The 144179-nt window shown below is 42.3% G+C and overlaps 4 protein-coding genes across 12 annotated transcripts; 2 read left to right on the forward strand and 2 right to left on the reverse strand.

Moving 5' to 3' along the window:
* Positions 1-2341: 2341 nt before the first annotated feature.
* On the reverse strand, positions 2342-20527 carry kiaa0930. 2 transcript variants are annotated; one of them, XM_077004835.1, is made up of 10 exons: positions 19967-20527; positions 11961-12109; positions 5976-6080; positions 5619-5696; positions 5211-5312; positions 4502-4642; positions 4232-4420; positions 3344-3503; positions 2855-3010; positions 2342-2515 (listed from the first exon to the last, which is right to left on the reverse strand). In XM_077004835.1, exons 1-10 carry the CDS (start codon positions 20166-20168, stop codon positions 2475-2477), a joined length of 1323 nt encoding a protein of 440 aa, XP_076860950.1. In that variant the 5' UTR covers positions 20169-20527; the 3' UTR covers positions 2342-2474. The 2 variants fall into 2 exon arrangements, with proteins under 2 accessions (XP_076860950.1, XP_076860951.1); XM_077004836.1 differs by having other exon boundaries at positions 20024-20523.
* On the forward strand, positions 10000-11907 carry LOC143514064 (microfibril-associated glycoprotein 4-like). The gene is made up of 5 exons (XM_077004837.1): positions 10000-10189; positions 10456-10644; positions 10789-10885; positions 11056-11238; positions 11459-11907. Exons 1-5 carry the CDS (start codon positions 10160-10162, stop codon positions 11704-11706), a joined length of 747 nt encoding a protein of 248 aa, XP_076860952.1. The 5' UTR covers positions 10000-10159; the 3' UTR covers positions 11707-11907.
* Positions 20528-22542: 2015 nt separating the features above from the next.
* LOC143514068 (stimulated by retinoic acid gene 8 protein homolog) lies at positions 22543-35513 on the forward strand. 3 transcript variants are annotated; one of them, XM_077004845.1, is made up of 9 exons: positions 22543-22657; positions 23059-23374; positions 30038-30113; positions 30220-30301; positions 30528-30653; positions 30779-31046; positions 31813-31874; positions 33565-33676; positions 35261-35513. In XM_077004845.1, exons 2-9 carry the CDS (start codon positions 23090-23092, stop codon positions 35330-35332), a joined length of 1083 nt encoding a protein of 360 aa, XP_076860960.1. In that variant the 5' UTR covers positions 22543-22657; positions 23059-23089; the 3' UTR covers positions 35333-35513. The 3 variants fall into 3 exon arrangements, with proteins under 3 accessions (XP_076860960.1, XP_076860962.1, XP_076860961.1); XM_077004847.1 differs by having other exon boundaries at positions 23059-23362; XM_077004846.1 differs by lacking the exon at positions 22543-22657 and adding an exon at positions 22760-22910.
* A 260-nt stretch (positions 35514-35773) lies between these two features.
* On the reverse strand, positions 35774-96889 carry LOC143514065 (xylosyl- and glucuronyltransferase LARGE1). 6 transcript variants are annotated; one of them, XM_077004840.1, is made up of 15 exons: positions 96784-96889; positions 89840-90031; positions 82702-83006; positions 80767-80849; positions 78471-78594; positions 78163-78334; positions 49159-49263; positions 47745-47857; positions 46006-46131; positions 45384-45539; positions 43562-43725; positions 39961-40239; positions 39615-39761; positions 38854-39049; positions 35782-38009 (listed from the first exon to the last, which is right to left on the reverse strand). In XM_077004840.1, the coding sequence occupies exons 2-15, from the start codon at positions 89943-89945 to the stop codon at positions 37812-37814; spliced, it is 2274 nt and encodes a 757-aa protein (XP_076860955.1). In that variant the 5' UTR covers positions 89946-90031; positions 96784-96889; the 3' UTR covers positions 35782-37811. The 6 variants fall into 6 exon arrangements, with proteins under 6 accessions (XP_076860958.1, XP_076860957.1, XP_076860955.1 ...); XM_077004841.1 differs by having other exon boundaries at positions 96811-96871; XM_077004839.1 differs by lacking the exon at positions 96784-96889 and adding an exon at positions 96187-96207.
* Positions 96890-144179: the final 47290 nt, after the last annotated feature.

The following is a 144179-nucleotide window of genomic DNA, read 5'->3' on the forward strand; positions in this document are numbered from 1 at the left end:
AAAAAAACGCCCTTCATCATCCTGATATCTTTAAAAAAAAATAAAGTGCTTAGTTATTTTGGGGATGTACTTGAGACTTGTATCTCATTGTGCGAAATGGTAGCACTGTAGCCCCCAGAGCACATCCATCACCCGGCCCCCTGGTGGAATGTTTGTTTTTTTTTTATTTGTTTGTTTTTCATGTAGCGGCTGGTAATTGTTTGTTCATATTCTCGTGTGAATCCGTTACGCTCTCTTTATGTACATTACATTAACCCAGGAATCCAGCTTCAATATTTATTCCCTCAGGAGTGGGTCTGGGTGGGGGGTGGGCTGGTGAAAATGCAATGCAAATCGAAGGTGTTTGTTTTTTAATAACCTCATCAGTAGCGTAATCAAGGGTGTCGTAGTATTTCCCCCGTCTTCTTCCAACCTCGCACAATAGTGCGTCAGCTGTTTGACGGGAAAAGCGTGAAACGTTTCAAATGCCACATTTGATATGCAAGCCATGTACGCCTTCAAATCCAAGATAATTGGCTTGTAGCTGCTGCAAACAGAATTTGACGTACAAGCCGGAGCATCTCCGACCTCAGAAGAAGATCTTTAAATCATTACCATGTCTATTGATTTGTGGCTCTTCATTTGTGTTCAACTAAGCATGCAGGAGACCATGATTCTCATTGATGTTAGTCTGGGTGTATAGAAATTTACCAAACACTGTCCATCAAGGGTGAATCAATTGTGGTAATTTTATATTAATTTCGTTTTTCTTAACTTTTAATCAAAAGACAAATGTGCACCCACAGCTGCATTGACCTTTCAGCTGTGGTTATTTTTGCTCACCTCTCAAAGTACAGAATGAATTTCACACTTCGTATCGGCCTTACATTTCTGAACTGTAACTGAATTATTTCTGAACTGACAGCATGTAAATAATTCATATTTAAAAAGGTTTTGTTCCTTTTTTAAAATTTGTATTTTCATAAATGGGTACGGAAAATGTACATTTATTGTAACGTAACAGTAACATAAATATTGGCTAAACATGCACACTGACTTTTTGTTTAAACTTAATACAAAAGCACAGTTAAAGCATTTAAGGAAATGTGTTTGTACCACAAGACCTCTCTGCAAACAGCCTTCTATTGGGTTGACAGGGGCTTTTATAGCCTACAGATAAAAAACATAAATACAAAGAAAGTTTCAAAACATTTTTAAAAAACATTTTCAAAATGCTGCTGACAAATGTTGCTTTTCAATATCAAATGGATATTAAAGCAATCAGCTATTTGTACACTAAGAATACATTCAGCTCACAAAAATCCAACGTAATACTGACTATTTGGGTGGGCTACCCTCTCATGTAACAGACTCCATAAAGCCCCTCTGCACAATGGGAATTCAAAGCCAACAACAATCAGAGCCTTGAATACTCACACTCCAGAAGAAAAGTCAGAACTGGAGAAGCAGACGGGTGTGAGTCAGTAAGCTTCAGCTGGTGGTGGAAAGTAACCCTAAAGTTTGTAGATGTTCATGGGTTTAAAAAGAACAGGGACAAGACTGATCTCGTGAATGTCATTCTGTGTGACCAGACAATGGGTGTTTCTGTAAATATAGTGGCACAATTTGTGCACGTAGTTTAACTGCAGTGAAAGCTGTGTGCTCTGGTGATAACACGATAAATCTACTGAGCGTATCTCTGGAAACAAGCTTTTCAAAGCTTTACAGCAAATGCAGTGTTGTCCCTTCACACTCGTCACACTACCAACGGCCAGTTATATCACAAAGATTACGAAGATCCTCCATATCACTGATGAATGAAGACCCTCTTGAGCAAAAACAAATCTACTTGTGCAGCTTTTAATCTATGTTTTAATCAGAAAGTCGGACGCAAGACGACGCGTCCAGTGTTTAAAAAAAAACAGACTGAAGTCGTAAGTGTTCGGTAGGCCTGTGTCACGTTAGCTGGTTAGGAGTTGCTAAGGCCTACGAATGGAAGTTGCCTTTGGAAAAAGCGCTATGAACAGATAAGCAACACTGAAAGAGGCCAGAGGGTTGTGGTCGGTATGTTCACTGAGTATCTAAGCAGCAGTGTATATACAAGGAACAGAGACATTCTTTTTGTGTGGGGGGGGGTTGGTTATCTTTTACACACTTCCCTTTCGCAGGTGGGGTGTTAGCCAGTACTGCTTCAGTTCTAAGCCAGAGCTGATGGGACTTGTAGTCTCACGCGGTGTTCCGTTGCCCAGGCTGTTTGCCATGGTGTCCACACACAGACAGTGACTCGCGGGGAGCACACAGAGGAACGGGTGGAGGAGGCACTTCTTGTTTGGCTGGTTTTTAATGCGTCTTTAGTTCGGACTTTTATTCTCTTCTCTTTTTGTTGGGTTTTTTTTTTTTTTTGGTTCTCTGTCTGGACGCTAGATGGCGCTGTTGTCTCAGGGGCCTGGTGTGGAGAGGCACTTAGTTGCATGTTCTAGGGAAGTCAGGACCTGCTATGTCATCAGAATGGGCTTTTGTCTCACTTCCAGTATATCTGTGGGAGTAATTAAATAACCAGGTCAAATTCAGTACACACAAACCAAGATCAACCGAGATCCTCCTTTAACAGGTTTCTTGTGCTAAAATGCTAAAGACAGCCATTAATAATGTAACTTAAGACGGATGACCAGGGTACTGCAATGTTCCACTCACCATAAGCATCAATTATGCAAACTGAACAGTGAAGTCTGATAGTGAACACTTCCCCCAGAGCGACCGCAAGATATATGCACGATGACTTTCTTTCACAGAAGCAGTCGGACTGAAGCTGTGAATTGAATCTGCACCATCCCTGGGCGTGTGCGGGCGCAGGGACCCTTTTTTTGTGCGCTACCTGCAGTTATTCGGTGCAGAGGAAGAGTGACGTAGGTGAGGTGGGAGTAGAGGAGGAAGAACTCCTCTGTCCTGTTCAGCTTCAGCCAGGAGCCCACCAGCGAGCGGCCCGTCCCGGACAGGGATCGCGAGCGCAGGTTTGAGGCGTTGCAAAGGTCTGCGGACAGAAGCACGCTGGTCAACGGCCCCGCGTTTGTTCGCCGGCTACACGGCGGTTCTTGATGCCATATGGTCTGACTCGCATTACAAATGTCAAATAAGACAGATCAGAGGGCAACACTCATATTTTAATTAATACTATACACGCTGGTCTCTTTTCTCACCTCTGCAGAAATGTATCGGTAAACACTAAACAAGGACACACTTCTCAGTTTGAAATTTGCGAGGCTGTGAAACTTTACAAGGGCGCATCCTCTAAAACAGCTTCCGCCAGAAAGACGCAACAGCTGGGGGGGGGGGGGGGGGGGGGGGGGTGGCAAGCAGGGCTCACCTTCATCGTCCTCTTCCCTGAAGAACTCCTCGCTGTCGTTGGCCGAGTGGGACTTCTTCATCTCGGCGATGCGGTTTCGGGGCACTTTGCGGCGCAGGGAAGGCGAGAAGAAGGAGGGTCTGTTCCTCTCGGGCGTTGGGGGGGTGCTGAATGAGGTGACCTGCAGGAGCGGCGAGACGTCGCAGGACGTGAGAAGAAACCAGGGTGCCGCCCACACACACACACACACGCACACACACACATCTACGAGGTTCTTCACGATAAAAAATATCAGATCAAGGATGTGTCTTACCGCACAGGCACATCCTGCTCTTCTCAGTATGTATATGATGGTGGTGGTGTGTGTGTGTGCAGAGTGTGTCAGCAATTTATGTCAGCAATTTAAGCTTCCCAGTCAGAGGGTTCTGTTCTTCATCCACTCCCGTTTCACTCTGGGTTTTCTCTTTCTGCTCAATGACCATTCGTAGCAAACATTTACAGAAACACTTAAATATATTGTGTTCAGCAAATGCTGACATTTAATAAACTACCGTTAGCGTTTAGCAAATGCTTTCATGCAGTTGCATTATGGGACGTTAGCATGTGTCATGATGGATCAGCAGCAAAGAGATCCATTTTAAACTTCCAGCTGTACACCATTCACGCTCTTGCTGGTTGTGTGTGTGTGCTACGTCATTAATATTTGGTGTTTGTGAAGATATGCTGGCTGTGTTGTTAATATGTAGCGCTTGTGAAAATGTGTTGGTTGTGTGTGCTAATGTTGTTAATATGCGCTGGTCGTATGTGGTGTTAATACAAGTTGGCTGTGAAGGCGTATTAGTTGTGAGGTGTGCTGTTGTGGAAATGTGTGTTGGTTGAGAGATGTGCTGTGTTGGTCCATGTCCTGACCCTCTCGTGTAGGGGAGAGTCCTGGTCCTCCTCGGTCCCGCAGGGCGACGTGTCCCCCGTGGGCACTCGGCTCACGGCCATTTCGGCGTGGCCCTTCCCCTGTGGGCCTTTCATCCGTACAAACTCCATGTTGTTGTACTTGTAAAAGCCAAACGACATGCGCTGGGCCATTTTAGCTGCCACGCTCACCTAAACACACAAGAACGGCAACAGGGTGAGAACCGGACCTGCTGGTCCTGCATCTGGCGTGTTTGTGTGAACGTGACCTACCCGGTTGTCGTAGACCTTCTTGAGGGCTTCGTAGCGGATGGAGCCCTGGAAGATAACGCCCTGGAAGGTAGCGCTCTTGTCACTGGCCACCAGCTCCACGCAAACCATCTCTCCCTCTCCGACAGTCATATCACTGAACACCTGTGTGTGTCGCACACGCCTACATCATACATGCTTCTACAACAAGCACCACTAAATAAATGCTATAACAAATGACGTGGTCACCACAAGTGAACTGCCACGTGTGAACCGATACGTTTAACCGAATGTGAGTGTTAAAGGTAACATGGAAAACACCATTGATTTCCCATCATGTATGAAGCTACTTTGGGCACAACTGCTCTCCTGGTAATAAAGATGCTCTTACAATGAAAGCTCAAGTCTGCTCAATAACATCCTATGAGGTCATATTACATTTTAAGCTACTCCGAAGTCTACCAGATTCATACCCCCACGAGTCCTAATTGCTATGAACACTGTCAATCACAGCCCACATGTTACAGATGTGTTACTCGACCTTCAGCCTGGAATTTCTTTATAGGTGACTAAATACTACATAATATAGTATTTAGTCACCTTTAAAGATCATTTGGTTTGGCTAATCAAAGCTTGCTAAAGCTGAATCTAGCGGACAACTACATCACTATGTAAAATGGAGACCCTCGTGTCCTGGTGTTCAATCAGAACCTGTGGAGATGGTGGTTCTTACCTCCTCAAAGTTGTCAATCATAAAGAAGATATTTGGATAACTCATCTTGGACTCCTCGCCCTTGCTGTCCATTGGGTGCTTGCTGGGTGAGGCAAACACTTGCTGTGCAACGCAGAACACACAAGACGTGCACTTAGAATAAACCACAGACATCGTCAGACAATCTCAACGATTTTGCATTCACGCTGCTTACATACAAATACTAACAGTGCTGCGGTCTTCAGAACCAGTATCTCTTATTTGTATTCAGCTCAAGTTTCCACATGAATCATTTCTGAGACTTTACGCTTTTTGCGCAATGTGACAAGGATGCTTAAGGAGCAGGCGATACCTGGTGTCTTACACGAACACGGAGGGATTAAGAGATTAAGGGCAACAGTACTCAACCTCGTCAAACGGCGTCGTTACCTGAGACTTCTTCTTGTGGATGTGGATGTCACCTGCATCCGAGCGTGTGCAGACAGCACACGTGACCACATAGTCCAGCTGGAGAGGTAGAGCAGATGCGTTAACAGTGCCGTTCCAAAGACTGAGCAAGACCTTCTGAAGGTGGACGGAAAGAACTCCAGCAACGCAAGGGTATCCCTCAAGACCCGTACTTTTACTAAAGTGAGCTGATTAGACATTTATTAGTTGTTTTTTTTTCCCATTTCTTTCTAAATGTAATATTTTCCTTCTTTCTTTCCATCTTTTAAGACTCAAGATTTCTGGTGCATTTGCACAGATCTGAAACGGTTTAATAAGTGATCGTTCAAATTCGCTGACCTTCTGTAAGATGAGGTTCAGGTAGACACTCTCTTCCCAGTCGATGTCTGGGTCTCCCAGCCCGGGCAACTTTTTAGAGTCCCTTCTGTACACCTCAACCTCCACCTGAAAACCAGAAAGAAACCACAGCTCTCATTTGAATGCATTCACCACGTTAAGAACACGTACTGTCTGCTATTTCACGTACGTTGTAGGGCATAACGCTCCATTCACTTAAATCCAGAAAATGCAGACCGATTCAAGCTTCCTTTTATACGACAAAGCAGAATATCCCTTGAACAGAGATACACGGACCACTGGCCGTGGGTGTCTTTTCTTAACAGCTCTATGGAGGCCTCGTTATCTATGACTGAGTGAGTGATTCAGATTAATTTGGCTGTGCAACAGCAGGTCTGGGTGATCAGCGTTGAAGAGAAGCAGAATTATTTACACTCTACTCAGCCCTCCGTCTAATGATCCGATACTACAAGCCCTGCGTTCACCATTCAGATCTACTTTGTTCCTTGGTACAACGAGGAATCGAGACCCCAAGAGCTGCCGCAAGAATCGTGGGACACAAAGGAGGGTGGGGCACATCGGGCACTGGAAGGTTGTCATGGTTACAGCTTAGGATGTATTCGGGGGGAGGGTCAACCACCTGGGGCAAACGTAACCTTTACCACTGGCCACAGCACGCAGGGCAGGATTAGAGTGGGAGGGGTCTGTGCTCTGCATGATAAGGCAGATTCATGCTTTCACAAAGGGCAACCCAGGGGCATAACAGTATATTTATATATGTGCCCATGAAAGCAAATGGCGAAGCCATCTTGGAATGGATTATGTTAGGCTATTTGAGTAATCACAGCATGTTAAAATTATTATTTAACTTTACTTATAGCAGACTGGATAATTATATACACAAGTGGGTGGTTCTGTTAGAGATTAAAAAACAGGTTTGAATTTGATAATGAGAGAATTGCAATTATTCATCCTGGGACTGATTGTGAAATTCCTATTCTGCTCTCAGAATGCCATGAACGTTTCTCATAAGAAAGGCATATTTAGGTGTTACAGAGGAGCAAAACAGATCAGAACTGAGGAACGATGCCCTTTTTGATGCCTCTGCCGTGAGCTGGAAACACTCAAGTTCCTATCTTGGTGAAAGTTTCAAATGCATCACATTTTTATGTGGGGAAGTTTTCAGCATACCACTGGTCTCACCACTGAGGTCTCTCTGTCTCCTGGCACGGGTCTTTAATATGCACTCATTTACATGAAGATTTTGATTGATCTTCACTTAAAGCACAAATGCATTTAGGTCAGCGGTAAGTCGACACCGAGGCGCAAATTTTTGCCACAGTAACTTCATAAATAGCAATCAAATATCGTGTCGCCCAATTTCCTCGACATAGCGTGCTCGGGTTTTATGAATTTGGCTGCTTGTTCCCTGTACATCGTAAAAGCAACAGCAAATCGAAACTGAAGTATGGATGAAAAGCCACACAATCTCAGTTCCACTTGATCGGGAACAGCAGTAATCAAAACAACAAATGCTGTTTTTTGGTTTTTTTTTTTGGAGAATGCAGTATTAGGACTAGCAGAGTCTGGACGCTTATTCCAAGACAGTGTATAATGCTACCAGACCAGGTCCCTTTGCTGTAGAAAAATCTGAAAATCTGTGCTGAAAGTGTTCTGCTTCATACACACACACAATTTTAAATGTTTTCCCCTCAAAATAATGCAACTGCCTAATCGATGCCTTGCAGAAATATCAGCTTTGCAGTATGTTTTGGCTCTATTAATACAGGTGTATTATGAATGCTTGAACCACAGCTAGCATCATGTGGAGAACACTCGGCATGTAATCTCACCAAATGCCACATTATTCTTTCCATCATCGTCTTTTCCTCTGAGAAAATGGAAAGGCTCCATGGCAACCAAAAAAGGAAATTAGCACACAAACAATATCTAATGTTTACTGCCATTGGTCATTGGCTGATGCAGACATAATGCTGTAATTGCTAGCACCTATTCAAGATGCAGTGACTAGCTTCAAACGCGTGGACAAAAGAGGAGGAAGAGAAGAAGGAGAGAATGCAGGAGCCCAGGTGTAGATACCGCTCTGAAAGGGCAGAAAGCCATCAGAGCCAACAACAATATCCCTCGCTCCAAAACAGGAGGCCTCCATTTGAATGGATCGGGCACAGGGGGCGGGGCCTGTCCACGAGTAGGGCCTTGAATAAGCGGCGTGGGACCGCGAGCATCACGGCGTCCTTAACAAGGGCGCCGAACAAGCACGCTGCGATGCTGGCATTTCAGACGAGCACGGTGTGGGAGCCGTCCCCAGACTCGGTCGGAGTCAGAATTGGAAATAAACATTAAAATGCCACAAAGATAAATGACCTTTGTCTGAAGACTACTTAAAGTGCACTCAACACGATCTTGTGTTTTCGTTTAAAACTCCTCTGGTTGTGACTTCATTGAGAGTCAATAAATCGTTAAATTGTTACACATATGCACTGAATGTAAATGCACAATCAGCACAAAAGACATTTCCAGCAGACAGACATCGACACACAAAGGATGAGTGAGGTTAAAGTCTCATTAAGCCCTCACCATTAACTACAACACCGTTTTGACCAGTATACAGTATCCTGCAAAAAAAAAAAAAAAACAAAGAAACAAAAAACCACATTTGCTCATTTTCACTCTTACCGGTCACAAGTTGGGCTGGAATTGCACGAGGACTTATAAAACTTAAAACAGACCTGTCTATTCTTCAGTAAGAAAAGATAAAAGTCAACATGACCTTTAAGTTGCCAATCCATCTATGTATCCATTGGACCAGTGTGACATCTGTGTATGAGTCAGTAATGCATTCTATGCTAATCATGATGAGGCTGATTAGATGTGGTCTTTGGGGGGGGGACATTCTTCTCAGACACTCGATGAGTTTTCTTCACTAAATGGAAAGCATGTGATCCATTATCAGAATACACCTGCCAGCCTTTCTACAAACACTAATGGGAGCATGTGGAAGGGACTTTCTTTTGAATCAGAGGTAGAGAGACAGACGGAGACAGGAAGAACTTCATTAAATGTTCCTGCACGCGCCCTTTAATTTAAATGCAAATGCAGGCGCGGTGAGAAAGACAGAAAGGGTATGCTGATAATGAAAAGGACAGAGACACGGAGGAACGGGGACCGAGGACATTGTGAGCTCAGGTCACAGAGTGGGACCAGGCACGCACAGCTCCTGCACAGTCCTTTGGCTAATCAAATTAGTCTCTGCTCTCTTGTGGAGACAAAAACAAACCAGAATCTCACGTAGGAGAGAGACGGGAGAGAGGAGAGGAGAGACGAGGGGAGAGACGAGCGAGTGGGTACTCAACGCCGACCGACCTCCTTCGGACGTGCCAAGTCGATGACATCACTAGCATTGTGATTGCTTTGACATTTGATTAGCGTCAGGACAAAGGAGAGAGAGATCGAGAAGGTTACGTTATGGAGGCTAGCAAGCTGCAGAGGACCCTCTGTGCAATACGTGAGGCAACTCTGCATTGTAAAGATGGACCGTGTCAGCCATCAGAAACAAAAACGCAGAAAGAACAAATGAAGCTAGGGGATAAATGCCATTTGCAACCTGATAAAAAGGAAAAAAGAAATCCTGCATTTTACAGAAGTAAACCTCATTCATGGTCCACATGGACTCATCATAAATATACACACAATGGGCATAAAAGCTTCTTAGTCATTAAACAAATCATGGACTTGTAATGATGAGATCAGACCTTTGGAATGAGACCTGGGAACATAATGAGATGCCTACAGAGCTACTGACTTGGGTATCAGTGTTCCTGGACCAACACAAACCTTTCAGCTTGAGGACAGCTTTGAGCAAAACTTAGTAAATTATTACCTGAATGACTAGACTTCACTAGAAATCATTACAATGTAGAGCCAGTATTAGATAATGTAATTTTCCAACCATTATTTTACTAATATATGTTGTATCCAAGTATGTGTCTTATTATTTTGGGTTTCCAAATCGGAAATAGGGAAATCATAAAAAACATAGTACAATAGGGAAAAGGTTGCACAATCTTTGAAAAAAATGTTAGCAAACATTGCATGCGCAAGAGAGTGACCCACTTAGCTGCAACATACCATTGCTTTGGAGGAGACGGTAAACCTAGCAGGCAAAAATGTTGGGATCATTGACAGGGATGATTATGGTGAGGCCTACTTTATATTACAATGTAAAGGACAGAGTTCTCAGGCTTGTTATGTAGTCCACAGCTGTTACCTAGCAGTCTTCAAAATGTAGCAAGTCAAAGCCAAAGGCAGCTAATGTTTAGCTATTTGTTGTGTCTTGCTTTTTTGAATGTTCACTTCTTTGCTTCTGTGGTGATTGATGAATCCACTGATTATCAATATGGCAAACTGTACAGTCAAAGCTCGTCCTATTTCATTCAATGACATTTACTTTTTTCTTAATCAGATTTTACTAGGAATCATATGGATGTGTGTGGATGTCCATTCCAAGAGTCTGATGTTCCAGCCTCTAGATTGTGCAGATATTTATAATGACAGCTCTAAAACAAGCGGAGTATACCTGATTTATCCTGCAGGACCAACCTCAGGTCGCTATGTGTACTGCGACATGCATACTGATGGTGGAAAATGGACTGTGAGTATCTGTTGCCAATGAATGTTTTATTAAGTATGGGAGCACGAAAGTACCTAACTCACCATTTAAAATGAATCATTTTTGATGCAAAATGCATATTTGCATATGCACTTTCTCACCAAGTAAAAAATACCGCTTTACCAGGTGTTCCAGAGAAGGATGGATGGCACGGTGAACTTCTTCAGAGGATGGGATCAGTACAAGAATGGGTTTGGCCATGCGGCTGGGGAATATTGGCTGGGTGAAGTCTTGAGTAGTTTTCGATTAATATGAAGCGTTTATAAATCAAGGCTCTTCGTAGTTTCCTGTGAAGTCAGCTGTTGTCTTTCTGCTCTCGAATCCACAGTCTTCACGAAGTCCAGAACAAAAGGGAAGTCCATTCTGTTTAATCTCCTTTCTGCTCGAATACAGGACTTGAAACAGTTCATCTTCTCATGCTGAAAAAGAACTTCGAGCTGTGGGTGGACTTGGAGGACTTTGAAGGAAAGAAGGTCTATGCAAAATACGCATCCTTTGGGATTTCTCCAATGGCCATCAATGCTGAACTAGATGGCTACAGACTGCACATTTCTGGATTTGAAGATGGAGGTGCAGGTAAGTTATAAGATCGGGTCAAATGTGTAAAACCTCCTCTGCACTCTAGAATATCTAGAGAACAATTTTGGACCAGCATATAAATAGTGTGTGTGTGTGTGTGTGTGTGTGTGTGTGTGTGTACGCAATACATGTTCTTAGCCTTCTTTGACTAGATAACCTTTTTTAATGTGATCCCATGTGCAGCCCTACTGCATTGTCTTATCTATGTGATTTGTAGGCGATTCCTTATCCTACCACAATGGATCAAAGTTCTCAACCTTTGACAAAGACCAGGATTCATTTGAAGGGAACTGTGCTGTTTCCTATGTGGGAGCACACTGGTACAACTCATGCTACTGGTCCAACCCAAATGGGCTCTATACATGGGGTGCAGACTCCCAATTCGGACTCAACTGGAGAAACTGGAAAGGCTTCAATTCGGTGAAAAGCATGTCCATGATGATCAGACCACTGAATCTGGTCTGACCCTTAAGACGCTTTGGATAATAGCTTGTCTTTTTTTGTGTCATGGCACACAAATAATTACAACTGTGATTACTTGATTTGTTTAAAAATATAAAATTTGAGTAAAATATAAATTTTATATTTCTTTCAAATTTCATCCATTTTCTTTCATACAGCATATTTTGTTATGCTTTTCTTAATTATCATAGTTGGATTTTTAATTTGAGATTAATTACCCCCCCCCCCCCCCCCGCCCCCCCCCGATGACCTCATACCTTCTTCCCCTCCGTGCTGTCGGCGGTGACGTAAGAGAGCTTCCGTCGCACATAGAACAGCATGTCGTCCTGCCGCGGTGCCCATTTCTCCATGAAGTACGTGGAGAACATCCATGTCCAGAATACAATCCGGTCGTCCTTAAAACAGCCTGCAGAAAACACAGGAGGATGAGGAGAACCCGGTGAGGGTTGATAGAATAAAAGTCCTTCCTGTTGCGCTAGGGTATACTAAAATTTATATTTTAACATTGCATTTTATTTGCTGTTAGCTTGCTGCTGGTGTGTGTTTGACCCTTAAATCAATCAACTTCCAGCTGGTAGAAATATCTTCTAAAATAACATTTTACAAAATAAAAGGTACACTAATCGTAAAAACATTGCAAACAATCTAAACGCTATCAGTTGGTATAATCTGCAGCATAGATTCCTCTTGTTCTGGTACATAATATTACATATTGCTTTTGAAGACACAGGGAGAGAGACAGAGAGAGAGACAGGGAAAGAGACGCTGACTGACAGACAGAAGACAATAACAAGAAAAGATAACGCACTCTTCCAGCCAAAGAAAGTGAGGTAACCCAGGGCAGCATGATTCTCTGCTCCCTGTCGTTGTTGCTGAGCAACAGGGTTGCTGGGTGGCAAGTGTCTAGGCCCGTGGCTGTACCGTGGCTGTGCGCTCCAGGTTGCCAAGCGCAGAGATCACATGACCACAGCGACACACGGGGCATTAGTGCTCGGCTGCAACCTCTCTGGGCTCAAGGGTCTCCTGTTTTTTTTCTTTTACATCTCTGCACGGCAACAAGTGATTTCGCTAATTATGCGCTCTTCTTTGTTTCAGCTGGCAGCTCGTTAGTGCAATGAGAAGGTGTTGTGCAAGGCTGTAACAAATACACGTACATACTGCTGCCACGACTGAGCACAACGCTAATAAGTATAAACCACGAAAGGGCAAGTGATGGGTGACTATGTCTGAAATGGCCACCAGATAATGTTTACATGACAAGGCCCAGAACATCAATCCGACAAAAGACTTGACGGTTAACTGTGGTCACACATCTCCACCGCTCCTTTTAGTACAATAAAACAGAGAAAACTTGTTATAAGAACTCGATTCTCACGTATTCTGTTTATTTGCTGATAGAAGGCTGAAGAACACAGACTTTGTTCATTTTCCTTCCTGTATGTATACAGATTTTGAAACCGCTTTAGGGGCCAGATGTAGGGTTTGCAGAATGGTCTTCCGCTGTCTGGACTGAGCTGCTACACAGATCCATGGCTTTAGTCAGACCCCAGAATGACACGGTGAGGAACATCTGGCAGGGGTCACCAAAATGTTTCACAGTGTTTGAGGAGGAACAGTTGATTTCTACTTCTGACTCTGTGTTGTAAAGGTCATAATAGGGACATAAAGGTCTCTGTCCCAAGTATCGGCCTAAAGTTAATATTCTAATTTTTAAAAAGAAATGTATACAAAGCAAACTTCTAAGTGTCAACATCAGGATACATGTGCATGTCAACTGGTTCAACAATGACTCACTGTCACTGAACAGGATAATGTGACCATGGTATCCATCCTGCCCTACACTGGAAAAAGAGGTTAGATCCTTTACTATCAAACCCCGACATCTTCACAGGCATTAAGGTCAATTATATAACAGGCTTTCTGGCCAGAGCTTCTTCTGGGACTCCACCCAAAAAAACTCACATACTGACATCCACACACTGTCTGCCTTGTAAAGAACAGAGATAATTCACAGAAGTTTTTATAGGCTTTATGTCTTAATCAAGTTATTCTTCATCAGAGAAACTCCATGCTTGAATGCTCAAAATCCATTCTGAGAAGGACACCGAGAGGTTTTGGTGTCCTGTGTCTTCCTCATATCTTTAGAGCTTTATCTGGTTTGTTAAGAAATGACTCCCTCTGACTAATGGTCACATGGCCAGAAAACAGAAACAATTTAAGGAAATTAGGCAAGGAACTGAAATGCCGCTCGATTGAGAATCGACCCACAGGAGAAGTGATATTTATTTAGCTTCCTTTTGATCAATAGTGGTGTGGCAAAAAGGCACCTGTATCTTCAGTCTTCTGACCTCAATATACGCACAAGGTATCTTCAGAAAAATGCCATGTGAATTGATAAGTTCTCAGCTCACACTTTTGTTGATATAGTATTAACAGGACAAATACATCCTTTTAAAATATCTAAATGCAGTGATGGAGGGACTGGACATGAGCTCGCATGACCTCCATGATGCTGTGTTAGCCATCTACCACACATCTGCTTCTCAGCTCTGGTCCTCCCAGTGTTCGGAGGAGCTTCAGATCAGTAGCAATTTAGCAGTAGTTGTTGCCAGGCCTAGATTATTAAAACAGGTTAGGATTACGGGTACAGGCCTAGATTATTAAAACAGGTTAGGATTACGGGTACAGGCCTAGAGGATTGGTGGTACATTCTTTATTCCACCTTTACCTTACCTTCTGTCCTGGAGTATAATACTTGATAGAAATAGAAACTTAACCAGCAATAACTGTATTCAATGATAAGACACCTATGGCAAAAATCACCTCAGTCACCTTCAACTTCAGCGTAGCGTATCCTTTGTAAATTAAACATTAAAATATAACTGTTATGAGTAACAGAACGTAACAGAACATTTCAGGGGTGAACTGTAGGTGTTGCTAGAGATACAGAAGAGGAAGAGGAACTGCCAGTCAACTCCAATAACACATAAAACCCCCCTGGAGATGAGGATTATTACGAAGAAAAGGGGAGAAAGCTCCTTCCAGGTAGGAAGTCAACAAATCAATGCTGCCTCTCATGTGGCAAACGCTCTCACGAGTTCTGAGTCAGTGAAAACACAAGCTTGCTGCTTCAGACACACACCCACAGGCACTCTTAGTGTCTCACCTGCATAACTCACAGGCTGACAGGGAGGAGGAGAAGGTGATTCATCAGAAATATCTAGAGGAATACACAGTCATAGCATGCATGAAATTTCCCTAAAAGCTTCTCCTCTATTTTCGTCCGGCAAGTGGGTACAGAGAACAGAGGATCGATGCTTAGCAGTGTCTCATTAGCAGGACAGCTTTGTTGCAGTGGGTGTGGAAATGGTGATGTAAGGAGACCTCTAGATGGTCTCCAGCAGTGCCGGGTTGGGGGTGACCTTGATTTGGGTAAATGTGAGCAGAGCTGCCCGGCAGGACCATGAAACTTCTCCATAGAGATTAAAGCGGAACTAGGCGCGATACGTATGAATTAGTTCTACAGGAGTGGTGCCACACGAGTCTTAAATCAGAAGCGCAGGCCTTAATTCATGACTGAAAGAGGTTGCCGTGAGTGGCTAGTGGTCAGCTGAGTGGTGTGATATTGAAATACCTGCTGTTCATTCTACTAAGGAGTGTGACTGCTACACTCACACACGTCTGCTACACTCACACATGTCTGCTACACTTGACAACTTAATTCACAGTCAGCAGATAACTAAGGAACCATGGAGCATGTGTCCATGAAGAACATTTAAAATATGTTCATTTTAGGAACATGACACTTAATTTTGGAAATCTCTTGGAAACAGAAGTTTATGCTGGCTTGTGACTGGCCTTAAATGTCTCTGCCAGTGGATTTAGTGAGTTTATTACAGAGTTCTGCAGAAGCGCATGTTTTCAGAAATCAACAAAATGGTAAGTTGCCTCAACAAGTGAGAAGTCGGGTTTATATGATTATGTCCACCCAGTGAAGATCGGGCGGGTTTTCTTAGCAGAGTGTGAATGAAGCTGTGAAGCTCCCAGCTCTTCTATACAGACAAGTTAGCAATTAAACAAATAACAAGAGACCTTCCCTTTTACAGGACCAAACTATGAGAGACGCAAGCAGTCTTTTGTCTGGCTTTCTTTGGTCTGGGTTTCAGACTGGGTCTGGTTTGTACCCTCAGCCTTCTACAAAGATGGAAGTGGGATGGTGTGGTGATGGTTCTGGGAATATATACCCTGTGGGTACAGGACAGCATGGAGTCCTGGTGAGGGGCAGAGATGTAACCCTGGATGAAGGATGGACGTGAGAGGGACACACGGCAGGTGTGAAGCTCACGGGTGTTTCTCCCTGAAGGTGAGGGCAGCGTGCCAGAGACTGCAGAGAATCACTGAGGAAGGTACAAACGGGCTCCATCATCCTTGAAATTAATTATTATAAATAATTATTACCTAGACACATAATTTTGCACACATATTCTGTTTGAGGCAAGAAAGAGTAAAAAGGAGCAATGAAAATGCTTTTTTGGGAGGCAGAATGCTTTTGGTCTTGACAAATGTGTTATGTGCTTGCTTTTCTGTGACATTTCAACTGAAGCTGAAACCTAAATTTAGCCTTACCATGTGGATAGTTGTAGATTATGTAGTGCATAACAGCAAGTTGCATGTATGATGTCCACGTGATTGGACGTATAACTTTATAATAAATATGTGATTTAAGAAAAGAAGTGTGAAAATATTAATCTACCTTGACTATGACCCTTTTGACTGAACCAACATACAAAACAACTTTAAAAAGTTGACCTGTAATATTTTTGAAAAATAAATTCATATGTACAAATCATGTATGACCTCCAATATGAGGCACAAATGTCTGTCCACCTGACTTTCCAGTGTTTTGACTGGTCTTGAATCAGCGCTTGACCATTTGCAGTGCAGGACGTCAGGGCTGTGAGAGGGTGAGTCAGACTCTCCTGACATGTGACTGCTTTGAACAATCAGTTTTCATCTATGTCCCCTTGAGGGATAGGTCTCCGCCAGAGAGCTGAGCTGCAGTGTTGGGGCCTCACAGCTCTGATCACATGATAGTGGTGGAAAAGCTGTAAAGAATCTCCAAACTCCTTCACTATAGGATCTTCAAACACCGTTATGAGCTTTTCTTCCTTCTGACCTCTGACTATCTGGGCGACGAACTGTACATCAGGTTTAACCTGCGCCCTTGGGTACCAAAATGAAGTGGGGATGAAATATTTAAACAGAACCGTGCATCACTATCAGGCAGATGACGTGGGTAACGGGGGTAACAAAGACAGAGTGTGTGAAGCACAAAAGACCCGCCTTGCCTGTGCGGACAGAGCAGAGTCGGGTGCGATGGACACCGGGCACGCAGTTCTCCGAGGCTGGGTAAACAATATCTTGCACAGTGCTACGTCAGCTCACTTGTGTGTACACGGGGGGTGTCTGAGGAAGACCTGACTGTGGCTGCTGGGATTTCATATTAAAAGCACAGAACCTGGCTGGACTTTGGGAGAACAAAGCAAAATGGATTACTCTGACCTACTGGATACGTTTTTAATTTGTTTTACCTCAGCATTGACTGATGTTCTACAAGCCTGCAAACAATTCAGTTTGTCCTCTGTCCTTTGACACAATCACGTACAAAAAAAATATCAGTTACAGTTCAATAGCAGGCTTGCTATCAGTGGCATTCTTTGAAGGGTTTTTGGGTGTTGGGCTGACAAGGAATGTTTCAGTATAGACCAGAAAGTGAAAGTAAAACGTTCAAGACTCAATGCTTGTGGAGTAAGAACACAAGAAGACTGACTGAGTAAACAGGACCACATCTCCTAAACACAATGGCTATGTGACACCAAAGAAACAACGAACAGAGGAAGTGTGAAGCTGACAAAATTATGCGGAATGACAAGGAAGCATTTTTGGATGTCTGCTTCATGTTCATATCAAATAGGTTTAACAGAGGTTATGGCTGCCATGACCATCTAGGAATAGAAACGGAGTCAAAACGATAAAGTCACAGTAGACTGGCTTGTGATGTAGTATCGCAACCTGTCACATTGATAGAAGCGGCAGCCTAATAATAGCTCAGAGCCTCATTTCAAATACACTCGTGTTCTGGTTTAGAGCCTCGGAGAGCCTTAAACCTCATTTGACTATTCTGCTTCAGTACGTTTTAGAGAAAGTAGCCTAAATGGTCTGTCTTTGCCCTTTTAACTGCAAGCACTTGTGCCGCAAATGTAAAACAAATCTACTTTCATACTTTTCATTAGGATGCTCAGTGCTCAGCTGTAGTCAACGCACCACAGAGGTGAACTAAAATCTAGACCTTCCATCCACACCAGTGACCAGTTCATGAAACCAGTTTTCCACTTTATTACACCTAACTCCCCTGTAAAGGGAAGTTGGAGAATCTGTAGGAGGTGGAGCTTGGAGTCTGTGATTTAACTACCTCTAATGTGAGCCGGGCGTCGGTGTAGTCATTCAGACAAGGTGAAGTGTGGGCATAGAAGACAACTTCTTGTTCAGCACCTCCTGACCTGCACAGCGGCCTTTTAAATTGCAGTCTTGTGAACTTGAATTGCAAGCAATGGCAACCCTAGCTGTGACCTCATCAGAAGAACATACATATTCATGAGAATATGACAATACAACGTACTGTACGGAAAGAACCTGGATTGTCAAGGGCAAAAATAACAAGCAATGAGACCAAATAAATTAAGAGCAAACTCTTCTCAAAGTGTGAACGGAATATGATGAATAGGAACTGCTATAGGCAACTTTTCTGAGTTTATTCACACTAAGTACAGACCCCCCATCTTCAAAGCCAGAAGGACCTCTCAGTGGGAGAGAAGACCGTAGTCCCCTAAACCCATATGGTCTAACAAAGCCAATCACTGCCAAAACTTTATGAAGTAACAGTAGCACCGAACACACGAATAACCAAACCCAAACATACAGCTGGATTCGACAATCTTTTAACACGGAGACACACTTTGCAAATATGTGCACTCTGAGCAGGTTGTATGGGAGCATGCGTGTGTGTGATCTAAACACCAGTAGGCTGATTTTAAAAGGACGGAGACAGTGGTGTTGTACTACACTGGCTCAGTAAGCTCTCATCACTTGGGCCCACATGCTGTGACTCCTGAACAAGCTAATTCTTGAGTCACTGGACTGAGTAATTGATATGCACAGACAGTGCCATTGACTCAGTACAGGCTTCAGAAGAGACTGCAGTGTTTTCCGCATGGACTGCAAAGATAAAGGTGTCTCCAGCGTAGCCGGCCCTGTGACCTAAACCGATCTGCAATCTCTCTGGGCCTACAGAAAACAACAAAATGTCGCCAAAAGACAAGTGTGTCAGACAGAAATGGTATGGATGAGTTTCCTCTGAATAAACCCTGTCGTGAGCTACAGTTCGTGTGTTGTTTCTACGACATCCCCCCGTCATAGAGACAACAGAGGCGGCAGTTACTGCCTGCAATATGAGGAAAAGTTTAGCGCTGAGGCTAAAAGATAAGCTACATCACTTGGCCTACAAACAAGCCTCGCTAACAGGCACTGCTCCACGGGGAGAGTGCTCCATTTTTAAAACCAGTTTTATTCATGAGCCAGCGCTTCAGAACACCGAAGAGGACTTCATTTAAAATGCAGCCTTCATATGATAATTTATCTTTTTGTCCACTCCTGCTACCGTTTAATGTGTTTGTGCACACCTGGTCAGCATGTGGGATGAAACATAACAAAAATGTTCAATTGGATCACAGGTCAGGAGCCAGACCTTGTAACTACAGAGAACTTAGATTTGAATAGAAATATAGGCTACACTGTAATTTTCTTAGTAATATCTGGAAAGTGTATAACAATGGTATGTTTTCATTTATATTTTATGTCTAATAATGGACACACAGCTTACCACTAATTACTCTGGACATTTTGCCAAACCAAAACATATCCTCAATATACTGACGGATGGTATTAATCTTGGCGTGACACTGCTGGTGTGCTCAGGTGTGCTCCGTCATCGTGTGGGGCGCGCCTCTACGTCACGGCCGGTACATCAAAACGAAACATGACGTCATTACGGTTAACGGGTTCACAGCAGTGCAGACACGTAAGAGCCGCTTAGATAACTCAGACATCCAAATGGGCCCTTTTTTGTCTTTTACAGTATACGTTAATGAAGCTCTTGCCAGGGAACAGGGTTACTTATCATGACTTAAACGTGTCGTAAACGGACCTTCGTCTTTACGGAGTCCAGCTGGTGTGACGATACCGACAGCGTGACGGGACTCACCGAGCCCGCTGATCTCTTGCCGAATATTCAGACGGTTCCGTTCGTCGGCGATGGCCTTCAGCATCTGCTGCAGGGACTGGTCCAGGTCGCCGTCCTCATCCTCCACTGCTCCGACCGTCTTACAATAACTCGGAAAGGATGCCATCTCCAAACCGATCTCATGACAGTCCACACAACAAAAGAATGACCCGGTCCAAAGAAAGACAAAACCGAGGCTATCCAAATGTACGCGCTGTATCCGAATTTATCCTCGGGATGCCACTGACTGAGTTAAATGGGACGGAGTTACACCCCCACTGTCATTTCACGGACATGGAGTGACACTTCAGTTTAGAGAGGCTTGTTCTGACTTCCGTCTGCTTTACAAAAGATCAGCTGGACCTGCGGCGGACGGGAACAGCCCTCACACTTCCTGCAACGCAGGACAACACGGGCTCTTTAAAGGGGACCGGTCCAATATCCTAGAAAAGCTCATTCGAAATATAAGAAAAAAAAGCATTGTTTTTTTTTTGTTCTCTTTTAGTAATTGCATTATTTCTTCCTATGGACATTATTTCGTCATTCCCACTTTGTTACTCTTTACACAAATGTCACGTTGGTATGGCGTATCGTACATGACAACATTAGGTTGGAAGTCATACTGCTCTCTTGTGGTGAAAAGAAAACAGATGAAATATTCACATTTGAACGACAGAGGGCGCCATAGAGTTATGCCTGCGAGAGGACTGCTCGCTGACGGAAAAAACTCCCTGTCGATGGGCGGAGGTACATGTTTACTGTAGGTATTTAAAGGTACAAAAATAATAGTATCTATATAAATTATGCATATGGAATTGCAGCACATTATATTTTTCCGGTCAGTAAAAAAATAAAAAGTCACGGTTTTAATTTTTACTGTAATGAAGAGGTCTGAAGTAAGATTATACATTGACCTGCAAAAGTATTAAGCCCCCCCCACAATAAAAATCCTTATACGTGTGTGGATTATAATTTAAAAACATTATACATTATATTCTGAAAATATTCTGTAACAAAAACTACGAAATGAGAAATACTGTTTTGAAAGCTCCATGTTTACATACATTAAAGATATTGCAAAAGGACAAAATTGTCTTACAGTTGGTGTCTACCTGTGAATCACAAGTTCACCTTGTGAGGGAAAAATATTAATTTAGTTGGCCAAAATGTGAATCTTAAGGTAAGCTTTGAAAATGATCATCAAAGAGCATTACATGAGAATTAAAGGTAAAAGTATAGACATGTACAAGATTTGGGTTAATAGTGAAGAAATGGAAGAGCTGAATTTACCAGCCTGCCTCTGCCTAGTGCCTCAAAACTCAGGATGGAACTTGAGCGAGACGCCACGGGGCATCAATCTTTTTCAAAGCGCTACAGAGCTCTGTGGCTGGAGTGAAGGTGCACCAGTGACAGACTGAGAGTCCAGCAGGCCTGCTCTGGAGCATGAATGAAAGAGTCCTTTACTGAACGGATAATTTATCAAAGCACATCTGGAGTTTGCAAGATCACATTAAAATTTGTGGCCTTGGCCACAGATAACATGTGGGCTAAGGTTTTGTGGTCAGATGTGACAAATAAGGAGGTTTCTGACCACGGCCCATTCTTCTACAAACACAACTCCATCAGTGAAGTATATGGGGTGTCAGCATTCATGTTGGTGGGAGGCTTTCCTTCACCAAACACGGGGTGCCTTTGCAGGGCAAACTGAAGGAAGGTTGTGTTGAAAAGAAATGCAGAGATACTCAGGGGTGGAGCCTTTCCAGTATATGGACACAAACAACAAAAGGTTAGAGGCAATAAAATAAAATAAATCCTACACTAACCAAATATATACAACAGACAGTGTAACCCCAGTAGAAAAAGTGTAGCTTTGCAAAAATCAATAATGTGGATGTTTATTTCATTTTGTAATTGAATCAAAATGTGTTAAAATGCCAGACAAAGCAGTAGTTGAATGATGTGATTAATGTATCAGTGTATTTAGATTGACACCTGAAAATGTGCTGATTCCAGGACAGCGGCCTGTTGGGCATGACCGGTGGACTCACACGTTTGTACATTTAATGAGGAAATACAGAAATGTACATGGCCAAAACTTATTTATAACATGTCTTAAATCGTTTTACAAATACTGTTCAATGTTCAGCAGGACAATGATGTCAGTCACAAGACCAAAGCTACACAGGACTGGTTGAACAACAAAAACACAACAACAAAAGGTCCAGATCTTAATCCACAAGTTCCCAAGAAATCTCATCGAAGATCTCTGAACAACCTGAAATAAATCACTCATGAATAGTTTGCAAAGCTGTAAGAATCTTACCCCAACAGACCAAAAAGGTTACAAGCAGTAAATGCAGTAAAATGGTGTCCTTCCAAGAAGTAGTATGAATGGCCTGAATGTTTGTCCAAGCATAATTTTATTATTTTATATATACTATGTGTTTATTAGAATTACGTGGGCTTAATACAAGTGTAAATTAATTAAAACGACCAAAACCCAACAGCACACTCTGCTGTCAAGAGATGCTTATAACAGTTCTCATATAGTTATAAGATATTTAGCTAGCTAGCCTGCTAACGCCGAATATCACATTTGACTGTTACATTCGACAGGTAACTATATTAAAAATTCAGATTTAATGTAAGAGAGTCTTAAGTGAAAACGTGGAAGACAAGTACACTTATTTATTGTTAATTCCTTGGTTTTGGCGTCCACTCATATCTCTTCATCTATTTCATTAGTGTTTGGTTACTGACGGTCACACCCGTTAGATTATCAGAAACACAACTAGCTCACCAACATTTCTCAGAAACTTTTATCGTGACTATTCACATTATCACAAAGAAACGCTTTCTTATTCAGTAGGTAATGACCGTTAGTTGTGTTTGCTGACGGTTAATGTAGCTAACGTAACTAGCGACCTGTGGACATATAATTGTAGTTGACGTTATTAGGAAATTCATTAAATGTACTGTTGTGTTGGTTCATAATGTCTCTTGTTGTTGGCCAACAGGCCAAATTCGCTTTTCATCAGGGCAGAAGGTATGTTCTCGGGTCGGGGAAAGAAGAAGGGTTTGACTAAGCACCGTAAGAGGCGGAGAAGAGCGGGACAGGCCCGCCACCGAGAGACGTTAACGGGACAGGCTCTCCACCGAGAGACGTTAACGGGACAGGCCCTCCACCGAGAGACGTTAACGGGACAGGCTCTCCACCGAGAGACGTTAACGGGACAGGCCCTCCACCGAGAGACGTTAGCGGGTCTGTTCGAGTCCCTCAAAACTGTTGTGTGTCCTTCAACTCAAAGGACTCCTGCTAAGGTTAGCGAAACAGTTAAGTCTCTATCCACAATCTAAACATAAGTTAAATTTAATTATTATATTTTGTTATTCCTCATTAACGTACAGACTCCGTTCAAACTGCGTTTCAAACTCTGCTCTGACAGGTGTGCAAGTGTGCGATCCATTTTTGGAGTCGATTAGAGTTATAGATTTTAATAAATTGAAGTTAAAATTTTTTTTAAAGCCCCATAGAAATGAATAGCAGAATGTTCCAAATTTAACATTATAACTGCCAGTTAGAGTGTGTGCTCTAACTTTTAAATGGCAGAGAAACTTGTCCTTTCTGGCAGGCCGAAATATCTCATCAAGTGATCAATTAGTTTTAGAGTTATAAGCATTTGTTTGGCACTAGACACAGAAAAGTGGCCCATTGGCCCCCATATAAATATCAGAATCAACTTTGTTGAGATTTTTCTCTGTTTTTAACTTGTAATTTTTGGGTCGAACCACACACAATTACACCAAAATCATCAGCAAGGGTTCTCTCTCACAATCTTCGGTTAAGCGATACGTCCCGAACTACAACCGTTTTTTTCGATCGGTGTAAATCACCCCCCCCCCCCCCCCCCCCAACACACACACACACACACACACACACACACACACACACACACACACACACACACACACACATACTGTACATCTCTCCCATACTCACTCCACACACACACACACACATACTGTACATCTCTCCCATACTCACTCCACACACACACACACATACTGTACATCTCTCCCATACTCACTCCACACACACACACATACTGTACATCTCTCCCATACTCACTCCACACAGACGTAAACATACATACATCACACACACACACACACACACACACTGTACATCTCTCCCATACTCACTCCACACACACACACACACACACGGACGTAATTTTGGGGGGGGGGGACGGGGGGGACATGTCCCCCCCACTTTTTCAAAAAACGGTATTGGTTCCCCCCAGTTTTTACGGTTAAAACCAAATATTTAAATAGCGACGAATCCATGTCCCCCCCACTTTTGAAATCAAAATTACGTCCATGCACACACACACACACATACTGTATATCTCTCCCATACTTACTCCACACAGACGTAAACATACATACATCACACACACACACACACGCACACACACATACACACACACACACACACACACACACACACACTGTACATCTCTCCCATACTCACTCCACACACACACACACACACATACTGTACATCTTTCCCATACTTACTCCACACAGACGTAAACATACATACATCACACACACACACACACACACACACACACACTGTACATCTCTCCCATACTCACTCCGCACAGACGTAAACATACATACATCACACACACACACACACACACACACACACACACACACACACACACACACACACACACACACACTGTACATCTCTCCCATACTCACTCCACACACACACACACACATACACACATACTGTACATCTATCCCATACTCACTCCACACTCACACGGACACACACATACACACACACACACACACACATACTGTACATCTCTCCCATACTTACTCCACACAGACGTAAACATACATACATCACACACACACACACATAAACATACATACATACATCTCTCTCACACACATCTCTGTCAAACCCACTACACACACAGACTTGCATCTCTTTTCAAACACTGCATGTCCTCCAGAAAATGCAAATCTAGTTCATAATCAGAATCTTATATTCTGATAAAAAACTAAACAAACACTAATAACCAGTCCCACCAGGATTTCGCGGGCCTTTTTTGTGATTGTTGCGGGCTAAAATGTTTGATGTTGCGGGTGTTTTTCAAAAAAATTGCGATGGAAGTTGCGGTGTGTTTTTGCTTTTTTGTGAGTACATTACAATAGGGAGTAAATGTTGTATGGTTTCCTCTATTTAGTAGTGCATTTTAATTATCTATTTACCTATTTATTCAGGGTTGCCAACTTTTCAAGATCGCTTGAAGTGAGATTTGAATCTGGAGGGGGTGGCGAACATTAATTGTTGACGGGGGGGCGGGGTTAGCGAACGTAAGTTGTTACCGGGCGGCCTGTAAAATGGACACAAATTAAGTATTATATCGAGATCGATCGCCAGTGGTTGGCGCCAGAGCGAACTAGTAACTCATAGATATGGATCAGAGATAAATAAACTTTATCTCAGTTTAAAGTTTAAACTTATAAACTTTATCTCAGACCCTCGCCACTTGCGTGCACTGCAGTGACTTCGCGGGCTACCGTTGCATTGTGGGGAATGTAGTGTTTGTGCGTGCAAAACACCATCGGGCGGCTGTGGCCTGCGGGCCGGTTCTAATAGTAATTAAATATCATCCAGGGGGCCATAGATAATCAATTCGCGGGTCGGATCTGGACAGTTTATCCCCGCTTTCATGTAGTGTATTGGGATACTACTTTTCCCGATCTTCTTGCCGTTATTTTCGTCGCTCATGCTGCTTTCAGTCTGCTCCTCTTGAACGTATATACGGAAGTAAGGCGGGAGTTTGTCGACGTCACATCAATACGACATCAGTGATTGGTCAAATTTGCGGGAAAGTTGCGGTGATTGGCTGAAGTTGCAACACCGCCCTGAATTCGCGGGGTTTGCTTGAAGTTGCGTTGAAGTTGCAAATCGCAACATCGCGACTTTCTGGAGGGTCTGAATAACACTCAGGAAAACGCCAATGTGGTATGTGTTTGAGCATTCCTCAGCAAGCGAGGCTTTCTTTTATCAGGGACACAGTAATCAAGAGACATCATTGTGGTTTTTTATGGTCCAGGCACACGTCAGTCAGGAGGTCTGATCCCCATTGAACTAGCTAGTACAAATAAATACTGATAGATACAGTAGTCAGTGTTCATACCTTGAAAGAAAACACAATGGCAAAACAATAAGTGCCAATTCCTGGGAAGTAGAAATACTGCAATTCAGATTTCAGTAAGTTAGTGATAATTTAAACAGATTGGGATTTGATAATTGCCTTCATGAAGGTAATGGATGGTCTATTCTAAACTTTGTAGGCAAACATCAAACAGCTACTGCTGTGGAGTACAAGTTAACTTTGGAAGATGGAATCAGCCATGATGCTGTGAAAGCAGTAATAAGGGCCTGATGGCCAGTAAATAGCAAGTTGCAGTAGTCAAGCATTGAAATGAAGAGACTGAAAAAAAGCACCTGGGTTGCTTCCCAAACGAGAAAAGCTCAAATATTTCCCAAGTTTCAGAGGAAAAAGACTGCATTACTGGGCCAGGATTGAAACATGAATAGAGTGATAATCTGCCACCCAAATTTGTACCAGGGCTGCAAGCATTTTCAGACAGAGTGACAAGGGAGTTCTTGAAGCAAATCGTAAAAATCCAGAGTTCATGGGATGTACAGAAGCTCGGTTTAGTTGGAGTTGAGCTTCAAGTGGTGAGCTGCCATCCAGTGATGCAGGAATGCTGAGATATGACTGGAAACTGGGTGCCAGTAACTGGGAAGAAAAAAAAAATCAGAATAGTAGTGGTAGGAGAAACCACAAGAAGATCAAGAAAGCAAGCGTAAAGAGAAGAGGCACTACGCCCTGAGGGATACCGGTGGGAAGTCTGCGTGGAGTGGATGTGGATCCTGTCCCATGATACCCGATAAGACTGGAGCCATTTCCATGCGGAGGCAGTGATTTTGAGGTAGGAGAAAACAGAGAGCATATTGTGGTTTACTGTATCCGAGACTGCAGGAAGATCCACAGGAATCAGGTCATATAACGTTTTGGCTGTTCTGACAGCATGAAGCTTCTCAGTCACTGCTATGATGGCAGTTGATGTTATGTGGATTGCTCCAGCTTGAAGCCACACTGGTGGGGATCCTGGAGCTGGTTCTGGATGAGAAAAAGGCAAAACAAAAAAAGACAAGGTTCTGCTCATACAAGAATTTTCCAGAGAGAGGCTTAATACAGGTCTGTAGTTGCATTAGTCAGCTGACAAGGGTTCAGATTTCACACACTGGAATTTGTCCACCACATTTAACTCATCCACGCAGTGCAAACAAGCACACGTGAACACTAGGGAACTGGAAGCTAGGGTGTCCAGACTGGTGGGTGTCCCTAGCCTTGGCTTCCGTTGGAGTTAAATGCCTTGCTCAACAGCATTTCAATCACAGCCTAGCTGGAAATTGAACCCACGACCCTCCGGTCACAAGACCAGTGACCTAATCACCAGACCATAATGAGTTATCATTGATGGTAGCAGAATGTGTGGAGACCGTGGGGAACCTTCGATCCAGAAGGCAGGTAGTTGTGTGTCCGAGGTTGAAGGATCTTGTCTGTGTATTGAGAAGAAGAATGGTGTGTTGTATATTGGGGAGAGGATAATGTGGGAGGATGGAAACAAGAAAAGGACCGGAAGATTCTTGCAAGCATCATCGATGAAGGTGACAGCTGAGGGTTGAGGAGAGAAAATGGTTTTTGTGGATCAGATGCCGATAATTCTATTTTCCCTTTGTAGTAGGATGGTTTTGTACAACTTATTTGGGGTGCAAACTTTGAAAGAAGAGATTGGTATGGGAGAGTGAAGGTCTGAATCTAGTTGAGATTTCCTCCACCATCTCAACAGTTTGCAATGCAGGTGGGGTAGCTCTCGGAGGTCTGGACGAGAGGGCAGAGAAGGTTAATTGACAGAGTGTAGAGAGGAAAGTATCAGTAGCTGTATCCAGGGGTGAGAAAAGAAAGAAAGAGAGTCAGGGAGAGGAAGGATAGACAAGATAGTAGAAGCAAAGGTAGAGGGAGGGATGGACTAAATGTTGCAGCATGATGTGAAGTTTAGTGAGGAAAGACTCCATAGCAGCATGAAACTCAACATGAGGGACAGGAGCAGAGAAGGAGAGTGAGGCGAAACACTACTTTTGAGGCAATGGCAAAACTGCTGGAGAGAACGGGTAAACATAAAGGCAGAGCGCAGCCAGTCACCGAGTTCTTAGGGATGATCCGGGTCTGTCAGAGCCAGGAAGAGAAGTGAGTGGAAGAATGCTAAAGCCGAGGGTAAGGCAACTTTCTGGATAGCCGATCAGCAATTCCAGACTGTCTGGAACAAAGTGTACAGAGACTGATGACCTTTGGGGGTAGATGTGTTTACTGGTATTGTGGTGCCTGCGGTAGTGATGGTGTCTGAGATCTGTAGGGCAACCAGGAACTGAGAAACATGAAAGATGCTGTAACATTAAATGAGGAAGATTTGAGATAAAATGTTGAAAATAATTAGACAAGCCTGATGCAGCCTCTAGACTACTGGAAGACTGCAGAAAGTCTTCCTAACTGCTACAAATGTACTCATCCTAAGGGGAAATGTCCCAATGTAATAGTCCTGCAAGAGCTGTGCCCATCCCACCATTCTAACCTTGGGCCAAATGGAAATCACACCTTGAGCGAGTGATTACAGCCAACAGCAGTGAACTGTAGGACCAATCAAGAACTTTTGAACTTAACAGAGTCCAAGGACAAAGTCATTAAACTCGGAGACTACCTCAACCAAGGAGGTGCTAGTTCAGGAAAGAAAAGAAAAACTGATGTTTTTTCCCAAATTCCAAATAAAAAATAGCCATATAAAGCATTTGTTTGCATATAGCAACACATAAAAAGATGCAGTTTTTGTAGAACTCAAATAATCAAAAGAAAAGATTCATTTTTAAACACAGTGGTATTGATTTAACTTAGGAAGAATTTGGAAATCAATGTTTTGTAGAATGCCGCCAATTTTCAATCGCAGCCTTCGTGTGTGTTGGAAAGTTCTCCATGAGTCATTCACATTAATCGTTAAATTAGACTTAGCTTAGGTCGTCCCCTAATCAGTACTCTATCAAGTAGAGTAAGGTGTTGGAATTCAACAGACACGAGAGTCAAATGGCTGCAATATATGCAGAGATGAAATTTTGGCGTGGTCTCATAATTTTTGTATCTATGTAATGTTAACTAGTTGTACAGACATTATTGCTGATGTCAGCATTGCAACAATTGACTTTAAGTGATTCCACTGTTGTGGACAAACGTTCTATGTCTGAATAAAATCACAAAGGTTTTGATAGTTGTGGCACACTCCCATGATTTCAGTCTTTGGTGTAAGATGGTCATAATAGCCATCTAAATTGAGCTTTTTCTCATACTGATGACAAAATCAACTGTATTTAATATTAATCAACTGTATTTGATATAACTTAATTAGCTTTTAGTCTTGTCCCATGCAAATAGTCACATGGACATTATCAACAGCTGAAAGGTGAACTCTCCACAGTCCTTAATCAGGAAGTAAGTTAATCAGGTCCAGGAATCTCTCTGGAGATGAGACGCAGAGTTGATGTTTCAGAATAATCCACTGTGCACACAAGGCAGCAGCTCTGTCCAAAAGTTTCTTCTGCTCAATGTTGTTCAAAAGTTTCCCCTTTTTGCAAATTTCCAGCAGGAGCATGGTGGAAAATAATCTCAAAAGCAATCAGTTTAGCAAATACTCTGTAAAAACTCTGCGATTAATTACACATTGTCTTTAGATATGAGAGACAGTCAAGAGTCATTTAATGTATGCTCAGTATTTCTATGGTCTTGATAACCAGATTGTCTGCTGTGAGTTATACTAAAATATGGTTGTTCATGATGGTTTATGCAGTGGAAGATCCTTGATCACGCCAAGGGATTTCTACTAGAGAAGGAGGCTTACCTCAGCAAACTACTTGCAGCGAAGGGTACTGTTCATGTAATACGCACACAAACACATTTGGACTGTGCAACATATATTTTAACTGATATAAACTGTGCTATTTATCATGACTAAACTTTTGATTTTCCTAGACATTTTCCTGAATGATAATGAAGGACCCAAGACTTTGGAAGATGTCCGGGAAGAGTATAGGAAGCTGTATTCAAAATGCTTGTAAATTCTCCATTATAACAACCACTAGATGGCAGCAAATACTTTTTTTTTTTACATTATCTATTACTGTAGATGATTTGAAATCTATTGTGCACATTTAGACTATAAACTATTAATTTGCATAGCAAAAATATTCTTCATCCATATATTTTGATCCTGCAATAAGGGCTTCATTGTATTTTTACTATGGTGGTCAGTCCTGTTGTTGCTAACACGCTTTCCCCAGCTTTAAAGCTTATGTACCTGATGTGGACGAGGGTTCAGACGACAGCGAGGAAGACCCTGAGAATGAAGAAGTGAATGCATCACCGCAGTCGGATTCCTCTGTCCCCAACCTCCAGGAGTTTGAGAGGTGGGTTCTTCAACATTAACTTTGATGAAGATCCTGAACACTACCTGACTGATTTTGTGGTGAGAATAAACCCAGAGAACTGTGTATGTTCTTGACTCCAGTAACTCCCTCTCTCGTTTGTGCAGCTATCTCTGTTTCTACAGGCGGACTCTTGAACTCCTGCTCTACAGAGGCGTCCTCGCCCCGTACCAGACAGGTCTGCCTGTGGTCTCGCAGGCAATCTCAGGCCTGTGGAACATCCTTCCTCCTGAACAAAGGACAGCGGTCCAGCGGCACACGCAGGACAAGGGCTCCGTCTCGGGGGCAAAGCCGGCCGGCGAACCCCCCTTTAACCCCCTCGACCTTTCCCAGCTCATCGGTTCAAACGCGCCGGGAACGTCTGCTTTTGAGACGGTGAGTGGTGACCCTGCACATTTTTGTTTTTCAATCATCAGTCATTTCTTTACCGTTCCCAATTTTTCACGCTTAGTTACCAGAATAGCTTCCTCTTCCAGCTTTCACCAGCAGAACTCTTTCCCCTCAGCCGATATTCTTCTTTACCCCAGGAGCCCAGATTTCCTTTAGCCGCATTAAATTTCGTAATGTGTGCACAGCAGAGCCACCGCTACACAAGCAGGATCCTTTCTCCAGGGCCCCATCCCATATGAAAGCTGTTTATCACTGTCTGGAGCACCTCGAGGCGAGATCCTTTATCACACAACAACACAAGGGTGCGCTCCAGATGAGACGTGATTTTCAGCGATCTCTGCCACATGGGCTTCTCTTAGGACAGATGCCATCGCTTAATCCCTCTTCCTGCCTGCAAACGGACGAAAGGTCTCCGGGCAGAAGCCCCGGGCTCTCCTCGCCGCGGGGAGACCGGCGCCATCGCGGCCCGCTCGCCCGGGGAGCCGAGGCCGGAGCGGACGAGCCGTTTAAAACGGACGGCGCGGCCTTATCGCGGCCGGCTCCTGTCCACGAGTCGCCGTCACGCTCAGATAACGTCACGGCAGGAAATTGTTCACTTCTCAAAACACAAAAGACGTCTTTAACAGTGTAGCCACTACAGAGGCAGCTTAACCTCGTCACCAGCTGTGTGGAGATTACGCCCTTTACTGCTATGGCACATGAGTTCTGAAATAACTGAAAATGTGATGGAATATTCATACCTCATTGGCAGGATCTGCTCCAGGACGCCTGTGATGTGGTTCAGAGAGACATGGATGCCACTACTGCAAACAGGTACCGTTTCAAGTTTGCCACACACGGCTTTAATTTAATTAAGCTATTAAATAATAGTATTATTATTCGTTTTTTAACGAAACACACAATCCATTTATTAATGTTTCTTTTTTTCTGATTGTCCAAATTTGGCAAATGTGCAGTGGTAACTATTTCCTGTGACATTCCCATGGTCAGAATAGTTTTGCACCTAATACATCTAATGGTTTAATACAGGGTATGTATTCCCGTAAGCCCGTTTAGCTATAATGACTTACAGGATCCGTCTCTCTATAACTGTAAATTCTGTGCACTTGTCACAATGGGAGCAACGGAACCCAGAAAACAAACAGCAAGGAAGCCGGCAGCGCAGTCTTATCCAGTCTAATATACCACTGGAGCAAAACTCTTCTCAATTCATCTGTGGTCCTCCTGCCTGTGCAAGTCAGTCGTGTCTGTAAGGGTGTGCTTCACACTCCAGTCACAGTAAAACAACCGCCTTCATATCCAGAACGCATACAGCTGTCAGCCGAGGCGGGTGTGCGCTCTCTAGATGACCACCGAGGAAGCTCACCTATTCTTCCTTCTCGTCCAACTTCCGTGGCAGTAAAATTAGATGTGATAATAGGCGAATCGCCATTAATAGCAGTGGTAACATCATCCGTTTAACCAGGTCTGATTAAAAAGCCTCGGGAGCCCTATGTGGACGGTGTTGAAGAGAGCGTTTAGGGCCGCAGAATGGAAAGCTCAAGTAATAGCGATTGAAAGGGGGGGTACTTAGGAATGTTCTCTGGCTCCAGTGGAGAAGACTGCAGGAGTAGCAGCTCTGGAGGGAGCAGGAGGAGGAGGAGGAGGAGGAGGAGGGGGGGGGGATGACAGAAGCGAGGAGATGAGTGGATCCTCGGAGGGAGAACAGTCTCCTCACGTAGCTGTCTAATCCAGGATGTTTTCTGCGTCCTGGCTGAAGCAATCAGTCACAGTCGGCAGCGGCCTGATGCTCCCCGTAGGACATGCAGCAAGCTCTCTCGCTCGCGCTCGCGCGCGCCAGGCTGCGTCTAAAGTGCACGTGAACAGCAACGGGCTCCGACGACACCGAGACGGTCATGCGTGAGACAGGCATGGACACGTGTCCCAGCAGGAAACATTCAAGAGAGACAAGCCGTTTTACGACCATAACCACAACGGGAGACATACGTAGACATAAAAGATTGTGGATTCGTATATAAATGCGTACTACCTGATGTTAAAACATAGTTAATGCTGACCTGTGGATACATGTCCACTGTAATACACTCCGTTATGCACTAACGCAGAATGGCATGAGAAATACTCATCAGTCCTTTAAAGGGAAGTATGTGCATCAAATAACTTACAATTAAAATGGTTCATGACTTCTCATAATAGGCCAGAAGGATGTGTACATTGTACTATATTCAGTCCATGCGTCTTGGCAGCCGTGCACTATTTTAGAGTTTAAAATCACACGCACAACCACTGTGTGTAACTTAATTTGTCAGTGCTCTGAAATCTTATTGTGAATGTATGATGCATTAAAGTCATTGGAGTCGCGCTCTTTCTAGCAGAGACTTTAAATGGAGGGTTGAAATGGACCGGGTCCTCCCTTCATTCACTGCTGGCGTGTACGGTGACTAGTGCGTTGATAAGGTTTAAGGTCAGCTTGGATGTTGAACACACGTGCTCCGTGCCACAGGGCCGCACTGCAGCCGTTACGGCATGAAGACTACCACAGGCTGAGGGAGATCTGTAAGGACATCGAGGGCTTTGTCAGGAGCCATACGTCTCAGGATGAGGAGCCCAGTCAGGTAGGAGGTGCTGGTTTATAAAGAGGACATGTTTTACAATGGGGGTACATGCTCAGCTACATCTGCCTGCTTTTACTGGTTTGTTAACTGTGCCTCTGTTCATTTCTCAGTGTTGTCTAAGTGCTTGTGCTCCCGCAGAATACGGTTTTCATCCCTGAATACTGTTTACATCTGCTAGTTGGTTCACAGCATAGTCAACATGATTCTTTACGGTATTTGTGAGTAAAAATTTCATTAAGGTGAACACAAGAACCAGTACAAGGTAGCATAAATATAAAAAGTTCAAATAAGCCTGAATTTTAGTATTATAAAAGTTAGCATTTCATCACAGATCCTCAGTGAACGAAACAGTGACTCTTTTTTTTAACTGCAGCAAACTGACAGCTTGTGCTTTTGATGTCTGTCTTTGAAGTCAGAAGGCATAAACAAAAATAAAAAGTCGAGAGCACTATGAAAAGATAAAACTAGAATGACCGACACCTCCCAGAATGGCGAGACAATGTAATGCGGACGACTTATCAAGCAGAATTTCAGGGGACGTTAGTGATGTCACAGTTGCAGTGTCTTGAGTTGTTGCTAATAGATGAGGTAAAACCACATTTATGCTATTCCAAGCGATTAGCTGTAGACAGCGAAACATTCGACAACACTAGGGGTGTAGTGATGCAAAAGATTTCAGGTTCAATATGTTTTTTGATGTATTAAAGCATGGGCCAACTCTGTATGCTCTGTTTACATGCTAGGCAGATTTGTTTTGGCTCCAGACTTGCAACTGTAAACAAATGATTTTATTACACGATAGCTGAGCTATAAATGACAAACACCTGCAATGCCTCTCAGATATAACCTTATGCAGCATTTGAGACCTTCAGAAAAGACTGAGTGTGAGATTTCAATATACCGATTGATAAAGACGCCTCATTTATTTCCACCTAGGCATGCAAACGTGTATATTACTTGCAGAACTTGCTGTTCATTTTGGCTTCAGTTATGACCCAGTGTGATATGTAGCAGTCGTTGAAATTAACATGCTGTAAGTAAACACAAATCGGGGTGGGGTGGGGGGGGTTACTGAAGGTACCTCAATACTGCCTGTGTAATGTAGAATCATTACTGGCTCTCTTAAAGATGAATAGCATGTGTCTTGAGGCTGTTTGTTTTTGTGCTATTAATATTACCTGCTGTTATTGATGCAGGGGAGAGGTTATGGCACGTTGCAGGGCAGAAAAATATTTAATCATATTTAATCATGGCATGTTCAATAAGAAAGAAGTACTTACCATTTCCTCTGTGGACTGAGGAACTAATGGAAACACTGGTTCAAATCATAGCATGAAGAAAAGAGGCACACTGAGTGCGTGAGAACTAAAATGGACTCTTTTAACAGTACACACTGGAGCTCCAATGTGAGAGAAACAAAATGTAGAATTAATAATTACAGCATGGGCCAATGTAAAGGTTTTCTAGCACAGTAATGAAGTTTCAGATTCAGGCCCTGCCTCTTCTCATGTCATATATAAGTGTATATAGCTTATTGGTTACCCATATTTAATGGAAAATTTGTCTCTTGCCTCGATGTTTCAGGATTGCTACCTAAGTGCTGACAGCGAAGAGCTTTTCCTGATGTGTTCAGAAAGCTTTGATGAAGACTTTTAGTTTTCAATTTTTAATTTTTAATTTTTTGCTCTTTAACTTTCAGCATTTTCAGAAGGTTGACATCTTTGTTCTTCTTTCAAAATATTTTGTTCAAACCTAGATTGTTTAATTACAGTGCTGTTGCAATTGGTCATGTTCTGATATTTAAACGTTTTAAATAAATTATTTCATGCAAGATGGACCAGTAGTAAAGTAAATTCTTACTTTAATATTACTTTATTATTAACCTTGTCTTTGGTTTCTCGGTGGGGTGCCTCGTTGATCAGCTTTTACACCGCTGTCTGCCATGTACATGAAACACGGTGGCTGACTGCGCGTGGAGATTGCCTTACTCACTAATACCGCCTCCGTAAATAAACCTCACACGTGGTAACAGGAGCACTGGAGCTGCGTATTGTGTTCCAGTGTGTCAGAGAGCCTCCTCCCCCATCCTGCTAGCTGCTTCCAGAGGACGGACGACGTGCCAGTCTGATCACCTGCACCGCAATCAGAACCAGTTATGGGCAGCCTGGACGCTGCACCACCGTGATTGCACCTCTTAAATACCACACCGTGCACATCCAAAAACAACGTCAACGGCTTGTGTCAGTCCATCATTCCTTCGTATTTTATTCTTTATGGGTATCCAGCACTCTTGAGATATTCTGAAGTATCAAGGAGCACTGCCTTGGGCCAGTGGTGGGAGACACTTGTTCAGATGGCACATTGCTCCCCTCAAGAGCCAAAGCAAAAGAAAATTACGTTTTTTTTTCTTTCTTTTTCTCAGCACTTTTATTTTTTTAGTTTTTATTCAGGTTGCAGAAAATCTGTCAGTGCTATCCTGCGCACACACATCTAGTCACCATCGTTCATGTACAAAGCAGTTTGAAAAACACACGCGCACACACACACCAACCCTGTCTTCACGCAGCAAAACTGAAATAGACATCTTTAAAAATTTCAGCAGCCATGCTCATCCCCGTCATCTAAATGTGGATGGTTTTGTTTTTAATGTACAGTTCAGAAAAAAAAAAATTCAAGCCCTTGAGCTTACGTTGCCAATAACACTCAACAGGTACAAATTCAGATGCCATGATGATCCCTCATCAAATCATCCTTTTGTGCTGGGATACAAAGAGGGGGTTAGCCTTGATTTTACCCTCAATAAGGCAGTGCTAGTTTGGGTTTGCTCTTTATTTATTAGGGTTTATCCCATTATTCTTGTTCAGTCTGGAAGTTCTTTTCGGAACACAGCGTAAATGACCGTAAGTAACCTCACGTCTCGGCTCCATCCCCCGTGGTGCAGCGTGAGATACAGACTTGAAGCAGGGTGGGGACGGTGATGTGGAAGAGGTGTTAACTCTCAGCCACACTGCACATCACATACTGACTTGTCTTGCGTTTCAAATGCTGCCGTGAGTATTTAGCCCCTTCTGACTGCCACACCCTACCCACCATACACACACACACACACACACGTTTGTGCAGTCTTGTTGACTCCTTCAGAGTTAGTGCATTTTTGTTAACTTGCTTATACATCTGCAGGAAATGGAATCACATTACCGATAATGGCAAAAACAGACTGATTAAAATCTCATGAAGAAAAAACTATTTTCAATGCAATATATTTTGATTAAAAAAAAACAGGAAGGTGTCAATATTTGGAATTGACTTGACCATGGTTTGGGGCTTTCTGTATATATTTGCCTTGTTTTACATTTTTGACTTCCTTAAGAGCGAGTTACTATAAACTGAGGTCCAATTCTTTTAAGAATGAAACATTTTAGAATCTCTCACAGGGTCGTATTGAAAACAAGGTTTCTTCATGCGTCCAGTGCTTAAAAACCAAAGACCTTCTGTTAAACAGTAATGCTGTTACTGTTTACATTTTTTTCTTGCTGAAGACGAGATCTATATATCATGTTGTTAACACGTTACCAACTCTTTTCATACACACTAGTACGTATCCTAGTTTTACTAGGTAAATGATTGGGGCTCTGTTCATGTTCCTCATGATGAGAGCTCATACAGCTAAACGGTGCCTGATAACCAAACAAAACTGCCTTCAAGGCTTTACTCAGTTTTCTTCAAGGCATCAGTAGGTTTAGTCCCGTAAAGCACAGCCGAGTCTACAGGGACGCCTGCTGGGTTGCCCAGTCATACATAGCTTACCATAGCAGAAATCCTGCTTATCCTGCTTAAAGATTAACGATCAGATCCATTTCATGGAGTAGGTGAAATCCGGATAGCTTGGTGGACTGCCTTCATCCACTGACATTTTCACCTTATGGCATCCAGTAGATCATATGAATCATTGCACTATTGCTATTTCCAAAGCACTTAAACGGTCTCTGTGGTCATGGTAGGTCCCTGATTGTCAGAATGGGGAAGAACTCCCCGGGACTTTCACATTAGCCGACGAGGTCCAGTCTGGGCCAACCATGCCACCTACCAGTCTGACAGCCATGGGCCGAATAGTGCAAAGGACGAGGCGGCTTCGCTAGCTGCTGTTGTCGACAGTCATGTACTTGAGAGCGGCGAAACCATATCGACGGGACATGTTCTGCTGAAACTCCTCTTTGAGCGTCTTGAGACAAACGCGGTACTGTTTATTGGAGCGGAACTTGGTGATGTCGAAGCTGGGTGCGTGGGGCATGTGGATCATAAAGGCGTTGGGCAGAACCACGAACTCGTACTCCTGTGAACAAGAATCAGAAAATGACTGTCAAGACATGCCACACGAGAACCATCTACAGAGTCAAACAGATGGTACAGACTCTGTAATCAAATGTCTGCCGTCATACTCCAGGTCAGCTTAAATCTTAAGCACCTTTTCCAGATACACTGCTTGAAAGTCTTTACATTTTGTGTCTGTATTTAATGAGTATTTTAATGAGGAAAGCTGGCATTAGTGGGATCATAATCGAAAGTCTCATCAGTAATTTTAGTGTAGTTGTAAGAAGAAATATCTATTTATATGTGTATCCAATTTATGTAATTAAGGGCGAAGCAATATCGGAGTTCATGGGGGGAAAAGTGTCACATTTTTGGACTGAAAAAGTGACTTTACAAATGACACTGCTTATGGGAATAACTCAAGAATCATGTTTCGATAAAGCCAGGGATTTTAACAGGAAGTTGCGACTTGACTAGTAATTACAGCTGAAAGGCCTTTTGCATAGTTCACCAAAAATAAGCACAAACCTGGCCAGACTTAATAAGGTTGTTCCTCGGGCATTTCAGAACACATCCTAATCAGAATCAAACAATGCTGCATGGGCTTTTAATGGAACAAGGTAATGGAAATGACAAAATGACATCCTCAGGCAGTTCCATTTTTGCTCTCCCCTGTTCCACCTCTCCTCCTATGAGAAGAGGTGGAATTGCCAAGTAGTTTCCTACCCACGGATTCAGCACTTTGCTCCCAGAGGTTACAAATAGATTTTTGCAGCTAGAGAATCGCCAAAATTCTTGTTTCTGAGATGAAGGGGGACCTCTCTGGTGCTGCTTTTTGCTGACAAAGTTCATGACGGCTGCATTACCTGTGCATCCAGCTCCATAATGTGGGCCACCTTGTTCCATCCGAATCCCACAAACCTGCGGTCGTACTCGGGACTGTCCCTCCGTACCATGACGTAGGGCTCAAAGTCGGCCTCCCACTGCACTCTGTACGGCGTCGTGGCCGTCCGCCATTTTGCAAAGTTAGTCGGGGCGTGGCCTTTTGTCCATACGTGGTACCTGAGTAAGTTTGAATAGATTTTGTTTAATGACTTTAGATTTTATGAATAGATTTTAAAAGAATATATTTATTTTTCTGTATATTTGATTGTGTGGGTAAGCAAACACAAACACTAGCATTAATGTAAACTGATCAGAATCACACTACAAGTTGCATTCTGTGTAACTGGAAAAACGTGACATATGGTATTTATTAATATATACTGGATCTTCTTTAGCACTTTCATAACAAACATAGAGTGTTTAATTATTTAGAAGGAAGTATAATGTGCTTTAAAAAGCAGCAATACATATTCTTAGTAATCATGGCAATCTTGTATATTCACCAGATGTACAAATAACATTTTGGAAAACCTGGAGGCTGTGTGTGTGCGTGCGTGTGTGTGTGTGTGTTTTGTGTATAAAACTTACAATCATTTTTATATTCTGAAATGTTCATAGACTATCCCATTGTAGTGTAGATATAAATGTTTCCATATGGAGAACGAGCCAACAACAACAGCTCTTGGTAATCTATGTAAAGGTAGTTCGTAAGACACCATGGTGTGTGGATTTGTTTGGAAACCTGAAAGTGAAGAGGGTGCCCATGTCCAGCTGGGACAGAAGTTCAGCCTTGGATTTGGGGTAGGACAGCCGGTACCGCAGTGTCTCAAATGCAGGCACCACCAGAGCCTTCTTAGTGTTACTCATGTCCAACTGGACCACCGACTTCCTGCAGAACCATCATTGTACGGTTCAGGTACTCAATACCAGCTGGTGCCCATAGTCTGTTCTATACAACGGCATCAGCATTCTCCAGAGCTTCTGGAAATTCTACTTGGAAAACTTCTGAAGCTTCAGAACTCTTAGACATCACCACAGTTTAGAGGTTTTACTGTGTCCCTTTCCAATCCTGTAGGAGCCGACCTTACCTGAGGTACTCGTAGAGTCCATACATGGGCAGGAAGTCGATGTCAGACAGGAACATGTAGGGTGTGTTGACCTGCCTCATGGCGACGTTACGCAGCAGGTTGACGGGGTAAAACTGGCCCTCCTTGTAGACGATGTGGTATCCCACGTTGCTTCTGCTCATGAGCACCTCAGAACCCTGAGCGTAGCGCAGGAACTGCTGGGCTTCTGCGTCCGACAGGTAGAGAGCCAGACTGATGGGGCCCTCCCAGTGTTTACAGATGGCCTCCAGCATCTGCAGTCTGCACCACACAAACAGTGCCTTACACCCACTGTACTAACAACCATTCAATAACATAATGATCAAACACTGGTGGGAAAAAATTTGACATGTACATCCATATTACTGATGTCAGACCACTCGGGATTAATCATCGAGATCAGGGGTCTCATTTGGAATTGGTTTACTTGACAAAGGTTATACATCCTCAATCATTGAGTCTGTTTACATATAAAAGGAGATGGAAAAATTCGTTGACTCAAACGAACAGCAAATGTTTTCGCCTTTCTGACCACTCTGACCTTTCTGCTATGTGGAGTAAGGAAAGGGCAATATCATTCTTACCTTATCAAATCTGTAACAACAAACCATCATAAACCGATGGACAAGAGAACAGACTTGACTCTTAATTGCTGACAGCATCCATTCTGTGAGGCATTAGGGCATGCTTTCTGCACGATATCAGTTCCTTGTCACAATACTCTCAAATGTAACTGTCAGTTTGTATAGTTCTATCAATTCCTTTGCTGGCACAGGTTGCAAGAAAGAAATAAACAGTAAATCTCAAGTGGGTCCTAACACTTTGCCATCTGAAATCAATGCCAATGTCCTATGGTCTGGATTACTTCCAGAGGTGCCTAAGAAACAGGCACGCAATCAAGTCCATTTGCATGTGAGAGGAAAGCAGTGTAGACCCAACCATACACCCCTAGCAAGGTTGTGATAGTGAGCCAAAGATATTTACTGCATAGTAACCTACTAAAATTACAGCTAACTGGAGAAGAGTCTTAATAACTGGAGAGTTAAGCATTTGCTGCACTTAAGTTGTAAATATTACAAAAATATTAACTGACTAGTGTAGACCTGGTTGATTGATTATTTAGAATTGGCCCAATCAGTGTCTAGGACTCATGTCTGGTGGAGTGTTAAATGGAAAAGGGGGGAGGGGCGTTGTTCACATGCGCCCTGCAATTGGCTTTAAATGATGAAAATTAATTGATTCAATTCAATAATCTACCACAATGTTCATGGTAATGAGTTCAAGAGACAGACAAAACAGGATTTGAATTAAAGTGGTTCAGTCTGCACACACAAGCTGATTATTCTTTCACCAAACGTCCTTCGAGAGCATTCTGTCAATGCAGGTTGGTACTGTTTCCTCATCAGTGGGGATCGGCATACATTTCTTTATAGATGGGCTCTTTTCTGAATGTTAAGATCATTTTTTAACATGTCGATTCAAATACTGAAGGTGGGGGAAAAACATTACCTAACATTCTGACTAAATCTGGATTCAAGCAAACTGATCTTAACACTTGATTCATCATTTTCCAAAGAGGACAGCCATTTGACAGAAAGCAAAAAGCTATTCCCTGTCTTTTTTTCCCTTCTTTGCCTTTGTAGCCAAAATGCTATTATCTCTGCTTTCTTTAAATAGGGATGGCAGGAATTACCCGACACCTGACCTTTCTGCCTGATTCCAGCTCAATCAGATCTGTCAGCGGTCAGCGCCTCGGTCTACAGCTGACCTGTCCCAGCATTTGGGGATCTAATGAGCCGGTGGGTTGTGATTGAGGGCTGGTGCACAGAGGTGAATACCAATTTCAGAGTGAAGGGTTGTGGGTTTTTCCAGCTGCCTTCCTCATTCTTATCAATATGGACCAGGGCAGACTGAGCACATTCTCATTATTCTCAAAATAATAAACATGAAGCAGTAGGCCAAAGAATAAGAAAAAACAGTGTCACATGATCATTGGCAATCTGATGATGCTGATAAGCAGACAGCATCCGCTTTAATTAAGTCTGTAGAAAATTATGAACATTATTAGATGCAGAAATCACAGTGGATATTAAAAAAAAAAAACACTCCTGACACTAATGAAATTTTGTATAAGCCGATTTCAACAAATACACTATTCACGGGGATGCGATAATAAAGGCATTTGCAGGTCCTATTTCAGGAGAAGAAATACTTTTTTAGACATGGAGGGTTACATGAATAGAAAACACTCCCTTTCAAGGATGTGGCTGGAACACCAAACACCTTGTTTAATGAGAGCAGCACACCCGGCAAATCACATGCACTGTGTTAAACTACTAAGTGTTAAAATGCTATTAGTGGTTATTTGCCCCCTCACTGAGAGATGAGTGATCAGTCCTGAAGTACCGATGGCAAATACAGAAACACAGAACATGCAGTTTATTCGAATGCTTCTTTCCCAACTCAAAAAATGTTATAAAGATATGTATCAACTACATATGTATCCGCTAACAAGCTTTCACAAAACAAACAAACAAAAAACTGTCAATTTATATCATACCCGACTACCTCAATGAGGCCAAAGTCTGCAACATTCTGCATTTAAGCCTTAGAGATACACTCTGTGAATTAGGGACTAGAAACTGGGGACGTCTTTAGAGCGCTGAGACTGTCCTTTAAGCTTTATCAAAAGCTGTCAGCCCAATCAAATTTAAATACTGTGTTCTTGATTCAAGTACAAATATACAATAACTCAAACGTGCTCTGGAGCTGTGCTGAACTTGTTTGCTTTACCACACTATGCCTTCGTTACCGCAAGGCTGGACTGCTACTGTGTCTTACTGGTTGGTTGCTTTAATGAGCCTTTGAATAAGCTTCTCTATGTATAAAATGCATCTGTCAGAGTTCTCACTTGTATTACAGAGACTGAACACATTACCCACACTCAGCACAGCAACCTATACGAGCTACCAGTTCCATTCTGTATCGACTATGAAGTGCTGTTATTAATAGACAAATTGCTACATGGTCTGCACATGTTGAGTGACCTTGCTGCCTTTGGAAAATCTGGATTTTTTTTTTTCGTTTATTTTGAATGTTTAATGGTTGCCAGCCTTTTGATTATACTAAAAGTTGAGAATTTTATATTTGCATGGAAATTTAGCCCTCAGAAGACACATATTATGATGAGGAGAGATGTCTGTTTTTTAACGGTCAGACATCTTTTTTTCCTATCCAGTTTTCATCTAGAAGTTTTAATTTATATTTCTTGGGTGATAATATTAATATCTTGTAGTTTTTTTTTATTCATTTCCCTTTTACTTTTTATCCCATGATTATACTTATTGTGTTTGACACTGCACTACATAAATCAAGCTACTTTGCCTGAAGTCACGTTTATGAAGAAATCCTCCCTGACAGCTTCATCTTAAACGTCTTCAATACTAATGGTTGGGTTTCTGTACCTCTCATTATAAAGACCGCCTGCTGTTTTTGTCATGAAGGTCTGGACTGACCCAGAGTTACTCAGACTATCATATATCAGTGTCCATGTCTATGTGATTTCCAGCCCACATCTCCATACCTGTCCATAGAGAGCTGGGCCACCAGCGTGACATCAGTCTGGTCTGCGCTGGGCTGGTACTCGTAATGCAGGAAGTAGAGGTGTGTGCGGTGAACGGTGAATCGCTCCCGCCGGAACTCATAACACGGGTCGTCCTCATCGAGCTCCAGCAGAGTCTTCTGGAGCTGACGCACCATCAGACACACGTTAGAGAGACCGCATGAAGGAGAACATTACAGCACCACGCTCTGGAGACTCTGGAGACTCTGGAGACAGCTGCACCTTTAGGAACAATCAGCTACACGCCGTCACTGGAGCTCCAGAAGTAGAATACATAGCCGTGGCAATAGCACTCCTCCTGTCTACGACTACTAGAAGTTAAGACTTCAGACTAAGACCAGAGAATGAAATTCTACAGCACGTAAAGCAACGATTTCCATCAGAATGAAGAGTCAACGCAGAGTAATATAGAACGCAAAAACGCACATAGGAGAGAGAGAAAGAGAGAGAGAGGCAAAAGTACCCTGATGTTTAACACTTCTACAGTTCTCTTTACAAATACAAATCCCAGGAACACACTGCCCAGGTGCACTCCTAAGAATTACTGTTAATGGGTGCTTCACCATAGGAAATTATCATCTGCTGAGCTTCACAGTATTTATCTACTAAAAGTATTTATCTACTAAAAGTGTCCTCATATAAGGATGTGAGGTCAGTGAAGGTGGAACGTGTGTGGCTGGAACTGCCATGTATGTGGGATGCACCACCAGCTCACTGCTCAGTAACTAAATTAGTCCAAGTGTACCATTAACGTGATTTAAATAGCTCCTCAACGTCAGCAAAAATCGAGCAAACATCGTGTTTTCGGAGTTAAGAGGAACCCATTAAATTGATTAGTGCAACAAAAGCTATGCCAAAACCATCTTTGAAAATGTCAAACAGAACAACGTGATTAATTAAGGAACCTGGGGATGTACTGAATTCTTCAAACACGCGGATTCGGTAAGCCAGATCTGCATATAGGGCCAGACAGCCCGAGATTTTTCATCTCCTTTGCGTACCACATGTTTACAGATTTCTTCTTCATCTCCTCCATTTAATAAACCTGTGTGTGAAGTGCAATTGAACAGCAGGTATTTCTGAGCTGGGAGATTAAGATTAGAATACACGGGTGAAATATGGAGTGGTGCTCCCGTTCCCTCTACAGCGATGCAGCTTGTATCACTCCTGTGATCTTTCCACACACACACTCACTCTTTCTCAACATGCCTTACAAAAAAAAGTGTCTCATTATAAAGACCACCTGGTGTTCTTGCTATGAGGGGAGAGAATGACCCAGAATGAACGCACACAGTGCGTATACGTGTGTGTGAACACACACACACACACACAGTCATATGAAAGACCCATCTGTGTCCCTTACGCACAGAGGCATCTGTCACCTCGGTGCTGAGTGGGGGAGAAGGAGGTTGAGCAGGAGAATAACAGGCGATGGAGTCAGACATGCGAATGTAAGACACTTCATCTTCTTGTGTTGCCCTGTATCCTATGGAAACATTTGACCTTTGCCATAAATACAGAAGGTGGGAGAGTGATTTTCTTTAACCACTCACACACACACAACTATAGGTGCTGGAGTGAAGACGCTTGTACAACCTCCCTACACCCTCAGTAGGGGGAAACCAGGAGGCACCATGAACTCAAAACCTCATTTATTCTTTATGGTCACCTGAATATGAGCTGGATCCCAGATACCCAAACAAACAATACTAAAATGATAAAATAATAACATGCCTCTCAATTTATGCTGCCCCCACCTGTACCCCCACCGTGGTGTACCTACATTCTCACTGTTGTGGTCGGTCTCACTGGGGCAGCCAAACAGCTCCCTCCTCAACAGGTTGCCGTCGTACTCCAGGAAGGTCAGGTAAAGGTTTCTGAAGAACTCTACGTGTTTGTTCTTCACCCGCAGTTTCTTCGGAGAGTTCCAGTGGATCACCTGTGTCAGACCGAGGGGCAAATTGAGAGCTGTGTTTACACGGCCGGGGCCGAGAGTGTGCAGAGGGAGGTGGTTGGGGGAGCCAGTCAATCACGCTGTCGTGCGGGGATGAGGCCGCTTCAACTTTCGCCCGTGCCCAGGTGTGCGTACGTATAAAGGTCAGCGCGCTAGAGCCAAGACGGCTAAAGAGAACGGCGGTTGCGGTTGGGGACTGGAACAGGGGGCACCCGGCAGTTACTTCTCTACTGTCACTCAGCTGCTCGGAACAAGCGCCCGCTCTCCGAGCAGATGGTCGCAGTCAGCAGGACGGGAAGCACACAGACGGCACCAGAGACGTGCCTCTCTGCTCGTCCCACTCTCTGATGTCTGTCCCAGGCACTAAACTCTCCCCCATACGCATTCGCCTTTTATTAGGTCTCTACGTCTTTTGGCGGCTCGGACAAAGTCCTCTCTGTCTGACGCTCACCTTGAGGTCGGAGACGTCTCTGTAGCACTTCTCGGAGCGCGTGTGATCGGACAGCTGGACATTCCAGAAGCAAGGCAGCTGGTGTACCAGGAATGGGTTCTGTTTGATCACAGCGTTGAAGATATCCTGTAAAGCACAACGCCAGATCTTACATTCCCTTACATCAGATGCAAACTGATCCTTGAGTTCTTATGGACCCCTTCTCACAACACACAAAAAAAAGACAATTTAAGCGTACAGTACCCTATCACTTTTTACATGCTGCCCAATTAAGAAACTAAATCGTGATCAGATAACTGACTGCAGAAGCTAAATTACACCCCACGAGAGAAACAGATCAGAACCGAAACTTCCCACTGAGTAACATTACACTGAGCATCAGCAGAAAAGCATCGTATCTGTTCTCGTCAATTCTCATGGTTCTCATGAGAAAATTCTCATGGTTCACATGAAAAAGACATCAGATTTCCAAACATATATAACTTCTCTAAGTTATTCTATATATTCTCTAAGTGCTTCTCTAAGCTAGCCACAACCCATTGATGCTGAGAAAAATTTGATTGACACTTGATTTACCAAATCGTGACATGTTTTCTCCAGTCTCAACCTTTTACTTAGAAAAAGATTTTCGTGCCGACTCGAGGTGAGTAGCGTTAGTCTCGTCATAGGCGGGAACCAGAATATAAAGTGGAACGGTGACAGTGCAAATGGAGACAAAGGAGAGAACACCATCGGGGAGCTGTAGAAGAACTGGAGAAAGAGGAACGTTCCCTCAGAACGTGCTAAAACCAAAGGCAGCGAAACATGTGAACCTGCTGAGGTGCTTAGTTTCAGAGAAACACATCTCAGGAAAAAAAAAGAGGGAGCAAAAGAGGGTGAAAGAATGAGGAAGACAGAGATATAGGAGGCCTTTGAGGTTGGGATGAAACGATTTGATCATGAGTGTGGATGATGGAGGAAAACCAAACACCTAAGGCTATAGAAGCAAACTCCTTCCTTCTGTAGGAGAAAGTAAGGACAAAGAACTGCATTAAAGCGAGCTAAGAAACTTTGGTGTCATAGCTTTGGAGTACTTAAAAGAAAACTTACTGCTGTCAGTCCTGTTCACTGTGGTACACACAAAACTTTGGAGGCTGGAGCAATACATATGAAATATGGCAACTCTCATCCGCCCTCACTCGCTAATTAAACTACCGGTAGTTTAAATAACTGAAATTAAAATAGTCATTTTCCGTTAACTGGATTTTATGCGTATCTGTATTTTTATGACATGCTACAAAATGCCTGATTATGTTTCAAATACCCATGTCTGTCTAGTTTTTAATTATCTATGTTTTAATGTTGCTTACTGTGATGTATTAATGTATCAGAGTTTTCTTCCTGAGCAAGGCTGATAAAAAATGTCTCCTGTTCAATTAATAAATTTCCTAAATCTGAGCGACTGCAAGGAACAAAATCTGACAAAACAAATTAAAGCAAAACAGGAATACCAGAAATAATGTGCACGTGTGCACAGTACTGGAAAAATGCATTTTGAAATGTATTTACCCTTAAATGTAATTTGTAACAAATTTTTAGATTTTAAACTTTTAGATTTCTCCAAATGAGTAACATTGTAAATTGTAAATACTTTGTAAACATTGTATTGTAAATACTGTGAATTACTTAAGGAATCCAGTAATTAACCGTGTGTATGTGTGTGTGCGTGTGTGTGAGTGTATGTGTGTGTGTGTGTGTACCTGATCTGCTAGTGATGTGGACAACATGCTCATCAACTCTCTCTCTGCTGTCAGTCTCCACATCTGCTCCCACCTGAGCTTCCTCAAACGATCCAGCAACAGAAGAATCACACCTGTAAAACACACACACACACACATACACACACACACAAGATGTTTGCTATAATTAAGACAAATCACTGGAATGCCCTTTCAATAACCGTGACCTTCACAATACCATTCTGTACACTGCTTACAGCTAACACACCTTCACCCAGCTCCTTCCACACCACCTCAATAAAAACTCACATTACCAGCACGGCCATGTGGTGATGAGAGCCTGATTACTTTAAGCAGAATGTTTATGAAACAGCGTACGATGCTGGGTTGAATAATGTAACAGCAGCGTAATAAGAGCAGCGTTATTTGATTGGCTGGTCACTACTCATGCTGGACTGAGTGAATTATGGTTCCATATCTCCATTTTGGACATGTTGAGAAGAGGCTCATATCCTATCCTTGACATTGACAGTAAGAGCTGGAGGACATTAATTGTGAAAATTCCCTTTGAAAATGATAAAACTCTCTACAAACACCCGGCTAGTTCAAGAGCAAACACAAGGAATTGTCAGAACTTTATAACATCAATCAATAAATACGTACATAATACAGTGAAAGAAATAAGCACTTGTTTGGTAGTTTCCTCTCCAAGGGAAATGGCTTTCCAAACAGACATTTTACACCTGACTGTGTTCCATTTGCTAGTAGAACAACAACTGGAGGCAGGCTCGCCTGCAATGCCTGCAGTCTATCAATAATACAGACTTTCATGGCGGCCTCATGGTTGTTAGAGCTGCCTCTGATGATCTTATTTACGTCAGTGAAACATTTATGAATGAACCAGTAAATGTTTATAGCGTCGCAGGATTGCTGTGGAGGAAACTTCCTATGAGCCGTGTCCATAAAGTCCGAAGACCAGCGTGACCGTACTTCCATACTCTGTACTGAAGCAGTACCTTCTGTAATCAAACGTGAGAATGCAGGCAGTCCTCTGTGGTTCTTGTGATAACAGCGTCACAAAACGGCTCTTTGGTCCCACGGTAAAAAAAAAGACTTGAGGGGAAAATGGAAAAAAAGGAAGCAAGTAATTTGAGATCGAATCTAATCAGATTTGTTAGCTGCTCGGTTCAGCATGGGGTTGTGCTTTAGAGAGTTTTGTTTTTACATAACTCACACAAACGCTTCCATATCTCTGTACTTCACAGAGTGTCCAGCCCAGCTGTATGAAATTGATTCGTCAACATGCGCTGCCAAAACAAGGCCTTGAGATGCCCTTCCACGGGGCTTCAGTGCTTTGGGGAAGACGTGAGAAGGGCAGTGCAACTATGAGATGTTGTTCCCAAACAGGTGGAACTGCAGTTTGGCCTTGACTCACCAGTGTTGAAGCCTCTGCCGAGAGCAGGCCACGGACGATGGTTCTTCCAGAGGTTCCCCAAGTACCAGTCACTCTGGTTCTCCACCAGTCCCAGTACCTGCTGACCTGAGAGAGGGAGAGAGAGAGAGAGAGAGAGAGAGAGAGAGAGAGAGAGATATTTTGGCTATGCTTGTTACACTAAAGAACCATTTAGTATCACTACTGTAAAAATTTATTTTTACTTTCATCCTGGGAAACACTGCCATAATGGTTATGCCTTGTAATATGCAAATGCACATTCACGCGTGCGCACACGCACACACACACACACACACACACACACACACACACACACACACACACACACACACACACAGGAAGTACCTAGCTGGTGATAAACCTGGCTCCAACACATTTGAAATTGTTTGGCTAAGTATTAAATAAGGTGACAAATGTATCTCACATCTATTTAAATACATATAATCCAGGTGACAAGTTGCCTCAGTAAGGCAGGGAACCAGGCCAGAAGAACAGGCCTCGCTATAGGGCTCCGTCTATGGAAATGCAAGAAAATAGGATTGTGGGTCTGAGGCAGGAAGATGCTACAGGATACTGGAAAGTAATTGTGCTGTAGGAGAACATTGTCAACAGTTGGACACAGATGCTTCAGTATGTGAATGTGTGTGTCCATCGCTCAGAGTAGCAACATCACAATGCGGGTTTAATGAAGGCTGTGAGCAAGATTAATGAGTGTATCTGAGCAGCAGATCCATGCAAACACACACACGCGCACACACACACACACACACACACACACACACACACACACACACACACACACACACACACACACACACACACACACACACACCCACCCCGTGTGGGAATGTTCCTGCTCATACACACACACACACACACACACACACATACATAGTGTACAGCAAGAGCCTTTGCGAGGGACAGGAAAATAACAGGAGTGTCACAATGCTTCTCCTTTATTAGTACGAACACTGACTCCCACCAACACTAGCAGGTTCGATTGCTCTACTTAGATTATACAGAATACCTCTGTATAGTAAAAGAGGGAGTGAGGAAAGAATATAAAAAGAAACCAATAATTAGAGTGACTACAAAACTAAGAACTAAGCTTGCATTGAAGAATAGGTCCTTTGCATATTTATATCAATGTCCATCTATACCTAAGAGGCCATGGACAAACATTAATCCATGTTTTTCTTTCACAATCAGATGAACTAAGACAAGGCAGCATGCGCTTTCATTGGACACTTCTAATGGTAAACTTTTGATGAGTTCTATTAATCCGTAACAGGACTGCTCTCGTTATCAGCTGGAGAAGCAGGATGTCCATTCACTCTGCAATGCAGTTACGTCAGGCTGTAGGGCAACGTATCACGCATGGATGCAGTTAAAAGCAGGACAAGATCTTCATCAAGGTTTCTGCGAATTCTCTGCTACTGATGCCTATAGAAGTTCAGCCATAAGGTCACCGCAAAAGTGGTTACATCTGTACCGGTTTTGCAGCAAAAATATCTTAGCGTTCCTCGGCTGAGACCCATTAAGCCGCCATTATTACCGCCTTTCTTCATTTTCTCTCCTTTATACTCCAGTAGTGCTACTTCTTTTATCATCTGCCATTAGGAGAAATACTATCAATACTAGCACGATCAATATACTTACTCTCCCTTTGGAAGAATGGGAATTTAGCCCTGATATTAATGACTTCTGTTTCCATTCTGGCTGGGCCCCATTCAAAATATTCACTGATACCCAACATCACCGTGGCAGCTTTGTGCTTGAAGTTAATTAAGGTATCTGGCTATCGTAACCTTGATCTAATGGCTTCGTTCACCCCTCTTTGCCCCTGACTGAACTCCCTGTTGATAAATCCAGCTCGAACACCTCAGCGTGTGCTTTAAAACATGGTAAATGGCCTGACTAGCAAGCACATCTTACTGATATGATTACTTTGGTATGACCTCAAGCGTTTTGCTCAATCAGTAACCAGCATTAACTGATCATGAACCTGCACCTTTAATGAACTGCAAGCAGACAGAAATAGCTGATAAATTACTTATTTCTAAAAGACTCAGTTTATTACCCCTCCCCGTTCTTGCTGTGAAATACAGTATGTAGAACATAATAAAATATATTTAAGCAATGGCATCAGCACACGTATTAGGTGCCTGAAAAAGCCTGCTTGAAAAACTTTGAGAAACTCCCCAATGCTCCAATACTCCACCCACGTATCTGTCTATTTGGCTAAGAAAACATGGTGAAATCTGGCAAGCACCCTACACTAGCAGGTACCTGCATTCTGGGTAAGAAAAAGATGTCGTGCTGCCAAAATACATCACAAGAAGAAACATGGTAAAAAAAGAGAGTTAACACTGGAAGTGCTTGTTCAAAACACAGTGAATTCTTATATGCAAAAAGGATGAAGTTGGATACTATGCGCTTCCATAGTACTTTAGTGGTTTTCTTTTGGAGGGAGATCTCAGATGTTGTTCCTAGGATAAGCTGGGACCATTCTCCCAGTTTGGGATTTATAGCCCCTAGTGATTACCATGGGCCCATATTGCCTTCACCTTCCACATCTATCTTCTCCCAACCCTTGATATCTCTTTAACTTTTTGTGTTCGTTGTTGCTGATGTTGCTATCGCTTGGGATTGCAACATCTATCGCTATAACCTATTTCTGCTGTTATGTACTATGTTGGCTAGCCATTACCAATTTGTCTGCCTGTATCTGGACTCCAACAGGACCTTAACTCGTCATTCTTCACCACGTTTGGGTGTATCCCACTTTGACCTTGGAACCCCCAGCCTGAACTCAGCACAGATGCTTCTGTATGCTATGCCAGCTACTTGGTTATCATGTTCCTTGTATGCTCTGCCTACTAGCATCTAGCATCCCTCTTTAATGTGCTGGATTGTCTTGGGGGCGTCTTCGCACAGCCTTCATCTGAGGTCTTGCCAAGTGTGGTAGATCCCAGCCTCTGTTGATCTTGTATTCAAAGCTTGTTCTTGCACCGACATGATTAGTGTCTTTCAGACCATTCAATCCAGCCTTTTCCAAACCTAGTGTGACGTATAGTATATTTATATATTTATAGTATAATTATATATTTTTTCTTTTGTTCACAGCTAAACTGGATACCAGTCAGAATCAGAATACCAAGACCAAGATTCACCTATCGGACCCACCAAGTTCAGTGATTCTTGAGACGCTTGGCTGTGTGAAAGATGAACAGCATCAATGAGCAGTTCCTTCCATGGAGAAGGAGGTTGGAGGCCAAATTAAAGGGCAACCCAAAGAGAAGTTAGCCAGCTGTTAGAACTGCAGAAAGGCACGAAGGTCAAGGAAGTACAACAAAGAAGTACATCCAAAGAAGTTGGTTGAACAAGCTGTCCATACCCAAAGCCTTGGAGCGTGCCAAGCAAAGATTAAAAGCTCTGGCTGCCTGCCTGAAGAGGTAAACTAAAGGAATAGAAGCCAGGAGGATAAACAGGATGTTCTGCCATGAACCTTGCAAAGTGTACTCTCAGTGACAGGGTAATAGCATAAGGACAGAACCAGCAGAGCTAGAAAACTCAACAATGAGAAGAATATGAGACAAAGAAGTATCACACAGCAACAATACCCAGTTGTTGTTGAAGCTGAGAGAAGACCACAGTAACCTCCCTGAAAAAGATCCAATTAGCATCGCACCATCAAGACATCCAAGACAGCACCAGGCCCTGACAAGGTCCACGAAGAAGCTACCTGCACTCCATGTACGCCTGGCAGTGCAAATGAACCAACCGCTAATGCATGGAACCGAGTCTGAGTGGTAAACTGAAGGACGGGCCGTTCTGAAGGACTCCCAGAAAGGGGTAGTTCCATCGAACTGCCTCTGCACGACGTGGAAGATCCTGTCAGGCATCAATGCAGCTAAGACGAGTAGGCACTTGGCTCCGACACACCCGCTGACAGACACCGTCACTTAGGAAGGTTAAATGGGTGCTCTGGCTGTGGCCTGGTGGTCAGTTCTCATGTAAGACCTGGGTTTGAGTCCCAGGTAGGTTGGCTGTCTTCACAAACACAATATGAAAAGTGATTCCATGAAGAAACATTTACCAATTTAGAGGCTTTTGCCTCAGTGATGAGGTCAGGCATCTTCTCAGACAGTGTCCCTCAGGCCCCATTTACAGCTGGTCGTTTAATGTAACTTGTTTCTAAATTGTATGCTGATACAATTTAACCACATCCTATTTACACTTTAGTGGTCAGATACATCTCCAGATAGCCAGACAGAAATCCGACTGCTACTTGATGCATAAAATTAAAATGCATTCTTTCCACCAGGTTTGTACTGATCTGCCATTCATGTATGCAGACTATGATAGTCCCTTCCAAATTTGCAATTTTGTTTGTCTTTATTATTATTTTTCCCCCTCAAGTTATGGGAAGGTTCATTTTCTAATTACGATGTTTAATACTGCAGAACATGCTGTTTTTGTCCACATGTCAAGCTGGATGTGATGTTTCCAAAATAGCTTGGTTCCTCAGTGAGGGTGTTAGGAACAACACTTGATCTACCTCTTAAGGAGAGATTAGAGACACCTGCTGCTCACTGCCACACCTTTTTCTCAGGCTACTGTTACATCTGCTTCACACTTCCGGGTTGCGAAGTATTGCCGACTATGCCGTGTACTGAGCACTCTCTCCCTGCAATTGCCTCTCTGTGTACTGACCTTTGCTTTCCTCCTAGACCATGTTCCCTGCCCAGCCCTCCTGTACCTCCCGGACTCTGTTCTCCCGGCATGACCCTGGACCGTCCCGACATCACATACAGCACCGCTGTGTAGCGTGTGATGAGCAGAGTTTTGCGTCGTTCACCGTGCACTGTACTCTCACTATCAATAAAAGCGCCTTTATTCTGGATTTGGATCCTTGTCTGCCTGGTTAATGTTACAGAGGGATATCTGCTTACTGAGGGTTTGCTTTCTGGATGAACTGTAAAACACACAGTATATTTAAGGTTTATACATGTCACCCCTTGCTGTGGTCTTTCTTCATCTCTTTCATGGTGTCGGGGGGAGGGTGGTGATTGAGGGCACCTGGGTATTATTTACTATTCAGACCCAATGCTAGATTTGTGGCCAAATTTTGCAAACTCTTGCTTACCACTATGTTTTTAAGAATTTCCTCTTCAACACTTAATAGATGTAATACAGTATCTGAATGAAAGCACATCTCAGGTTTGTCTACATATACAGTATATAAGAAGAAGTCACACAGAAAATTTGCCTTCCAGATCACAAAGTTAGTGGGTGGGACCAGCCCATGGATTTATGCTTTACTATAATGTAGCATATTTAATTTTTTTTTTTGTTTGTTTGTTTTCCCTTTAGATAGCATTGTTCTGGTTTTCACTTAGTCTTGCTTTATGTTGTGTTATTACCAGGTTCAACTCCCTAGGAGTGCCCAGTAAACAATAGTCAGGTCCTTACATGGTGTAATATTGGCTTAAGAGAGAAGCCATGCACCCGAGCTTCAAAAACATGTACCACGAGAACAAATAATATAACTGATGTTGGCCTGCCTAGTGATAATCTCTGTGTGCCTTGGCTCCTGTTACATGGCACTGCATTGCTCACACTGCTGTCCCAAAGACCTCTAGCGGTCCTAAAACCTAATAAATGATCTGTCCCATTCTGTTGCTGATACACACTGTGTCCTTGTTTCCTCAGCATATAAGGTCAATAGCCTCATAATTTAAAAACAGTATTTTCTATTTAGGTATTGCCATGCACAAAAGTGGGAGTTTCCAAGTGGCCACCATAAATCGTCAGGAAAAAAAAAAAACCTTTCCCAAGTTAACCGATTTTGCTCAAATCTCTATATGGGCTTAGATGTGTAATATTGACATAGGACTAATACAATGCAAATGCAAAAGTGTTTTCTTTAAATGCATACTAAGTCACTTTCCAATGATTGTTCTTCACATATAAAACAGCCATTACACTGACCCCTAGTGGCCTGGATGTTTGGCCTAGATGTTTTAAACCTGGCTGACTCACTAGTATAACTGGGCATAAACTGGTTTGTTTGAAGACTACAGAGTAATTTTATTCATTTCACATGAGCCACACTATAGAAAAAAGTACAAATATAAAATTATTTTTATAAATACTGCTTGGTACAATAATTACTTATTGCTCCTTTAACCTTTGAAAGTAGGACTTTCATCAACATGTGTGTCATCAACATGGATAATGGAAAACCAGCAAATTTTCATCCTGAGCATTTTAGGTTAATTTCTTTTCATGAGTAATAGTTTGCATTACATATCTTATAAAAAGCATCCTAAACCACAAACCAAATCTAATGTATACTGTTATTGGATAGTCATCTCTTTTTGACTGAATGGTAATTGGCTTTGTGAATTATACAATTATTCATTATGTGTACTGAATAAAAAATGTTTTTAAAAAAGCCAATCTTGTGGCTAGTTATCTTCACAGTAAATTTAAAGTTTTATCTTAATTTTATCGACTATCACAATTAATTGGAAAGAAACCAATCACACTAAGTTAACGTAAGTTACACTAAATCTTTTTTATGCATGGACAAACAGAGCACAGGGAGGAAGAGGAAGAGGAGGCAGGGGGAGAGAGAAGGCCAGTCCTAAACAACATATATTTATCCCTCCAAGACCCACACACAAAGGCTCAAGGGAGTGAGTTGTACATGTAATTGTGATTTATGACACTATCATGCCTTTAAGTTACATACACGTGTTTATACTTTCATTTTTTTGCCCCACAGACAAAAACTAAAGGTCATCAGGGAGAGTGAGATGAGAGAGAAGATGCATCTCATCTCTAATTGCGACCTCCTCTACCTAGCCCTTTTACTCCAACAAGGAACCGGACCTCGTCCGGTTCACACACCTCATTTTGAACAGATAAGCATGTTTCCACCAAAATATATTGGTCCCAGAGCCCAAAATCTTCATTCTCAGGTAGAGCCAAGGAATATTGAAGCTGCACTGGTTTATTCTACAGCGCTGTGCTGTGTATTTTAGTCATGATGGCATGCTGGGTTACAGACCAGCAAACCAGCTGACTGAACACTGAATTCATCCACGCTGGAAGTGACACTGCATCTCCATCCACATCATTAATGATGTTAGGTTGATTATTGTTAATATATAGTCATCTAGTTATATTCATTATATTAATTTTCATTATGAGTTAGTAATTAGTTTATTGTTACTTTATTACTGTTTTTATTGTCATGCTATTATTATCATCCATTTTCTTATCACCAAAAGTTGATCCATGCTTGCATTTTGGTTATAAAGAAATGCATACAACATTTACAAGAGCAGCACAAAGTGCTCCACCACCTTGGTACTAGTTTGATCTTTAGCTGGGTCACACTCCATCAATGAAATATCCTTCTTTCCAACTAAAATTGGTGCAAAACGTGGGCCAGTCCTCTGCATAGGAACGAGGTTCTCAAAGGCGCAAACTGGAATGGTGCATGCACCTTCCTTCTCCAGTGCATGACACAGAAACAGATCACACTCTACTATCTTTGAGGATGTAGAAGTTCTCCAAATGCTGAAAGGAGAAGTGTATAAAAACACGTCTACGTTACACCTTCACCGTGATGTATGCCCACAGTAGCCTATACCTCCACCTACAGGAGACCATTTTCATCTCTAATTCCACTAAAAACTTAATAACTGAAAAACCGAATTATGTTAACATGTCCTGAACTACAATCCACATAATCCTTCTTACAGATCCCAGTCACTGGAGTTCTAAAGTCCCTCTTCCTATTTAAACGGCAATCTATGCCCATATATCAGGTCTTTTGTTAGATCAGCTTTTCAAAGTCGTATTTTGTGTTTTCTTGTGTGTCTGAATCTGTCACCTCATGTATACTTTGTGGAGTACTTTTAGTACGTCCTTCAGGCTTACATCTCTTTGCCTGCTGCCCTGATTTGAATTTGTTTGCTTTTCTCTCATACTGACCTTGTTACATTTACTGATATTGACTCTGGAATTGGCTTCAGTTTGACAAAGATGTTATTTTGAAATTAAGGGCGAAGGGTGAACAAACGGGATGACCAAATTGATCAGGGAAGCCCATGAGAGCAATGGGGACCTGGTAGTGCTGTGGCTAGATCTTGCAAATTCCTAAGGAAACACACCCCACAGGCAGGTTATGTGGGCACTGAAACAGCACCATATTCCATGCACGTTTGGGGACCTCATTCTGGACTTTAATCTTTTCATTATGAAAGTCTCCAGTGGATCTACAACCTCAAACTTGAGAAGGTAATCATTAGTGGATGCACCATGTCGGTGATCCTCTTCATACTCACTATGAATATTATTGAAGACTGCTGAGGTTCTGTGGTTGCCCTCACCCAATCTGGCATCAGACAGACTCACATGGGCATTAAGCCAGCAAAATCCAGATCCCAGGTGCTAAAGAAAGGAAAGTTTGTACTTGGCATCACCCAGATACCATCTGTCTCCAAGAAGCATGGCGAGAGCATGGCAGAGAGCAAATAATGAGAGAAGAGCATGTTTAACTGCTGCCTGAAAGACACAGTGTCCAGACCAGTGTCATTCTCTGGCCCTACTTTGTCTAAGGAGGCCTCATCTCCACAGTTGGACATTGAGAAGAAGGTCACAGTTGGACATTGAGGACATTGAGAAGAATGTCAGCAGAATCCTATGGAAGTGGTTGCGGCCTCAGAGATCAAGCAGAATCACTCATGATCGGGCAGGACATGCTGAAGCACCCCATTACCAGCCATAATGAAGAATTATGGGTGACCCGTACAAAGGAGGTGCTAAGAATCTCGTGACCCAAAGGTCAGGACAAAAGTGAAGGGTAACCCAGTCTGAGGACGTTGCTGAGTTGTGACTAAGACACATGGAGGTGGTAGGCATGGTTTCTCACGGAAGAGCCAGCGTAGGTAGCAGCACTCTGCCTGGCAACAATAACGCACAGGGTTAGGACAAGCGACTGCTAATACACGATGACATATGAGCTTCAGCCGTGGAGTGAGCCAGTAGAACAGTTGGGATGAGACAGCAGGGGGGTCTGGATATGATGGGAGCAAATGGTGGGGAGTAAAGTCTAAAGCTTTGGAAAGCTGCACTCCATTAAATGAAATTCCTAATCCAGAATGTCCACAATGTTCTACGCAGCCCATCCAACTTGCTCTACTGTGGACAGATGGAGGCACCAGTTCATACTTCATGCCTGCTTAAAAAAAAAACCATCTTGTTGCCAGTGACTCCTCTCTCATGTCCTCCAATCTGCCTTCGAACTGGTGCCATTGAGTCGGTGTTATAACTGTCGAAGATGTAGGTCTGTCTGGGGTTAGGGGAGACTTTTGTGCAAGAGGTCATCAGGTTGATCAAAGACTTTTTTGATCTAGGTGGTGGACGTGAAATTACATGCAGGCAGAAAATTCCTTACTGTACTGTTTAGAGTGTTTATAAACAATTATTGAGCTTATTTGCTTTAGTTTTGCTTGTATTATGTATTTATTTTATTTACCTTTATTAATATTGGGTGTTGGTGTATTTGTGTAACATTTACAACATTTACTTTATTGGTATATGTCTGTTTATTAATTACACCTCAGGGATGAATGTCCTTTATGCAATAACATTTTCCTTGGCTAACCATTTTTCTAGGGATGTCCCGATGCAGCTTTTTGAACTTCCGATCCGATACCGATATTTATTTGCACTTCCGATCCGATACCGATATCGGCCGATACCGATACCGGTGTAGGTACCATGCTAAACCAGCAGGTGGCAGTACCACTGGCAACACATGGAACAAGCTTGCTTTGACGGAAGTAAGGGTGTGTCTACAGTTCAGGTGTTTAAATACCCTGAACAGCCATTCATCTCTCTCTCTCTGGTTTGACCGACACATAGGTTAGACCTATTAAAGAGAGGCTCCGCCACTCCTCTCTCTCCGGTTTTTCTTTGAGAACACGCGAACTTTGCAACGACTAACGGCAAACAGCTGAAAGTCGTATTACTTAATTAACGAGCCCGAGTTATGGTGCAATCTAACCAGCAACCGATCAACGTTACCGCGACAACAGATTCACCGAACGACTTCAATCAAGCTTGTTAACGCGGCCACACGGACTGAAACAAAGGCGATCAACTCCCTGTTGTTAAACCGTGAACGAGACTCGCGTTCCTGGACGATTCCCCAGCACACCTGGACGACGTCGTTTAATCAACGAGGAGCCTGCGGTGGAAATTCCCTCCCAATTCCAGGAGAATTCAGGGAGGACGACAAAACCCCAAATCCTCAACACGTGAGACTCTTAACGCTGGGCATAGTTCATCAAAGGGCATAGTTATTTGAACTACAGAGTTAACTAAGTTTTCTGTAAATACATTCTGAATGTGTTTAACTTTATTTTCATAATCCTCATTGATTTGTACACACAAAGTCCATGTTTTTATTTATCTAATTAATGAACAACTTGTAGTCTTCCCCATTTTCAGACACACCACATTAATTTTTAGTTAGTAAGCCAGCGCCATTACTCTTTGTTCTGACCACGTTGGAATAAACCAGCTGAGCTCATTAACATAGTCGCGCTGCTCTACTATTTAAAGTCGGCGCCATTTTAGTTGCTTTGTTCTCCATAGGAGAACTGAGATTACAACTCCGCCTCCTCACACGCGCACAAGCGCGCACACTTACTCCTCCCCTTTTTTTTACACACACACACACTACATGCTGAGTCTTCACTGTAAATATACTGATCCATGTTGATGCTCTTTGTGTTTTAGAATAGTTGGTTTTAAATAAATGTATCATTTATTTTCACCAAATTGTCTGTGTTGATGTCATTCAAAAGTGGTTGTTGCCAAAACCTCCAAAGAATTCATTGTTAAATCCTTCAGATACCAAACCATTCATTACCTTTAGTTGATAACTAAACTTGTGGTTCTGGTATAATTAGAATATGAGACTGATTCTAAAATTAATGAGACTGATTAATAATTAAGGTAAAACAAATTATATCTACTTTAAAGGATTAGTAGGTGAAACCCCTACATAATTGGTGCCCCTGCGTGAGGGAGATTTCTGGCTCAACCATATTTGTTTGATATCAACCATATTTTTCATATCACAGGCTTTCAAGCCATTAGAATAGGACCATCTCCAAATTCGCCAGAAGAGGGCGCCAGAGCGCTTCCCAAGTCTTCCTATAGAGGAAAGCTAGTACTTGGTAACTACAGTTTGGTGATAGTGTTCTAATTTGATTACCATTTGGTTACTATTCACATTCATTGAGCAATCAACTGAAGATCAGTATATTTATTTTACCCATTTAATTTCTGATTACTTCAATAGTAATTCAGTTGCTTTAATTTGTGTGGCATCCCACTGATTTCCCCTGTACTGCAGAAGTATTAGGATAATTATTTAGCACAGTTATCAGACTTCACTGTCTTTGTATAACTTCACTGTTGCAGTCTTTGGTCCAGTGTGCTAGTGTTTAGTTTCAGAGACCATAATCACCTTTGGCACAATTCTTTTTACCCCAGTTTCAATTTGGCTTGTCCACCTAGGTAATTACCCTTTTTACCTGCCCAGACACAAGGTCCTGGCACAATAGCTAAGCCAGATTGTACTGAAGCTGACTTGATTTTGTCCCTTTTTTTGAGCTAGTCTATAAATACATTTAGACTAACCATGGCTTTTCTAAAACAGAATACTTGTCAATCTTTGCTTCAGCTCCTTCAGATGCTTGAACCAGGTAGGAAGGATGTTGACAAACCTCTAAAGGACTACTTTGAGGAGACCCCTACCGTTCCAGATGTAGTTTTTAAAATGTTCCTTCTATGTCAGCAGCAGGCTCGCTTAGAAGTAGAGGCACTACGCAAGGAAAATAGACTCCTCAAACAGGATACTGCTAAGCTCAGTTCTGAGGTTGAGAGCCTTCGCCACAACCTCCAACTGACCACTCATGTGCTGAATGACGTGCTCACCGTAAGTGAACGTCACACGGGCTTAACAGAAACTGCCCGCCTCCAAAGGGAGAGTGAGCTTGCTCGTGCGAGTGCGCAAGATTTCCTTGCAACTAGATCTGGCACCTCTAGACCTTCTTTATTAGTTACAGTAGAAAGCCCATATAGTCAGCACTCCACAGGTGATGATGCACCTGTCATACATCCTAAGGCCCCGGCTCCAGTCCCCATAAGTCTTAGATTAGATGCAACTAGTTCTTCCTCAGAGTATCCATATGATACTACTGACGGTTCAGCTTCTGAAGCTCAAAGTGAAGCCTCTGTGGAGAATCACCCTCCTAGAGCAGATGCCCTGTCTGCATCCTCTTGCTACGAGTCAGCAGAGCCCTCATACTCGTCCCTAGCTTCTGCCCCCTTACTCTTGAGTAACAAAAAGAGTAATACTAATCCTGCTATGTCTTTTGGCCCTCCTTATTCTCTGCATGATGTCCAGACCAGGGACATCCCGTCGGGTACAACAGCTAGGAAGCCTTACTTAAATGCTGAGCATCATTCCACTGACCCACGCACAGGCTGGCGCAGTGACGTACATGTTCCAGCTTCTTCCTCAAGGAGAAATGCAGGTATTTCTCAACTTGAGATGCGCAAAGGCTCACTGTTGCCCCCTATGGACAGAGACCAGGAAGGTAGAAAGCATGCTGGTGACCATTATCCTCCGCATGATGTCCAGACCAGGGACATCTCATTAGGTACCACAGTTAAGAAGCCTTGTATGAATGCTGAGCATCATTCCACTGACCCACGCACAGGCTGGCACAGTGACGTACATGCTCCAGCTATTTCCTCAAGAGGAAATGCAGAAATTTCCCAACTTGAGATGCACAAAGGCTCACTGTTACCCCCTATAGACACAGAGCAGGACGGCAGAAGGCATGCTGATGTACACCACTGGCAGAACGTACAGACAAGGGACGTCTCACCAGGTAGAGCAGATAACAGGCCTTACTTAAACGCTGAGCATCATTCCACTGACCCACGCACAGGCTGGCACAGTGACGTACATGCTACAGCTTTTTCCTCAAGGAGAAATACAGATATTTCTGAACTTGAGATGCATAAAGGCTCATTACTGCCACCTAGGCACAGAGAGACAGGAGGCAGTAGGCATCCTATTGACCAAGAGTTACACCACTTGGATAGTGAAGGTCCACCTTCCTATTCTAATAGACATGTCCTTGAACATTTCCCTCGGTTAAAGTTACTAGATTCACTAGCCAAGGACATGGAGCCATTCGACCCAGCAAGGTCAAACTACCATGTTGAAGACTACCTCAAAGAAATTGAGTGTAGCCTCTCGGACTTGCCTTATGCAACAGAATGAGAGAAAGTGAAGCTAATTTGGAAAACCACCTCTAGATCAGTTCGCACATTCATAGAATCACAGCCGTTTTCCATTAGGGACAGTTACACTCAGCTATGCAAAGCCCTCGCTGAGGAGTATTGCCCTTATTTTGACGAAGCGTCAGCATTCATGTCAGCCATTAAAATTAAGCACAAGCGTTCAGAGCATCCCAGGGATTACTTTAATCGCTTGAAACAAACATTTTTCCAGGGAAGAAATGGACCAGGTCTCACAGAAGACCGAACCTTCAAATCCCTATTTTTGCACAATCTCCACCCTTGTGTGAGAACCCATGTCACACTTTTAGCACGCCAAGGTGACCTGTCGATGCGTGAGATCAGAAAGACCACGCAGACAGTTTGGGAGACTGTTGTGCAGCCCAGTATGCTTGAAGGAGACTCCAAAGAGCTCCAAGATCCTCCCTATGATTTCCCTGTAAATTCAGACACTGTTCTTTCTGCAGGCCCCTCTCACTACTCTCGTCACAGGGACAGAGCCAAGAGGTGGAAAGAGAGGCAGAACCAGTGGAAGGGGGGGACAGCCATAGATAAGGATCAGTTAGTGGACCTCCAGCCTGAGCCAGGAGGAGGTAGAACTGACATTATATGAAGTTACATGTAAACCTTCAGCCTGTAAACATGTAGCTATGTTTCCAGATCTCTGATCTTTTAAAGGGAGATGTTCCTGGCATCATCTCCGCTCACAGTTCTGTACTTTTGCAATAGGTTCTTTACTAAGGGGGGTGTACCCGGCGTTACCTCCTAACTGCTATACTACATTTTACCCCTCACACATCTTGTATTCTCTTCTCTACCAGCATAGCAAGAGCTATTAACTTTTGAGACGCTATATGGCAGTCCAGCTTTGTCTAACAAGACTAGTGAAACCGTTTCTCAAATGTGCACAGAATATAGGAAAGCATATCCGCTACCACTGTGTTGCAGACTTGGCGAATAAGTCTGGCATAAATTGCATAACTATTCCTCAGGACCACTAGTGATGTTAGTTAGTGCATGATGACAGCTCCTGATGCTCAAGTCTACACTTAGCAATAGCAGCATTAGAAATGCATTTTGGTTGTTTAAATACTTCACTGTCACAAGATAGGATGAGGCATTACACCTCAGTTAAACCCCCATTTACATTTTACAATTTACAATTACCTTTAGATCCCACAAGGAACCACACTCTAGACATTAACCCAAATGTCCGTCGTGGTCCAACGAGATCCTTCACTTTAAACATTGTTAGGTTTGTTCCAGCCAACAGACTAACACCAACATGTGCTAACTCCACACCTTTCTCCATGCCTGATGTACTTCCTCTCCTCCATCAAAGGCATTTAACCCTGCATGTGACCTTGTTTTCTTTGTATAAAGCCAAGAGAAATCTAAGCCATGCATTATTCTTTCATTGTTTTTCTTGATTTGGTTAACCTTAGTTACTGTTCAAGAACTGCTCAGTAGTGAACTTGTTGCCCAGATGTGTCTCTACAGCGTCTCCCAGCCATCTCATAGATCATGCTATGAGCAGGATGGACAACTTGACTCATGGAATTGATCACCTCCCAGTGGATGCTACAAGGAACATGGACTGCATGGATAACCTTTTGTGCTCTTCAGGACTGTGACGTCAGCCCCAGTCTGAAGACCAAGGGGGGAATGTAGGTACCATGCTAAACCAGCAGGTGGCAGTACCACTGGCAACACATGGAACAAGCTTGCTTTGACGGAAGTAAGGGTGTGTCTACAGTTCAGGTGTTTAAATACCCTGAACAGCCATTCATCTCTCTCTCTCTGGTTTGACCGACACATAGGTTAGACCTATTAAAGAGAGGCTCCGCCACTCCTCTCTCTCCGGTTTTTCTTTGAGAACACGCGAACTTTGCAACGACTAACGGCAAACAGCTGAAAGTCGTATTACTTAATTAACGAGCCCGAGTTATGGTGCAATCTAACCAGCAACCGATCAACGTTACCGCGACAACAGATTCACCGAACGACTTCAATCAAGCTTGTTAACGCGGCCACACGGACTGAAACAAAGGCGATCAACTCCCTGTTGTTAAACCGTGAACGAGACTCGCGTTCCTGGACGATTCCCCAGCACACCTGGACGACGTCGTTTAATCAACGAGGAGCCTGCGGTGGAAATTCCCTCCCAATTCCAGGAGAATTCAGGGAGGACGACAAAACCCCAAATCCTCAACACGTGAGACTCTTAACGCTGGGCATAGTTCATCAAAGGGCATAGTTATTTGAACTACAGAGTTAACTAAGTTTTCTGTAAATACATTCTGAATGTGTTTAACTTTATTTTCATAATCCTCATTGATTTGTACACACAAAGTCCATGTTTTTATTTATCTAATTAATGAACAACTTGTAGTCTTCCCCATTTTCAGACACACCACATTAATTTTTAGTTAGTAAGCCAGCGCCATTACTCTTTGTTCTGACCACGTTGGAATAAACCAGCTGAGCTCATTAACATAGTCGCGCTGCTCTACTATTTAAAGTCGGCGCCATTTTAGTTGCTTTGTTCTCCATAGGAGAACTGAGATTACAACTCCGCCTCCTCACACGCGCACAAGCGCGCACACTTACTCCTCCCCTTTTTTTTACACACACACACACTACATGCTGAGTCTTCACTGTAAATATACTGATCCATGTTGATGCTCTTTGTGTTTTAGAATAGTTGGTTTTAAATAAATGTATCATTTATTTTCACCAAATTGTCTGTGTTGATGTCATTCAAAAGTGGTTGTTGCCAAAACCTCCAAAGAATTCATTGTTAAATCCTTCAGATACCAAACCATTCATTACCTTTAGTTGATAACTAAACTTGTGGTTCTGGTATAATTAGAATATGAGACTGATTCTAAAATTAATGAGACTGATTAATAATTAAGGTAAAACAAATTATATCTACTTTAAAGGATTAGTAGGTGAAACCCCTACACCGGCCTATCCGAGCATGTATTAAAGTTTAAAGTTATTTAGCCAACTTACTTTGTTGTCAAACTCATGTTGAAAAGCGTTTTACTCTTGATAACAAGTAGCCAGCTGAATTAGGTGTGTTTGAATAATACACAATGGTTGGTAAGGAGAAACTGACCTGTTTATTTAGCAATTAATAAACTCAAAATAGACAAAATATTAAATAACAAACAGAATAACATCATTAAACTATAAAAATAATATTGTAAATTATATTAAAAAAGCAAAACTGTCATATAGGGCTACGCCCCCTCTCCTAGCTGTCACTCTGGGTTCCCTCATGTCTGTGTTTCTTGTCTGTTCATCCAGCCCTGCTCGTTTGTCTCTATGATTTCCTATTGTCTGCCACTCCCCTGTCATCATTGTTATCACCTGGTCCTTGTCTAGTTCTGTGTATATTAGTCCCTGTATCTCCCAGGTCTAATCATCGGTTGTTTTGTGCTTCATGTATTCTCTGTTCACGTTCGCTGGCTCTTGTGTGTGTATTCGCGTTTCCCCGTTTGTTTCAGCCTGTTCCGTTTTCCCTGCCTGGTTTCTGTGAGTACTCCTTGTGTTACAATGTCGTTGCTTGTTCAATGTTCGGACTCCCTCAATGATTTGACCCGTGCTATCCTCTTCGACCCTGATTTTGGAATTTTTGCATTCATTCATTCATTCATTCATAAATCTCGCTCTCCTCAGCGTTTGTGTCCGCCTCCCTGTTCTGCCTCGCGCAGAACGTTACAAAAACTCACAACCTGAGTGGAAAATAGTCTATTAACAAATAGTCTATTAACATCCATCAGTGCTCTTGAACAAGTGTAAACCAAAGCTTAAAAAAAATCCGTTCACATATCGTAAACTAAAAGCAAAATGCCTTCTACTCCACATTTTGCTGCTCCATCCCCATCTATACACTCCCTTCAATTCAACCGTTTCTGCCAGTGTTAGTTGTGTAGGGCCTTTCTTTTTGTCTTTGGTTTTCTTTAGAAACTCGTCATGTTGTTTATGGTGGTATTTCGCTAAATGCTTGATTAGATTGGTTGTATTAAAAGTTCTTACAGCTTTACCACCATGCTTGACTTTACTGTGGCATATGTTGCACTCTACCTCTTCGTCTTTGTTATCCTTTAAGGTAAAATAATCCCACACAACTAACATTTTTACCGATAACTTCAAATTTACACGGCAGTCCTAATGGTTAGGAGATGCCGCGGAGCTAAATTGGGGAGACGCTATGCTCGTGTGCTGAAGGTGTGCTGGAAAATGCGGACTGGATTTTATTCTCACTGGCAAAACCACAGCAAAAACTGGAATGGATTATCTAAATGGGTGCGCTGGAAAACCCGGATCGGACTTTACAAAAAAACTGGATCGGGAGTCTGGATCGGTATTTTCTCATGCCTGCCGATCCGATACCGATACGCATTTTTTGCTAATATCGGCAGCCGATCCGATCCAAATATCGGATCGGGACAACCCTACTTCTCAGTCTTTATTCTCTGAACAGACAGAAAGGTAGACCACAAAGAGAGAGAGAGAGAGAGAGAGAGAGAGAGAGAGAAAGAAAACTGCAGCAGAGAATTCTCACTTCTTAGATGTGATCATAATCATATACTCTTCAAGTTGCATTTAAATGTTCAGTTTTCTGTCCAAACAGCCAACCAAATAAAAACAGCAGGATTAGTGGTTAGGTTCCACCAAGTAAACATCATTTTGGATTTGAATATAATATCATTTAACAATATACTGGTACATGGTGTGATTTTGATTAGGTTCCCACTGTAAACATTCAACTATTTATAAATAAAACTATTTTTAATTATTTCATCATCATGTTGCTTCCCATCAAATTGTGCTTATAGCTAGGAGGATGTGGGGTTATCTACTTAATTTGGATGAAACTAGTGCAATAAAAGCTTTTTATGAATGTTTTTTATGCATCGTGATGGTACACTAGATCACAGCAGTGACTTTTTCATTGTAAAGAGTTTATTGTGTTTGTAGATCTCCATCTAAATTATTGCAGTTTTTCAGACCAGGCCAGTTTTTGGCCATCAATCTACTGGAAGTGGATCCACTTTTGCATTCAATAATCTTTCTGTCATTATGTCTGCACTATGCAGATATAAAGGTGCTATTTGGAGCCAGATGCATGCTCACTTTGCCCAAAAACAATGGTAAAAACCCAGAAGCAACACATGAGCGACAATGACTAATGATGTAGCGCCCATACTAGATTTACACCAGAAGCTACCAGAAACCATAATAACAATAATCCATTTAACATACAGTGCTTTTCTCAAATCCACGGTAGGTGTGTACGCCAAAATGCCCACACACAAACACATAAAAAAGTGAAAAGCGCATAAATTCTTAACACTTAAGTGTGAACAGATGATGACTGAGACACACCTCCGTGTTGGCCAAACTCAAACAAAACTTTGTTTCACCGTGTGTGCTTAAATCTGAATACCAAATGTCTGAATACCAAACGTGCAAATCTTTTTTTGTATGCATTTAATGCAATATGGTCCTATGTGTCAAATTTCATTTACTGCAATAAGCAACCATGTGGTCCCAGTGCTTTCTGTGTGTCTGGACAGACCTGCAATAAGTGAAGAGATGCATCACCAAACAGTCCGTACATCCATATCCAAAGTCAAACCTTGGCAGCCTTGTTCTGTCAGGCCTTCCCTGGAGTACCTGATGACGTATATACAGCATCACATCAAATCTTAGGCTGAAGATGATTGAAATGATCACTCACACCTTCCACTGGTGTCTTCTAAGCATTTCAAGATCAGGAATTGATATGCTAGAACAGATTGTTCCCATTGACTCTCTGCCTCTGTGAATCTCTCTCGCCTCCTGCCAGCACAAACCTGCTCCTATATCACTGCCACGCTTGTCAGAGATGCACATCCTGAAGTGGTAAAAATGTCTCCTCTTCGTGCATGTACGTTGCCATACACCTCTTTGTGCAAATATTCAAATTCACACTTCACACTGCTAAATAGAAGCTGTATTCATCTGCATAAAATAGTGTACACTTTTACTTCAGAGGGGGTTGAACACTTAGAATAAGTACTTGATCACTTCCTCAAACTTTAAAGGTCTAGAAAAGAAATAGAGTAACTGATATAGTGCTGGTCCCACCGTACAAGTGCTAGAGGCCTTGCTTCTTTGACCAATCCCAAAATGACAATAGAATGTTCCAGAACAGCAGAGTTCTATATTTTTAATAGTCTGGTAGATGAAATAAAATAAAATATGAAATGACCCATTAAAATTGATACTGCCACTATTTCACTTCACCTAAACCCCAATAAACATTCCACTTTACCCTCCAGCCACTGTCCATTATCGCTAATAAGCAGAGAGAAATAATAGAAATAAGACCTTCGCCATCTGGATTTATACTCGTACGCCCTGATCAAATTCATTTAATCAATGTTACACATTCAACCACATTCATGCACAGATTCCTTAGCCTGATACACTACACACTGTTCCATAAATCAAAAATAGATAATGCCTTCAACTAAGCTAACTGGAAGTTACCATTTGCCACAATAATCTAGGGTTCAGCAAATCTTTTAGCAAATGGATTAAACTTCTATACAGTAAATAGCAGCACAGAAATGACTCATCATGTGACACTGTACAGAGGTGCTAAGCAGGGAGGTCTCAGGCCCGTAGCCAGCATTGTGATGGGGGGGATCTTTTTCCCCCAAAAGTGAAGTGAGGGGGGGGGGGGGGGGGGGGGGGGGTTATGTCTTATATGTTTCCTCTATGCTGCGCCTATAGCGATTGATCGCCAGTGGTTGGCGCCAGAGCGAACTAGTAACTCAGTGGGTTTTCCATCCACCGAATTTTTGCGCATTTTGAAAATGCGCATGAAAAAAGCTGGATGGAAAAAGACCAAAATTCGAAAGAAGCCCCAAATATCGCAAAAAGATGTTTACGCTAGGAAGAGGTGGAAAAGTTAGACTATCGCATCGCCAAAATTCAGAAAAACTGGATGGAAAAGGGTTTTTCGCATAAACGATGACGTATCATGTCTCAAGTCAAGTGGTTCTGTACATGATCGCGATGTAAAGATGGCAAATGCATACAAAAATAGTTCTGGAGAGAGCAAAAATTGAATTTAACTTCTCCATGTAAAGAAAAGAAAAAGAAAAAAATGTTTCAAAACCTCAACGTGCAAAAATGCGTAACTGCCAGATGGACGTAAAACCACTATTGTTTGGCGTCCTCTCACGTGATCTAAAGTTTATTCGCATAACTGTAATGAATGGAAACAAGGCTTAATTCGCATTTTTTTCTGCCGAAACTTGGAAATTGCGCATAATTTTTTCGAAAGGTTTGGATGGAAACCTGAAGATAAATAAACTAGATTTTTTTCAGCGTGAGAAATCGGATGTATGGCGTGTGAGCGTGTGAAAACGGTCAAATGCGCGTGTCTCACGCTCATTGCGTGAGAGTTGGCAACACTGTTATAAGTTTGTTGTGAGTCTGTTGTTGCTGTCCTTATTTGTTTGTCTGTATATTCACCGGAGATTAACAATTCATTCATTGAATAGCCTACCTATCTTGAGGGGCATGTGTGTACGGAGGGAGGGTGCGGGGGGCGGGGGGGGGGGGGGGGGGGGGGGGTGGGGGGGGAGGGGTCGAACGAACCCTTCGATCCCCCCTGGCTACGGGCCTGGGTCTGTTCTCACCCTTCCTGTTCCCAATTTTTAAAGAATCGTTAGCTCCTGCAATATGCCAAAATACAAATATTTAAGGTATTTGGACTCCTAACAAAGAACATAATTTGTTTGTGGGTTCATTCTCTATACACAAGCCTTGAAAATCCAAATCAATGAAAAATATTAAAATCATATTCAATCATAACAATCTCCAATTACTGTTTTAACTGGACCAAACCAACACCGCCTACATCAGTGTATCACACAAGAGTCCAGGTCCTTCCTGTCCTCTCTACACACACTTTATATATATATTATATATATACACTATATATATATATATATACAGTATATATATATTTCTTATTAGCCTCATCCATACATTACATCTGCAATACTCACAAACAATTCCCTCAAACAACTGAACCACAGAACCACGGTGGCTTTTAATTTAAAAAAATCAGATCAGTATTGATATTTGGCAACATTCAGATGCAAGATATCAGTATTGGATCAGTACCAAAATATTGTGCCAACTAATGTCCAAAACAGACCATAAAAAATCCATATAATCAAGCAGATGTCTGGGCACGGCTGATTTAGGACATATCATGTGTGGCTCGGAAAGCAAGTGAGGATGGAAAATGGAGAAAGAAAATGTGGACAAAGGAAAGAAAAAAATAGCATGAGACAGAGAGCAAAAGAAAGTGACAGAAGACGAGAGCGCGAACAACAGAAAGCGAGAATGAAAGAAAGGAATTAGAACCGAGCACACGGGGGGCGTGACGGCGCATGATAAACTCTTTTCATGAGACTAGCTCAATCGGAACCGCGGCCGTTCCACAGAAGCCACAGAGGTGGTGAGCTACCTATCTTTACCGGGCGTTTGGGGGGGGGGGGGGGGGGGGGGGGGGGGGGGGGTTTGTCTTGAGCCCTGGAGACATGCCCGCTTCTCACCTGCTGAACTCACTGCACACGGCAGTGCCCTCAGCACCGTCACACATCGGTCACCTGCTGCCCGTCCTGACACGCAGCCTGAACTGACAGCAAGGGCTGCTGCCCGAGCAAACAGACAAACTCTGCTTATAATGCAGACGGCCACGCGTGTCTCCTGGGTGACATCATGACGTGATCAATTTTCCCCATTTGTCGCATAAAATTGACAAACAACACCTTTTCATTCAAATGCTAATGGAGGAAAGAGAGTACAAGCTATTTCAATTGGTACAAGAAGTCTTTACAAGGACAAAACCAGGGTATGGAAACCAGATCACCACAAGGATGAGCTAAGAGACGTTATACCACAGTGTGTGGGTGTGCATTTAAAGGACTACTCTTCTTTCCATAAAGTTGTCATGACTCTCCCTGCCTGATCTCCCTGCTGATCTATGAGGTTGGCCTGAGAAAAGGAAAACTTCCATCTGAACTGTAACGCCAAAAATTCCTGCCAGTCACTCCACTAGCATAAGCCTTTCCTCAAATATGTACAGTTATCAAATTAATATTAGTTTTGCATTTGGATACAACAATGCATCGTAAATTCCCACTGATATCAGCAATTGAACTGTCACAAAATTACACAATTTAATCATTTAAAAGTACACAGCCACAATAGCTCCCACCTAGGATGTAAAACAGAAATAAATATGATTGTGTTGTGTTTCACAGCTGGCCATTATATTTAAGAATGTGCCGAACAGATGTGCAGAAAACGATCTGAATGGCCTCCTCTCTGAAAACCGTCTTCTCTAAAAAAAACTATATTAATATGAGCACTTTGTCAAAGTTGCCAGGTGAGAATAAAAGGGAAGCACTATTTTATTTCAAGCAATGGCTGTTGCTGCTGGCTTTTAACCCTTATATCGTGTTGGGGTCAATTTTGACCCGTTTTCAAAGTTCAGGTGTGTAAAAAGTACTGTTTGCTTTTTTGTATTGGAATAGGATTTCATGAGATCTTCAGAAACAGCTATTTTAACACAATAAAGGCATTTTTATAATTTTTGTAAATTTTAAAATGTCTCAAATTCAAAAGTACCCTTCATGGTGTTACGGGTCACCACTGACCCGGCATAGAATACTTGCTGTTGCTCCCATCACATAAAAGGTGTGACTCACCGCACACACCCAAACACCCACCCACACAAACACACACCCATGCACACTCCCACACACACACACCCATCCACACACACACACACCCAAACACCCACCCACACACACACACCCATGCACACTCCCACACACACACACCCATCCACACTCCCACACACACACACCCAAACACCCACCCACACACACACACCCATCCACACTCCCACACACACACACCCAAACACCCACCCACACACACACACCCATCCACATTCCCACACACACACACACCCACACAAACACACACCCATGCACACTCCCACACACACACACCCATCCACACTCCCACACACACACACCCAAACACCCACCCACACACACACACCCACACACACAAACACACACCCATCCACACTCCCACACAAACACACACCCATGCACACTCCCACACACACACACCCATCCACACTCCCACACAAACACACACCCATCCACACTCCCACACACACACACCCATCCACACTCCCACACAAACACACACCCATGCACACTCCCACACACACACACCCATCCACACTCCCCCACACACACACCCATCCACACTCCCACCCACACAAACACACACCCATGCACACACACCCATCCACATTCCCACACATACACACCCACACACACCCACACAAACACACACCCATGCACACTCTCACACACACACACCCATCCACACTCCCACCCACACACACCCAAATACCAACCCACCCACACACACCCATCCACACTCCCACACACACCCCCACACACACCCAAATACCAACCCACCCACACACACCCATCCACCCACTCACCCACCCACACACAACATTCCACACTCCCACACACATACACACACCCACCCACCTACACCCACCACACCACACACATATACCCACACACATACACCTACCACACACACACCCTACCCAAGCCCTCTCCATCTGGAATACAAACTTTCCCACAGAATATTGATACATACGTATACACACACACAAACCCCCACACACACCCAACCACCCACTCACCCACACACCAATCCACACTCCCACACACATACACCCACACCCACCACATACATATACCCACACACATACATCTACCACACACACACACACACCAATCCACACTCCCATACACCCACACCCACCACACCACATACATATACCCACACACATACATCTACCACACACACACAGACACACCTTACCCTAGCCCTCTCAATCTGTAACACAAACTTTTCTGCAGAATATTGATACATACGTACACACACACACGTGCACACATACAAAATTTTGTTTTTCGATGTTTATAGCTTACACACACAAACAATTGTTCTGGGCATTGTTCTGGGCATTGTTCTGGTCATTGTTCTGGTCACTGTTATGGGCATTGTTATGGGCATTGTTATGGGCATTGCTCTGGTAATTGTTATGGGCATTGTTCTGGTCATTGTTCTGGTCATTGTTCTGGGCATTGTTCTGGGCATTGTTCTGGTAATTGTTCTGGGCATTGTTCTGGGCATTGTTATGGTAATTTTATGGTCATTGTTCTGGGCATTGTTCTTGTCATTGTTCTGGGCATTGTTATGGTAATTGTTCTGGGCATTGTTCTGGTAATTGTTATGGGCATTGTTCTGGGCATTGTTATGGTTTTACAGGGTTCAATCTATAGTTTAATTTTCAAATTTGCACTTGATAAGTCTGTATAAAAAGTAGTGGATGAATGACAGGCTAGGGTTTGACACACGCAACCCCCCCGCACCCCCCCGGCCCGGGCAAAGATCGGCACACATGGAGCCAAAAAAATGAAACCCTGAAATTGAAAACTGTGGTTACATGGATTTAAACACATACTAAGTTAGCTATGAGGTGAGAAACAAGAATTTTCAGGCCAATTTAATTCGGGTCCGTGATGACCCGAGACACCAAGAACTGTTTACCCCGTCTAACATAAGATAAGGGTTAAAAAAGAGGCATATCATTTTCCAGCACAATGAAACTTGATTTTCAAGACAAAATTTAACCGCCATTTACACAGCAGCTGCCTCAAAAAGGATTGTAGAAGTCTGACAAAACAGAAGCAATTTTGTGTGAAGTATTTACTGTAAATGCACAACAGTCCATATTTGGAGAGAAAAGGATGCATCAATAAAGCCTGTAAAGGGATGACAGCAGGGAATGCCTCTGCAGGAGGCCGCCAGCACAAAGAACTTCAGCACACATCCCTGTTTTTTTCTCCTTCAGCCTTTTGGTTAAGTTAAGGCAGCCAAAGACAGTTACGATCTAATCTACCATGGCTGATTTTGTCGCATAAAAAATTACCCTCTTAGTCTTTCAAAACATGCTTCATTTAGTTAAGTCTGATTAAGTGTTACATTTAGAGCAGCAACAAAGGCTACATTCATTTCACAGGGAAATCAGGAATTGGTGTTTATGTTTGCGATTGGCTATATTACCATGGCCAGAAAACACTGGTACATATATATTTTCACCAAAAACATGACTCGTGCATACATGAAAAACCAACAACAAAATGTCATATTTGCACATCACTCCACCAACAAAGGAGCAAAATATTGTATATGAAAGCACAAGGATTCTGGAGTTCTTCAGCCATTCAGAATGTGAGAAACACAAAAGATACAGAAGCGATTTTAGCAGCTTCTGTTTGCAATTCTGTGTAAAGAGATTTGTGAGTGGAAGAAAGTAGCCAGAAGTGGTGTGTGCAGATCTATGACCAAACATAAAAGTGACCCAAACATGATTTGACAAATTAGATTGTTGCTTAAAAAGTCTAATCCATGTCGCATGTGTAGTATGAGTGTACTTCTGGCTTAAGTGCTCACTGAACTCTCGTTTGCAAAAGCACTCGAGTCAAAAGCACTTCCTTTAGAGCTGTCAACATCAAGCCTAAAGTGGTCCCAGAATAGACCCCTGCTCCACACCCAGGTACAATGGACACTGAAAAGCCTGATCTCGCAATGAAAAAGGGCCACAGAATCTCTATAAATGGCGGTGTGCTACAAAAAGAAACAAAACACAAAAGGCACAGAACAAAAAGATAACTCTCAATTAAGAATGACCAAGGGCTTAGCACACAGCAATGCACCACATAACTGGTCAAGTGATAAATCACTCCTAATCACTCACCCACACACATGCTCTACAATTCATTATGACCCCTGACTCTTCATGCCTCCCACGCACCCACACCCTCATGGAGACTCACATAACCTCTTGCCTGCCTTCAGTCAATACCCCAGAAAATTTATCTTAATGTTGTAGCAGTTCCATAATGCATTGCAATGAACATGTTAGTCAGTTTCAATGCTGAGAGTAGGCAGATGAATAGGTGACCTGTTATCTGTCTTATTACCTTCATGTATTGTTTATTAAGCTCGTCCTATAATAACATATCCACTTCACAACATATTATTTTATTATGGGGTTAATTGGAGATGTTTTAGATTGCATGCATGAGAATGAGAACAGGGCTGAAATCGGTTTCCTGTTTCCTTGAAATATAGGGTTTCCTGAACAGTTGCGTTAAGTACATATATAAGTACATATATAAGTTGGAGAATCATTAAAGCCTTAGACTAAAAACATATGAAAGCACTACATTAAATGAAAAACGTGTCCTCCTCTCTCCTGTTTATATGCAAAACCATATACCCCAGAACGCATGCGCGCGCGCACACATACACACACACACACACACACACACACACACACACACACACACACACACACACACACACACACACACACACACACACACACACACACACACACACACACACACACTTACAAGATCACATGTTATACAATGCACTGACCAAGAATACAATTAAACAGTGTTATCCCATTGCACAAAGACAACAAGACAACTGGCACTACCAACACTCTACACTGAGCTAGATTCTTCTATTGCTTCATATATATATATATATATATATATATATATATATATATATATATATTAGGGGTGTCAACGATTCTCTAAATCTTCGATTCGATTGTATTTATGATTTTAGGGTCACGATTCGATTCGATTCTCGATTTACAGCAGAGAGGCCTATGCCAGTTTTAGATTAGTCTATGGCAGGGGTCGGCGACCTATGGCACGCGTGCCACCGTTGGCACGCCGAGGCATAATCATTGGCACGCGCCATGCTGGACCAGCATCAGCAAAAACTATTTCATAATAAAAAATCTCAGACAGAGAGCACGATCCTCCAATCGAAACCGTTCCTCAACGCTCTGCACTCAGCTCCCGCCACAGACCCATGTTTAAATTTGTTTAAATAACCCTAACGGCCGCACGATGCTGCGTGTGACATAATCCCTGCGCGGCGTCAAGGCTGGATTATTTATTATGGATTATACTTTCGCAAGTGACTGTAGCGCGCAACTCCGCACACCTCGCGCGAACCTGCGGAGGCGTTTATATTCTTTGCAGTGTTCTCCAAAACGATATGTGGTAGTATAAAGAAACACCCCTCAAAAACAGGGGATTGAACATTCATCTGACGAAAATTAATGTTGCATTGCTGTCTAAATAGCTGTATGACTGAACAATTATCTTGTATTACGTTAACAAATACGAGCCTCTTGTAATTCCAGGACGAAACATGAGAACGTGAAGACGTTAAGATTGGGCGTTTTGAAAATAAACAACCATTAAATAATGTGATGAAAAAGCTAATTTTTTCGAATCATTACGAGTATATGTATAAATATTTAACTTAATTAGGTGCTTTAATTCCACCATCTAAAGGTGTATGAGCCCAGAAAGCATGACTTGGTTGATTGTGCTGAAGCACGGCACGTGCGAATCGCCAGCTCGCTGTCACGTCCAGCCCCTCCCTCGTCCCTGGTCCTGCCTAGCTCCCCGCTCCCATTCGTTCCTCCCTCTGTCTGTCACGCCCTCGTCGTCAGTCTCGTACACCTGAGTCTCGTTTCACCGTCTTGTTTCTGTGTATAAAAACCCCCTAGTGTTTTACTCCCGTGTCGGTCATTCCTTGTACGTAAGTCCCTCGCTGCTCCTCGTTTCCCTTCTAGATCTGTCCCTTTCGTTACCCGCGCTCTCTCTTAGTTCTACTCCCTTGTCTTCGTATGTTGGTTATGTTTCCCCTTGTTTTACGCTGGTGTTTCCTTTGTGTATGCTCCCCGTCATTGATAGTCTTTTCTGGTTTGTAATCTCGTTGTCTGTTTTGTTAGTTTATGCTGTTGTGTTACCTCTTCCTAGTCACCCTGTATCATTGCTCCTCTTGTGGTATGTTCTCCCCGTATATGTATCTGGTGTCTTAGTTTGTTATGGTTTAATACGTTAACGTTTCCCTGTTATTTAGCTTGCCCGTTTTGTTGGTATCCTCTCCCTATTGTTTAGTATAGCTCCCTCTGCCTTCTGTGTCGTAGTCGTGTTTTGCTCTCCTTCGTTCAGTGTTGTTTCCTTTCTTTAATAAATACTTCGAAAACTTGCGGTTGCGTCACACCCGCCCCGTGATTCGTTACACTCGCACGGGCGGAGCAAACGCGATTACGTGCGGCCCCTCGCGACGTGTCTAGTTTAAACCAGGCTTTACTTTGCGTAGTGTGGGTGCTTGCGTAGCTTAGAGGGAGGGATCGTCGATCCTCTTTTTGACTTCGAGGCTCGAGATTGTGACATAGTTTCGATCGATTTCGATTTAATATCGAAATCGTGACACCCCTAATATATATATATATATATATATATAAGCAATTAAAACATATGTTATAGGTGTACCGAATACCTCTAAACTTGTGAAAGACAGCCCACAGCTCGGCGATGTCTGTGGCAAAGGTGATGTCTGTGTCCAGAACGATGACTTTCTGCAGGTCAGAGGGCAGCGTCTTGGTCAGAACGAGCTTCATAAGGCCGTAGATACCAGAGTAATGCTTGTTGGGGATCCATGAAACCTCAGACTAATGCAGAAAAGACAGTAAAGATTAAAAGATCCTCCTTTAATGCACAAAAATGTAAAATGGGAAAATATCGATGATGAAGCTTTTTGTCCGTAATAACAGCTTGACGTGAGCAAGTCTGATTGTAGAGGATCACCTTTAGTTCGTCTGCATCGTAGAAGTCCACACGGACCGCCGGCACCATCCAGGTGTGGAAGAGAGAGGCCAGGATCTGCTGGGCGATGGAGTCCGTGATGAAGTGGAAGTGGAGAGGGTTCCGCCTGTCACACACACACACACACACACACACACACACAAAGAAAACATGCACTTATAGAATGAACGCTTTCACTCTCCAGATAAGAGCAGTGCCTAGCTCCCCTCGCTCCCCTCAACACAAAAATAGTCTAAGGTTCCTCCCTGACCCGGGCCCTTGTTTGTCTGACTGTCATTTCATCCGCTGGTGACATTAGCCTTGTTTGTTTACTCTGTGTCTCTATAGGTGTGGCACAAATTGATGCTTAATTAGCGAGTGATCTGTTTTATCGAGAATGTAACGCATGCTTCCACGGCTCAGCTGTTTCAGTCGGTGGGGCACTCCAACGGCCCTCAGCTGTCACTGTGAGTAAAAGCTCTGGACAGAATAAAGTGGCCTTTCGCAACAACTGTCATGGCAACAAAGAGATGCAGCGGTTCTCTTGTGCGGGTGTCAACATGTCAAAACGTGTAATTTATTTACATGCCTTGTCCTTTTGAAAACTCAGTTTGGATCCATGCTTTTTTTTGTCAGGCACAATGCAACAAACAGGCAAGCACAAACAGGCCCACACCTTCCACTGCACACAACCTGACGCATGGCTCTGTAAACGTGTATTTACTACTAGTTTCTTCATTGATTTCTTTTGACATTCTTTATTTTGTGACATTTGCTCAGAAAAGGACATTCATATATCACAATACCACACAGCTCCAGAGTACAATATCCTGGCTGTGTACCAAAGTCTCTGAAAATCACAAAGAAAATGTAGCCACCCCCCAACGATTCTCACACTGACTTGTGCTTCTCGTTGCCATGGCAATTAACGAAAAATTCTTCAAACTCTTTGGCAAAGCGACTACCACTGCATCTCTCGCGTTTCTGATCTGGCGTGTTGTGCTAATGGTGATAATTGCCCTATTGTTACGCTTCAGTGGAACCCGCAAGGCCGGGCAGGAGGCGAACACTTCTCACTGGCACAGATCTGAACGGCCCCATGCTACACGCAGGTAGTCAAGAAGAGCAACCAGTCAGAGAGCAGGTTTCCGTCAGAGCAGCTGGCCATAAAGAGAAGAGCAGACGCCTTTAATTCAAGACAAGAGCTACAGACACGTTTCTGCCCCCCCCCCCCCCCCCCCCCCCCGTGCATCTCATTACAAATCCACATGTGTACTACTTATGCTGGAAGACACCTTCACCTCCCTGATTCAAAGGCACTTAATCTTCACCGCGTACACTCAGGGCTTTATTTACTGCAGCTAGCTGATAACAAAGTGCTGATGAGCCAAGCTGCGCAGAGACTTGAGAAGTACAACAACTAAAATGATCATGACTGGCCGTGTACTATAAATCAGACAGAGACAGCACGCGCAGTCCGAGTCTCAGCGTTGAACAGGCTTTAATCGCACCATCACTCTGGACATCCCATGTTTCAGAGTTCCAGATTGGTGTAACTGAATGGGCACAAATATTTACTGGCCAAAACATCTCATAAACCTCTTAGTTAGTTTATTCACAGATCATAATGACTTTAAAATTATGAATACACAACAGTGTTTAAGATTTTATAGCCTAGATGGGACCAAATAGAGTGCCTTTGACATGCATGTGAAAGTTTAATCCACTATACTGGTCTCACTATGAACATGATCAACTCTGACCTTTCAACTGGTCTCACTGCGAATGTAATCTTACTCTGACCTCTACCAACTGGTCTCACTGTGAACGTGATCAACTCTGACCTCTATCAACTGGTCTCACGGCGAAAGTGTTCAACTCTGACCTCTATCAACTGGTCTGCATAATACAGATTTATGCATGCTTCACTTCCTAAATGCTTAATTGTACTGACTATATCAGAGAAAAGCAGCACTCAGACTCATTAAGAGATTCCATTATGAAACAATGGCAACCGTGTACAATACATGCATACAGTACATACAATAAACATATAATGTATAACACTATAACAAACACGGTTTAATTGTAGTTAAATGTAGTTGACAAAAAGGCAGGGCAAATATGACTGTCAGAGCCTTTAACATGCCCAGTTTACTAGTAATGATTTTAATATTTACTATACTGCAGTGATAGTGTCTGTAGAAGCCAACACAGATGGAGCACTGAACTGCCTTAAAGAACAAATGGTAAGTGTTTTTTTTTTCCTACATTAATGAGTGTACGATGCTCGACTTACCTATGAAAGAGCACAGACTTGACCAGGGTCACCACATCTCGACTTGCGTTGTAGCCGGCGCACACGATGGCAACGTGGATGTTCTGGGGATTTTACAGACTATTAATGAGTCTGATTAATGACGGAACTCTGTTCAGAAACCTGTTACTGAACAGAGAAGTGCAGTGAAACTGGCTGTGACTGGTCCTCGCCATTTGGTGCGTGCCATTTGCAGCTCAGCATTTGAATTAAAAGCAGCCAAATCCACTTTTCCAAAGCCTGGACATTTGTTTGTGTTTCCCATTGTGCTGCTTTATGGTGTTAGCCACAGAGCCACAGGTGCAGCACCAGATATCAGCATGAAAGCTGCGTTATTCACCTGTGGCTGTATTCGCAAACGTCTCTTTTCTCTCATTCCACAGCGGGGACGTGCACAAGGAGGGATTACACTCGCTCCCCTGCAGCCAGAGAGTGGTGTAATTGATCCTGACCTGAAGGTGAAGGTTATCTGCCCTCCCTCTCCCATGCGCTAAGATTCTTTGCCAGTGGGTCATTGTAGCCTAGCTTATCCAATCAGGTTAGCTCTCAGCTTGAGGGAGCGGGAAATGAGACAGTAAGGGCAGACACACAACCTCTTGAGAATTGCACAGAACATTTTTAGCTGTCACACTCTCTCTAACACACACACATACACACACACACACACACACATGCGCGCGCTGTTTTCCATTCTTTTTATACTGTTCTGTGTGGCCGATACCTGATTTTTGCCTGAAATGGCTTAAAGACCACATTGAAAGCAGTGTGAATGCATTTCGTGGAGGCCAATCGGTCACACTGCTTGGCAGTGCAGAGCCAGACCTACTTCTGGGATTCAAGCCATGTGCCATCTGTGATCTAGGGTTCCAAAGAGCACAAGCGGTCATGTAAAAAAAAAGAAGACCTTGTATCTTGAATTGTAATGACTGCTTGGGGGCAGACTGTAAACAGATATATGTTCAAGACATAAATCTTCTATTTAATTTGTCCAGAACTGTATCAGTCCCTGATGCTAAACAGAAGTACTTACAGTGGTTTAGAGTTTTTTTTACTTCTGTAGTCCACCAAGGTTACATTCCTGGCATTGAGTTTTGTGTTAAGCTTTTTCACATTCTCATATTCATAATCAAATGGTCATAATATGGTCCATAAACTGGTCCAAAAGTTAATCTGCACCGACAGTTCTCATCTGCCAAAGCTCTCACTCGAGCTGCCTCCCGAGATTTAAGCCCTAGGGCGCAGTCTAAAAAGATTGCAGGCCATACAATTAACCTTATTTTGATTTTAGAATTTTGCTTCCTACAGCCTGTGGCCGAGTTATTTAATCAGTATGACAACGTGGAGCATGCGTATACAGTATGTAGACAACACGTCAGTAAAAGGTTGGTGCACTGTAATCACCGAAGCAATATTATGACTTTCTGGGATCAGGGTAAAGTGTCAGATCAGCATTTGAGGCTAATGTGATTCAAGCAGAAAGAGCGGTCTAGTACAAATGTTAATGACAAGTTAAGTCAATCAACACATCAACACAAGAAAGAAAGACCACATGTATGAGGTCATGTTATTTAACCCACTGTACTTCAAATACATGCCAGTGTGTTCAGACTCTTACTTGAATTCTTAACTGCATACTTTTGTTCTGATACAGACAGGGGTGGGCATTCCAGGTTCAGAAAGTAAAAGTCCTTCCCAGGATTTTGTTCAAGCTTGCTGGATTTTCTAATTAGTGGCAGGTTAAATTAGTGGAATCAACACAATCCAGGAAGCCTGAGCAAAATCCTGATGAGGACTTTTACTTTCTGAACCTGGAATGCCCACCTCTGGATACAGACAACATGCTTAAAGAATAATAACTAAATAATTAGTTATAATAAAATAATAAGCCTTGCTTGAATACTTTTGATCAGTTCTTACCTCACATTTGTCCACAACAGGATGCTGGACACAACCGGAACTGTTGCCTGAACTGAAGGCTTTCTGAGCTTCACTGTCTCCAGTACCTTCTTCTGTGGAGTGTGGTTGTGACTGATTGCCATGATGACTGTTGATACGGTAGTTGCTGTTGGTGGGGTTCCTGGGCGGCTGGCTCAGCTCTCTCCTGAGGGCGCGGTTCTCTTCTTCCACCTCTCGAACCCGCAGCTCCAGAGCCTGGCGCTCACCGGCGCCACCTATTGGCATGGAGGACTGAGGCTCCAGTGGGGAAAGAGGCAGAGGCTTCACTGAGGAGAGAAAACAGGAAAAGCCTTTCCAAATGTATAAGGAGTGAAGAAAAATACAATCATGATATAAAAAAAAAACAGCTCATGGTCTAACACTAGTTATACGACTGGTCAGAGGTGACGCTCTTCAACATTTCCTATAACGAAATGGTGAGTTAGCAAAGCCTGACGTGGCTGGCCAGTGTTTTCCAATTAGCAGTCAGGACAGCGTTGATAATGCAGTGCATGCCTTGAGGAACATGAATGTTATTCAATCAATTCCATGGCTACTGAAAAGAAAAGCTATACCAACCAAAGTAGTAAACCGAGGGAAATGCAATTTCCCCCCAGCACTTGAAACATCTGTTTGTGCGCTCTCTCGCAAGAGCAAGAGAGAGGAAGAAAGGGAAAACAGTGGCTCAAAAGCTCCTACAGCTCTGTGTAACGAGGAACGGGTCCATCACCCTGTCAAGGAAACTCAACCAACCCAAAAAACGTTATACTGCTACTAGAAGCAACTGGAGCCTGAGTGACAACATCTAAAGCAAGGTCACACCACCGTGCAGCAGGCCTTGTTAGTGCTCGATCTAAGGGGACAGGACAAATGTAACTTTCATTTACGTAGTTAAATTATGTTCTTAATATTAATGGTCTTTCAGCTGGTTTGTATGAAACTCTACAATTTGCTCAAAAAAGTCTGTTTCTTCATTCAGTTTATTTAGTGAGCATAGTAGTGTATGTAGTGTTAGTAGTGTACCCATTAACGCTCTAGGTCATAGAAACTGTATGCACATGAATATTTGTTCACATCGTTGTAGTGCTGAGCATTTGTTATCGCACATTGCACGTTTTCCTTTTATTGCGCAGGCCTGCACAGGCTAGCACTAAAACAAACCAGCCTATCAAAGGCATCATAATTAACTGTCAGAAATTAATCAGGTGCGTTAGAGCGTTAGCAGGGTACCTACTAAAACTGTTCATGCTATTGCTTTCCCGAGCAGGAGCTCTACGGTGCTCTAGAGGGCTAAAATGCAAACACCTTTGTAATGGGAAAAACAAGTGTTAAGATACTCAGCAGTAGGGGCGGTCGGCGGTTACGGAGCCCGTAGTGCCTTGATATTCAGGGATGCTGAAACACCTTGGCTCCGTTCTAGGTTGAGCTATATTTGCAGAGGGGATTACTGAACTATGTTACTGACCTGGCATGAGCCGTGCTTGGCAGAGGCGTTTTAGCACTGGCGCGGGGACATGCGGGCACCTTACTTATGCCAAGGTCGTTTCATTGTTCCCATTAAAATCTCGAGATTAATTTGCCATGGGATTATGAAATGAAATTGTCACACCAAAAAAACTTTTTTGAGGAGAAATTTAGCTCCAAACCAGCCACAAAATACTGTTTTATAGTAGTTAATGTTTACAGTTTCCCTTGGTTTAATATAGATATAATGCTGTTTTATGACAAAATTTGCCTGAACACAGTCTTTCCAAATGGATACATACAAGAATTAAATTCAAACTTGGGAGCGTGATGGTGCCCTAGTATTCAATGGTGTATGAAGAAAATGCCATCTATTCTGAGGTTGTACGCAAGCCCTGCATGAAAAAGCCCTCATATGGGCTGCTGAGACACAGATCGACAAGTGGAGTCAAGCTTTTAGGGCTGAGAAGTATTAGACTCATGCCTCATTGGCTTTTGTGATGTTGCCTCTCATAAGTACTGCACTATATTCCGGCAGGTCCCTTCTCTACAACCTCCGGAAAATTCCGCCATTTCTCTCCATGCAAGTCACTCAGGTGCTTGTTCAATCCCTTGTCATTTCAAGGTTGGACTGCTGCAGCTCTCTCCTGGCCGTGTCCTCCTTCATGCCATCATACCCGTCCAACTCATCTAGAATGAGACTTCATGCCTTATTTTTTAACCTCCTGTTCCCCCAGTTCATCCCTTTGTGTGTTGTGTTCTCTTCACTGGTTCCCTGTAGCATTTCAAACCGACTTGAATCACCATCCAATATCCCCTCAAGACACAAAGAAAACATGTGTCAAGACTCTTCTCTGTCCTGGCACCCAGCTTATGGAACTTTCTCTGTCTGCCGGTACAGATGTGACACTGACTGTCCATGATGCTGCCACACTGACTGTCGTCAAACAAAGACTGAAGAGTCGGTACGTGCCGGAGTCACTGAGCACTTCAATATGCGTTTTAAAGGAACATTCTGTCTTCCTTCTCATTGTAGTCAGTGCTTTAGCCTGATGGTATTCTTGACACCAACCTATCTAGGCTCACACAAGAGTGTTTAAACGAAGACTACAAAGCACTTCAATGACTCTGGATAATGGCGGCTAAAAAACGCTGTAAGTGAAAAAAAAGGTAAATATATTCATCAAATGACCAATGGCCTCGACTGCTTCAAAAGTATTTTGCACACAACATGCACTTCTACATAGGAACCCGCACTAACCGTCGTACCCGCAGCCTCAACAGTTCCATAACTTTCATCTTTCACAAGATGCAAAGCTCTTCTGCCAAAGTAAGGTAAGGGCTACTTCAACAGCGCTCTCACAACAGATGGACAAGATCTTGCAAGCGTTGAGTGACCATTTCAATGTCTGTGTCACTTTAGTTAGCTGTCAAGGATATTAGGAGCTTAGCTTGCTCTAATTGGCACATATGAAATATCTGTACACATTAAGTAAGCCTAAAACTGAAAATCACCACAACCCCTTTCTTATGACATAAGAATTTTATTAGCAAATTCTCACACCATACCTCACAAATCAATTAGCTGTTCAAGGAGAAGCTCTGGCGCCCACGCCACTTTTTACCAGGCAGAAAACCTGACTAAAACATTAATGACCACACTCTTCCTGGAGCCTTTTCTTCCACCAAAGGTCTAGAAATGTCACTTCGGATGTAGCAACAGCACAACTAAACAGCAGGTGGACTATAGGCACTTTCTGAGTGCCATAAACATGTTCGCCTAAAACACGTCCTGTTCCATTAACTCGGGGCTTTCAGGTGAACGCCAACTGCTGCAGCTGGCGGTGGGAAGATGAGGAAGGGGAAACTGCACGCCAGGGGGCCTTTTTCTGTTCTGCCCTAGAGAGATATCTGCATATTTGTGTTGCAAGGTAATGAGGGGGTTCTCTCTCACGAGTACGCCGAGGCACCCAGCAGTACTGTAGCTCAAAAACACGGCCCAGTGGATATTGCCTGCACCACTAACACAGTGTGCGTCCCTCCCCCCTACCAGATTCACAGTACTGTCAGTGCTTCACTATATGGAAAGAAACACTTCACACTGGTCATGCGCTTCTTTAGTTATGGTGCAACTAAAGCATGCACGAGCTGTTTCAAAGAAGACACTGACAAAAAAAGAAAAGACATAGAATCTTAATGAGCTCCAAACCAGTCAGGCAGCATCACTCATATGATATTCACTTTTTCTTCCCCTAAATTTCTACTCAACAGCACCTGTACGGCTTCAAAAGCTGAGCTGGATTCCTCGGGGGTTCCACGTGAAGATAAGAGAGCATTTTTGCCTTAGTAATACTTCATCAGGGCTACCTTACGGTGTGTTTGCCAGTGAGGGAGGCAGTCAACGTGGAGGGTGTAAGGAGAAGGGGCAGAGAGGGGTGCAAGGGCATTAATGAGCTGAGTGGCAAAGCCAAGAGGAAGCCATTAACATAAGTTCCTGCTGCAGTGCATTTGTGCATTCAGACGCATTAAAGCATCCAACGGGCCTCTGCTGTCAATCCTGCATGGCTGCTCCATCACTCCAGCTCCCACACATTCTCTCTGCTCTATGATACAAGCAGCGCCCCCCCCCCCCCCCCCCCCCCACACAAAATAAAATTCAAATTGACTCACGCGATAGGGCATTGCCATGGTAACAGCAAAACTAGAGTGTTTTCTCAAATGAGTGCTATTAAGGAAGAGGAGATTCTGTCTTGATTTGCCTCTGGCCAGTGGTACTAAATATTCATGAGGAAAATGCAAATGAGATATGAAAGACCCCATGTCACAGGCGTAGAATGTGCGGGAAAAAAAAAAGCAAACGCAAGTCTCCAACTGAAGAGTTTAAACCAAAATGAAACCCAACATAAATGTGCACTAACTGGAACAAAAGAAAGACAACATATACCATGAATGAAAATGGCCACAAAACCCAAAGGGATTTTAAAGAAAAGAACCAAAATAAGTAGTGCTTTAAATGAGGCATGATGCACACCACCTGAGTGGGGCATGGCAACAAAGAAAAACAGAGAGGACACGTGAAACACAAAAACATAAACACAAAGCCACATGCAACGTCACTGCTGTCTGACGGAGGATACCATCAGGGGGCCCGCCACACCTCAGCTGTCAGGGTCAGCTTTGCAACAGGCAGAGCGAAAAGTTCTTGGTATGTCTAACAGAGACACCAGTATTTCTCACTAGGTCTATGTGCCAGACAGGATGGTACTTCGTGCTGTCCCATTGTAATAACACAGCATTCGAGGGAAAGACAAATGGTGTTAAAACACTGATAAATCCACAAAATCACGTGCTAGTTCACTCAAGGGAAGAAAAAAACAAACAAAAAGGCATCAATGAGAAGTCAAAGGACAAGCAGAGGGGGCTACGTCTTCACAGATCGAGCCTTAGAGCTGCCAAACGGCTGAGCTAACAGCTTGCTTGGACAGTAAGTGCTCCTTTCAAAGACCTAATTCAATCTTTTTTGAAGACTCTCTCCTGATCAGGCAAATATCCACTCGATATATTCCTGCATTATGGAGAATGACAGCCAATTTGCTTAGTCTGGGGGGTGAAGCAGGTGCCGTTTTCAGCAGTAGTATGCGGAACTGTTTTCTTTATATAAGCGGCCGACGGTATGATTCTCATTAGGCCAGCTGCACTTTTGTCCATGAACAGTGTTATTTTGGGGCAATATGGACAAAATGTCAGTAGAGAAGAACAGGAGAGAAGGCAAAAACACAAAACTCCAGGAAATACTGGTGTCGCCACTACCTCTGCAGTGAACATCACTTCCTCTGACTTGCAAACTTTAGAAAAAAAAGCAAAATCCTAAAACAACAAGATTTCTAAATAAATCTGACCCCCTCCTCTTTGCAGTAAGACAACTGCAAATATTGAGGAGTGTGTTGTGGTGGTGAAGGAGAACACTACATTTGTCTTACTTGACACCTATTAACTTTGTAAAGCTGGAGTTAAGAGTCCTTGAGAGTGCGTTTACACTCCAGTGAGCAAAGAGAACATCTCTGGTCTTTTTTCCATTTCCCTAAAACACAAACGCAGGAGCAATCAGAGATATCAGCTGGCTACACCAGGCTCCAGGAAGTGCTGCCATATAAGACAGCCAGAATGCACCCGCGTGAAAATCCTGGTAATAATTGCTACTTCCGGGTCCCAGTTTCCCAGCGCATTACATTACATTCATTACATTTTCCCTATTTAGGCCAGAAATTCCAAACATGAATAATGATTAAATTGTTCAGATGGTTCACCAAGCTTGGCTCGAAATGAAAAACGATGACTATTCTGAGATTCACCCTAGGTTTAATCAGTTCCGGTCATCACCAGGACCTGATGAGTGTGTAGCCTAAACACAGATTTTTTATCAGTAATGTTGTAGAAAGATATTACTAATATTATTTAAATGTTCTGCCTGTCAGTAATAGGGTACATTTCATAAATACAAAATAATAAATAAGGTAAATTTCACAGATAAAAAGATGTCATACGGTATACTAGATTGTATTTGTGTATGCACCCTGCTGTCATACTGCAACACTGAGCAAATTCTTTGTCTCTTTCACAGCAAATAAAATTTTGATCTAAACCTCTCTTCTTCTGTACAATCTCATTAATGTCATTCACCTGATCACCCAGGTTAATCAATAAGTTCAAGCATTTTTTGGTATTTGCTGTTATGAAACTCACATTTAGCATCCAAACTGGAGTTAATATGGAGTTCAAATTCAACAAAGGATATTAGGATATAAACAGTACAGGAGAAGGTTATATGGTTGGAATTATGTTTTCTACATCTTTGGCTACTTTACAGGATTCAAGTGCTCATTAGTGTTTCTGAAAGAGTAGTTATATATGATTAGCATTTTGAATATTTTTGAATAATTAATATTTTGAATATTCAAAGTGTTCAGGCCAACACTACAGGCAACCTAAATGTTTTATGCCTTTTACTGTCAGAATACAAAAATAATTTCACAACACCAAATGAAGATGGCAAACTGAAGTAAAAGTTTGGTTATGGTTTTGAAGCTAAGCACATTATGCGGTACACTGTTTAAGGCTTTCAAGTCCACTGAACCAACATCACATGATAATAATTCACCCAACTAATAATTTGACAGCGGGGAAATTTCATTTTTGGCCAAACAGTCATTAATACCTACTGGACTAAATCTTCTTGAGAAAGTAATCAATTTCAGACAGGGTACAGTGACTCAGTTCAGCAGAGTGGAAAAACAAACAGTCTAAATGAGTCTGGGATGTAGTTCACTGTACTAGACCAAGAGGAGATGCTTTATGACTTTCTTTAAGACTCAAAAACTCTAGGAATGTTTTCTTTACTCACAGAAAGTAGAACATTTGTTCCACCTGGCTAGATATACTAATTAGCTTGAGCCAGCAACCAGCAATTAATCACTGAATTCACCCATGACACAAAATACAAAAATTACAGCAAACCTTCACTTTTTGAACCTGAACTTACACTAAGAATCAAATATATCCTGAATTATTTTTATCGCTAAGCCAGAAACAAAGCTTATGAGTATTTTTTTCTACACAGATCATGGACAGGGCTTCAGTGATATGAAGTGAAGGCTACCTGTGAAGTTGGCAGCAGACAGGTAGAACCAGGTGAGGGCTGGGACAAAGAGCAGAGCGAGGGAGGCAGCCAGGAACTTCCTGCGCCCACGACACATTCCCAGCATCCTCTGGGGCAGGAGAGGGGGCGTTCAGGAGGCTGAGTGACCTCTTTGTGGGAAGCAGATGTTCACCAGCAAATGCATGGTACAGTCTGGAGGGGAGGAGAGAGTTATTGAGGGCACAACTCCATAATAAAAGCTTGCCTGTCAAAGCAGAACATCTTCAGAAAAGATTTGGGTGGCTGAAAAAACCTCAGGACCACTGATGTGTAATAAAAAGTCAAGGCATAAAGTTTGAGTTCATTAATTTCCAAACGTCTTCAAGTACTTTCTAACAAACATTAGTTTTCTGTCAAAAGCTAAACTTTCAAAATGGTTTACTTTTTGAATGACTTTTTTCTACTGTTAAATTCAACACTATCCATCAACTTAAAAAGAAAAGCACAGAACTTCTTTCAGTAAATGTAGTTTTAAAGGAGACAAGAGCTTTAAAGTCTGACTTGTTTTTGTTTGTTGCTCTTTTGTAAGTTGTTTATTTTACAGCAATCCTTCATCTACTAGTGACTACCAGAGTTATTACAGGGACAACAAAAGAGAGAACTGAAAAATTTGAGAAAGTTTACAAGACAGAATCTTCTAAGTCTTTCAACGGGAATGAACGATGCAATTTACTGTCAATGCAGTGTGGGTTTAACAGGTGAAAGTGACTTATAAACTATCCATCGCAGGTTAACTGTTTCTGAAGGGTGACTGAAGCTGTCATTGTAAAGATGAAAGTGTAAATAGGGTAATAGAGGAAGTGAATGGTTGTGGTTTGAGGAAAAAAAGTGAGAACACATAAAGAGAAACAAGGGCAAAACAAGGGGAACACAGACGGATTTTTCTAGTGTTAAATTACAATTTTTTATTTATTTCAGGGCCTGAAATTCATTTTGCAAAATGAGTGGGAAGTCTCCCCTTAAATGTGTCACATAAGGGGGATTTCTACATTTTGGGGGGGATACTACTGGTGAATTTAAATACAGGTCTTGCTGTGCTTCAACAAGATATACATTGAACTATATACACTGTAACTTGTCTCTTGGTTCTTCTATACCCTGATCTATCCTCTCCTTGGTCTTTCTTTTGTCGTTTTCTTTTTTCCTGTACTCCATCTCTGAAATGAGAAGCTCTGAAATGAGAATAGATTGTTTAGGCTTGTTATAACTTAATTTTACCGTCACCTGTCTGTGAATCCTGAGGATTAAGCCTGGTTTATACTTGACGCGGCGCGAGGGTTCGCGTGGCGAAAATGACGCAATCGCGGTGGCTGTCGATTCGCGAGGTCGCGCACCTCTCGAATTTTGTAACTTCGCGCGCGCCGCATCTCAGCCAGTGACCGTACATATAATGGCCCGACCGTAAATGTTCCTTCCCCTGTTTTTGAGGGGTGTTTCTTTATACTACCATATATCGATACGGAGAACATTCGGCAAGTATGAACGCCTCCGCCGTTCGCGGAGGTTCGCGCTACGGTCACTTGTGAAAGTATAACCAGGCTTAAAGCAGAAGGTTATCGTAGCTCTGTAGAGAGAGGAAGAGTGAGCACGCCGAGTGCAGCGTCCAGTACGGAAGTTGGTCTGTCCAACTATCTGTCCGTCTCACAATACAAACCAAGCTATTTTTTTGATGAACGTTTTCGCTGTAATTGTGTGCTGGAGTTTCCCGCATTATTAAGGCTAAAATTGCGGGAATCGAAGAAATAGTGCGCAATTCCCGCAATGAAATTCAGGCCCTGTATTTATTTATTTATTTTAGCGTTTATTTGTGAACTATGGCATTCACATGTACCATTAAAATGCTGGTCATGGCTAAATGGTTCAGTATCATAGCTGATAAACACACACACGCACCCCCTTATCGGCAATTAATTACACAAGAATATATCCTTCCCCCCATATAACAGTCACTGGGGGACAATGGAGGCTTCTACAATATGTATGCGTTTTCATGGAGCTAGCAGTGGTGATAAGAAAGAGCTCACCCTGCCTATTACCATTACAAAGACAAGCCGAGGAACCAGAAGCGCAGGCCCAGAAGTGAAGACAGTGCCCTCAGAGGCCCGTGTGATGGCCCTCTCCTCTCTGGCCACAACTTAGCAGGAACCAATCACACTAACACACGCAATTGCCAAAATATTCTGCAGGTGGAAAACGATACCCTGTTCAACTGGAGATGTGCCGAGTTAGGGTTGCAACACTGAGATCGAGAGGAAGAGGAAAGGAAGAGTTTTTTTTTAACTCAAATCCATTACCTTTTTATATTACATGCTGTTTGGAACAGGGAAGGTCATCCTAAATTGCATGTAAAACGGCCATATTTACATCTCCTTAAAATCACTTTAGTTTTAGAAATCAGCAAAAAGTAGACCCTTTCGTCTGATTTGTAAATTTGATCATTTGTACAAATTACAAACATTGTCTGTTAAGCTACACTGGCAAATCTGTATATCATTATGTAAAGCAACAGTTTGTCAAAAAATCCAATTTCCACAAATTTCCACCTATTCAAAAACTAAAAGAAGAGATCAAAAAGACAGCTCCTTAGTTTTGCACTGCAGACATGAGTCTAATCTAGCTGGCACGTATTAGAAGCTACTTCACCCCAAATCTTTCCCATAAACACATGCCTACATCTTCATATAATTCACATACATAAGTGTGCAGACTTGACAATGTGATTTAGGATACCGTATGAATGACATTAATAAAATTACTCCATATCGCTGAACACTGTTACACTAAGGGACATCTATTCTATTTCGAGAGCTGGATAGACAGAAGTGGAGGGGACAGGGCTGCAGTCTTCTCAGATCTGACCTCAGGTCTCCCTACCGGATATCCCAGGTAGGGAAAGTGGTTAGAAAATCAGAATTGCAGGCACTTTTTAATTAGTTTGTTTCTTTGTTTTCTTTCAATGTTGACTGAATTGCTTTGCAAATCTGTAAACATTTGGGCATGAATTTATCATTAATGCTTTTCACTGACAATACACTTCCATTATTTGTTAGCTAATAAATAATAATAACAAAAAAAACAAACAACAGACAAATTCTGTACAACAGACATGCACTGAAAGAACTTTACTGCCTTTATTATAAGAAGTAAAAGTAAAAACATCAAATAATCCACTGAATAAATATAAAAGAAAATACATCTAATCATCCACGGACTAAATACAAAGATATACACATCAAATTATCCACTGACTAAATACAAACACATCAAATCATCCACTGACTAAATACAAAAGTAAATATATCAATCATCCACTGTTTCTTGGTGAGTCTCCAACCTAAATCAACACCATGATTTCTCGCTTTAGGTTTGATCTATATTTAGATGTTTTCTTATGTCTTATCTCTGAAAATGTCTTATTTTCGGTGAAGAGCAGTTGTGGTTCTAGCTTGAATGCTATTTTTACTGATATTTGGAAAGACATGTAAACATGTAATCAATTTATTACATTATTACCCTATTGTAATAAAGTTACACACAACTACAACTAAGTTTCACAAATCCTATACCGTATAATTATGCAATTGGACAACGTTAGAAGTGTGTTATTTGAGTTTCTTCCATTCTCTAGTGGGGAGACCTGAAGTCAGGCAACATCTCCCCCACCTCACCCCCTTCATATTTGTCAGTCTATCCAGCTCACAAAATAGAGTCGAGGTGTGACTCTCGTACCAAACTCAGTAAAAGGAATTACCTATAATCAAAATCAGAAAATACAGTAAGAAATGGGGAGACAATGCAGCATGGTATGCAATGGCGGTACTTCACAGCAAATGACAGAAAATAGTATAAATGTGCAGAAGGTAATGGCTACATTACATGTAACATGTTAAATACAAACAGCTATAGACAATAATGAATGACGAACAATGATGGACAGGTTGTGAATAAAGGGAGGATTAAAACGCGAACCAAGGCACATGGAGCAACTGATAGGAAACTGAACAGATAGGAGAGAAGGTTCTGGATAATGTGATGAAGGGGACACACTCTGACACGGTTAGCCGACCCACACAGTGACATGATGATATCATTCCAATGTCACCATCCTTTGTGTGAGGCACCACATGTCAACCTGGCCGGCTGTCCATGTCACCCATATCTAAATCTGCCATGGACGGAAATGTGTTCAGTTTTTTAGCTACATTTTAACAGACCTTCTTGTTTCAGTGCCAGATAGTTTAGGCCTAATGCTGACTTCATGCTGAGATGTAAGTATGTAGAGCACAAGTAACAAATCAGTATTATTAAAGCTGTTTGCTTTTGTTCCAGACGCCCTGCAGGAATTGGATCTTGCCTTACACTTTAAATGTTAAGATGCTGATTTTTTTTCCTTATACTACTATAAAGCTTTTAGCATTAAGTGTTTTTCTCGGGTTTCATCACAGCCAAAAATATAGACAAAGTTCACAACGTTCATTTTTTATGTCCGGTAACATTGCAATTCTACAATGTTTACTATTGGAATTTATTTGCACGTTGGTTGATTTAAACAAAAAGCAGTAATACACACAAATGGGAGCCTCCATCACAGTTGTAGTTTTTATTCTGACTATCATTTACTAGTTCACGAGTTATAACTGAATTTGCTCGCACTACTGCACATAATAATGTTTTACATTTGCATGCAGTGATTTTCACTCAAAAATGTAAATGAAATACTTGCCCTGTACCTGACTGGTATATTGATCCACTACATATTAATATTGTCTCTGATTTGCTACATAGGTCACATGTTCACTTTACTTCCCTACAATCTCCTGTTACTCACTTCTGCTCTGGTGAAATGTTTCTTTATTAAGTCGCATTTCATTTCTAAAGGAACATGTTTCACAAATAAAAGACACAAAAATACATCTCCACATTGTCAAGAAAAATCATTCTGAATTTATGAATCATCATAGAACACGAAAGAGACTGAATTGCATTTTATCACACCCTCCACCACAAAAAAAACTTATATATAAATTACAAAATACCACCTCATTGATACTGTATTGCCATGGCAACGAAATCACAGACCACGCCAAGGGTATCACTGTAAAGTGTCACAGTTCTCCAAAATGAAACAGCAAAGTAAGTGAAAAACTAACATCACCTGGTGTCCTCTGGGCTAGCCTGCCTTCTTTCAGAAAACACAATGCAGCCAATAAGCTCCCTCAACTTGTTGCAAATATTTGCTCTTTCATTCTAGAAGACATCCAATGTCTCTTGTGAAGAAGGCAACTCAACATTGGCACTGAGAGAGGCACTAACATTGACCCTTTTCCAATTAAGTGATTTTGCCCTGTATTTCCCAAACAGCTTAGTGATGAAATGGAATAGTGATTAAAGACTTCAGACACACAGACTGTTAGAATCCACTGGTACCCTTTAGGGGCAGTTGTGAAAAAACAAACCTTAAGTTTTTGAAGGGCTAAGTACAGTAAGTAAACACCTCTATTTAGAGCTGAATTAGAAGAATTAACCAATCCCAAAGCTGCAACAGAGCACACAATTAAGCAGGCCATGGCCATGCCTAATTGACCAATGCTCTCTTTCTCCTCTCCTACACATGACTAAAGTACAAATAAGAACATCCTTTTAATACTGTATGTGCAGTCTTCACTGCAACCTCCGTAACATTCCGAATGTTTCAGCAGTATACAGAATAACCTAAATTATTTTTTTGACCTAAAGTCAAAGGAGGGAAAAACTAAGAAATGTAGACTTCTGTGTTTTTAAAAATCCTTTCCACAAACATGAAGTCCACTGGAAATCGTTTGCTGCCATCGAACTGTTCGCCTGCTTATGGGGCCGTGTTGAAGCGTCTCAGGGGTCAGGGATCAGTCAATGTTCACAGTGAACTATCATAAGTCCCAATTCACACCTAAATCAACTTACAGTCAAAATATCCCGTACTGACTGCCGTATCGTGCTTGCAAACTGATAAAAAATCAATCAGTTTACAGGGAAATCGATAAATCGTTGTACTTGTACACCGATGCACACGTGCAGAATTCTGCAGGTACCTGCTCTGTAACCTGGCTGGTGTTTGTTATGGACAGATAGGGGAATGAATAAGATTATTAGACATTATCTACTTGAGTCCAGACGTTTTCACATTCAAATAACAATAAACTGCATAATAAAACACGTCTCGAATAAACACGTTGCTCGTGTAACTAGAGCAGGCTCCACACGCTTAAGTTAAACAGCCTAAAAATAGTAGAGAGAAGAGAGTTTATTAGCCGCTAGCTAGCTCGTTTTACCTGAGGTAACGGTGGGGTTTGCCCGGCTAACCCAGCTGTCTGAGCGAGCTAGCCGAGCAAACCGGCACTCACCAAGCACAGAAACTGAAGAGAGGACAGGTGACAGCCTCTTGGACCTCAGACCCGGACCGCAACGACCGAAACGTCTCCGACCAGAAGCGAAAACATCCGTGTAGTGCGTGTTGTGCGACGGCTGCGCGGCTCGCCACACACGGCGCGGTACGCCGACACTCTTTAGGTAACCAGCGAGCTACCGCGGCTGCTGTAGAGCACCAAAAACCGCCCGTAATAACGTTTTCCGACGATAATAACGCTCCTCGCCGATAAGAGGGGAGTTAAAACACAGGGACGACCTCTAAGTTTTGTGGCTGAGCCTTTAAAACTGTCGGACGCCATCATATTGTGTTCATATTGTAGTCACTAACAGCTCCTGCTCGGCTCTGCAAAGAAGGCGCTGTTGCGTTTTCTCCGAGTTTGATACACAGTAACGTTACAGTCCCGCTCCGCAACGTCTACGGATCACCCCGCATCCTGTACACGGATTCGTGCCTTGTCGTTATATAAAATCAAGGATTCCCCCCCCTGTCGAACAGTTACTTCGGATGCAGTGATTTCACGTCGTACTTCCAAGGCGGCCCCCACAAATTCTTCCAAGCCTCCTCTGGTCCTGACAACCGCCAGGCCCTCCAATCGCCTATCCGCCCCCGCCGAACCTCCCTCCCTCCTCCCCATGCAAAGCTGTTTTCTCCAAGACCCGGGAGGACTCGGATCGGGCTCCGCCTGGAAAGCGTTTCCGTCGATTGTGGATCGATTTCTCGTTTGGAGGCGAAGCGTGGGATGGAAAGCAAAGCTTAATTTACCTGCACGGAAATGAAAATGTTTCAAGTTCACTCTGAGTGTGCCAGCAACACCAAGCTCATGAGTTGGAATCGCACGAAACACATACTGTCATATGGAAAAATATGTACATTTTTTTCCTGAATAACAGTATCTAAAATTTTGGACTCTGATAATCTGCAGATAAGCTGAGATAAAACAATTTAATTACAGCACTAGACACCTGTGTAGTACAGACTTGAATGTAAAATGTCTCTCAATTTAGGGAAGTCTGAAAGCTCTTTGGAGGAGCTGACTTAGTATTTGATAGTGCACCAAGTCTAGGTAATACTGTTTCCTGTAAATCAAAGCTAGTTTCCTGCTGGCCTTTTCTCATAAAGGGATTTCTGTGAAAATCTATTTTGTATTAATGGTACTGTACTGAAGATGGAAGTGTCCGAAGACATTACAGCTTCAAATGGAAATCCAAGCCAAATATTCAAGCTCGTGTGCCTTGCCCAAGTCTCCACCGCTCACGCCATTGCTGCCTGACCACTTAGCATGTCATCTTCTCATCGAACGTCTCCACTGCAGACCGCTGTGCTCTTGGCATCTTCATGCTGAGGGTGGGTTCTGTCCTCTCTAACTTGGTTGTGGCCACTCAGGGGCCGCCTGGTGCGGTGAGCTGCATATACCACCTCTGCTCCTCGGACAGCAGTGCTTGGTACTCAGGAAGATCTCTAGCACTGGCACTTCCTGTACAGCCTTGTTGAATGTACGCCTGCCAAACCGTCGTGCTCAATTCTGCCATCAGCACCCTTATCCGCCTGCCCTCGAGTACCCACCTCTCCCAAAGCAGCCGTCTGACCATAACTCTGCCGGCACCTAGCCAACACCTCGCTGGAGGGCGGTGATCGGTGTGTCGGGTCGCTCCAGCAGTAGATCAACTAACAGCTGCTGCGGTTTCCCCTCCAGCACGGAAGACAGCCGTATCGTCTGTGCCGTCCAGTCACAGCGTCTGGTGACCATTTGCAGCTGTGCAAAATATCGCTGCCAGGCATCTTCGCAGAGGACTCCTGCAGAGGGGACAGGTGGAGCACTCAGGACCCCCTTTCACGCTTCCTCCAGGCTATTTCGCTGCCTTCCTTCGAGTTCATAGATGCATCACTGGATCACTTCAAGCCTGCCGGTGACATCTCACTTCTGACACCATTATAGTAGAAGGAACAGTCAGAAGACATTATGACTCCACTGAATGCTTTATTAGTGACCGCAGAACAAATGTAGCCACAAAGGTGTAACAAGGAAGAAGAAATGCTCAGTAGGGGGAATGGTGCGAAGGTGGCTAAATGGCGTGCACCACACAACGACAGCGCACCCATTTCTCCACAGTACACTAAAGACACAAGAAAGAGACACAACTAGAAAAAAGACACAACCGGACTAAACATGTACAGACAAACAAACCATTTATATATTTATACATGCATTATTTTATATGTATATGTGTGTGTGTGTGTGTGCGCGCGCACGCGTGTGTGTGTGTAACCACATACAGTAAATGTTACATTTACTTTGTTAAGTCTGCGAGGCACACAGCATCATAGCATCATGAGAGTCTTTGCCGCCCTCCTTTCTGCACAGCTAACTAACCCACACCACATTGTTTATTGTTGATAAAAGCTATCATAATTTATTAAAGGCTATTTGGACTAGCTATACAATACACATGGTGTTCACAGATTGGTGGGGAGATTGGTGTTATATATTGCCCATGTGTTGAAAATTTTAATTGTTGGTGTTGTTGACATTTTTTTTGCATTTTTTGCTGATGAACATGTTGTCATTGGAAATTGGGTAATAAATTGATGGCCTGGCTTATGAAGCCTTTGTCAGAATGAATTTACTCACGCTGAAATTCATCAAGGGAGCCTGTTACCTAATGATATATATTAGTATGGATAATTTCGTTAAGTTCGATTGGAGGGAAGCACAAAGGGGCCACAGAACAACTGAACAGGGAATGTTTATTTTCACACTGTTTTTGAACACAGGGCTGTTCTACTATTGTTGTTATGAACAGATTCACTTTAACAAAGCTTTGGAAAGGGTTTTGAAAAGGAATCATAAAGTCAGGATTGTGGTTGTCACATTTCTTGAAGTCTCCGACAGGGATCTATGAAACAGAGTCAGTTTAATAACAGAGACCATGGTAAATGCACATACTGAACATTTTACTGTGTATATTATTTTTCTGTCATTGAAGAGATTTTCTTGCCAGCAGCCAGTCATGATTGGATCTTCAAAGGCCTAACTGGAAACAGGATCTTACAATCTTTTTCAGATCCTGGCTCCCATCCTAATGTCATCAACCCCACGCTTACAGAGAGCTACAATGGTTATAAACAGGTAATAACCATCAGCTGCGTATTTATCTAATGGGGCACACTGATTGGTTGGATCACTCACAATGCTCAGCTCATTAAAATTCCTTAGTGGCAGCATCCTCAGTGCCATGAGGTCCAGCAGCGGTGTGTTACATCTTGTCAGTCACTGAGCTTTAACAGAGAAGAGCAGCTCAGGGACTCTGTACAGTCACCCGGGCCCCAAGCTGTGGGAAATGGCACAGCAGCAAGAGAGCAACCAAGCTGAAAACCCAGGGTGACAGGGGCGGGTGGGAGGGGTGGGGGGATGTGATTGGAGGAGGTGGCAGCATGGTAATATGGTTCAAATGGAAATTCAAAAGCTCATTATTCAGTAGTTAACAAAACTTTCAGACTTGACTTGTTATCATCTTAAATGACTCGTGTTTTTGTGACCTAATTTGTTTCCCCAAGGGACACATCACATGATGAGTGTATTCTGCCAAAACATCCGAATGTGCTGTGCAGATTACTAACAAAGTTAAGAGGCATGAATACAAAAGGCTGGTGGATATGACATTTACGGTATCCACACAGTTTTCTGTGTCTGCAAGGTCTGCCTATAAGCCTAATGAATGCATTTTAAATGCATTTAAGTGCATTTAAAGACATAATTAAATCTGCATTTAAAGAACTGCATTTTATATTTCCATCCCATCATCTTCTGCATAATATCGTCTAAGGTCATTACTAATGAACCTTTCTATAAAACATATGAGATATTAGGTAACCAAGCAAAGGTTCAGTGGAAATATCGATGAAGACACAATAAAAATGCAATAACACATACATTATAAAATAACCTTTTACTATTCATGTGCATTCAGCTGAACTTAAACACTGTTGGTGTTAATTCTACACTAAGGGTTTTGCATTACAACACTGGCTATGAATCGCTGCGGCAATCTACAGTGGTGTTAGTTCAGTGCTCTAAGAATTCACATTTCTGCTTATTTTGTTAGCTGCAAAGTTAGAATGCTCCTGTAGTAATAAGTGGTGCTGAAATCTCTCCTCCGTCATAAATCCACCGCACTCTACCTCATGAAGAAACGCATACAAGCACACTCATCATTCATGTCTTGTGCCTTTTGTTGCCAACATCCAGAAAACTGTAACATCTGTCCAAAGGAATCTGATGGACTCTTTGTTTTAGAGCGGTGTGAAATATAAAGCAACCCCAAGTGTAAAGGTAACAGTCTTCAGAGGTGTCCAATATGAGAGTCCCCTTTGGGAGCACCCAGAAATGGCTCCTCTTCAGTGCCAGTGTCTCAGTGGGGTTCCTCTGGAGAGGGACACAACAGGAGCTATTGTGCTCAGTTCATGCAGAGAACGCATCCTGCCAAAGTATGTATGCCTTCAGAATTTCCCATGGCCTTTTTTCCTTGCTTTTTTATCTCCATCAAAATAAATATGATTACTCTGTGTGTTGTCCATGTTATTGATCTGTCATGTGTTTTCTTATATATCACTTACAGCCTCACACATCCTAGAAATATGTGTGAATTTTGCTTCTTCTGTTGAGGGAATGCATATGCCTAAGACCATCCATCAGCTGACTGTAAAGCAGTAATTAACAGTAATAACACAATAATAAACAGTAATACATTTTTCTGAATGCAAGCACACAGAGCTTTTTGGTTATATTCACCTCCAAGACACATTAGAAATAACAACATGCTGATTTAAGTTCTAAGATTTTACGATGAGCACAACAAAAAAATTGTTACTCCCGACATGATGTGACCCATCAGTTGTCTACACTTGTAGACAAGCAAGGTCTATTCTTTTTAAATTATGTATATACAGTAAGAGTGGCAGTGCAGGTGTTATTACCTGTCCTGTAGAGATATGCTCAAACACTATTTCAGTCACTAAAAGTCACCTTGTATTTAAAGACAGTTAAGTGCAGTCCAGGTTCAATTATTTAATATATATTTGACACTTAAATACATAAACATGAATAAGATGTGTTCTACAAATCATGTTGTTTTCCACTAGCTAAGAAAACATTGACATATTACACAATATATTCCCTGCTGCTAATCTTGAAAAAAGCTTTATTTTGTTAATGAAATCTTTCTTAGGACAAGGCCTATTTTATCCCACAATGCACGTGGTACCCTGTGATTTCATTGTAGTCCAGGATTCATTTTAAGCCCACCATTTTCACATTTAATACCAAAACAGGCCAGTCCACTGAGACATGGTACAGAACATTAAATCTGCTTACATGCCTTTACAAATACAAAATACAGTTCAAATGCTGAAAAATGTTGGTAAAGTTCATAATGCTGTTTAATCGAATACCTTAGCCATAGCGTGTAGCACATCAATCAGTGCCTCTATCTGTGTGTTCAGACAGATATTAGAGCTCACACACTTTACTGTGACAGCCATATGACTTTGCCGTTTTGTGTGCTTTTCAGTACTTAGAATGTTGATCCAAAATGAGGAATAATATGCACTTTTACTTAAAGTGAAAGTGTTTACTTAAACACTCCTTTGTGTTTCTAAGGTTGAACAGACAGACTAAATACCCAACTCCCTGCTCACATCTCCAATGCCTGCTGCTGAAACTATGATAAGAGCATTCATTTAGATAGGAGGACATCTGGGAGGCTAGATTATCATAAGCAGCAGAGGCAGCAGAATATATTGGCTTTTATTACAGCATGTATAGTTGACGTAGTCGCTCTCTGTTTGACCAGCCAATGATGAGGCATCACCGAACCTGAATGAGGTTACCACCAACTGTGTGGACTTAAAATGCATCATTACAGGCAAATAACTGAAGAAAGAAAGAAAGAAAGAAAGAAAGAAAGAAAGATTATTTATGTGTATAAATACTTAACATATTTTCAGACATATTACCACAAGGTTTGCCTAAGTCCTTTCTATGAGCATGATACCAGGGTAATTTGAAAGCCATCAAAGAGATTATTATAATAGATACCACAGATGCCTCACCATCTGTTTTTATGTAGCCATATCATCATCATAAACAACCTGCAAGCATTTTACCTCAATACCTTTGCATGAGCTTCTTGTAATGGGTTTCATTTTAATCACACTATCGACATTGTACAAAGGGCAACTTTTGTATTAGGTAACCTGACTTATTTCAAGGCCAATGAGGGCAAAATCATTCACGTTAACTGCTTTGCTTCGGCCAACCAATTGTGTGAGGTAACAATGCATTATTAATTCACCAATTTAACAGCCCATCTGCTTCTGTAACAGGTCTCATTGTCACTTACCTAAACATGAGAAGCGGCCAAAATTCACAATGCTACCATGAATGACATCATTTATATCATGTCAGAGTCTTAACGTAAAACAATGGGGCACAAAATACTGCCCATATAAATGTGTATCTTCTCTGCCCCAGCTATCGTCCCTCTGCCGCACTCGCCAAAGCCTGATACATCAGCACTCCTGTGTTTGGAATTGAAATGGAGTTTCCTAAGTGAAAAAGCAAGGATAGGAGACGGAAATCCTGAGTTAATTACAAAGCCAAGATGGCCATTACACTCTTACTATTACTTCCGAGCTGCTTGATAATCCCTGGAATAGGTTTTCCATATAAAGATTAAGTCAATCGCTTGTTTAGACTCAGTTTTGTTTGGCTAAGGATTAGATAAATTCAGAGGAGTTACCTCATATGATACTATTACTTACTGTAAACAAAATTCTACTTGAAAAATTCTTCATTATCTGACAGGAATGGATCATGACTCTTATACAGATGCATGGCTTAATTTTCTCAATCTCGGCCACAGCTTTAGTGCTAGTTTCTAAGCATCGTTATATTATAGTAAATCAATTCAGTATCTTTATAGCCACTTCAATAAATGCACACTGTTCCTGAACTGCAATTCATTTGCTTTTATATGGTCTGTGCTGTACAGTGAAGGGAGTGCAGCTTAATGTAGTGTTTTACCTCCTCATTCTGAAACTGTGGACATAGTTTAGTAAATGTCATAAATCAAATATGACTTCTTCACATATTTTCCAGATTTTGTCATGCAATCAAAAAAAAGGGGGGGATGTGTATTGGGTTTGTTCTCAGTAAGACTAAAACTAGAAAGCGTTCAAAGTGTGATCTAAAAAAAAAAATTAAAAACTGGGCTTATGGATTTACAAGGAGAAATAAATTTCACAAATGAGCAGAACCTTTTACACCATTCACTGTGATGTCACTGTTTACAATAGTTCAGTTCTCAAAGCGAATGGCTTCCCCCAAGGCTGAAGAATCTGCAGCAGCCGAACTTGCAATGAAACTGATTCAATACAAAAAAGCAATTATTATGAAAATGTATCAGTCAATCAGCACATCACAGTGGGATTCACCTAGGTGAGTAACTGGTGAATTTCCCAGTGTAGTGTCTGCTGCTTATTATGTGAAAGCAATATGCTTAAAATGAGACTGGTGCAAAAATAACAATTATATTAATAACTTTAGGCACAATCCCTTGCAATTTGTTTCCAGCTTTTGTATTGCATTTTACTAAATAGCTTATTACAAGCAGGAGGCTTTTAATTTGTAATATCTATAATTGCTTCAGGTTAATTGAGTTTTGCTTGAAAGTCAGTAATGCTAATACAAAATAGTTGACATTGCTCGTTGCTATCTTTCTGAATTTGCTGCCTTCACATCAGCATCTTAATCAAAACACATTGGTCATTTGCGACCAGAGAGATGGACTTGTAGTGTGACTGTCATACTACTGTTAGGTCATGTATATACTGTATATACAGTGGTGGACAGTAACGAAGTAAATGCAATTCGTTACTGTACTTAAGTTCATTTTTTTTGTGTTTTTTAAACTTTACTCAAGTATTTCCCTTTTTTGTAACTTTTACTACATTTGAAAGTGAAATATGTTACTTTTTACTTTATTACATTATGCGAAAGATGTCGTTACTTCAGGCTACATGTGTTCAACAAAATAACGTCAAAACAAAAGAAGCGCAAAGCACGTGCACCAATCAGCGTTAATGTAACGGTAATGCAAGCGCACCAATCAGCGTACAGTTCAATCAGCATACAGTTCAACGGCGCTGCAAGCGCACCAATCAGCGTACAGTTCAATGGTAATGCAAGCGCACCAATCAGCATACAGTTAAATGGTTACACAAGCGCACCAATCAGTGTACAGTTCAACGGTAACGCAAGTGCACCAATCAGCGTAGTTCAACGGTAACGCAAGCGCACCAATCAGTGTGTAGTTCAACAGTAACGCAAGCGCACCAATCAGTGTACAGTTCAACAGTAACGCAAGCGCACCAATCAGTGTGTAGTTCAACAGTAACGCAAGCGCACCAATCAGCGTACAGTTCAACGGTAACGCAAGTGCACCAATCAGCCTACAGTTCAACGGTAACGCAAGCACACCAATCAACGTACAGCGTACAGTCTCACTCCTAGTGATTTTGAAAAGTTGGCAATGTTGCTTATAAGAGGGTTGCCAACTCTCACGCATTGAGCGTGAGACACATGCATTTGACCTTTTCACATGCTCTCGCGTCACACTTCCGATATCTCACGGCGAAAAAAAAATCAAGTTTATTTACCTCTGATCCATATCTATGATTCAATGATTTACTAGTTCGCTCTGGCGCCAACCACTGGCGATCGATCGATTGCGATATAACACTTAATTTGTGTCCATTTTACACCCCGCACGTGTTGGGAATTTTCTTCTCTGACCCAGACGGGCCCCAACACCGCCCCGATGAACCGACTGGTTTTTGACTGAGTGGTCCAAGCAAAGTCTTGACAACAAAAGTTCTTTTAAAATGATTTATATAGAATATTAATGAATGCAATATAATAGAAGTATTCGTGGTACAAACTCTTCAGTGCACTGGTGCTAGTTGCCTAGGAATCTACCTAACCCAAGTGGATCTCAGCAGTGTCCAAGCGAAAAGCCTCCCGTGCTGGGCGATGTCCTTTCTTTCATACTCTCTGTCCATAAGTTTCGAATTGTTAAGTTTCGATAACTCCCCAATCCTGGCTGCTCTCCATGGAAATTCACCTGCTCCTCTTCTCCCAGCCTGTGTGCCTGGTTATCTAAAAACTGCTTGCTACACATCCTGCACTGAATAGGCCCCTTCTGTTCTCCTCAAGGCCACTGAGGCCTCCTTACTCCTGCTTTCCCACAGTCTTCCTGAAAAACACTAAATTGACACATCAAGTTATTAGCCTTTAATTTTCTTTTTTCCAACATTCCCCCTTTTAGACCAAAACATTGGTCTAACTCTAGTCTAATACTAAAATCTATCTAGCCCAGTGCACTTATTAAAAGAAAGACAATCATAAAAATCCCTAAATGTGTATACATTCATAGTGTGACTATGTCAGTTAGTACAACGTCTATGTGTTCTTTTATGTGATTGGTGGGTTCTGGATCACTCCCCAGTCGTGGGCCGAGACCTTTCAGACTATTCGGAGATGCCCCCCTTCATCTCCCACGGTCTCGTGACTTGACGTTGTCCCCGAGACCCAGGTCCCGCCTGGTGGGAGATCACCTCGACCCGTTCTATTAATGTGCCCATGTGTCATGCATATTACTTTTAAGCTAGTGAATCAGCTTTCATGTGCTGTTGGTTGTGCTCTAATGTGTGGTGCGTCTTCATTCTTCATCAGTCGCTGTCGCTGCCAATACCTACAAAGCAAGCATAATTAATCAAAAACAACAAGTTTTTCACACAGAATCGTCTTCTTCAGATGATATGTCATCATCATCCTCCACCATCAGTGGCATGGTGTATGGTGGTGGGTTCTTTGCATCCCCCTTCTCAATCGCGGCTGTGATCAACCTTTGGGTGAGAGATCTGATACATGGTATACAACAACATCCACAAATAACAACAATTGCAATGAACACTGCTACTGACATAAACAAGGACATAATCAGTGCCTTCCATTTCCCAAACACCTTCGTGAACCACTCCTCCATGGGGTTACTGATACCTGAGGCCTCCTGCATCTCCTTAGATAAAGCCTTCAGTCCGTCCAGAGCTCTGGTCACCGACCCGTCCGGTGCGGTGTTATTGGGAATGAAGGTACAACAGTTGTCGCCAAACATGAAACATACACCCCCTTTTTCCGCCAGGAGCATATCTAGAGCCATTCTGTTTTGTACGGCCATCAGTGAGGTAGCTCTCAGTTGTTCGCTCAGCCCCTCTATTGCGTCTCTCGTTAGGTTGGTTAATCTCAGCACATTGTAATGGACAAAGTTGATCCTATCTACATTCTTGTTCGGTGTTACTGGAAACAAGGCTGATATAATTGGAATGTTCTCAAAGCCCGTAGCTATTTGATCAACTAGCTTGTATTCATTGGGAACCCCCCGAGGCACTCCTATGGAGTCAATGTATGTTGGTGACCCTATGGACAAATCAAAGGCATCACGCTTCTTTCTCCCTTGGGCTATAGCAGGCTGCGGTGTGATTTCCCTCAGCCCTATCATTGTTATTGGTGTGATTAGTCTAACCATAGCACAGATTGCTTTAGCTCTTCCTGGTATTAATGCCAACAGAGTGTGTCCTCCGCAGTACCACCAGATCCCTGCCCGGGCTACTCTCCCTATCCCCGGGACCTTCGTTGTGGCGTTGCACCAATCTGGTTCAATTTCTCCCACACTCATGATTGCGTCTTTCTCGGTCAAGTTAAAACATTGGTATTGCCCTGTAAGTTTCACTGGCACGAAAGGAGCGTTACCTCCTTCCAAATTTTTGACATACGGAAAAATACTGTCCAGGTTGGAACAATTTGAGGTCGCAATACTTTTCACCTTAGTTAAATTCAACATGCACTGATATCCTACTGGATCTGTTTCAGGATTCAGTGGGGCTGGTGAGGTCATCAACGCGGGTCGGGCCGCCGCACAGGCCACACAACCTTCTAACCCATTTTCTCTACTGTTTTGTTCTAGCCATGACAACCACAAATTCGAGCCGCTGTAACCGGTTGCTAATTCTATTAACTGCTGGGACGATAATTTAGTGAAATCTGTGGTTAGAGTGAACTTGTCTGCTGAATCCTCCACCTCTTTTATTTTTGCCTCAGGTTTTGCTGGGCTGAGTGGCTTGGGTTTGGCTAAATAGCTGAGTTTAATTATTCCCCATATGTCACGTCCTGATTGTTCCACCCCCAGGGTGAAGTACAACGGTCTGTTATTACCCCATATCTGCCCATTCCATTTGACAGAAAAAGTTACTGGATTTTGGGACACGTGATAGTCTCGCTGAAACGACACATCGACCCACCATTTGCTCAAAGAGGTCGTGGACGGGTTACCTTTCTTATCTCCTAATGTCGGTTTCCATCTCCCCGAGTACTTTATCACTGACCCCCAACCAGGACACCAGTCTGCACTATAGAAACTCCCCCTTCCATGACAGCCCGCATTAACTTGATTGGTCCAACATATGTACAAATCACATCCTCTGTATGAGGCATTGGCTCCCCCGCAGTCCACTACCTCACATAAGTCAAAAGTCCAGCTCGAGGCTGTACCATCTCTATAACTCAACTCCACACCTCCGTATGTCCGTACACACCGGTCCTTGGACTGTCCTACTGGCCTGGTTCCAGCTTCTCTTGGTTTTCTTACTTTAAAGTCTATTTTCTCTGGTTTGGTCGCGTTTACTAGCGGGTTAGGGCTGTGGATCTCATCGGGCCTCACCTCTTTGCAGACAGTGTGATTGTCATCCCACCGACACAAAGTTACGTTCACGTTATTGGGTTGTTTCTGATTTCCTACACTAAATATTACCACCGCTCCTATTATCACTGCGGCTAGAAATGTTCCCCCCCATAGCCAAGTCCATGTTCTCAAAGTTAATCTCCCTACTCTAACATATTGTTGGTACTGGGCCTCATCTGGACGTCCGACACGTCCCGACAACATGTCTCTTATTTCCCACAGTTCCATCCTAGGATGGAAGATGGTGCACCACCACCTTGGTACCGGTTGGTTTAAGTAAAGTTTTAATGATTGGTTTCACAGTCCTCCAGTCTAATCCGTCTAGTCCACAACCCAGCTTCGGTATGGCTAGAGTGTTAATGTTCAATGATATTAACAATGTGGCCAGGTGTTGTATGCTTGAAATCAGATCTCCTAATTCTGGCTTCTCCCTGTAGTATCTTTTGGTCACTAAATGAAATATAATGTGTGTCTGTGTGGTTTGTGTGGCACACTTGCCTATGGGCACCTTGGCTATACCTGTAGTGCCAAACGCTTGTCTGATCTGCAGAGCCACTCCAGCTCCCAGGTTCAGGTCCGCGCTCACACAGTGTGCTATAGCCTCACAGTCAGTCTCCAACAGGTCTCCTTCACCTTCCTCCCACCAGTCCTCGGCTGTGATGTATTCTCTGTAAAAAGCTACACTGGGGTCGGTACTCACCACTAACTCCTTCCCTGGGGCTTCTCCTGTCTCCTCCAGGTGTGTCTTGATCTCTCCTGTGGTTCTTGTTGGTTCTTTTGCTGCAACACAGTGTGAAATGTGGTACCAAGTCTTACCTTTGTCTTTCCTCACTTTCACTGAGTGCTCGTTGGCACCTTCGACCTCCCACGGGCCTGTCCACCGTGGCTCGTTCCACTTCCTCTTGTGCACCTTGATCCTTACCCAATCCCCTGGCTTCACCTTCACCTTGGGTGATTCCAGGTCTTCTTCTCCTTTTTCCTGTTGAACAGACTTATTGATTTCACAAAGCAACTTGGTTAATTCTCTCATGTACTCTGACATCTCCTGTTCCTGGATTTCCAAAGCTGGTCCCTCAATCCTTGGTCGAGGGCACCCTGGCATGGGTCGTCCTGTCATGAGCTGGTGTGGTGAGAGATTGTATTCTCCCGTGGGGGTCGCTCTCATGGACATCAACACTAGTGGCAGCGCCTGAACCCAGTCCATGTCTCCTGCTGCGCACACCTTGGCCAGTTTAGTCTTAATGGTCTGGTTGGCTCTTTCCACCAACCCCTGTGACTGTGGGTGGTAGACAGTGCCAAACTTGTGGGTTAGGCCCAGCTTTTGTTCTACTTCTGCCAAGTGTTTGTTATCAAAGTGGGACCCATTGTCACTCCTAATCACTTTTGGTAGGCCGTACCTGGGAATCAACTCATTTTGCAACCATTTTATGACTGATTTTGAATCTTCCTTTTTGGTGGGTATAGCTTCTACCCACTTGGTGAATCTGTCTACCATGACCAACAGGTACCTGTACCCCCTTACCCTGTTGTCTGGCCCCATGTCTGTGTAATCGATCACAATCTCCTCAAATGGCCCCGCGGGCACTGGGTATCCTCCAATTCTCACCCGGTATGGTTTCTTCACATTGTATGACTGACAGATATCGCATTCGCTCACGTATTGCTTCACGTGGTCTCTGAGGTATGGATGCCACCATAAACATTCTAATTTGGTCACCATGGCCGACACTCCGGAGTGAGTTGGCCCATGTGCTTCGCATAGTATCAATTTCATCTTCTCTAAGGGCAAAACTACTCTCCCTTCTGGACTCCTCCAGAGTCCTTTAGTGACTGTGGCTCCCCGGTCTATCCACAATTGCTTCTCATAGACCGTGGCTTGTTCTTGGATCTGTGCCAGGTGGCTCTCCGTCAACTCAGGCATGTTATGAGTTTCCAGCAACAACAAGCTCTGTGGGTTGTACCCTCCAGAAGCTTTGGCTGCTCTGTCAGCAGCTTCATTACCTCTAGAAACAAAACTGTCATTACCCTGATGTCCTCTTACCTTTATCACTGCCACTTCTTTGGGTAACATGATAGCTTCACTCAACTCATGTACTGCTCTCAAATGTTTGATTGGCTGTCCCGTGGCGTTAGTATACCCATTATCCATCCACCTGACTAGTTCATGGTGGATGACCCCGTGCACGTATGCTGAATCTGTGTAAATGTTCACAATCTGACCTGATGCGTGTTCCAGTGCTCTAGTGAGTGCGACCATTTCTGCCAGCTGAGCTGAAGCTGGTTGTGGAACCACTCCTGATTCCACCTCCTCCCACTCTTCCCCACATGCTTGTACCACAGCGTAAGAGGCCTTCAGTTCGTTACCTTGTCTCCAACAACTCCCATCTGAACAGAGTTCCCATGCTCCTGGTTTAGTAATTCTGACCTTGTGCAGTTCTGGTCTGAGCTGAATGTATCTTTCTGTGGCGTCAGCGCAGTCATGTGGTGTCGCATCTTCTGCTACTTCAATGTTATCAGTCAGATTCACAAGTTTTGACGCAGTGTTGTACGTGATGTGTGGCTGTGTGAGTATGGCTTTTATCTTGTTCTGTCGTGCTCTTGACAAAGAAAAGGCTTGTGAGTTTATGAACGCCATTACTCCGTGATTGGTGCTGACTATTAGTGGGTGACACATTACCAAGTGTGCTGTCTTCTCTATCGCTGTGGTGAGTCCTGCCATGTATGTTGTGCATGGTCCTGTTCCTATCACTGGTTGATCTAATTTGGAACTGTGAAAAAATAAAATGTTCCTTCCTTCACTCTCCCCCTTCTGAAAGAGACAAGCATGAACATGGTTGTCTCTTACAGAAACGTTTAAATGAAAAGGTTGTGTGTAGTCTGGTGCTGCTAATTCAGTAGCGCTAGCAAGTGCTTGTTTCAGAGTTATAAAATCCCTCTCTGCCTCAACCGTCCAGTCAAGCTCCACCTTCCCGTTACTCAGACCTTTTGACACTGCGAGTTTTCTGAGGCTGTGAGCTAAATCACTGTAGTTAGGTATGTAGTTGCGGCAGTAGCCTGTCAGGCCTAAAAATGACATCATTTGGGACACTGTAGTGGGCTTTGGAAATGACAGTATTGACTGTCTCTGATTTGGAGTCAGGGTGTGACCTTTGTGTGAGATGTTTCTCCCCAGAAAGGTGACCATCGGCCTGGCCACCTGGAGTTTTGACTTGTTCACTTTGTAACCTAATTCAGCTAACAAGGTTAGAATGGTTATGGTGTCTCTAAGGCACTTATCGGGTGAAGTACTAGCTATTAACAAATCGTCCACGAACTGTATTAGTACGGTGTTAGAGTCAATCAAATCATTGTCAGTTAATCTAGACAGATCTTTCAACAGACATTGATTAAAGATGCCTGGTGAGTCTTTGTAGCCTTGAGGTAGCCTGTTGTATGTGTACTGTTGACCTTTAAAGGTAAACGCAAAAATGTCTTTCACATTCTCATCAATTGGTATAGAAAAGAAAGCATTAGCTAAATCTATGCATGAAAAGCTGCAGTGTTCAGTCGTTAGGTTCTGCAAAGATCGATAGGGGTCAGGTACTGGTATGTTCTCAGTTACAGTGACATCATTAATGCGCCTCAAATCATGCACCATACGATACTCATCTTTTCCAGGTTTTTTAACAGGTAGTATGGGCGTGTTCCACGGTGACGTCGTGGGTTTCAGAACTCCAACTTTGATCAAATCTGCAATGGTGTCTGTAATACCTGCCATGGCTTCTGGCTTGATTCGGTACTGTGGCTGATGAACGACTGTTTCTCCTGGCTTTAACCTAATAGGAGCCATGTGGTGTGATGCACATCCTACATCTACCTTTGTCGTGGTCCACAAGTTGGCTGGGACCGTCTCTAGTTGTTCTTTGGCCTGGGGGTGATCCAACAGTGCTCTGCCGTGTGTGGCTGTCAGGGGCTGGTTACAGAAGTACGCCAAGTCACTGGTGTCACATGCGACTCTCCAGTACTTACCATCCGACGTACCCTCTACCCCTGGCAGACAGGTTGGGCGAAACTGTTCCTTCATGGCAGTGGCCAGCATGGGGCCCAGCTCACGAGGTTCGTGTCCAGCCGAGACCAACAGCGAGACATGTGGTAGTGAATCCTGCTGGTCCGGGTTTCTCCAGTACGTCATCTGTTCTCCTGTTAACACAACTAGTGCAGCCACACCTTCAGGTCCAAAAATCATTGATTCACAATTTATATTTTGTAATTGACCTTCAATGTTATTCCACAGCTGTCCGTAAACCCCATCCTCCCCTCTGATGTAATTAAAAGTGCAGTGTGTGCTGTCTATTGGTGGGGTCATACTCTGAAGTGACAGGAACCATGGTTTCCATAAATTAAACGTGTAAAGCAAATTTTTAGCAGTTGCTTGTTCCTCAGGATGTTGTAATGTGGCCCAGTAAATGTGAGCTGGGCCGTCCGCTGCTTGTTGATTAAGTATTCTGAGGCGCTCATCGTGGTTGGTGACAGAGACAGCTAATTTACCTTCACTCGGTGTGCATTCAATAATAGCTGAAAATTGACACAACAAATCTCTACCTAACAAATTAATTGGGCACTGTTCTGAAAACAAAAATGTGTGCTCGACCTGTGGGCCTGAGCCCACTGACACCTTCAAGGGCACAGTCAGTGGCTGCAGTGTAGTTTTTCCCAGAAATCCAGTAGTGGATAGTGACATCTTCGACAAGTAGCCTTTCCACTTCCTGTCTGTTAAGACTGACGTGGTGGCTCCCGTGTCGACTAAGAACTCCACTGGCTCCCCCTCCACCAATAGACATACAACTGGTTCACTGCATGTGGGGGAACTGGACATCGGGCAGCTTCATTGGCCACCAGGTGGCGCTGGCATGTATTGCATGCCAGGAGGCACAACCTGTTGTCCTTGTGTGAGTGCGGGTTTCTGCTGGTAATTTACGTTTTGGGGTTGCTGGTACTGTATTGGCTGTTGATACTGTACTGGTTGTTGCTGCTGATACTGCATTGGTTGCTGGTATGCTGGCTGTTGCTGCATCGGCTGCTGGTACAGCATTGGCTGCTGCTGCTGCGTCATCGGACAATCTCTTGCCCAGTGGCCCATCTGGCCACAACCAAAACAGCCGTTGCTTTGTGTGGTTTGGAAGTTCCCTGCTCTGCCTCCCCTGAATCTACCTTTGGACCTGCCTCTGCCTCGGTATGGGCCTGCCTGGGCGTAGTAACCGGGCTGTTGTGGCACCGCCCAGCTGTTGACCTGTTGTGGCATAACATAAGGTTGCATCATGGGTTGTATGGGTTGCATCACTGGTTGCGCGGGTGGCTGTACGGCCGCTACCTGTACTGGAGTGTCTTCCTTTGACACTAATTGCTTTTTAGGCTTTGAATTGTCCCTTTCCCTTAACAATTTAAGTAATGCATCTTTCATCAACTTATCGGTGTTTCCGCCCTTCTCTAGCTGTCTCGCATGTTCTTTTTCCAACTTAGCTTCTTCCTGCCTGATGGCTTTCTCCACTTCCCAGACCACTCTCTCTGCTCTGTCCAGCGTCTGCTCCAAACGGGTGGGGCCACTCAGACTCAAACTCTCAGCCATCCGCTGTTCAATTCTTTGCAATGCATTATTTAACTCTGTTTCTCTAGTTTTCTCGCGCACACAGTCTTCAAGCCTCTTTAGTCTACTCTCCATTTTATCCATAGCCATGTCACTAATAACTTCCATTACCACTTGTCTCCCCTCTTCACATTCACGCTCTCTCACTGATTTTGGACGTGCAGAAGTCCCGTCCACACCAACGTCACTCATTTCACTCACGGACACTGGCGCCATCAGCGCTGCACGCGGACGTTGAGGAGCACTGGGTTCACACGCTTTTTCTGCATAGGGAGGGGGCACAGGGAGTTCTGTCTTTTTGGTTTCAACTCGTTCTTTATCATTAATATTTTGACAAATTTTTCGAAATGTTCTCACATACGACAAATAAGTTTCAGCTTCTTCCAGCTGGTTTTTGCGCTTTTGCTTAGTTAGGGCTCCGCTAGCCTCTAATCTTTTTTTCTCTTTATTAACCCGTGTGACCCAATGCTTCTCGATCTGCTCCCAATCAACCTGAGACACACCACGATCGTCCGGGTCTGGCCACAACCCTTCGGATCGCATCTTCTCAAAACATTTTTTCACATACATCACTGTGTCTGACCTCATTTTCGGCACAGCACGTTTCTCCATAGTATCAACCAAATAATCCTCCAAACCCTTAATATTATCCATGATATAACTCCGGTTTTTAAACTACTTCCAAATTACTTTTTCTGCAATTCGATTCCGTAAATTTTAAAACTTTTTCGTCGTACTCACTAGCACTTTAATACCCCCAAATTAATTCAGTAAACTTTATCACTTTATCGTCGTGTTCGCAAGCGCTTTAACTCGCCAGCGCGCACCCCAAGGGCAGACAGACACAAGTTAATATCTCCACACTCCAAACAACTCCAGCTCAACACAGCTCGCGCGAGTTTCACTTCCAGCACTTAAATCGTACGTTTACGGAGCGTCATAAACCAAATTATAATTTCATGCATGAAGATATATGATAATTTTTGTTTTACACTTTAACCTCTTATGAAATGTTTCTCTTGTGCTTGTGTACACAATGATGAACGTCTTTCTTGGGGGCTCATGCAATTTACTCAGGGGTTCAAATGTCCTCACATAAGAGGCTCATGGATTTATGGGCGTGGGTTTGTAAGTCCCCCAATGAAAGGCTCTCAAGTTTTATTATAGCACGTATGCTCAAACAATTTATACAGGTCTTTATTCAACATAAAACCACACGGTACATGAAAACCAACCCAACACTGCAATTTTGCAAACACGCATACACAGATACAGCTGTAGTTTCACCAATCACGCACGCAATTTCAACAAAACACACGGGGGCCCCCCAAAACCGGCTTCATTTAACCGTGACCGAGCGCGTCCTCCACCGTTCTCTTTTTTTTTTTTTTTTTTTTTTAGAACAACAGTTCCCCTTTTTTTTTTAACGTGGGCTACCTACTCGTCACCTGAGCGCGTCCTCCACCGTTCTTTTTTTAGAACCAAAGTTCCTTTTAAGAACGTGGGCTACCTGCTCTTTCTCTGGGCACGTCCTCCACCGTTCTCTTTTAGAACCAAGGTTCTTTTTAGAACGTGGGCTGCCTACTTTCTCTGAGCGCGTCCTCCACCGTTCTCTTTTAGAACCAAGGTTCTTTTTAGAACGTGGGCTGCCTACTCTTCAACCGTTTACTGCAGTTTACAGGGCGTCCTCCTCCCGACTTTATGAGTCGTAGGGCAATCCTCCTGTCTATATATCGAGTTTGTAACACGTATACAATTTCAATACTAAATTTACAGAGAGTATTTCGCCTCGACCATTTAGTGACTGAACTTTAATTTAGCCTATGACGTAGTAACATCAGCCAATAGGAGAGAATGGCTCCTTACCTTTTTTCAGACCGCGCGGTTTAGTTCAGTCACCTCACGGACGGATTGACCTCCTCTCTTGTCCTAATTGCAGAATTCGACTCCAGCCAAAAAACCATCCTCTGCTACCAATTTGTTGGGAATTTTCTTCTCTGACCCAGACGGGCCCCAACACCGCCCCGATGAACCGACTGGTTTTTGACTGAGTGGTCCAAGCAAAGTCTTGACAACAAAAGTTCTTTTAAAATGATTTATATAGAATATTAATGAATGCAATATAATAGAAGTATTCGTGGTACAAACTCTTCAGTGCACTGGTGCTAGTTGCCTAGGAATCTACCTAACCCAAGTGGATCTCAGCAGTGTCCAAGCGAAAAGCCTCCCGTGCTGGGCGATGTCCTTTCTTTCATACTCTCTGTCCATAAGTTTCGAATTGTTAAGTTTCGATAACTCCCCAATCCTGGCTGCTCTCCATGGAAATTCACCTGCTCCTCTTCTCCCAGCCTGTGTGCCTGGTTATCTAAAAACTGCTTGCTACACATCCTGCACTGAATAGGCCCCTTCTGTTCTCCTCAAGGCCACTGAGGCCTCCTTACTCCTGCTTTCCCACAGTCTTCCTGAAAAACACTAAATTGACACATCAAGTTATTAGCCTTTAATTTTCTTTTTTCCAACACACGGCAACAATTTACGTTCACACGGAAAAAGATCCCCCCATCACAATGCTGGCTACGGGCCTGAAAAGTGTGATCTACGTGAATCGTGTAGATCTGAGGACTTTTTTTTTTGGGGAGATTTTATATACAGTATATATAAAATGAAAGCAATGCTAAAGCGAACCGTAACCATTAAACCTGGGCCTGCTCCCATCCCCCCGAAAAAAATAATTGTTTCCTCTCCTACTTAATAAAAAAAAAAAAATAATTGAGACAACAGTACAGCTTTAGACACACAATAAACAATAACATCTGTACTAGATAACTTCTTAAGCAAAATAAGGTTTCACAGATCCGTGTTCCTCGGGAGCGGAATATGAAAAAAACGCGCATGAGGGCATCAAAGGAATTAATCTAAACTAGCTAGCGGTGGTACGCTAACACTAGCTAGCGTCGCCACAGCAGGCGGAAATCATCATACAGTTAAGTCCGCCCACTAAGAGGGAAGATATGATTGGTCAATTTTACTGTCATTTGAAACTGGTATTGCGCTGAATTATAACTGCCTGGCCCTCTGTAAATGAACAGCGGGACCACCAATCACCACCATTCTGCGGAGGCATCACCGTCCTGATAGGGGGAGACAGGCTCACAGGCTTCCACTTAACTTAACCTCTCATCTTCCAACACAGATTGAATAGACACGGTTGATAAATTTATTTGCTTATATTTTTGTAATTGTTTAGATGTCGATTGTCAAACTGTAAGTAGATAAAATAAAATTGGATAAATTTTATTATATATGTTTTAAGAATATTTTAGGCCCTCTGAGAGGGTGTAGAGGGCCCTGACGGTTCCCCACAGATTGAAATTGCTGAATTCGGAAGTGCTCTGTTTGCTTATTAAGACAATATGATAATCAATTTATATATATAGTTAACGGTGACGTAAAATAGGACGTAATGGTAATTGCTGTATCCCCGTGCCGTCACCTGTCACCTAACCCCTGACCCATTTTCCTGCCTGTTTAAAGACTGGCTTAGGTCAGTGGTTAGTAACAACAGAGAGGCCACTTCAGTAGCCGCTTTAAGTCATGCTGGTATTAAAAAATATTTTGTAGGTATTAAAGAGGTATTAAAAAGGTATTAAATTCAACTTAAGAATGAATGTTAAAATACATCCGACATGATCATTGTATCCATGGTAAGTTAGCTAGCTAGCTAAGTAGGCTATTGCTAGTACTTAACCGAAAACTGCCTTAGCGAACGGAAAATGTACACAAATTAAGTATTATATCGTGATCGATCGATCGCCAGTGGTTGGCGCCGGAGCGAACTACTAACTCATTGAATCATAGATATGGATCAGAGGTAAATAAACTAGATTTTTTTTTTCGGCGTGAGAAATTGGATGTGTGAGCATGTGAAGACAGTCAAATGCGTGTGTCTCACGCTCATAGTTGCCAGGTTTGCAGTTTTCATGCCAAATTGGGCTTGTTGGAAAGTCCAGCCGCGGGTAAAAATTCTGGGGTCGCGGGGTGCGGTTTTTTGGGCTAGTTTTGAGTTGGGCTACCGCGGGAGTTACAAGTCAACACTAAGAATCGATATAATACTTAATTTGTCTCCATTTTACACTCGCCACCACTACTTTTACTCAAGTAGAATTCTAAAGGGAGGACTTCTACTTGTACTGGAGTAATGTTTTACTTTGGGTATCTGTACTTTTACTCAAGTAGTTTGTGTACTTTGTCCACCACTTGAGATCACGTCCCTCTTGAGATCACTCTGCAGAATTTCAGAGATATAAATGTGAGGGGGCAGGAATGGACATTGGTATTAAATGGTATTTTGTGAAGTCCATTATACATTGTATTCTAACAAGAATCTTGGGCCTCGGGGGTAAAGCCCCACAAAATTGCACGTCCACCACCATACTTCACTGTGGAGATTATATGCTCTTTATCATGACCTTGGCACTTCATGTCATTTTTATAATCATTGCTGTGGGTACTATTAATTCTAGGGCATTATGTAGATCACACCTGGGCAAACAGCGGCCCGCGGGCCACATCCGGCCCGTTGTGCGTCCCTGTCCGGCCCGCGAGAGGCCAATCATAAATGAAACAAATATCAATGTCGTGCGTGCAAAACAACTGTGACGCTTTTATTTTGAAAGCACTACGTTTTTGTTAATTCCGTGTGGATGTACGTGCTTGTGTGTGAGCTGTACAAGAAACACTGTAGGTGATCAGCGACAAGTTAAGGCAAAACTTATACTTTCGCGAGTGAACGTAGCGTGCGACTCCGCACCCCTCGCACGAACCTCCGCGAACGGCAGAACATTTACGTGACAAATTATAATTGTGAATTGTGTTCCAGGTTTGAAAAGTGCTGGAATGTTGGCTAAAGTACTTGAAAATGCTTGAAATTGTAACTGTATTTCGATTCACAACAAATAGCTGACTGAACAGGGGGTATTCCAGAAAGCAGATTCAGGGTAAGTAAATTCAGAGTTAACGAAAACTCAGGGTTTTCCGTTCCAGAAACCGAGCTTAGAGAGAACCTGATTCAGCTGGGAAATATTGAAATGGACCTTGGAAGTGCCGTAGAAGTGCTTTAAAGCTAGGTTTAAGCCAGGTTTATACTTGACGAGAGCAGCTCGGGGGTCCGCGCGGCGAAAATGACGTAATCGCGGTGGCTCTGCCTGTGCGCGAGCGCCTTGCGCGTTGTCGATTCGTGAGGTCGTGCACCTCTCGAAATTTGTAACTTCGCGCGCACGCCGCGCCTCAGCGCGATGGACAAAGTCATGTTTGCAGGGTTCATACACCTTTATAAGGTGGAATTAAAACATTTGTACGTCACTTTCAAGGTCCATTTCAATATTTCCCAGCACGTTAAACTTAATTAAGTTAAATATTTATACATATACTCGAAATGATTCAAAATAATTCGCTTTTTTATCACATTATTTAATGGTTGTTTAAAGTCTTCACGTTCTCTCATGTTTCGTCCTGGAATTACAAGAGGCTGGTATTTGTTAATGTAATACAAGAAAACTGTTCATTCAGATGGCTATTTGTTGTTAAACGAAGTAGTTACAATTCAAACATTTTCAAGTATTTAGCCTAAATTCCAGCACTTATCAAATCTGAAACAAAAAGCAACATTAAAATTGGTCAGGTAAATGTTCCTTCCATTGTTTTTGAGGGGTGTTTCTTTATACTAACACACATCGTTTCGGAGAACACTACACAGAATGTTTGCGGAAGTTCGTGCGAGGTGGGCGGGGCCACCGTAATGACGTCATTTTCGTTTGTGTGGCCCTCTGATACAATTCAGGTTTCTCATGTGGCCCCTTGTAAAAATTAATTGCCCACCCCTGGTGTAGATGCATACTCCATACTGCATACTCCCTGAGAAGATATAGCATTTATTAAACACTTAATTTCTACACTCTCTTAATTAAACAATAAGCTTGACAAGATCAATTGAGTGGCCTAGACTGAAAACACTTGTCACTTGTAGCATTGCTTTCAAGCTAATGCTCCTCTGAAAACACCATCAAGTCAGTCAATTTACATCCTACAGAAAGCAGAAACACATAAAGATCAATAAGGCCTTATTGGTTAAGTGTTGCATATAGCCATTTCGGAAGCATGTTAGATTTTACTGCCAATAGTTTGGGCAAAATACTGAGAGGCTGCCAAGCTCTGGTTTTGCATGACAGTGATTCAGTAACTACCAGACACTGCACAAGATGACAAGGGCCAATGAGATGCTTTAACCTTACTTACCATCTTTCACACCCTTTAGACTCATCAAAGTGACTGCGGCTGATATTGTTTTGACCCTATGATTAAAGTGCCATTTGGGTCATCCATATTTCACGCTGACAGCATGCAGTGATTCAAAGGGAATCTGAGGAGAGCTTGAAGCTTCTACACATGAGCCAGACATAAAAATACATGCACATGTCCAACCAATGAGCACGCTAATTCACTTGCCTGCTTGCATGTTACTTGTATCTACTATTGGTGGCTTAGCAACCACTCCTGCATTAGTTTGAAATTTGATTAGTAATGCACTGTTGCTTCCACAGAGAGCTCTCTGGTTAATGGAGTAGTAAACCTTTCTTAAACTCAGACTCAGGACCTTTAAATGACTGATATAGTGTTACCCACACCTGTATATGTCACGATTGCCCTCCTCTGGTGTTGTGGTTCCCATGGTGACTAGCAGCATGTTTGTTTATTTTGGTCTTCATTTCTGCTTTTGTTTCTTGTTACGCATTTCCCAACTGATATTGCGTGTCTACATAATACGCTTTCCTTGGTCCGTGTTGGTTATTTTTATACATGTTCTTGTTTTAATGCTTGTGGTTTTTCCATTAGATTCCATGTGCATTATCTTGCTATGTTCTGTGTTAAGGTTTTGTTTGAGTTTTGCTTTCACCCTTTCCGTGTTTATTGCGTCCTCTCTTTGTTTTATTAAAATAACCTTGCATGAACTTGCTTCCTGCCTTCTCTCTCTCTTTATCTCTCTCTCTCTCTCTCTCTCTCTCTCTCTCTTTCTCAGCATAAGCTTATATGCTTTGTCTGTAGGTCCTCAGACAGGATTCTAACATAATGGTTTCCTTGGGCCTGGTTTATTTACTAATATGAAGATTGCTTCTATGGACCATGGACACAACTAAGCACTATTGTAAGTCACTTCGGACAAGAGTGTGTGCCAAGAGTGTATCCTAGTAACTGTCAAACAACTGGGTAAAAAAAGAAGTCTCAGCAGACAACACACTTTTTCTAAGGGTGTATATCATATCCAGAAGACATATGTCTCCATTGAAGTAGCCTTAATGGGTAAATGAATGGAGACCAGAGGAGGTCTTATGGCATGTATTGATGGCTCTAAAGAGATGGATGTATTTTCTGTCTGAAATTGTCATTCAAATCAGCGGTAACTCCCTGTGCACATCTCATAGGGGAAATAAGGAAAACGGCCCTGTTGTGAAAAGGGGAGACAGCAAAAGAAATAGAAATAGAGATACAAAAAGAGAGAGAAGGGGAGAGAGGGACTGAGATTACGATTTCATGCCAATGTTATTTCTAGGACATTTTGTATTCTGTATTATTTTTTTTCTGTATAATTTTTTTCCAACACAATTCAGTTATTCAACTTAAACATTAAAATAAGATTTTTTGCTCTCATGTCCTTATTACCTACTTTAACAAGGAAAAAAACATTTATTGCAATGTTGCATATATACACAGCCAGGACAATCAAACAGTCAAAACAGCTACACTTTACCAGCTATTTCTCCAATGGTCAGGGTCATGGCTTTGGGTTAGCAGGCCGCTCTCCAGTGAATCCCCCTGTGGTTCAGTCTATCACTCACTGAAGTGAAGCGCTCTGGAAAGCAGCTGTTTCTTGTCATCTTGGGAGCTCTGATACGGCCCTGAAGAGAAATGGACGCCCTCGGGGCTTTTGCTGGAGATAGCGTCAGAAAAAAAGTGTTGATGCTGGCAGTTCCATGAAATTTAAATTAGGTTCATTTCGGACCATAGCAGTTGGAGCTTGAACATGGCGGACTTTTACAGATGAGCAAGATGATTTGGAAATAATTGGCAATGTGCAAAGCCCACTGAAATACACAGTTTATTAGTATTATATTATATTATATTATATTATATTATATTATATTATATTATTAATTTCTAAAATGATTTCAATAACTATTCAGACCACTGGGGGATACACGTTAAGTTTAAATCAGAAGATGATTTGTTCTGTTGTTCTAGGTTTATGCACTACTTCCATAGCCAAGTTCCAAGGGGGAAATAAATAAACAAAGGCAAACAAATGTCTACTACTTCATATCTGATGTTAATTGTGTTTTTGATATCTGCATCTGTAGCTCTGGAAAATCAAGCGTTGATTAATTCACGTTATTACTATAGTTGTATTGCTATAGGTGTGCGTGTGCTAGGTGAAATATTCCTTGTGTTGTAAAACTCATCTATTTTCTATGAATTTCCATGGATGTTTTGAAACACAGTGACAGAGCACCAGTGGGAGGAGAGAGTAAATTTAGTACCCTGAACAAAAGGATCCCTCAGTTCTATAATTCAGATGCTTTACCCTCTGTGTCTGCATTGTATTAATTAGTCATGCAGGCCTAGCAGAGGCTGATTACTTCCTCAAAATAATTTAGTCCACCTGTTTTAATGGCAGTTCTAGAGAGTTTGAAAAGGCCAAAATTCTTCAGTGACTGCTTTGTTAATTATGATTAAAGCTCAAGTTTGATTGTGAAGTTGTGGTTGCTATGGTAACGATGCTTCTGAATGGATTTTGTTGGATGTCATGCAGACTATCGTATGCCAAGTAATTATCTGACTCAATAGTTTATGTGTCTCCTTTTACCTTATAATATTGAACTTTCTGATGAATGTTTTCAAAGAAAGTGTTATTGTGGGGGCACAAATGCAAAACAAGAAAGAAAAGATTAAAAAGGCATTTGATACTGGAAATATGGTACTGTAGATGATACTGGTGAATACATTCATCAACCAACTATTTCAAAAGGAACCTTCTCATATACTATATTGCTAAAAGTATTTTCTCACCCATCCAAATTATCGGAATCAGGTTTTCCAATCACTTCTGTGGGCACAGATGTATAAAATTAAGCACCTAGGCATGCAGACTGTTTTTACAAACATTTGTGAAAGAATGGGTCGCTCTCAGGAGCTCAGTGAATTCCAGCGTGGAATTGTGATAGGATGCCACCTGTGCAACAAATCGAGTCGTGAAATTTCCTCGCTCCTAAATATTCCACAGTCAACTGTCAGCTGTATTATAAGAAAATGGAAGTGTTTGGGAATGACAGCAACTCAGCCATGAAGTGATAAGCCACGTAAACTGAATGAGTGAGGTCAGCGGATGCTGAAGTGCATAGTGTGAAGAGGTCACCAACTTTCTGCAGAATCAATCACTACAGACATTCACACTAGGGCTGCCACAAATGATTATTTTTATAGTCGACTAATCACCGATAAATTTTTATGATTAGTCGACTAATCGGATCATATGTTAATTGAATATAAAACATACAGCTTATCGCACTAATGCAGCTGCTATTATATAACATCATTAAATTTCAGCTATATGCTAACTAAAAATAAAAACAATTACATAGTTCATATATCATAGTTCATTAAACCTATAATGAAATATGCAGCTGGTTGCAACAAACAATTATTTAACTGTTTAGCATAAAGTGTAAACAACTGTAAAATAAGGATAAGGCACTGGCTTAAGCAACACAAAAATACAATACATTAATAAAGATAAGTTAATTAATAAGTTAACGCTCTGTTTATGCTAATTTTAGCAGCTAACTAGCAATTTAGATTACCGAGATTACGGTCCCTCTTCATCATTGTCACAATCAGCCACAACATGCTTCCTTATTAGGTGCTCGTGCATCGCGGTTGTGCTGTCGTGGAAGACAAGTTCTGCCTTGCAGATATTGCATTGCACACGTTTCTCTTTCATTTTCTTAAAGTGATCCCACACTTTTGAGTTCCGTAGCCGAGTAGCCATGATACCAGTGTCTGTCTGTATAATGTCCTGGGATGTCGTTTCCACTACTGCGCATGTGTGTCAAAGACAGAGAGGCAGACGCAGCAGTTTGGAGAGAAAAACAAACAAAAAAAGACGTCGACTTTTTAAATAGTCGACATAATCGTGACTAGTCGACTAATCATGGCAGCTGTAATCCAAACTTCATGTGGCCTTCAGATTAGCTCAAGAACAGTGCGCAGCGAGCTTCATGGAATGGGTTTCCATGGTCGAGCAGCTGCATTCAAGCCATACATCACCAAGTGCAATGCAAAGCGTTAGATACAGTGGTGTAAAGCACACAAGTATTTCCCTCTGGGATCAATAAAATGTAAAATGTAAATGTGCCATATTTTGTCAATTGTGAATTTTTTTACACCGCAATCGAAATTTGTCCTTCGCTTTTAACCCATCTGTGCAGTTAGAACACACACACACTAGTGATTACTAGGGGGCTGTGGATCACATGTGCCCAGAGCGGTCGCCAGCCCTAGCCGGCGCCTGGGGAGCAGTTGGGGTTAGGTGTCTTGCTCAAGGGCATCTCAGTCATGGCCTCAGGTCTGGGAATCAAACCCACAACCCTCCGGTCACAAGACCAGTTCCCTACCACCAGGCCATGACTCACTCTATCTATCTATCTATCTATCTATGGACTCTAGAGCAGTGGTGGCACGTTCTCTGGAATGACAAGTTGCACTTCTCCATCTGGCAATCTGATGGACTGAGTTTGAGCGGTTGCCAGGTGAGTGATACTTGTCTGACTGCCTTGTGCCAAGCGTAACGTTTGATGCAGGGGGGATTATGGTGTGGGGTTGTTTTTCAGGAGCTGGGCTTTGCCCCTTAGTTCAAGTGAAAGGAACTCGGAATGCTTCAGCATACCAAGACATTTTGGACAATTCCATGCTCCCAACTTTGTGGGAACAGTTTAGAGCTGGTCCCTTCCTCTTCCAACATGACTGTGCACCAGTGCACAAAGTAACATCCATAAAGACACTGATGGCAGAGTCTGGTGTGGATGAACTTGACTGGCCTGCACAGAGTCCTGACCTTAACCCGATAAAACACCTTTGGGATGAATTAGACCAGAGACTGGGAGCCAGGCCTTCTCGTCCAACATCAGTGATTTCACCAATGTGCTTCTGGAAGAATGGTCAAAAATCCCTATAAACACACACCTAAACTTTGTGGACAGCCTTCCCAGAAGAGTTGAAGCAGTTCTAGCTGCAAAGGGTGGACCAACGTCATATTGAAACCTATGGATTAGGAATGAGATATCACTTAAGATCATGTGAGTCAGGGAAGGTGAGCGAATTCTTTTTGCGATATAGTGTATGTATTTTCTCTTTGTAGAAACTCCTGTGATTGTACAACATGTGGCTAAAATTGTTGTTATGCACAGTTCTTTATGTGCATATGTGTCTCAGAGTTTTCAGAGTTTTCACTCTGCTATCAAAGCTGGTGATGTATTGGAGCAGTCAGAGCAGAAGCAATATAAGTCATTGTTTGAGGTATTCTGGACTAAAATCAGAAAATAAAGGACAATTGTTGCTTCCCAAGAAATGCTACATGCTTCATGCTACAAACGCCAGACATGCTACAAACACCAGACATGCTACAAACGCCAGACATGCTACAAACGCCAGACATGCTACAAACACCAGACATGTTACAAACACCAGACATGCTACAAACGCCAGACATGCTACAAACGCCAGACATGCTACAAACGCCAGACATGCTACAAACATCCGGTCGTTGGAGCTCTTGCTGAGGCCTTCCAGTTCAAGCCTATAGAGTTATGCTTATAATCTATGCATCAGAACATGTTTATTTTCCTTTGGGTGACACCTTCACAAGGTCTGATACTATAGATGGTGTGATTCAAAATGAAGTGATGCCGTTTTAAAAGTGCTCAGTCCTGAGCAGAGGGCACTGTAGGGAAACACTTCCCCTATTGTCATTATAATGCCTTTCTGGTTTGCTGAGGATGCATGTCAGAGCTCTCATTCTTATTATGGAGCATTTCATCAAGAACTTCCTTTTCTATTTTAGGAATATTGATTTCACAAATAAACTTTTGTTTGCTTTGCTCTCAATCCTGTAGGAATCTTTGCAATTCTGTAGGAAGGAACAGAGCTACACAGCCAGGCTCAGCAGGCCATATCCTCACTGACTGAGCTACAGATACAGTATGCTTCCCAAAACACGGCTAATCACCATCAGGTGATTCACATAACAAGCCTAAATCACCAAGTGTTATTCACCTTCCTTCAGCTCAGAGGGAAATGACAGCTAACTGGAAAGTTACTACACTGAAAGGCAAGTAAGAGAAATGTAGTGTGCATCATAATTTCAGTAGTCAATGATCAAAGCTAAGCAAGTTTTGGAGTCTTACACGCATTACTGTGTCACTACACACCGAGCAAATGCTCTGTGAAACGTCGATAACAATGCTAAAATAAACACATCTGTGCTAACTGCTTTCACCGTATTTTTCCTTTATGTGCATCAATGTGTTGTCTGCATAACACATCTGTGTCCAATTACACACCAGTCAGATAATACTCAAGATTGTTAGTTGATCAAGGAAGGTGTTTTGCTAAAGTTATTTACTCGTGACAATAGTATTTCTAAGGGAGCAATGGCAAAATACCAAATGCTTGATCAGTTATGTTGTGGCAAGATTATGTGTTTTGGAGGCATCTCATATATTTGGTTGCAGAGGATTTAAAGTGTGCATGAATGCTTTCCGTCACTGGATGGGTTTTATTAATCCAGTCTTCTGGCATGTAGGTGTCAGGGATTTGGCTTAGAAACGGCTTTTATGCATACATTAACACAAACAAAAATATAAAAAGATAAAATCCTTAACTCTTACTTGTACAACTAAACTCAGGAGATTTAAACATCGGACCACACAAAGAAGTTTTACTTATCAATAGTATATGTTGATTTGTTTTTTATGAGTGTAAAGAATTGCAAGAGAGCACTGCTGAGATGGGAGGTTACAGAGTTATAATTTCAATTAACCTACAGTGTGGTAATCTGTGATCTGAAGTAAAACACTGTCCATGAATAAGTCCTCACAAACTTTATGAACTTCATGGGCAGTAAGACTAATCTAAACAAAAATGATATTCAGCATGTTAAGTGATAATTTGTTCAGTTCAGTTTAAAGGAATATGCTTATATTTCTATTCCACTGCCAGCACTGAGAATGCTTATTTAACACCAGGTATGACCTTTATTGTTCCAGTGGATTATATGAATCTCTTTTTCACAGTGGGCCTGCCCTAATGTACATAAATAATGCAGAGATTGCTCTTCAGGAGTCAGTGAAATGTTTACAACACGTCCATGTGGGCACAAGATTACTCGATAACAGTGAAAATATCTATCCACATGAATGAAATTCTACTAAGCACCCATAGAGTGAAGGAATAGATGCAAGCCTACCACATCCAACCAGAAAGCTATAATTGGAAACCCAGCTGACAGTAATAGAGGTCAGGGACCTCTGCTTCACACAGAAATTCATGTCTTCCTATTCCTAACCTTCTGCTTTGGCCCCAAGTCTTCCTGCCTCACTGGGTGTCTCTACAGACTTGACGAATGGCTTTTAATTGAGATCTTTTCAGGAAGAGATGCCTGGGGAGTGTGAAATGTGAAAAGACCGAGCTAAGGAAGTCAGTCTGGGCTAGTTGGTAGAACATTTTAGATATAGAAGTTCCATATATAGGTGTCTCCAGTAAATGGTAAACATCAATTATATAAAGCATCTGTAGGCCCCTAAAGCACATTGGTATTGAAATGAAATAATGATTTTGTTGAAGCACCATGAGTTGTCCATTTACTTGGGATCCCATGAAATTAGGAAATAATGAATGAAAAGATGTAACCATATAGTAACTGGTTCATTTTAAAACCAATGTGGTGGGCTACTGAGCCAAAAGAAAACACAGCTCTGAGTCAGGTTTAATAAGGGGCAAAATCTTTCTAATGCTTTTGCAGTCACCGTTTGACTTTCTTTTAGTGGGTATGTTGTTCTGGAGTTGATACATTGTCCTGAGATCATGCAAAAAATTGTATGATTAATAGCAGCTTGACTTTGAACAGGAAACTTATCATACGCCCAAAAAGGGGTGCTCTAACTCATTCTAAGTAAGTGTGGATATCTCTGTGACACCGAGGCCCAAGCTCGCATTACTCCCATCAGGGAAAAACTTTTCATGATTACTTACTATAATTGCTTCCAGGAATGGTTAATATAATGAACTAAATGGTTGTTATAAAGCCTATAACAGCTCATGTTAGTCTTGTGAGAAAAGGTAGAAGGCCTGTGAACTTTACAACTTCACATGAATGTGATATTCTAATTATGAAGAAAAGTAGATGTTTCTGTGTCTTCAAAAAGAAAATACATTCGGATAAGAATATATCCACAGAAGTATGCAACTTTTAATTTTCTACCCGGTATAGAAAGCAAGGTCTACCATTAGAACAATCCCACCACCGCAACCTTTTGAGTAGTCTAAGAGTCCTAGCATTATTACTAGCATTATAAGCATTATATATTAGCATTATAACTAATTCATTATTGACCTTTAATAAATACACTGATAAAGGGAATTGTCACACTTGGTCCCACCCCCATGCATCAGTCATGTCACAGTTTTTGGGTTCCATTTTTTTTTTCATTTTGTTTGTCATGCCTTTATCGTTTGTTTCTCTGCCCTTCGTCATTGGTTTCATGTGGCCCTAGTTTATTCCCCTTGTTAACCTGTGCATTTATATCCTGTGTTTTCAGTTAGTCTTCACTGGTCTTTGTGTGTTTTCTATACAGCCCTGTTGTTGGTGTTGTTCGTCTTAGTACTAAGTCTTTTCTATGTGTGTGTGTCATTTTTTTTTTGTGTTTAATATGTCTTAGAACTGTCTATAACACCAATAGAAGTTTAAGGTAAATGGTTTTTTATATTCAAACAATTTTTGTATATATATACAATTTTTAGTGTATCAGTAGTATATTTTGCAGACTGCTTGTTCCAGGGTCAGCTGTTTTCCTTCATGATAAAATGAACATAGTCATAGGAACAACATTACACTGACCTCAGAGCAGTGTGAGCAGGGTGAAAGGGCTGTGGTTGCACATTTGTACGCACTTAAACAGATGAGAGGTACAGAGTCACGCCACTGTGACATCAGTAGGGGGTTCTCAATATTAAATATCACAATCCAATATTCTTCACAGGAGGGGGCTTTTAATTTTACTCCAGGGCTCAAATGCCAATCTATTTATGTGATATGAGCAGTGCCATTTTATCCTCTGTGTCCTGCCAAAGAACCATGTGTTTTATTTCACACAAGAAGATCCGTCTTTGATCCTCACAGAGACCATCTCGTTCATAACGGCTGCCGAGAGGCCGTAAAATAGCGCGAGAGGGCAGTAGTTACATTGTGCTGGAGAGATTATTGTAGTGCCCGGGAGGCAAAGCAAGAGACAGGGTCCTGATGCTGATTCTAATACCCTTTATTATACTGACACTAGTCCTGAACACAGAAGAACGAGAGGGCAAAGGCAGTCTTGATGTAAGAGATGCCAGGAAATGCAAATTAAGAGGAGGAACAACACCGTGGAACGAACTCTCCATCTAAACAAATCCGTGGGCCATCTGTAATGCTGCATTATTAAGTTTATGCTGTCTAGAGGTACTTCCGTTCCTCTGGCTATTATGTGTGATACTACATGACTGGGCGCACTGAGAAAGGTGCAGTATGGCGTTAGCATCAGCTTCAAAGTAATTTTATTTATATGCATCTGACAAATATCAACGCTTGTCAGTAATGGACAAGAGCGTGTTAATGGAGATAATTAAAGTTTGCGCATATACAGCAGAGATCACTGAGGAAGATGAAAGTCTGAAGTGAAATTGAAGTGAATTATGTTAATATGGGTCATGAAGACATACATATATAAGGTAAGAGAATAAATGCTCAAGGCTAAGTTTAGAGTTCAAGAGTACAGGAGAAAACTGCACTCCATAGGAGAAAACTAAACAAGCTATTTAACTTTTTAACTATGCAAAACTATTTAAGTTTCATGTTGCTTAACTTATTTTTTCTTATGCATGTTTTCCTTATTTTTGCCATTATATCATACAGTCTTTTATACAGTTACTTTTTTAGACCTTCTTTGCTACAGACATTTGATGCTTGTTTTGTTGGTGACACCTTTGTGTGCGTTTGACCTCCAACGTGCCCCTATGTAATAATGAGCCAGTACTTTTAACATAGATGGAAAGTTAAGCAAACATCTGTCAAGTATTTTCAAGAATTCCTGGTGGTTATGTAAACATGAATAGAATAAATTCATAATGTGGATCATTAAATGTTTTGGCAAGACTGTCTGATAACAATGAATAAATTAGTTGCTCAGAGAACAAAATAACATATCTTGTTGACCTCTAGTTGCGGATCACAAAATTTGTAGATGCTGTAATGAAACAAAAAATTCAGCGCAGTCCTGAACTAAATTCAACAGCTTCACCACAAGGAGATGGTCCTTACAGACAGTACATTTTTTTGCACAAGAGCACAACACAAAAAATGTAGGCTAAAAGTACAGCACTCATGCTATGGCCACGCTACGGTCGCCATCCTGGACAGCACGTGTGTCGCAAGATGTCTGCTTCCTGCTGGGAGTCACCCCTGGTCCTCCTCTGTGGCCATGTCCTCTCCCATTGAGCTGTGTCCTCTCACTCTTGTCATCGTCCTCTCTCAAGGGGCCGGTATATGGCCAGCTGATGCACTGCACAGCGCTGGTGGCAGAGCTTCTCACAGCTCACCACGTCAAAGATGGTGGTGTTGGGGTTGTTGACAGCATCCACAGTGCCCTCAGTCACATCTGCTGCTCTCTGCACCTTCCGTGTTTCTCCACTGTCGAGGTTGCTGCTCGTTTTGCGCTATGCCTTCTGCCTCCGGGGATCCACCAACCGTCTCTGATGGTGTGTGTTCACCTCCTCAGAACCAGCAGCTTCACCCCATGGAAAGTGGAAGGGAAGCGCGAGCTTAGAGCCTCTGCTCTGCCACTAGCTACCGTGGATGGCTGCACTCGTCTGGTCTCCAAGCGTAGCTGCTCCGTTTTTGCGGATTGAGCACAACCCTGCAGTTCTCTAGTCCAAATGACATTCCTATGTCCTTGCCGAAGAGCCTGGCCACGTGGATCAGTGTGTCATCTATCCACTTCTACCTTGGCTTGCAGCTTCATGTCATAAATGTACAGAAGCTGGCTGATGGTAGTTCCTGTACCCACTCTTATTGATGATCTGTCTAGGTCAGACAGAATAGCAGGATAGAGCATCTCCTTTGTATGTACCACACTGTATCATAACCTGGCATTTGTCTTCAAGCTGGCTTCTAGTGTTGACCTCTGCTTTTTGAATGAGTTCTGATTGAAAGACTTTATGTTCTTCCTGATTCTGACCCAGTCTTGGACATCTGCTGCCATAATGTTGACTGGTTCCTACTCTGGGAGATTGCTGTTTTTGCTTTAAGGTCTCTTAGCCACTAGTCACTGATGTTATGCGATGCTTCACTCTCCCATATTCAGATCTTGATGGATCCAAAGTCAGGATTCTGTTGCTCTACATCTGAGAGTATAGTTCAAAAGAGGGCATTTACTCTTTTGTCCTCTGCTACTTTTGTGCAACTCTGTAGTTTTGATGACGGTGCTGGTAAGCTTTGTTTAGCAGACTTCAGAGCTTCTCTTATGACCTGCCAGTTTCCTCTGTAGCCAAGCCCCATCTTTGATCTCTATACCCTTCTGGAACTCTGTCAATGTGCTGACTTCCATCAGAAATGTCTTTATATTGGCTTCCAGGTTCTGTTTCCAAGGGGGGCAAGTGGGAGTGAACTGTTTCTTGTATTCTGCTGTGGGTATTGTGCATATTGATGGACACTGCCTGGTTGTAGGTTGCCACAGATCAGGGGAGCTGACAGTAGTCAGCTTACTCATGGCCATCTTCTGCGTGTCTTCTCCTTTCTGACCTTCCTTCCTCAGATGCAGTTGTGTCTGGGTAGTGACATTTGTGTGTTGTTTCATCCATCCCCATTTAGAATAGCGTCTATTGTTTTCAGAAAGTTTGAGTGCTAAGTAACTGATCTCTTGATGTGATTGTGGATGAAGGCCTTTCCTCATTAATGGTTCCCTCATGCACTTCAGCATAGTAGCATTCCAATAGACCTATATTGTCCTATCTATAGTTCCAGTAGCTCACATACTATCATATTGTCCTGGTTCATTCAGCATGGACTGTGTCAATCTCAGCAAAAGTGCAATGTTTGGAGGAACTGCTAATAGGCTAAACCAAAGTAAAAAAATTAACAGTAAAACTATTAAATACAATTTCACACACATTAAGATGATGGTTTACTTATAACAAGATATTAGGTTAGATATACACCTTACTAAACTTCCCCCTCCTGTTAAGTCTTTTCATTAGAGTTGTCCAATAGGCACGCTCCTCCTCCTGGTGTTTCCTTGAATTATGCATACAACACTTCCAGAAGGTTCAAGAATGAGGTCTAGTGTCCCATCCTGCTTTTCAGGAAGTTATTCAACAACATGATGTAATATGTAGCATATCTAATGCATAGTATGTACAGGAGGTATAAAGTTGCAAACAGTGGCAGATGTGCACAGTAAAAAGCAATAATGTAATGTTTGACTGAGGAAGGGATGACGCAGGTACAGGAAAGTGAAATTTATTAAAATTAATAAATAACTATAAACACAGGGAAACGTACTATGCAGATAATGCCAAGCAGCACGGGACAAATACCAAACTAAACTAACTGGAGACAGAATCACATACATAGACATAAGCTAACACGGGGCGAGAACAAAATGACGAACAAAATACTCACTAACGCAAACACAGATAAAGAAGAACTAAACCAGATAACAGAGATACAGGCTTACAACGATGGGCAGCAAAACGAGGAGTACTTAAAAACACGAAGCACAGAAATGACAAGGAACACTTACGTAATGAATAGAGAAAAACCTGAACACAACATGCGTTAAACAACACGAACACAGCGCGACAAACGAACAACAGAACGGAGTAATTACGCAGGCTACTAAAAAAACTTAACAAACTACAACTAGACAAAAGCAGAGACTAAGAAGAGAACTACACGTGACCAAGACATGATACAGGTGAACAGTGATACGAGGGCAACAGAGAAATGACAATACGGGTAATAGTAACGTAAAATAAGGAAGACATAAAATAACATGAGAAGGGAAACCAGGAATACGCAAACGTAAGGAACAGAGAAACAAGGAAGGCGAGATCAAGGCACACAGGGAAACAGAGCAACTTATAGAAAATTACCGACAATGAAGCACTGGACTGGGGAAACTAAATACACAGAGACAGAGAAATTGAACGAGACACAGCTGGAGAACACTGAGGGCAGGGGCGTGACAGACAGAGGGAACTATGGAAACGGGGAAACAAGGTGGGACAAGGGAGGAGGGCGGAGCCTGACGTGACAAATAATAAGCCATGAATTGTTTAATATAAATGTGAATACACCAGCATACACATGTAGACAGTACACACGTATAGACATGTGGGCACATAAAACAGTCATGACTTTATTCTTATTGCATGATGCTCTAATATGCTCTGTGTCCTACATGTGTGCAAAGTCCAGTCACAGGAAGTGTCATGTGTTCCTGTGTCCAGTGTCAAAAGCTGGTCCTGAGTGTTTGAGTTAGTGTTGGGGCAGGTTGTGTCCCTGATGATACTACTCTGTGATCTCCTGATGACCACAGTGTAGTAAAGATCTTCCAGACGGAGAGGCTGCTCTTGAGTTTGGAAGAGCTGTGTGGTCCAGTGCTATGCAGTTGCCAAACCTGCTGTTGCCAAAGCAATCACAGGGTAAAAATAAGAAAAATAAATCAATCAAATTTTGAATATAAAAATACACCAAAGAAAAACTAAATCTGTCAAAATCAGTACTGAAATCTGTACTGAAAATGTATCTTTTATCTTGGTAAGCAGACAAAGTAGGTAGCTGAGCATCTATTCCCAGGTAAAATCCAAGCAAATACAATTGAGAATGCACCTTTATTCTATATCAGTGGTTCTCAAACTTTTTAGACAAAGTACCACCAACTGTCAAATGAAAAACCTCCACGTACCACCTACTACCCCCCCCCCCCCCCCCCCCCCAAAAAAAAAAAGAAAAAGCTGTTTGGCAAGTTTAAGTTGTTGACGAGGGGGGGGGGGGGGGGGGGGGGGGGGCGAATGTAAATTGTTACCGGGAGGATGTAAAATGGACACGAATTAAGTATTATATCACGATGGTTGGCGCCAGAGCGAACTAGTAACTCATTGAATCATAGATGTGGATCAGAGGTAAATAAACTAGATTTTTTTTTGTCGACGTGAGAAATCGGATGTGTGGCGTGTGAAGACGGTCAAATGCGTGTGTCACACGCCATCCACCGGCGATATAACACTGAATCTGTGTCCATTTTACGTTCGCCCCCCCCCCCCCCCCCAGCCCCCCCCCCCCGCTCAACAAAATACACTCGCCACCGGCTCCAGGTTAAAATCTCACTCCAAGCGAACGTCAAAAGTTGGCAACCCTGTAATGTAGTTCTCCTGTAGTTCGTGTTGGTAGTGGTTGGTTTACAGCACAAAAAGTCTTCGTGCGACATGCCCTCATACTCATATCGCACGTAAACGAGCAAGTTGGCTAAATCTGCGACATCTATGGATTCATCTAACTGCAGTGAGAAGCATTTACTCATTTTAATTCTCTCGGTCAATGTTTGTCTGACGTTGTCCACCATTTCATCAATTCTGCGAGTGACCGTGTCGTTTGAAAGATGCACCAGGTCGAACTGTTTAGCGACATTTTCTCCGCACATAATACGAGTAATCCCTTTTAGTTTCTGAATTTCAGGACTTGTCATAATTCTGTTTTAATAAAAAAAATGTGTTGTGTAAAAAAAAAAAAAAACCTCAAAACATCTTTTATTTTCCGAGTTCATCTGGCGTACCACCGCGGGGTGCTCTGCGTACCACCAGTGGTACGCGTACCACAGTTTGAGAACCACTGTTCTATATAATCTAATTATATGTCAAAACATAAACTAATTACTCCTTATGTATTTAATTGTGGTCATGTTCAATCAGTACATATATGGACATGTAATATTAATTGCAAGCACATTTTTAAATGTACAACATCAAGTTGAATTATTCAGCAGTGGCAGTTGACACGCATCTCACCTAGTGCAGTTAGCAAATGTTATGGTGTCAAGCCTTTAACTTTGCAGTATTAGGGTGCCAGGCTCTTGAGGCAAAGATCATAGGAGACTTCACAGGAAGCGCCAGAAGGGTGCTGTAAACTCTTTAATTTGACTTTGCTCCATGGTCTCAGGTGAGATATTCTTGCTTCTGTTTCACTGAACTGTTAGATTGCACATCTCTCTATGTACTTAACCACAGCAACAGTAAATTCATTTATTCCCATGTACCAATGTAGAGAAGGTGTTGAGCTGTGGTTGATTACAGTATCTGTATTTCAGGTAGTAACCTCAGGGAAAACATCTGATCTCAATCACAACAGATAAAACTTCTGATTCTAACAGTTAATTGCTTTTTGTTTAGAACAATCTGGGTTCAAAGCACTAAGATCACATTGGTTTTATGCTGTGTGTCTATGAGGTTTAAGTGGTTAAAAATATTTTGCAAACTTCCCACAGCAGCCATGAACATATAGAGGTACTTCACTGTTAAAATGTACGGTAAATGTAAAATGGCAGGTAGAGGTTGCACTCAAAGTCAAAGTGATTGAATTATGTTCAGCAGGCAAAACAACAACATCAACAAATTTGATTTGAGTTTGTGGTGTACTGTATTTTTACCTTAGCATTTTATGACATTAATGTGATTGATGCTAATGTAAATGCCATATTTTATTTGTATCCATGAGTTAAAATACTCGTAATTCTACCAGCTCACGTTTGCTTGATGAGCTGTGACTACTCGGCCTGAAATTAGAACTATAACTACAACTATAGAACTATATTTGAACTATAAATATGGACTTCCCAATGGAGGATGGGTTCCCTTTTGAGTCTTGGTCCTCCCAAGGTTTCTTACTAATCCCTGCCATCTTAGGGAGTTTTTCCTTGCCACTGTTGCCTCTGGCTTGCTCATTAGGGATCTGGACTCATAGGATTGTAAAGCTGCTTTGTGACAACACGTGACAACACGCTATATAAATAAATTTCACTCTGACTGTCACGTAGGGCTCCGCCCCCCTCTGCTAGTTGTCACTCCCTGTCGTTCTGTTTCATGAGCCAGTGTTTCTCCATGCCTGTTAGTCCCGCCTTGTTTTCTGTTACCATGGCTCCCCTTCTGTCTGTCACGCCCCTGTCGTCAGTGATCCCACCTGTGTCCAGTTAGTCTCTGTGTATTTAATCCCTGCTGTATTTCACCTCTATGTCGGTCATTGTGCCCTGTTTGTGTTTCCTGCTTGGTGTCGCTATTTTACTCTCAGGTATTTTGTTCAGGTCCCTCTCCCCAATATGCTGGTATGTTTTGGTTATTCTTTGTTCCCTCTGCTAACCCTGCATCCTTGTTCTAGGCTAAGTTATTTTGTAAGTCTCTCGTTGTGTTTGTACCTCATTATTGCATTTTCGTGTCCTTACTCGTGTTATATTAGTATATGTTTAAATAACCCCTCCTCTCCCGCATTTGCGTCTCGTCTGCTCTAGTCTAACCGTTACACTGACTGACTTCAAGGGCAGAAAAATCTAGTGTAGTCCAACTGTAAACTTCAGTACTCTAAATTATGTACTGCAACCCAGAGCAGATTATATTAAAGTAAAAATGGAGTTTAATTAAAATTATGTGAAAAATGGAACATTTTTATTACATTTACTTTTATTACATTTTTCTTGCACACATGGTTTCAGTGATGGGCATTTCAATCAAAAACTGCAATATTCATATTTCTTCCTGGAAATAAAATAATTGTGCCATGAAGACTATTTTCATTATACAGTATAAAAAAGTAGTGGAAAAGAACAGGTCACCATGCCTCTCCTAGCTCTACAACAGGACATGTCAGCATTGTGAACTCCCTGAGCAAGGTCAAAGACCAATGCTAAATGCTTGTCTCGCCAATGTGATTATAATTTACATATCATCTAATGACAGGAGACAGAATATAGTTACCTATGCATATTTAAGGTATTTACATATCAGATTCACATTATATAAAAATTCTAATGCCTTCATTAGTATTCATATCAGCATTCGTGAAATGACAACAGAAATATGGTGTGCAATGTCAGTTTTATTCCTGATGCACTGTAATATTTTCAACAAGATATAAAAGTAGTGTTGAAGTGTTGAAATGTTTAACTGAAATTTATTTTACTACATGGGAGTTGTCTGCACATAATACTGAAATATCGAACTGTGTATATCACTGTACTACTGTAGTGTACTACCATATCAGTTGTTACATTACAGTTTTTTTTGCAGTCGCCAAGATCTAAAAACTGGTACATATAGAACAATCTTCAGATCCACTAACTCATCAATTGACCTGGTGCTCTAAACCTTAAGCTCATTCTATGCCTTTCACTCATTTAGCAATTCTAAAACACACTTTTTACAAAATTGAAAATCACATGTTTCTTTTAGAAATGCACGTGCCACAACCACATACCAATTATCCAAACCCAGTTCTCACAGATAAAAACACTTCTACCTAATTTTTAGACATCTTTAGTTTCATGTGGTCAACCATGGGTTGAATTTTCTGGAAGCAAAGCGTCCAACCTAAGCTGTGCTACAACACTGTAGCATCATCCGGACATTTCAAAATGAGAATACGTAAATAAATGTAGCCTATGCTTTATACCATGCAGGTCAATAGATAGGCTACATGGGTTAGTGGTTCCCAAAATTCGAACGTTTTTGGGTCTTGGTGACTGCAAAAAATTGTAATGGCAGTTTAATTCTATAAACTGCCATATCTATAAACTATATATATCTATAAACTATATATTTATAATGTAGTTTGTTGCAAAAAGCAAGAAACATGTTTGTCTCATATTTGTATGGTGAGGATGTGAGGATGTAGATAAACAAAGATTGATACCAGTGGACCAGGCATCTTTGCCACCTCATTACTCTGATGGCTTTCGCGTTATTCCCATGTCACATTCATACTGGAAAAAAGCTAGTACATCACTTATCTTGGAGTTTCACATCTATAAAATCTATTACCAACAGGGATGATCTGTGAGATCTTTCTCTCTCTCTCTCTCTCTCTCTCTCTCTCTCTCTCTCTCTCAAACTCTCATTTTGCTCTTTTCATATAAATTCTCTGATTTTCAGTGTTTTCCAGCTTTAACAAGCATGAGAAAATTAGACAGAGGACACAGATACCTATTAAAGTCAGCCATCAGGTGCAGAGAGAGACACACACACTATGCCGATCTGATTGTTTCCCACTAAGTAATTATTTAGACATTATTGAGAGAGTCTCAGTTCAATGGAAGTGACGAACAGAACAAACCCCTTGTATGCTCCAGGTACTGAGAGCAGCAGCAATACACACTTGTGTAGGGGCTAAAATCACTGCTAGCAAAAAAACATGGCAATGTGACACGAGTCTTATTTACTTGTCATGCTTTCTAAGAGTCCACGCTCAGATGCACACTGTGATTGTCCCTGGAGATGTGAATTCTCTGTCATTGACGTAAATATTAAAATGGACAGACTAGTTTAACTTCAGAGCATGAAATATTGAATCCTAAGAGCCAGAGTTGTAAGATCTTGACGATAAAATCCACTTTGACCATTGCAATCATTCAACATCAGCAGCTGCCAACTTTAGCACTGCAGATCTTTTCATAGTGCATTTGGTAATCTGTTGCTTCTGCCATGTAATTAATCTATGGAGAGGTGCATCAAATAATCTAATCTTTGTAAGTCATTAAAGAACAGCTTTTTCCTCAAGTACAGCCTACAATTCTTTCAAATTTCCCTTGGGAATGGACTGCTTGTCAAGTTGCTGCATGTTAATGAGAAGTAAAGTGAGATAACAGAGCAGCTGAGTGCACTTCTCAGTATAAGTGGCTCTTGTTTTAACTGCTGGTCCTGTCAGTCTTTGGATTGAGAGTAAGATAGGGAGTGTGACAGAGATTGAAAGAGAAAGAGAGAAAGAATCTTTTCCAGAAAGTCCTAAGGGGAAACTTTTCATCACATGACCTGTATCTCGCCACCCGCCAAACCCGGTGGAGTTCAATATTAGCCTCTAGACCAAGTTCACATTAACCATGGAGCTCTATGTAGCAAATCTAAAGACGGCATGACCGGCAACAACATTATGTCTTCGTACTCCCACATCAGTGTGTTTGATTTGCTAGAAGCAAGTGACTTATCATATTCATAAAATAACCACCCTTTTTCCAAATGAGCTAGCCTCTTTCTGTGCAGTGTTGCATACGCCCAGACAATACCATCACCTGAAAATCAATGCTCCTGGCTGCTTGACAGAGAGTCGCACTCAGAAGATGAGGAACCGTTCTGCCCTTTCCATTTCTCCACCGGGAAGGAAAGATTAATAGACTTCTTCACTTACCTCAGAAGATGGAGGTGTCCAGAGATTACAGACCCAAGGCAATATGTTATAAATGGAATAAATATGGCTCATGATAAACGACTTCGGCGATATGCAATGCGTGATGTGTTCTTCTCTTTGTCTCACTCCACAAAATGAACTTTTTGTTGATAAGTCGCCTGCAACACTCCAGCCTCTTCTTGTAGATCATTAACAAAAGCAACACTTATAAGCAACCATATATAAAAGATAAGCTACTTCCATCAGCTCTGTTTAGTCTAGTAACCACATGTCCCTCATAATCCATCACACTTTCACAGCAGATGTTTATACAGAGTGCAGGAACAAGATAATATTACTGGCCCTGCTTCTTGTTATCGATAGAAAACAAGGAAATGCACTGGTTGGTATTGCGGTCGTTTTTTTACAGCACAAAATAATAAGAAGGAGAGACATCAGGGGACCTTCTGGCTACAACGTTTCAGCATGCTAAACACACTGCCAGATTGATCCAGAAGTGTCATTCATAAAGATGCCATGTATAGATGAAAATGGGTGATTTGTCTTGTTTTCTGAGATCAGAAAATGAAAAGATATTACTATAATGACATCAAAAATAGAACAAAGACCAGAAAAAGTTAAAGCATGAGAATAAAGTGGTTATGTCTCTTACATACATAAATGAGACGAGATAAATAAGCCCTCACCAATGCACAGTAGTACATGTTTAAAATGAGAACAGATCAATTTTATCGAATGAACCTGTTCGTATGAGTGGTGCTCATACGAAGGGTAATTATCCTGGCCCTTGTTCAGGAAGTGGTACAACACTGGCTGGAACCTCTCTGTTCCCAACTTTCTCCTAACACTTATATGCTCACTTATATTGCTCATCATGACAGCCTGAGGGCCATTAAGGAACTGTGATGAAATTTTTATATGCCTTGGATTCGCAAAGACATTAAACTCTTTGTAGGGCTGCTTCTAATATATGATGGTTCAGTTAACAACACTCCATCAGATAGTTGAAAACAAATAAAAGGAATCTTACGAAAATGGTTCAAGAGATTCATTCTTCATTGGTAAATATCTGTATAGTTTTAGATGTATTATGATTAAAAACAAACAAATCTTGGCATATAGTGACAGGAACTGAATAAGCCTATGACATTTACATTATTAAATATTCTTAATTTCTGTTCATCAAAGTTCAGCTTCAGTATTGTTAACATATATCTACACAATTTACATTGCAGAGGTATTTTAGGTAGGAAATTAGCCGGGGTCAGATGGTTAATTACACAAATGCTTTTTTAATTTGAAAGGAGATTATATATTATCCCTTCTAATTGCACTCAATGCTTTGTGAACACAACACATCAAAAGTGGATTTTTCAGGACAGGCAGGATCCTTGAGAGAGAATCTGTTTACATTTCACAAATCCCAAGGATCCTGAAGCAAAGAAAAAAGAATCACACCTGTTTTGATTTCTCTGGTTCAGTCACCTTCCTAAATGTAGGACGTCTTTGTGCTGTCTACATAAGGGCATTCTAGAATGTTTCTAGAATCATTCTAGAATGATCTAAAGAACGGGAGATTATGGGAGATGTGTTGAGAGATGTTTGTAGGCTCTAGTAGGTATTCATGTCCAGTAGGTGGTGACATCACTCGAAATGTCTCTAAAAGCACAAACACACTACATTCTAATAATAAAGTCAACGCATAATGGTTAAAATGTTAAAACCATTTCTGTGTTTGTCTGCATTGAAGAGACGAACAGATGCCCACAGGGAAGTGTGTGAGTGGTGAGACATAAAGTAAAGAAATTTAACAGCCATTCCATGTACTGTTCTGAAATATTGTGATAGAGCCATCTTCATGTTATATTCAGCACATTTCAAAGAACAAAACAAAACAAAGGACTGTCAAATCCGGGGTTGAACAAAGTGTGCTTAGGTTTATGTCTGTTTCGATTCACTTGGTTTTAAGTTATAGCACCCCTATTGGCTAACGATAATTTACACTTGGTATGCCAACTCAACCACACCCTGCATGTGTGTGTGAGGTTTTGAAAAGACTGGATGAAAGTGTTGACCACTGATATTGATTCAGAGCGATGCATTTTTGTGGTCTAACAGAAATGCTTTTGTCACCGTTTATTATGGGGCTTGTTGGTAAGAAAAACCAACAAGGAAGAAACCCTACCTCCCATCTCCTATCACAGTTTAAACAGAGCCTCTATGGCAGCCACCAGCTAAGTAGTGCTGACCCCAACCCCCCCCCTACCCCCCCGAGTCTTGGTTCCTCTCAAGGTTTCTCCTTAAATGCCCTCAGGGAGTTTTTCCTTGCCACTGTCGCCCTTGGCTTGCTCACTGGAGGCTTGGACTCGGACACTTGTAAAGCTGCTTTGTGACCACAACTGTTGTAAAATGTGCTATATACATAAAATTTGATTGATTGATTGATTATGTATCATTAAATTAGTGTTCCTAGTGTGGTCAGTCAGATGGTATGCTTGGACCCAATCAAGAATAATTTGAACATAGACCTTAATAATTAAATATGACTTACAATGTCCCCTTGATACATGCATACACCATGGTTGGACACTGATTGATATATTAAACTATAATTCTGACATCTGCCACCATATATCTGGCAGCCCAGTATTGAAATTGGTGTCAGTCTGCACCACTGACGTAATTGGTGTCTGTTGTATTCAGTATTCATCAGTATAGCACTTAGACTCTTAAGAAACATTCATTCATTATCTTTAAAGCTTAATCCTGCTAACCGGGGTCATGGGGGCTGGAGCCAATCCCAAAGGCAGGGTATACACACCATGGGCAGGTCACCAGTCCACCACATGGCCAACACACACACGCACACACTCACACCTACTGGCAATTTAGAGTGACCAATCAACCCAACACACGTCTTTGGACTGTGTGAGGAAACCAGAGTAGCCAGAGAAAACCCACACAGGCTCAGGCAGAGCATGAAAACTCCACACAGAGCAGACCAGACTGAGAATCGAATCCAGACCACCTTGCTGTGAGGCGACCACCTCACCACCGTGGAGCAAAGTCCCCTCTGCCCTATAAGGTCCAGAGAACTTCGATTGGAGAATATGGGCTGAGAGCAGATTGAATACCACAACTTCTTTAACCAAGTCTGTAAAATGCTATAAATAGCTGAAGTTATGACTAACATAAATAAGTTTTAGGTAGTGACATTTTAGCAAGCTTTCAGAATTTGTCATTTAATTCACAATTTTATTCATCCCTTCTTTATTCCTAAAGAGGAAATCTTATCAGCTAGAGAGAGGCGAATTCAGGTATGGTCACTCTCTTAAATTTACATTTGAATTTAAACATTATCTATGACATCTTTCATGGCACATAACTTATCTTTTTACTGATCAGGAAAGCATGCTTTAAAAGACCTATATAAGCGTATATAATATACTGCAGTCAGAGCCATCAGGGCACAGGTCTGAAACACCTGTCTTTCATGCCAGATCTCCACCATGCTGCTAAATGCACATTCAAGCACATGGGGGAAAAAAAAACAACCTTCTCTGCAGTCCATAACATAGTAAACAATAAGTAATATCTCTTCTCTCAAGCCATCTGGGATTTTGTCATTTGATGGAGAAATGGATGGATTTAGAGAACTTATCAGCGGAGTGCAGATGGGACGGAGCGTGCGCCTGACTGCTACTGCGTTTGAATGCAGAGAAAGAGCTTTGCCAGTTAGTTGGGGAGCCAACAAGGTGTTTGGCAAGCAAGTAAAGAGCAGAGCTTAAAGTGCATGTTGTACTTGGAGATTGGCTGGAAGTCTTCCACCTCATGATGCCCATGTTTATAACTAAATAAATATATATCAGCTCACCAGAGCATATAAAATTGAATTGGATAGAGCTTCTGGCACCACAGAATGTGGCGGTACCCTGCACTTTGGCACTGGACTATAACAACACAATTGTGTATCAATAAAATGCAATGACAACGCAGTTTTTTAGGTGTAGGTCCTGACGTGGCTAGCTGTGGTTAGCTTTTTAAATATTAAATTTACAGCTACATAGGAAGTACGTGGCTTATAATAAATAACAACATATGAAACGATCGTCTTGTTGATATGGGGTTTTGTCTCTTTGATCAGTTTGTACAGCTGTGTTTTGCAAGGGAAATGGAGAAATCGGCACTTTCCAGTCAGTAGCTCTCCTGAGATGAATGATGATGTCATGCAGAACTGCCAACTTCCTGGCTGAGATAAAGTGGCACACATTGACAGTCAACACACGTATAGGCAATCGTGTTGTTTAGATTTTGTCCAAATCCGAGCATTATCTGCACAGTAATGTATCTGCCTACCCATAAATATCTGTTTATTGAATTGCACGCGCTGCACTCTATAGATTCCTAAGTAAGACCTTTGGGAGCTGTAGGAATTCGGTCAGCTGGATTCACTGAGAATATTTTATCTCTCTTATCATCCTCTCTTCAGGCACTTTCACTCTCCTTTCTGAATATGTATGTCGTTTATCTCTCTCTTTGTGTGCATCTTTCTCGCTCTGTATTTTTTGACTCTTGGTACCATTTCTGAAGACCTTTTGCCTATTCCCAGAAAT

Source organism: Brachyhypopomus gauderio, chromosome 5, assembly GCF_052324685.1.
Source record: "Brachyhypopomus gauderio isolate BG-103 chromosome 5, BGAUD_0.2, whole genome shotgun sequence".
NCBI lineage: Eukaryota > Metazoa > Chordata > Actinopteri > Gymnotiformes > Hypopomidae > Brachyhypopomus > Brachyhypopomus gauderio.

Bases quoted from the DNA above. Each gene is read 5' to 3' on its own strand.
- LOC143514064 (XM_077004837.1), top strand. From the start codon at position 10,160: ATGTTGGGATCATTGACAGGGATGATTATG. The intron at 10,645-10,788 runs GTGAGTATCTGT...CCGCTTTACCAG, and splicing joins CTGATGGTGGAAAATGGACT to GTGTTCCAGAGAAGGATGGA. The intron at 11,239-11,458 runs GTAAGTTATAAG...TGTGATTTGTAG, and splicing joins ATTTGAAGATGGAGGTGCAG to GCGATTCCTTATCCTACCAC.
- kiaa0930 (XM_077004835.1), bottom strand. From the start codon at position 20,168: ATGGCATCCTTTCCGAGTTATTGTAAGACGGTCGGAGCAGTGGAGGAT. The intron at 6,081-11,960 runs GTATGAGGTCAT...TCTGGTTTTCAG, and splicing joins ACAGCACGGAGGGGAAGAAG to GTGGAGGTTGAGGTGTACAG. The intron at 5,697-5,975 runs GTCAGCGAATTT...CTACCTCTCCAG, and splicing joins TGAACCTCATCTTACAGAAG to CTGGACTATGTGGTCACGTG.
- LOC143514068 (XM_077004845.1), top strand. From the start codon at position 23,090: ATGTTCTCGGGTCGGGGAAAGAAGAAGGGTTTGACTAAGCACCGTAAG. The intron at 30,114-30,219 runs GTACTGTTCATG...TGATTTTCCTAG, and splicing joins CAAACTACTTGCAGCGAAGG to ACATTTTCCTGAATGATAAT. The intron at 30,302-30,527 runs GTAAATTCTCCA...CGCTTTCCCCAG, and splicing joins AAGCTGTATTCAAAATGCTT to CTTTAAAGCTTATGTACCTG.
- LOC143514065 (XM_077004843.1), bottom strand. From the start codon at position 89,945: ATGCTGGGAATGTGTCGTGGGCGCAGGAAGTTCCTGGCTGCCTCCCTC. The intron at 43,726-45,383 runs GTAGGTACACCA...ATGGTGCGTCAG, and splicing joins CCGACCACAACAGTGAGAAT to CTCCAGAAGACTCTGCTGGA. The intron at 40,240-43,561 runs GTATGGAGATGT...TGTGTGGTGCAG, and splicing joins GCCCAGCTCTCTATGGACAG to ACTGCAGATGCTGGAGGCCA.